Genomic DNA, 144,179 nt, shown 5'->3' with positions numbered 1-144,179 from the left:
TCTTGTGGAATTGGCAAAGTGATATTTGGAAGCCCATAGAGGGCTATGGTGAAAAAGGAAATATCCTCCGATGAAATCTGGAAAGAAGCATTCTGAGAAACTGCTCTGTGATATGTGACTTCCACTCACAGGGTTACATCTGTATTTCGTGGATCTCTTTGCCAGCCTTATTTCTGTGGAATCTGAGAACAGATATTTCGGATCCCTTTGAAGACTATAGGGCCAAAGGAAATAATCTCCGATAACAAAGAGAAAGAAGCTTTCTGAGAAACTTCTTTGTGTTCTGTGAAATCATCTCACAGAGTTACAGCTTTCCCCTCAAGAAGCCTTTCGCTAACAGAGTTCTTGTGGAATTGGCAAAGTGATATTTGGAAGCCCATAGAGGGCTAAGTTGAAAAAGGAAATATCCTCCGATGAAATCTGGAAAGAAGCTTTCTGAGAAACTGCTCTGTGATATGTGACTTCTACTCACAGAGTTACATCTGTATTTCGTGGATCTCTTTGCTAGCCTTATTTCTGTGGAATCTGAGAACAGATATTTCGGATCCCTTTGAAGACTATAGTGCCAAAGGAAATATCCTCCGATAACAAAGAGAAAGAAGCTTTCTGAGAAACTTCATTGTGTTCTGTGAAATCATCTCACAGAGTTACAGCTTTCCCCTCAAGAAGCCTTTCGCTAAGACAGTTCTTGTGGAATTGGCAAAGTGATATTTGGAAGCCCCTAGAGGGCTATGGTGAAAAAGGACATATCCTCCGATGAAATCTGGAAAGAAGCTTTCTGAGAAACTGCTCTGTGATATGTGACTTCCACTCACAGAGTTACATCTGTATTTCGTGGATCTCTTTGCTAGCCTTATTTCTGTGGAATCTGAGAACAGATATTTCGGATCCCTTTGAAGACTATAGGGCCAAAGGAAATATCCTCCGATAACAAAGAGAAAGAAGCTTTCTGAAAACTTCTTTGTGTTCTGTGAAATCATCTCACAGAGTTACAGCTTTCCCCTCAAGAAGCCTTTCGCGAAGACAGATCTTGTGGAATTGGCAAAGTGATATTTGGAAGCCCCTAGAGGGCTATGGTGAAAAAGGACATATCCTCCGATGAAATCTGGAAAGAAGCTTTCTGAGAAACTGCTCTGTGATATGTGACTTCCACTTACAGAGTTGCATCTGTATTTCGTGGATCTCTTTGCTAGCCTTATTTCTGTGGAATCTGAGAACAGATATTTCGGATCCCTTTGAAGACTATAGGGCCAAAGGAAATATCCTCCGATAACAAAGCGAAAGAAGCTTTCTGAGAAACTTCTTTGTTTTCTGTGAAATCATCTCACAGAGTTACAGCTTTCCCCTCAAGAAGCCTTTCGCTAAGACAGTTCTTGTGGAATTGGCAAAGTGATATTTGGAAGCCCATAGAGGGCTATGGTGGAAAAGGAAATATCCTCCGATGAAATCTGGAAAGAAGCTTTCTGAGAAACTGCTCTGTGTTATGTGACTTCCACTCACAGAGTTACATCTGTATTTCGTGGATCTCTTTGCCAGCCTTATTTCTGTGGAATCTGAGAACAGATATTTCGGATCCCTTTAAAGACTATAGGGCCAAAGGAAATATACTCCGATAACAAAGAGAAAGAAGCTTAATGAGAAACTTCTTTGTGTTCTGTGAAATCATTTCACAGAGTTACCGCTTTCCTCTCAACAAGCCTTTCGCTAAGACAGTTCTTGTGGAATTGGCAAAGTGATATTTGGAAGCCCATAGAGGGCTATGGTGAAAAAGGAAATATCCTCAGATGAAATCTGGAAAGAAGCTTTCTGAGAAACTGCTCTGTGATATGTGACTTCTACTCACAGAGTTACATCTGTATTTCGTGGATCTCTTTGCTAGCCTTATTTCTGTGGAATCTGAGAACAGATATTTCGGATGCCTTTGAACACTATAGTGCCAAAGGAAATATCCTCCGATAACAAAGAGAAAGAAGCTTTCTGAGAAACTTCATTGTGTTCTGTGAAATCATCTCACAGAGTTACAGCTTTCCCCTCAAGAAGCCTTTCGCTAAGACAGTTCTTGTGGAATTGGCAAAGTGATATTTGGAAGCCCCTAGAGGGCTATGGCGAAAAAGGAAATATCCTCCGATGAAATCTGGAAAGAAGCTTTCTGAGAAACTGCTCTGTGATATGTGACTTCCACTTACAGAGTTGCATCTGTATTTCGTGGATCTCTTTGCTAGCCTTATTTCTGTGGAATCTGAGAACAGATATTTCGGATCCCTTTGAAGACTATAGGGCCAAAGGAAATATCCTCCGATAACAAAGCGAAAGAAGCTTTCTGAGAAACTTCTTTGTTTTCTGTGAAATCATCTCACAGAGTTACAGCTTTCCCCTCAAGAAGCCTTTCGCTAAGACAGTTCTTGTGGAATTGGCAAAGTGATATTTGGAAGCCCATAGAGGGCTATGGTGGAAAAGGAAATATCCTCCGATGAAATCTGGAAAGAAGCTTTCTGAGAAACTGCTCTGTGTTATGTGACTTCCACTCACAGAGTTACATCTGTATTTCGTGGATCTCTTTGCCAGCCTTATTTCTGTGGAATCTGAGAACAGATATTTCGGATCCCTTTAAAGACTATAGGGCCAAAGGAAATATACTCCGATAACAAAGAGAAAGAAGCTTAATGAGAAACTTCTTTGTGTTCTGTGAAATCATTTCACAGAGTTACCGCTTTCCTCTCAACAAGCCTTTCGCTAAGACAGTTCTTGTGGAATTGGCAAAGTGATATTTGGAAGCCCATAGAGGGCTATGGTGAAAAAGGAAATATCCTCAGATGAAATCTGGAAAGAAGCTTTCTGAGAAACTGCTCTGTGATATGTGACTTCTACTCACAGAGTTACATCTGTATTTCGTGGATCTCTTTGCTAGCCTTATTTCTGTGGAATCTGAGAACAGATATTTCGGATGCCTTTGAACACTATAGTGCCAAAGGAAATATCCTCCGATAACAAAGAGAAAGAAGCTTTCTGAGAAACTTCATTGTGTTCTGTGAAATCATCTCACAGAGTTACAGCTTTCCCCTCAAGAAGCCTTTCGCTAAGACAGTTCTTGTGGAATTGGCAAAGTGATATTTGGAAGTACCTAGAGGGCTATGGCGAAAAAGGAAATATCCTCCGATGAAATCTGGAAAGAAGCTTTCTGAGAAACTGCTCTGTGATATGTGACTTCCACTCACAGAGTTACATCTGTATTTCATGGATCTCTTTGCCAGCCTTATTTCTGTGGAATCTGAGAACAGATATTTCGGATCCCTTTGAAGACTATAGAGCCAAAGGAAATAATCTCCGATAACAAAGAGAAAGAAGCTTTCTGAGAAACTTCTTTGTGGTCTGTGAAATCATCTCACAGAGTTACAGCTTTCCCCTCAAGAAGCCTTTCGCTAAGACAGTTCTTGTGGAATTGGCAAAGTGATATTTGGAAGCCCATAGAGGGCTAAGTTGAAAAAGGAAATATCCTCCGATGAAATCTGGAAAGAAGCTTTCTGAGAAACTGCTCTGTGATACGTGACTTCCACTCACAGAGTTACATCTGTATTTCGTAGATCTCTTTGCTAGCCTTATTTCTGTGGAATCTGAGAACAGATATTTCGGATCCCTTTGAAGACTATAGGGCCAAAGGAAATATCCTCCGATAACAAAGAGAAAGAAGCTTTCTGAGAAACTTCTTTGTGTTCTGTTAAATCATCTCACAGAGTTACAGCTTTCCCCTCAAGAAGCCTTTCGCTAAGACAATTCTTGTGGAATTGGAAAAGTGATATTTGGAAGCCCCTAGAGGGCTATGGTGAAAAAGGACATATCCTACGATGAAATCTGGAAAGAAGCTTTCTGAGAAACTGCTCTGTGATATGTGACTTCCACTCACAGAGTTACATCTGTATTTCGTGGATCTCTTTGCTAGCCTTATTTCTGTGGAATATGAGAACAGATATTTCGGATCCCTTTGAAGACTATAGGGCCAAAGGAAATATCCTCCGATAAGAAAGAGAAAGAAGCTTTCTGAGAAACTTCTTTGTGTTCTGTGAAATCATCTCACAGAGTTACAGCTTTCCCCTAAAAAAGGCTTTCGCTAAGACAGTTCTTGTGGAATTGGCAAAGTGATATTTGGAAGCCCATAGAGGGCTATGGTGAAAAAGGACATATCCTCCGATGAAATCTGGAAAGAAGCTTTCTGAGAAACTGCTCTGTGATACGTGACTTCCACTCACAGAGTTACATCTGTATTTCGTGGATCTCTTTGGTAACCTTATTTCTGTGGAATCTGAGAACAGACATTTCGGATCCCTTTGAAGAGTATAGGGCCAAAGGAAATATCCTCCGATAACAAAGAGAAAGAAGCTTTCTGAGAAACTTCTTTGTGTTCTGTGAAATCATCTCACAGAGTTACAGCTTTCCCCTTAAGAAGCCTTTCGCTAAGACAGTTCTTGTGGAATTGGCAAAGTGATATTTGGAAGCCCATAGAGGGCTATGGAAAAAAGGGAAATATCCTCCGATGAAATCTGGAAAGAAGCTTTCTGAGAAACTGCTCTGTGATATGTGACTTCCACTCACAGAGTTACATCTGTATTTCGTGGATCTCTTTGCTAGCCTTATTTCTGTGGAATCTGAGAACAGATATTTCGGATCCCTTTGAAGACTATAGGGCCAAAGGAAACATCCTCCGATAACAAAGAGTAAGAAGCTTTCCGAGAAACTTCTTTGTGTTCTGTGAAATCATCTCACAGAGTTACAGCTTTCCCCTCAAGAAGCCTTTCGCTAAGACAGTTCTTGTGGAATTGGCAAAGTGATATTTGGAAGCCCATAGAGGGCTATGGTGAAAAAGGAAATATCCTCCGATGAAATCTGGAAAGAAGCTTTCTGAGAAACTGCTCTGTGATACGTGACTTCCACTCACAGAGTTACATCTGCATATCGTGGATCTCTTTGCTAGCCTTATTTCTGTGGAATCTGAGAACAGATATTTCGGATCCCTTTGAAGACTATAGGGCCAAAGGAAATATCCTCCGATAACAAAGAGAAAGAAGCTTTCTGAGAAACTTCTTTGTGTTCTGTGAAATCATCTCACAGAGTTACAGCTTTCCCCTCAAGAAGCCTCTCGCTAAGACAGGTCCTGTGGAATTGGCAAAGTGATACTTGGAAGCCCATAGAGGGCTATGGTGAAAAAGGAAATATACTCCGATGAAATCTGGAAAGAAGCTTTCTGAGAAACTGCTCTGTGATCTGTGACTTCCACTCACAGAGTTACATCTGTATTTCGTGGATCTCTTTGCTAGCCTTATTTCTGTGGAATCTGAGAACAGATATTTCGCATCCCTTTGAAGACTGTAGGGACAAAGGAAATATCCTCCCATAACAAAGAGAAAGAAGCTTTCTGAGAAACTTCTTTGTGTTCTGTGAAATCATCTCACAGAGTTGCAACTTTCCCCTCAAGAAGCCTTTCGCTAAGACAGTTCTTGTGGAATTGGCAAAGTGATATTTGGAAGCCCATAGAGGGCTACGGTGAAAAAGGAAATATCCTCCGATGAAATCTGGAAAGAAGCTTTCTGAGAAACTCCTCTGTGATATGTGACTTCCACTCACAGAGTTACATCTGTATTTCGTGGAACTCTTTGCTAGCCTTATTTCTGTGGAATGTGAGAACAGATATTTCGGATCCCTTTGAAGACTATAGGGCCAAAGGAAATATCCTCCGATAACAAAGAGAAAGAAGCTTTCTGAGAAACTTCTTTGTGTTCTGTGAAATCATCTCACAGAGTTACAGCTTTCCCCTCAAGAAGCCTTTCGCTAAGACAGTTCTTGTGGAATTGGCAAAGTGATATTTGGAAGCCCATCAAGGGCTACGGTGAAAAAGGAACTATCCTCCGATGAAATCTGGAAAGAAGCTTTCTGAGAAACAGCTCTGTGATACGTGACTTCCACTCACAGAGTTACATCTGTATTTCGTGGATCTCTTTGCTAGCCTTATTTCTGTGGAATCTGAGAACAGATATTTCGGATCCCTTTGAAGACTATAGGGCCAAAGGAAATATCTTCCGATAACAAAGAGAAAGAAGCTTTCTGAGAAACTTCATTGTGTTCTGTGAAATCATCTCCCAGAGTTACAGCGTTCCCTTCAAGAAGCCTTTCGCTAAGACAGTTCTTGTGGAATTGGCAAAGTGATATTTGGAAGCCCACAGAGGGCTATGGTGAAAAAGGAAATATCCTCTGATGAAATCTGGAAAGAAGCCTTCTGAGAAACTGCTCTGTGATATGTGACTTCCACTCACAGAGTTACATCTGTATTTCGTGGATCTCTTTGCTAGCCTTATTTCTGTGGAATCTGAGAACAGATATTTCGGATCCCTTTGAAGACTATAGGGCCAAAGGAAATATCCTCCGATAACAAAGAGTAAGAAGCTTTCTGAGAAACTTCTTTGTGTTCTGTGAAATCATCTCACAGAGTTACAGCTTTCCCCTCAAGAAGCCTTTCGCTAAGACAGTTCTTGTGGAATTGGCAAAGTGATATTTGGAAGCCCATAGAGGACTATGGTGAAAAAGGAAATATCCTCCGATGAAATCTGGAAAGAAGCTTTCTGAGAAACTGCTCTGTGATATGTGACTTCCACTCACAGAGTTACATCTGTATTTCTTGGACCTCTTTGCTAGCCTTATTTCTGTGGAATCTGAGAACAGATATTTCGGATCCCTTTGAAGACTATAGGGCCAAACGAAATATCTTCCGATAACAAAGAGAAAGAAGCTTTCTGAGAAACTTCTTTGTGTTCTGTGAAATCATCTCACAGAGTTACAGCTTTCCCCTCAAGAAGCCTCTCGCTAAGACAGTTCTTGTGGAATTGGCAAAGTGATATTTGGAAGCCCATAGAGGGCTATGGTGAAAAAGGAAATATCCTCAGATGAAATCTGGAAAGAAGCTTTCTGAGAAACTGCTCTGTGATATGTGACTTCCACTCACAGAGTTTTATCTGTATTTCGTGGATCTCTTTGTTAGCCTTATTTCTGTGGAATCTGAGAACAGATATTTAGAAACTCTTTGAAGACTATAGGGCCAAAGGAAATATCCTCCCATAACAAAGCGAAAGAAGCTTTCTGAGAAACTTCTTTGAGTTCTGTGAAATCATCTCACAGAGTTACAGCTTTCCCCTCAAGAAGCCTCTCGCTAAGACAGTTCTTGTGGAATTGGCAAAGTGATATTTGGAAGCCCATAGAGGGCTATGGTGAAAAAGGAAATATCCTCAGATGAAATCTGGAAAGAAGCTTTCTGAGAAACTGCTCTGTGATATGTGACTTCCACTCACAGAGTTACATCTGTATTTCGTGGATCTCTTTGCTAGCCTTATTTCTGTGGAATCCGAGAACAGATATTTCGCATCCCTTTGAAGACTGTAGGGACAAAGGAAATATCCTCCCATAACAAAGAGAAAGAAGCTTTCTGAGAAACTTCTTTGTGTTCTGTGAAATCATCTCACAGAGTTACAACTTTCCCCTCAAGAAGCCTTTCGCTAAGACAGTTCTTGTGGAATTGGCAAAGTGATATTTGGAAGCCCATAGAGGGCTACGGTGAAAAAGGAAATATCCTCCGATGAAATCTGGAAAGAAGCTTTCTGAGAAACTGCTCTGTGATATGTGACTTCCACTCACAGAGTTACATCTCTATTTCGTGGATCTCTTTGCTAGCCTTATTTCTGTGGAATCTGAGAACAGATATTTCGGATCCCTTTGAAGACTATAGGGCCAAAGGAAATATCCTCCGATAACAAAGAGAAAGAAGCTTTCTGAGAAACTTCTTTGTGTTCTGTGAAATCATCTCACAGAGTTACAGCTTTCCCCTCAAGAAGCCTTTCGCTAAGACAGTTCTTGTGGAATTGGCAAAGTGATATTTGGAAGCCCATCAAGGGCTACGGTGAAAAAGGAATTATCCTGCGATGAAATCTGGAAAGAAGCTTTCCGAGAAACTGCTCTGTGATATGTGACTTCCACTCAGAGTTACATCTGTATTTCGTGGATCTCTTTGTTAGCCTTATTTCTGTGGAATCTGAGAACAGATATTTCGGATCCCTTTGAAGACTATAGGGCCAAAGGAAATATCCTCCGATAACAAAGAGAAAGAAGCTTTCTGAGAAACTTCTTTGTGTTCTGTGAAATCATCTCACAGAGTTACAGCTTTCCCCTCAAGAAGCCTCTCGCTAAGACAGTTCTTGTGGAATTGGCAAAGTGATATTTGGAAGCCCATAGAGGGCTACGGTGAAAAAGGAAATATCCTCAGATGAAATCTGGAAAGAAGCTTTCTGAGAAACTGCTCTATGATATGTGACTTCCACTCACAGAGTTATATCTGTATTTCGTGGATCTCTTTGCTAGCCTTATTTCTGTGGAATCTGAGAACAGATATTTAGAAACTCTTTGAAGACTATAGGGCCAAAGGAAATATCCTCCCATAACAAGGCGAAAGAAGCTTTTTGAGAAACTTCTTTGTGTTCTGTGAAATCATCTCACAGAGTTACAGCTTTCCCCTCAAGAAGCCTCTCGCTAAGACAGTTCTTGTGGAATTGGCAAAGTTATATTTGGAAGCCCATAGAGGGCTATGGTGAAAAAGGAAATATCCTCAGATGAAATCTGGAAAGAAGCTTTCTGAGAAACTGCTCTGTGATATGTGACTTCCACTCACAGAGTTACATCTGTATTTCGTGGATCTCTTTGCTAGCCTTATTTCTGTGGAATCTGAGAACAGATATTTCGGATCCCTTTGAAGACTGTAGGGACAAAGGAAATAACCTCCCATAACAAAGAGAAAGAAGCTTTCTGAGAAACTTCTTTGTGTTCTGTGAAATCATCTCACAGAGTTACAACTTTCCCCTCAAGAAGCCTTTCGCTAAGACAGTTCTTGTGGAATTGGCAAAGTGATATTTGGAAGCCCATAGAGGGCTACCGTGAAAAAGGAAATATCCTCCGATGAAATCTGGAAAGAAGCTTTCTGAGAAACTGCTCTGTGATATGTGACTTCCACTCACAGAGTTACATCTGTATTTCGTGGATCTCTTTGCCAGCCTTATTTCTGTGGAATCTGAGAACAGATATTTCGGATCCCTTTGAAGACTATAGGGCCAAAGTAAGTATCCTCCGATAACAAAGAGAAAGAAGCTTTCTGAGAAACTTCTTTGTGTTCTGTGAAATCATCTCACAGAGTTACAGCTTTCCCCTCAAGAAGCCTTTCGCTAAGACAGTTCTTGTGGAATTGGCAAAGTGATATTTGGAAGCCCACAGAGGGCTATGGTGAAAAAGGAAATATCCTCCGATGAAATCTGGAAAGAAGCTTTCTGAGAAACTGCTCTGTGATATGTGACTTCAACTCACAGAGTTACATCTGTATTTCGTGGATCTCTTTGCCAGCCTTATTTCTGTGGAATCTGAGAATAAATATTTCGGATCCCTATGAAAACTAAAGGGCCAAAGAAAATAATCTCCAATAACAAAGAGAAAGAAGCTTTCTGAGAAACTTCTTTGTGTTCTGTGAAATCATCTCACAGAGTTACAGCTTTCCCCTCAAGAAGCCTTTCGCTAAGACAGTTCTTGCGGAATTGGCAAAGTGATATTTGGAAGCCCATAGAGGGCTATGATGAAAAAGGAAATATCCTACGATGAAATCTGGAAGGAAGCTTTCTGAGAAACTGCTCTGTGATAGGTGACTTCCACTCACAGAGTTACATCTGCATTTCGTGGATCTCTTTGCTAGCCTTATTTCTGTGGAATCTGAGAACAGATATTTCGGATCCCTTTGAAGACTATAGGGCCAAAGGAAATATCCTCCGATAACAAAGACAAAGAAGCTTTCTGAGAAACTTCTTTGTGGTCTGTGAAATCATCTCACAGAGTTACAGCTTTCCCCTCAAGAAGCCTTTCGCTAAGACAGTTCTTGTGGAATTGGCAAAGTGATATTTGGAAGCCCATAGAGGGGTAAGGTGAAAAAGGAAATATCCTCCGATGAAATCTGGAAAGAAGCTTTCTGAAAAAATGCTCTGTGATACGTGACTTCCACTCACAGAGTTACATCTGTATTTCGTGGATCTCTTTGCTAGCCTTATTTCTGTGGAATCTGAGAACAGATATTTCGGATCCCTTTGAAGACTATAGGGCCAAAGGAAATATCCTCCGATAAGAAAGAGAAAGAAGCTTTCTGAGAAACTTCTTTGTGTTCTGTGAAATCATCTCACAGAGTTACAGCTTTCCCCTCAAGAAGGCTTTCGCTAAGACAGTTTTTGTGGAATTGGCAAAGTGATATTTGGAAGCCCATAGAGGGCTAAGGTGAAAAAGGAAATATCCTCCGATAAAATCTGGAAAGAAGCTTTCTGAGAAACTGCTCTGTGATACGTGACTTCCACTCGCCGAGTTACATCTGTATTTCGTGGATCTCTTTCCTAGCCTTATTTCTGTGGAATCTGAGAACAGATATTTCGGATCCCTTTGAAGACTATAGGGCCAAAGGAAATATCCTCCGATAACAAAGAGAAAGAAGCTTTCTGAGAAACTTCTTTCTGTTCTGTGAAATCATCTCACAGAGTTACAGCTTTCCCCTTAAGAAGCCTTTCGCTAAGACAGTTCTTGTGGAATTGGCAAAGTGATATTTGGAAGCCCATAGAGGGCTATGGAAAAAAAGGAAATATCCTCCGATGAAATCTGGAAAGAAGCTCTCCGAGAAACTGCTCTGTGATATGTGACTTCCACTCACAGATTTACATCTGAATTTCGTGGATCTCTTTGCTAGCCTTATTTCTGTGGAATCTGAGAACAGATATTTCGGATCCCTTTGAAGACTATAGGGCCAAAGGAAATATCCTCCGATAACAAAGAGAAAGAAGCTTTCTGAGAAACTTCTTTGTGTTCTGTGAAATCATCTCACACAGTTACAGCTTTTCCCTCAAGAAGCCTTTCGCTAAGACAGTTCTTGTCGAATTGGCAAAGTGATATTTGGAAGCCCATAGAGAGCTATGGAGAAAAAGGAAATATCCTCCGATGAAATCTGGAAAGAAGCTTTCTGAGAAACTGCTCTGTGATACGTGACTTCCACTCACAGAGTTACATCTGTATATCGTGGATCTCTTTGCTAGCCTTATTTCTGTGGAATCTGAGAACAGATATTTCGGATCCCTTTGAAGACTATAGGGCCAAAGGAAATATCCTCCGATAACAAAGAGAAAGAAGCTTTCTGAGAAACTTCTTTGTGTTCTGTGAAATCATCTCACAGAGTTACAGCTTTCCCCTCAAGAAGCCTCTCGCTAAGACAGGTCCTGTGGAATTGGCAAAGTGATACTTGGAAGCCCATAGAGGGCTATGGTGAAAAAGGAAATATCCTCCGATGAAATCTGGAAAGAAGCTTTCTGAGAAACTGCTCTGTGATCTGTGACTTCCACTCACAGAGTTACATCTGTATTTCGTGGATCTCTTTGCTAGCCTTATTTCTGTGGAATCTGAGAACAGATATTTCGCATCCCTTTGAAGACTGTAGGGACAAAGGAAATATCCTCCCATAACAAAGAGAAAGAAGCTTTCTGAGAAACTTCTTTGTGTTCTGTGAAATCATCTCACAGAGTTGCAACTTTCCCCTCAAGAAGCCTTTCGCTAAGACAGTTCTTGTGGAATTGGCAAAGTGATATTTGGAAGCCCATAGAGGGCTACGGTGAAAAAGGAAATAACCTCCGATGAAATCTGGAAAGAAGCTTTCTGAGAAACTGCTCTGTGATATGTGACTTCCACTCACAGAGTTACATCTGTATTTCGTGGAACTCTTTGCTAGCCTTATTTCTGTGGAATGTGAGAACAGATATTTCGCATCCCTTTGAAGACTGTAGGGACAAAGGAAATAACCTCCCATAACAAAGAGAAAGAAGCTTTCTGAGAAACTTCTTTGTGTTCTGTGAAATCATCTCACAGAGTTACAACTTTCCCCTCAAGAAGCCTTTCGCTAAGACAGTTCTTGTGGAATTGGCAAAGTGATATTTGGAAGCCCATAGAGGGCTACCGTGAAAAAGGATATATCCTCCGATGAAATCTGGAAAGAAGCTTTCTGAGAAACTGCTCTGTGATATGTGACTTCCACTCACAGAGTTACATCTGTATTTCGTGGATCTCTTTGCCAGCCTTATTTCTGTGGAATCTGAGAACAGATATTTCGGATCCCTTTGAAGACTATAGGGCCAAAGTAAGTATCCTCCGATAACAAAGAGAAAGAAGCTTTCTGAGAAACTTCTTTGTGTTCTGTGAAATCATCTCACAGAGTTACAGCTTTCCCCTCAAGAAGCCTTTCGCTAAGACAGTTCTTGTGGAATTGGCAAAGTGATATTTGGAAGCCCACAGAGGGCTATGGTGAAAAAGGAAATATCCTCCGATGAAATCTGGAAAGAAGCTTTCTGAGAAACTGCTCTGTGATATGTGACTTCAACTCACAGAGTTACATCTGTATTTCGTGGATCTCTTTGCCAGCCTTATTTCTGTGGAATCTGAGAATAAATATTTCGGATCCCTATGAAAACTAAAGGGCCAAAGAAAATAATCTCCAATAACAAAGAGAAAGAAGCTTTCTGAGAAACTTCTTTGTGTTCTGTGAAATCATCTCACAGAGTTACAGCTTTCCCCTCAAGAAGCCTTTCGCTAAGACAGTTCTTGCGGAATTGGCAAAGTGATATTTGGAAGCCCATAGAGGGCTATGATGAAAAAGGAAATATCCTACGATGAAATCTGGAAGGAAGCTTTCTGAGAAACTGCTCTGTGATAGGTGACTTCCACTCACAGAGTTACATCTGCATTTCGTGGATCTCTTTGCTAGCCTTATTTCTGTGGAATCTGAGAACAGATATTTCGGATCCCTTTGAAGACTATAGGGCCAAAGGAAATATCCTCCGATAACAAAGACAAAGAAGCTTTCTGAGAAACTTCTTTGTGGTCTGTGAAATCATCTCACAGAGTTACAGCTTTCCCCTCAAGAAGCCTTTCGCTAAGACAGTTCTTGTGGAATTGGCAAAGTGATATTTGGAAGCCCATAGAGGGGTAAGGTGAAAAAGGAAATATCCTCCGATGAAATCTGGAAAGAAGCTTTCTGAAAAAATGCTCTGTGATACGTGACTTCCACTCACAGAGTTACATCTGTATTTCGTGGATCTCTTTGCTAGCCTTATTTCTGTGGAATCTGAGAACAGATATTTCGGATCCCTTTGAAGACTATAGGGCCAAAGGAAATATCCTCCGATAACAAAGAGAAAGAAGCTTTCTGAGAAACTTCTTTGTGTTCTGTGAAATCATCTCACAGAGTTACAGCTTTCCCCTCAAGAAGGCTTTCGCTAAGACAGTTTTTGTGGAATTGGCAAAGTGATATTTGGAAGCCCATAGAGGGCTAAGGTGAAAAAGGAAATATCCTCCGATAAAATCTGGAAAGAAGCTTTCTGAGAAACTGCTCTGTGATACGTGACTTCCACTCGCAGAGTTACATCTGTATTTCGTGGATCTCTTTCCTAGCCTTATTTCTGTGGAATCTGAGAACAGATATTTCGGATCCCTTTGAAGACTATAGGGCCAAAGGAAATATCCTCCGATAACAAAGAGAAAGAAGCTTTCTGAGAAACTTCTTTCTGTTCTGTGAAATCATCTCACAGAGTTACAGCTTTCCCCTTAAGAAGCCTTTCGCTAAGACAGTTCTTGTGGAATTGGCAAAGTGATATTTGGAAGCCCATAGAGGGCTATGGAAAAAAAGGAAATATCCTCCGATGAAATCTGGAAAGAAGCTCTCCGAGAAACTGCTCTGTGATATGTGACTTCCACTCACAGATTTACATCTGAATTTCGTGGATCTCTTTGCTAGCCTTATTTCTGTGGAATCTGAGAACAGATATTTCGGATCCCTTTGAAGACTATAGGGCCAAAGGAAATATCCTCCGATAACAAAGAGAAAGAAGCTTTCTGAGAAACTTCTTTGTGTTCTGTGAAATCATCTCACACAGTTACAGCTTTTCCCTCAAGAAGCCTTTCGCTAAGACAGTTCTTGTCGAATTGGCAAAGTGATATTTGGAAGCCCATAGAGAGCTATGGAGAAAAAGGAAATATCCTCCGATGAAATCTGGAAAGAAGCTTTCTGAGAAACTGCTCTGTGATACGTGACTTCCACTCACAGAGTTACATCTGTATATCGTGGATCTCTTTGCTAGCCTTATTTCTGTGGAATCTGAGAACAGATATTTCGGATCCCTTTGAAGACTATAGGGCCAAAGGAAATATCCTCCGATAACAAAGAGAAAGAAGCTTTCTGAGAAACTTCTTTGTGTTCTGTGAAATCATCTCACAGAGTTACAGCTTTCCCCTCAAGAAGCCTCTCGCTAAGACAGGTCCTGTGGAATTGGCAAAGTGATACTTGGAAGCCCATAGAGGGCTATGGTGAAAAAGGAAATATACTCCGATGAAATCTGGAAAGAAGCTTTCTGAGAAACTGCTCTGTGATCTGTGACTTCCACTCACAGAGTTACATCTGTATTTCGTGGATCTCTTTGCTAGCCTTATTTCTGTGGAATCTGAGAACAGATATTTCGCATCCCTTTGAAGACTGTAGGGACAAAGGAAATATCCTCCCATAACAAAGAGAAAGAAGCTTTCTGAGAAACTTCTTTGTGTTCTGTGAAATCATCTCACAGAGTTGCAACTTTCCCCTCAAGAAGCCTTTCGCTAAGACAGTTCTTGTGGAATTGGCAAAGTGATATTTGGAAGCCCATAGAGGGCTACGGTGAAAAAGGAAATATCCTCCGATGAAATCTGGAAAGAAGCTTTCTGAGAAACTGCTCTGTGATATGTGACTTCCACTCACAGAGTTACATCTGTATTTCGTGGAACTCTTTGCTAGCCTTATTTCTGTGGAATGTGAGAACAGATATTTCGGATCCCTTTGAAGACTATAGGGCCAAAGGAAATATCCTCCGATAACAAAGAGAAAGAAGCTTTCTGAGAAACTTCTTTGTGTTCTGTGAAATCATCTCACAGAGTTACAGCTTTCCCCTCAAGAAGCCTTTCGCTAAGACAGTTCTTGTGGAATTGGCAAAGTGATATTTGGAAGCCCATCAAGGGCTACGGTGAAAAAGGAACTATCCTCCGATGAAATCTGGAAAGAAGCTTTCTGAGAAACTGCTCTGTGATATGTGACTTCCACTCACAGAGTTACATCTGTATTTCGTGGATCTCTTTGCTAGCCTTATTTCTGTGGAATCTGAGAACAGATATTTCGGATCCCTTTGAAGACTATAGGGCCAAAGGAAATATCTTCCGATAACAAAGAGAAAGAAGCTTTCTGAGAAACTTCATTGTGTTCTGTGAAATCATCTCCCAGAGTTACAGCGTTCCCTTCAAGAAGCCTTTCGCTAAGACAGTTCTTGTGGAATTGGCAAAGTGATATTTGGAAGCCCACAGAGGGCTATGGTGAAAAAGGAAATATCCTCCGATGAAATCTGGAAAGAAGCCTTCTGAGAAACTGCTCTGTGATATGTGACTTCCACTCACAGAGTTACATCTGTATTTCGTGGATCTCTTTGCTAGCCTTATTTCTGTGGAATCTGAGAATAGATATTTCGGATCCCTATGAAGACTAAAGGGCCAAAGAAAATAATCTCCGATAACAAAGAGAAGGAAGCTTTCTGAGAAACTTCTTTGTGTTCTGTAAAATCATCTCACAGAGTTACAGCTTTCCCCTCAAGAAGCCTTTCGCTAAGACAGTTCTTGCGGAATTGGCAAAGTGATATTTGGAAGCCCATAGAGGGCTATGATGAAAAAGGAAATATCCTCCGATGAAATCTGGAAGGAAGCTTTCTGAGAAACTGCTCTGTGATATGTGAGTTCCACTCACAGAGTTACATCTGTATTTCGTGGATCTCTTTGCTAGCCTTATTTCTGTGGAATCTGAGAACAGATATTTCGGATCCCTTTGAAGACTGTAGGGCCAAAGGAAATATCCTCCTATAACAAAGAAAAAGAAGCTTTCTGAGAAACTTCATTGTGTTCTTTGAAATCATTTCACAGAGTTACAGCATTCCCCTCAAGAAGCCTTTCGCTAAGACAGTTCTTGTGGAATTGGCAAAGTGATATTTGGAAGCCCATAGAGGGCTATGGTGAAAAAGGAAATATCCTCAGATGAAACTGCTCTGTGATATGTGACTTCCACTCACAGAGTTACATCTGTATTTCGTGGATCTCTTTGCTAGCCTTATTTCTGTGGAATCTGAGAACAGATATTTCGGATCCCTTTGAAGACTATAGGGCCAAAGGAAATATCCTCCGATAACAAAGAGTAAGAAGCTTTCTGAGAAACTTCTTTGTGTTCTGTGAAATCATCTCACAGAGTTACAGCTTTCCCCTCAAGAAGCCTTTCGCTAAGACAGTTCTTGTGGAATTGGCAAAGTGATATTTGGAAGCCCATAGAGGGCTATGGTGAAAAAGGAAATATCCTCCGATGAAATCTGGAAAGAAGCTTTCTGAGAAACTGCTCTGTGATATGTGACTTCCACTCACAGAGTTACATCTGTATTTCTTGGACCTCTTTGCTAGCCTTATTTCTGTGGAATCTGAGAACAGATATTTCGGATCCCTTTGAAGACTATAGGGCCAAACGAAATATCTTCCGATAACAAAGAGAAAGAAGCTTTCTGAGAAACTTCTTTGTGTTCTGTGAAATCATCTCACAGAGTTACAGCTTTCCCCTCAAGAAGCCTCTCGCTAAGACAGTTCTTGTGGAATTGGCAAAGTGATATTTGGAAGCCCATAGAGGGCTATGGTGAAAAAGGAAATATCCTCAGATGAAATCTGGAAAGAAGCTTTCTGAGAAACTGCTCTGTGATATGTGACTTCCACTCACAGAGTTTTATCTGTATTTCGTGGATCTCTTTGTTAGCCTTATTTCTGTGGAATCTGAGAACAGATATTTAGAAACTCTTTGAAGAATATAGGGCCAAAGGAAATATCCTCCCATAACAAAGCGAAAGAAGCTTTCTGAGAAACTTCTTTGAGTTCTGTGAAATCATCTCACAGAGTTACAGCTTTCCCCTCAAGAAGCCTCTCGCTAAGACAGTTCTTGTGGAATTGGCAAAGTGATATTTGGAAGCCCATAGAGGGCTATGGTGAAAAAGGAAATATCCTCAGATGAAATCTGGAAAGAAGCTTTCTGAGAAACTGCTCTGTGATATGTGACTTCCACTCACAGAGTTACATCTGTATTTCGTGGATCTCTTTGCTAGCCTTATTTCTGTGGAATCCGAGAACAGATATTTCGCATCCCTTTGAAGACTGTAGGGACAAAGGAAATATCCTCCCATAACAAAGAGAAAGAAGCTTTCTGAGAAACTTCTTTGTGTTCTGTGAAATCATCTCACAGAGTTACAACTTTCCCCTCAAGAAGCCTTTCGCTAAGACAGTTCTTGTGGAATTGGCAAAGTGATATTTGGAAGCCCATAGAGGGCTACGGTGAAAAAGGAAATATCCTCCGATGAAATCTGGAAAGAAGCTTTCTGAGAAACTGCTCTGTGATATGTGACTTCCACTCACAGAGTTACATCTCTATTTCGTGGATCTCTTTGCTAGCCTTATTTCTGTGGAATCTGAGAACAGATATTTCGGATCCCTTTGAAGACTATAGGGCCAAAGGAAATATCCTCCGATAACAAAGAGAAAGAAGCTTTCTGAGAAACTTCTTTGTGTTCTGTGAAATCATCTCACAGAGTTACAGCTTTCCCCTCAAGAAGCCTTTCGCTAAGACAGTTCTTGTGGAATTGGCAAAGTGATATTTGGAAGCCCATCAAGGGCTACGGTGAAAAAGGAATTATCCTCCGATGAAATCTGGAAAGAAGCTTTCCGAGAAACTGCTCTGTGATATGTGACTTCCACTCAGAGTTACATCTGTATTTCGTGGATCTCTTTGTTAGCCTTATTTCTGTGGAATCTGAGAACAGATATTTCGGATCCCTTTGAAGACTATAGGGCCAAAGGAAATATCCTCCGATAACAAAGAGAAAGAAGCTTTCTGAGAAACTTCTTTGTGTTCTGTGAAATCATCTCACAGAGTTACAGCTTTCCCCTCAAGAAGCCTCTCGCTAAGACAGTTCTTGTGGAATTGGCAAAGTGATATTTGGAAGCCCATAGAGGGCTACGGTGAAAAAGGAAATATCCTCAGATGAAATCTGGAAAGAAGCTTTCTGAGAAACTGCTCTATGATATGTGACTTCCACTCACAGAGTTATATCTGTATTTCGTGGATCTCTTTGCTAGCCTTATTTCTGTGGAATCTGAGAACAGATATTTAGAAACTCTTTGAAGACTATAGGGCCAAAGGAAATATCCTCCCATAACAAGGCGAAAGAAGCTTTTTGAGAAACTTCTTTGTGTTCTGTGAAATCATCTCACAGAGTTACAGCTTTCCCCTCAAGAAGCCTCTCGCTAAGACAGTTCTTGTGGAATTGGCAAAGTTATATTTGGAAGCCCAAAGAGGGCTATGGTGAAAAAGGAAATATCCTCAGATGAAATCTGGAAAGAAGCTTTCTGAGAAACTGCTCTGTGATATGTGACTTCCACTCACAGAGTTACATCTGTATTTCGTGGATCTCTTTGCTAGCCTTATTTCTGTGGAATCTGAGAACAGATATTTCGCATCCCTTTGAAGACTGTAGGGACAAAGGAAATAACCTCCCATAACAAAGAGAAAGAAGCTTTCTGAGAAACTTCTTTGTGTTCTGTGAAATCATCTCACAGAGTTACAACTTTCCCCTCAAGAAGCCTTTCGCTAAGACAGTTCTTGTGGAATTGGCAAAGTGATATTTGGAAGCCCATAGAGGGCTACCGTGAAAAAGGAAATATCCTCCGATGAAATCTGGAAAGAAGCTTTCTGAGAAACTGCTCTGTGATATGTGACTTCCACTCACAGAGTTACATCTGTATTTCGTGGATCTCTTTGCCAGCCTTATTTCTGTGGAATCTGAGAACAGATATTTCGGATCCCTTTGAAGACTATAGGGCCAAAGTAAGTATCCTCCGATAACAAAGAGAAAGAAGCTTTCTGAGAAACTTCTTTGTGTTCTGTGAAATCATCTCACAGAGTTACAGCTTTCCCCTCAAGAAGCCTTTCGCTAAGACAGTTCTTGTGGAATTGGCAAAGTGATATTTGGAAGCCCACAGAGGGCTATGGTGAAAAAGGAAATATCCTCCGATGAAATCTGGAAAGAAGCTTTCTGAGAAACTGCTCTGTGATATGTGACTTCAACTCACAGAGTTACATCTGTATTTCGTGGATCTCTTTGCCAGCCTTATTTCTGTGGAATCTGAGAATAAATATTTCGGATCCCTATGAAAACTAAAGGGCCAAAGAAAATAATCTCCAATAACAAAGAGAAAGAAGCTTTCTGAGAAACTTCTTTGTGTTCTGTGAAATCATCTCACAGAGTTACAGCTTTCCCCTCAAGAAGCCTTTCGCTAAGACAGTTCTTGCGGAATTGGCAAAGTGATATTTGGAAGCCCATAGAGGGCTATGATGAAAAAGGAAATATCCTACGATGAAATCTGGAAGGAAGCTTTCTGAGAAACTGCTCTGTGATAGGTGACTTCCACTCACAGAGTTACATCTGCATTTCGTGGATCTCTTTGCTAGCCTTATTTCTGTGGAATCTGAGAACAGATATTTCGGATCCCTTTGAAGACTATAGGGCCAAAGGAAATATCCTCCGATAAGAAAGAGAAAGAAGCTTTCTGAGAAACTTCTTTGTGTTCTGTGAAATCATCTCACAGAGTTACAGCTTTCCCCTCAAGAAGGCTTTCGCTAAGACAGTTTTTGTGGAATTGGCAAAGTGATATTTGGAAGCCCATAGAGGGCTAAGGTGAAAAAGGAAATATACTCCGATGAAATCTGGAAAGAAGCTTTCTGAGAAACTGCTCTGTGATCTGTGACTTCCACTCACAGAGTTACATCTGTATTTCGTGGATCTCTTTGCTAGCCTTATTTCTGTGGAATCTGAGAACAGATATTTCGCATCCCTTTGAAGACTGTAGGGACAAAGGAAATATCCTCCCATAACAAAGAGAAAGAAGCTTTCTGAGAAACTTCTTTGTGTTCTGTGAAATCATCTCACAGAGTTGCAACTTTCCCCTCAAGAAGCCTTTCGCTAAGACAGTTCTTGTGGAATTGGCAAAGTGATATTTGGAAGCCCATAGAGGGCTACGGTGAAAAAGGAAATATCCTCCGATGAAATCTGGAAAGAAGCTTTCTGAGAAACTGCTCTGTGATATGTGACTTCCACTCACAGAGTTACATCTGTATTTCGTGGAACTCTTTGCTAGCCTTATTTCTGTGGAATGTGAGAACAGATATTTCGCATCCCTTTGAAGACTGTAGGGACAAAGGAAATAACCTCCCATAACAAAGAGAAAGAAGCTTTCTGAGAAACTTCTTTGTGTTCTGTGAAATCATCTCACAGAGTTACAACTTTCCCCGCAAGAAGCCTTTCGCTAAGACAGTTCTTGTGGAATTGGCAAAGTGATATTTGGAAGCCCATAGAGGGCTACCGTGAAAAAGGAAATATCCTCCGATGAAATCTGGAAAGAAGCTTTCTGAGAAACTGCTCTGTGATATGTGACTTCCACTCACAGAGTTACATCTGTATTTCGTGGATCTCTTTGCCAGCCTTATTTCTGTGGAATCTGAGAACAGATATTTCGGATCCCTTTGAAGACTATAGGGCCAAAGTAAGTATCCTCCGATAACAAAGAGAAAGAAGCTTTCTGAGAAACTTCTTTGTGTTCTGTGAAATCATCTCACAGAGTTACAGCTTTTCCCTCAAGAAGCCTTTCGCTAAGACAGTTCTTGTGGAATTGGCAAAGTGATATTTGGAAGCCCACAGAGGGCTATGGTGAAAAAGGAAATATCCTCCGATGAAATCTGGAAAGAAGCTTTCTGAGAAACTGCTCTGTGATATGTGACTTCAACTCACAGAGTTACATCTGTATTTCGTGGATCTCTTTGCCAGCCTTATTTCTGTGGAATCTGAGAATAAATATTTCGGATCCCTATGAAAACTAAAGGGCCAAAGAAAATAATCTCCAATAACAAAGAGAAAGAAGCTTTCTGAGAAACTTCTTTGTGTTCTGTGAAATCATCTCACAGAGTTACAGCTTTCCCCTCAAGAAGCCTTTCGCTAAGACAGTTCTTGCGGAATTGGCAAAGTGATATTTGGAAGCCCATAGAGGGCTATGATGAAAAAGGAAATATCCTACGATGAAATCTGGAAGGAAGCTTTCTGAGAAACTGCTCTGTGATAGGTGACTTCCACTCACAGAGTTACATCTGCATTTCGTGGATCTCTTTGCTAGCCTTATTTCTGTGGAATCTGAGAACAGATATTTCGGATCCCTTTGAAGACTATAGGGCCAAAGAAAATATCCTCCGATAACAAAGACAAAGAAGCTTTCTGAGAAACTTCTTTGTGGTCTGTGAAATCATCTCACAGAGTTACAGCTTTCCCCTCAAGAAGCCTTTCGCTAAGACAGTTCTTGTGGAATTGGCAAAGTGATATTTGGAAGCCCATAGAGGGGTAAGGTGAAAAAGGAAATATCCTCCGATGAAATCTGGAAAGAAGCTTTCTGAAAAAATGCTCTGTGATACGTGACTTCCACTCACAGAGTTACATCTGTATTTCGTGGATCTCTTTGCTAGCCTTATTTCTGTGGAATCTGAGAACAGATATTTCGGATCCCTTTGAAGACTATAGGGCCAAAGGAAATATCCTCCGATAACAAAGAGAAAGAAGCTTTCTGAGAAACTTCTTTGTGTTCTGTGAAATCATCTCACAGAGTTACAGCTTTCCCCTCAAGAAGGCTTTCGCTAAGACAGTTTTTGTGGAATTGGCAAAGTGATATTTGGAAGCCCATAGAGGGCTAAGGTGAAAAAGGAAATATCCTCCGAGAAAATCTGGAAAGAAGCTTTCTGAGAAACTGCTCTGTGATACGTGACTTCCACTCGCAGAGTTACATCTGTATTTCGTGGATCTCTTTCCTAGCCTTATTTCTGTGGCATCTGAGAACAGATATTTCGGATCCCTTTGAAGACTATAGGGCCAAAGGAAATATCCTCCGATAACAAAGAGAAAGAAGCTTTCTGAGAAACTCCTTTGTGTTCTGTGAAATCATCTCACAGAGTTATAGCTTTCCCCTCAAGAAGCCTTTCGCTAAGACAGTTCTTGTGGAATTGGCAAAGTGATATTTGGAAGCCCATAGAGGGCTATGGAAAAAAAGGAAATATCCTCCGATGAAATCTGGAAAGAAGCTCTCCGAGAAACTGCTCTGTGATATGTGACTTCCACTCACAGATTTACATCTGAATTTCGTGGATCTCTTTGCTAGCCTTATTTCTGTGGAATCTGAGAACAGATATTTCGGATCCCTTTGAAGACTATAGGGCCAAAGGAAATATCCTCCGATAACAAAGAGAAAGAAGCTTTCTGAGAAACTTCTTTGTGTTCTGAGAAATCATCTCACACAGTTACAGCTTTTCCCTCAAGAAGCCTTTCGCTAAGACAGTTCTTGTCGAATTGGCAAAGTGATATTTGGAAGCCCATAGAGAGCTATGGAGAAAAAGGAAATATCCTCCGATGAAATCTGGAAAGAAGCTTTCTGAGAAACTGCTCTGTGATACGTGACTTCCACTCACAGAGTTACATCTGTATATCGTGGATCTCTTTGCTAGCCTTATTTCTGTGGAATCTGAGAACAGATATTTCGGATCCCTTTGAAGACTATAGGGCCAAAGGAAATATCCTCCGATAACAAAGAGAAAGAAGCTTTCTGAGAAACTTCTTTGTGTTCTGTGAAATCATCTCACAGAGTTACAGCTTTCCCCTCAAGAAGCCTCTCGCTAAGACAGGTCCTGTGGAATTGGCAAAGTGATACTTGGAAGCCCATAGAGGGCTATGGTGAAAAAGGAAATATACTCCGATGAAATCTGGAAAGAAGCTTTCTGAGAAACTGCTCTGTGATCTGTGACTTCCACTCACAGAGTTACATCTGTATTTCGTGGATCTCTTTGCTAGCCTTATTTCTGTGGAATCTGAGAACAGATATTTCGCATCCCTTTGAAGACTGTAGGGACAAAGGAAATATCCTCCCATAACAAAGAGAAAGAAGCTTTCTGAGAAACTTCTTTGTGTTCTGTGAAATCATCTCACAGAGTTGCAACTTTCCCCTCAAGAAGCCTTTCGCTAAGACAGTTCTTGTGGAATTGGCAAAGTGATATTTGGAAGCCCATAGAGGGCTACGGTGAAAAAGGAAATATCCTCCGATGAAATCTGGAAAGAAGCTTTCTGAGAAACTGCTCTGTGATATGTGACTTCCACTCACAGAGTTACATCTGTATTTCGTGGAACTCTTTGCTAGCCTTATTTCTGTGGAATGTGAGAACAGATATTTCGGATCCCTTTGAAGACTATAGGGCCAAAGGAAATATCCTCCGATAACAAAGAGAAAGAAGCTTTCTGAGAAACTTCTTTGTGTTCTGTGAAATCATCTCACAGAGTTACAGCTTTCCCCTCAAGAAGCCTTTCGCTAAGACAGTTCTTGTGGAATTGGCAAAGTGATATTTGGAAGCCCATCAAGGGCTACGGTGAAAAAGGAACTATCCTCCGATGAAATCTGGAAAGAAGCTTTCTGAGAAACTGCTCTGTGATATGTGACTTCCACTCACAGAGTTACATCTGTATTTCGTGGATCTCTTTGCTAGCCTTATTTCTGTGGAATCTGAGAACAGATATTTCGGATCCCTTTGAAGACTATAGGGCCAAAGGAAATATCTTCCGATAACAAAGAGAAAGAAGCTTTCTGAGAAACTTCATTGTGTTCTGTGAAATCATCTCCCAGAGTTACAGCGTTCCCTTCAAGAAGCCTTTCGCTAAGACAGTTCTTGTGGAATTGGCAAAGTGATATTTGGAAGCCCACAGAGGGCTATGGTGAAAAAGGAAATATCCTCCGATGAAATCTATAAAGAAGCCTTCTGAGAAACTGCTCTGTGATATGTGACTTCCACTCACAGAGTTACATCTGTATTTCGTGGATCTCTTTGCTAGCCTTATTTCTGTGGAATCTGAGAATAGATATTTCGGATCCCTATGAAGACTAAAGGGCCAAAGAAAATAATCTCCGATAACAAAGAGAAGGAAGCTTTCTGAGAAACTTCTTTGTGTTCTGTAAAATCATCTCACAGAGTTACAGCTTTCCCCTCAAGAAGCCTTTCGCTAAGACAGTTCTTGCGGAATTGGCAAAGTGATATTTGGAAGCCCATAGAGGGCTATGATGAAAAAGGAAATATCCTCCGATGAAATCTGGAAGGAAGCTTTCTGAGAAACTGCTCTGTGATATGTGAGTTCCACTCACAGAGTTACATCTGTATTTCGTGGATCTCTTTGCTAGCCTTATTTCTGTGGAATCTGAGAACAGATATTTCGGATCCCTTTGAAGACTGTAGGGCCAAAGGAAATATCCTCCTATAACAAAGACAAAGAAGCTTTCTGAGAAACTTCATTGTGTTCTTTGAAATCATCTCACAGAGTTACAGCATTCCCCTCAAGAAGCCTTTCGCTAAGACAGTTCTTGTGGAATTGGCAAAGTGATATTTGGAAGCCCATAGAGGGCTATGGTGAAAAAGGAAATATCCTCAGATGAAACTGCTCTGTGATATGTGACTTACACTCACAGAGTTACATCTGTATTTCGTGGATCTCTTTGCTAGCCTTATTTCTGTGGAATCTGAGAACAGATATTTCGGATCCCTTTGAAGACTATAGGGCCAAAGGAAATATCCTCCGATAACAAAGAGTAAGAAGCTTTCTGAGAAACTTCTTTGTGTTCTGTGAAATCATCTCACAGAGTTACAGCTTTCCCCTCAAGAAGCCTTTCGCTAAGACAGTTCTTGTGGAATTGGCAAAGTGATATTTGGAAGCCCATAGAGGGCTATGGTGAAAAAGGAAATATCCTCCGATGAAATCTGGAAAGAAGCTTTCTGAGAAACTGCTCTGTGATATGTGACTTCCACTCACAGAGTTACATCTGTATTTCTTGGACCTCTTTGCTAGCCTTATTTCTGTGGAATCTGAGAACAGATATTTCGGATCCCTTTGAAGACTATAGGGCCAAACGAAATATCTTCCGATAACAAAGAGAAAGAAGCTTTCTGAGAAACTTCTTTGTGTTCTGTGAAATCATCTCACAGAGTTACAGCTTTCCCCTCAAGAAGCCTCTCGCTAAGACAGTTCTTGTGGAATTGGCAAAGTGATATTTGGAAGCCCATAGAGGGCTATGGTGAAAAAGGAAATATCCTCAGATGAAATCTGGAAAGAAGCTTTCTGAGAAACTGCTCTGTGATATGTGACTTCCACTCACAGAGTTTTATCTGTATTTCGTGGATCTCTTTGTTAGCCTTATTTCTGTGGAATCTGAGAACAGATATTTAGAAACTCTTTGAAGACTATAGGGCCAAAGGAAATATCCTCCCATAACAAAGCGAAAGAAGCTTTCTGAGAAACTTCTTTGAGTTCTGTGAAATCATCTCACAGAGTTACAGCTTTCCCCTCAAGAAGCCTCTCGCTAAGACAGTTCTTGTGGAATTGGCAAAGTGATATTTGGAAGCCCATAGAGGGCTATGGTGAAAAAGGAAATATCCTCAGATGAAATCTGGAAAGAAGCTTTCTGAGAAACTGCTCTGTGATATGTGACTTCCACTCACAGAGTTACATCTGTATTTCGTGGATCTCTTTGCTAGCCTTATTTCTGTGGAATCCGAGAACAGATATTTCGCATCCCTTTGAAGACTGTAGGGACAAAGGAAATATCCTCCCATAACAAAGAGAAAGAAGCTTTCTGAGAAACTTCTTTGTGTTCTGTGAAATCATCTCACAGAGTTACAACTTTCCCCTCAAGAAGCCTTTCGCTAAGACAGTTCTTGTGGAATTGGCAAAGTGATATTTGGAAGCCCATAGAGGGATACGGTGAAAAAGGAAATATCCTCCGATGAAATCTGGAAAGAAGCTTTCTGAGAAACTGCTCTGTGATATGTGACTTCCACTCACAGAGTTACATCTCTATTTCGTGGATCTCTTTGCTAGCCTTATTTCTGTGGAATCTGAGAACAGATATTTCGGATCCCTTTGAAGACTATAGGGCCAAAGGAAATATCCTCCGATAACAAAGAGAAAGAAGCTTTCTGAGAAACTTCTTTGTGTTCTGTGAAATCATCTCACAGAGTTACAGCTTTCCCCTCAAGAAGCCTTTCGCTAAGACAGTTCTTGTGGTATTGGCAAAGTGATATTTGGAAGCCCATCAAGGGCTACGGTGAAAAAGGAATTATCCTCCGATGAAATCTGGAAAGAAGCTTTCCGAGAAACTGCTCTGTGATATGTGACTTCCACTCAGAGTTACATCTGTATTTCGTGGATCTCTTTGTTAGCCTTATTTCTGTGGAATCTGAGAACAGATATTTCGGATCCCTTTGAAGACTATAGGGCCAAAGGAAATATCCTCCGATAACAAAGAGAAAGAAGCTTTCTGAGAAACTTCTTTGTGTTCTGTGAAATCATCTCACAGAGTTACAGCTTTCCCCTCAAGAAGCCTCTCGCTAAGACAGTTCTTGTGGAATTGGCAAAGTGATATTTGGAAGCCCATAGAGGGCTACGGTGAAAAAGGAAATATCCTCAGATGAAATCTGGAAAGAAGCTTTCTGAGAAACTGCTCTATGATATGTGACTTCCACTCACAGAGTTATATCTGTATTTCGTGGATCTCTTTGCTAGCCTTATTTCTGTGGAATCTGAGAACAGATATTTAGAAACTCTTTGAAGACTATAGGGCCAAAGGAAATATCCTCCCATAACAAGGCGAAAGAAGCTTTTTGAGAAACTTCTTTGTGTTCTGTGAAATCATCTCACAGAGTTACAGCTTTCCCCTCAAGAAGCCTCTCGCTAAGACAGTTCTTGTGGAATTGGCAAAGTTATATTTGGAAGCCCAAAGAGGGCTATGGTGAAAAAGGAAATATCCTCAGATGAAATCTGGAAAGAAGCTTTCTGAGAAACTGCTCTGTGATATGTGACTTCCACTCACAGAGTTACATCTGTATTTCGTGGATCTCTTTGCTAGCCTTATTTCTGTGGAATCTGAGAACAGATATTTCGCATCCCTTTGAAGACTGTAGGGACAAAGGAAATAACCTCCCATAACAAAGAGAAAGAAGCTTTCTGAGAAACTTCTTTGTGTTCTGTGAAATCATCTCACAGAGTTACAACTTTCCCCTCAAGAAGCCTTTCGCTAAGACAGTTCTTGTGGAATTGGCAAAGTGATATTTGGAAGCCCATAGAGGGCTACCGTGAAAAAGGAAATATCCTCCGATGAAATCTGGAAAGAAGCTTTCTGAGAAACTGCTCTGTGATATGTGACTTCCACTCACAGAGTTACATCTGTATTTCGTGGATCTCTTTGCCAGCCTTATTTCTGTGGAATCTGAGAACAGATATTTCGGATCCCTTTGAAGACTATAGGGCCAAAGTAAGTATCCTCCGATAACAAAGAGAAAGAAGCTTTCTGAGAAACTTCTTTGTGTTCTGTGAAATCATCTCACAGAGTTACAGCTTTCCCCTCAAGAAGCCTTTCGCTAATACAGTTCTTGTGGAATTGGCAAAGTGATATTTGGAAGCCCACAGAGGGCTATGGTGAAAAAGGAAATATCCTCCGATGAAATCTGGAAAGAAGCTTTCTGAGAAACTGCTCTGTGATATGTGACTTCAACTCACAGAGTTACATCTGTATTTCGTGGATCTCTTTGCCAGCCTTATTTCTGTGGAATCTGAGAATAAATATTTCGGATCCCTATGAAAACTAAAGGGCCAAAGAAAATAATCTCCAATAACAAAGAGAAAGAAGCTTTCTGAGAAACTTCTTTGTGTTCTGTGAAATCATCTCACAGAGTTACAGCTTTCCCCTCAAGAAGCCTTTCGCTAAGACAGTTCTTGCGGAATTGGCAAAGTGATATTTGGAAGCCCATAGAGGGCTATGATGAAAAAGGAAATATCCTACGATGAAATCTGGAAGGAAGCTTTCTGAGAAACTGCTCTGTGATAGGTGACTTCCACTCACAGAGTTACATCTGCATTTCGTGGATCTCTTTGCTAGCCTTATTTCTGTGGAATCTGAGAACAGATATTTCGGATCCCTTTGAAGACTATAGGGCCAAAGGAAATATCCTCCGATAAGAAAGAGAAAGAAGCTTTCTGAGAAACTTCTTTGTGTTCTGTGAAATCATCTCACAGAGTTACAGCTTTCCCCTCAAGAAGGCTTTCGCTAAGACAGTTTTTGTGGAATTGGCAAAGTGATATTTGGAAGCCCATAGAGGGCTAAGGTGAAAAAGGAAATATCCTCCGATAAAATCTGGAAAGAAGCTTTCTGAGAAACTGCTCTGTGATACGTGACTTCCACTCGCAGAGTTACATCTGTATTTCGTGGATCTCTTTCCTAGCCTTATTTCTGTGGAATCTGAGAACAGATATTTCGGATCCCTTTGAAGACTATAGGGCCAAAGGAAATATCCTCCGATAACAAAGAGAAAGAAGCTTTCTGAGAAACTTCTTTCTGTTCTGTGAAATCATCTCACAGAGTTACAGCTTTCCCCTTAAGAAGCCTTTCGCTAAGACAGTTCTTGTGGAATTGGCAAAGTGATATTTGGAAGCCCATAGAGGGCTATGGAAAAAAAGGAAATATCCTCCGATGAAATCTGGAAAGAAGCTCTCCGAGAAACTGCTCTGTGATATGTGACTTCCACTCACAGATTTACATCTGAATTTCGTGGATCTCTTTGCTAGCCTTATTTCTGTGGAATCTGAGAACAGATATTTCGGATCCCTTTGAAGACTATAGGGCCAAAGGAAATATCCTCCGATAACAAAGAGAAAGAAGCTTTCTGAGAAACTTCTTTGTGTTCTGTGAAATCATCTCACACAGTTACAGCTTTTCCCTCAAGAAGCCTTTCGCTAAGACAGTTCTTGTCGAATTGGCAAAGTGATATTTGGAAGCCCATAGAGAGCTATGGAGAAAAAGGAAATATCCTCCGATGAAATCTGGAAAGAAGCTTTCTGAGAAACTGCTCTGTGATATGTGACTTCCACTCACAGAGTTACATCTGTATTTCGTGGATCTCTTTGCTAGCCTTATTTCTGTGGAATCTGAGAACAGATATTTCGGATCCCTTTGAAGACTATAGGGCCAAAGGAAATATCCTCCTATAACAAAGAGAAAGAAGATTTCTGAGAAACTTCTTTGTGTTCTGTGAAATCATCTCACAGAGTTACAGCTTTCCCCTCAAGAAGCCTTTCTCTAAGACAGTTCTTGTGGAATTGGCAAAGTGATATTTGGAAGCCCATAGAGGGCTATGGTGAAAAAGGAAATATCCACCGATGAAATCTGGAAAGAAGATTTCTGAGAAACTGTTCTGTGATATGTGACTTCCCCTCACAGAGTTACATCTGTATTTCGTGGATCTCTTTGCTAGCCTTATTTCTGTGGAAGCTGAGAAAAGATATTTCAGATCCCTTTGAAGACTATAGGGATAAAGGAAATATCTTCCCATAACAGAGAGAACGAAGCTTTCTGAGAAACTTCTATGTGTTCTGTGAAATCATCTCACAGAGTTACAGCTTTCCCCTCAAGAAGCCTTTCGCTAAGACAGTTCTTGTGGAATTGGCAAAGTGATATTTGGAAGCCCTTGGAGGGCTATGGTGAGAAAGGAAATATCCTCCGATGAAATCTGGAAAGAAGCTTTCTGAGAAACTGCTCTGGGATATGTGACTTCCACTCACAGAGTTACATCTGTATTTCGTGGATCTCTTTGCTAGCCTTATTTCTGTGGAATCTCAGAACAGATATTTCGGATGCCTTTGAAGACTATGGGGCCAAAGGAAATAATCTCCGATAACAAAGAGAACGAAGCTTTCTGAGAAACTTCTTTGTGTTCTGTGATATCATCTCACAGAGTTACAGCTTTCCCCTCAAGAAGGCTTTCGCTAAGACAGTTCTTGTGGAATTGGCAAAGTGATATTTGGAAGCCCATAGAGGTCTATGGTGAAAAAGGAAATATCCTCAGATGAAATCTGGAAAAAATCTTTCTGAGAAACTGCTCTGTGATATGTGACTTCCACTCACAGAGTTACATCTGTATTTCGTGGATCTCTTTGCTAGCCTTATTTCTGTGGAATCTGAGAACAGATATTTCGGATCCCTTTGAAGACTATAGTGCCAAAGGAAATATCCTCCGATAACAAAGAGAAAGAAGCTTTCTGAGAAACTTCATTGTGTTCTGTGAAATCATCTCACAGAGTTACAGCTTTCCCCTCAAGAAGCCTTTCGCTAAGACAGTTCTTGTGGAATTGGCAAAGTGATATTTGGAAGCCCCTAGAGGGCTATGGTGAAAAAGGACATATCCTCCGATGAAATCTGGAAAGAAGCTTTCTGAGAAACTGCTCTGTGATATGTGACTTCCACTCACAGAGTTACATCTGTATTTCGTGGATCTCTTTGCTAGCCTTATTTCTGTGGAATCTGAGAACAGATATTTCGGATCCCTTTGAAGACTATAGGGCCAAAGGAAATATCCTCCGATAACAAAGAGAAAGAAGCTTTCTGAGAAACTTCTTTGTGTTCTGTGAAATCATCTCACAGAGTTACAGCTTTCCCCTCAAGAAGCCTTTCGCTAAGACAGTTCTTGTGGAATTGGCAAAGTGATATTTGGAAGCCCATAAAGGGCTATGGCGAAAAAGGAAATATCCTCCGATGAAATCTGGAAAGAAGCTTTCTGAGAAACTGCTCTGTGATATGTGACTTCCACTCACAGACTTACATCTGTATTTCGTGGATCTCTTTGCCAGCCTCATTTCTGTGGAATCTGAGAACAGATATTTCGATTCCCTTTGAAGACTATAGGGCCAAAGGAAATAATCTCCGATAACAAAGAGAAAGAAGCTTTCTGAGAAACTTCTTTGTGTTCTGTGAAATCATCTCACAGAGTTACAGCTTTCCCCTTAAGAAGCCTTTCGCTAAGACAGTTCTTGTGGAATTGGCAAAGTGATATTTGGAAGCCCATAGAGGGCTGAGTTGAAAAAGGAAATATCCTCCGATGAAATCTGGAAAGAAGCTTTCTGAGAAACTGCTCTGTGATACGTGACTTCCACTCACAGAGTTACATCTGTATTTCGTGGATCTCTTTGCTAGCCTTATTTCTCTGGAATCTGAGAACAGATATTTCGGATCCCTTTGAAGACTATAGGGCCAAAGGAAATATCCTCCGATAACAAAGAGAAAGAAGCTTTCTGAGAAACTTCTTTGTGTTCTGTGAAATCATCTCACAGAGTTACAGCTTTCACCTCAAGAAGCCTTTCGCTAAGACAATTCTTGTGGAATTGGAAAAGTGATATTTGGAAGCCCATAGAGGGCTATGGTGAAAAAGGACATATCCTCCGATGAAATCTGGAAAGAAGCTTTCTGAGAAACTGCTCTGTGATATGTGACTTCCACTCACAGAGTTACATCTGTATTTCGTGGGTCTCTTTGCTAGCCTTATTTCTGTGGAATCTGAGAACAGATATTTCGGATCCCTTTGAAGACTATAGGGCCAAAGGAAATATCCTCCGATAACAAAGAGAAAGAAGCTTTCTGAGAAACTTCTTTGTGTTCTGTGAAATCATCTCACAGAGTTACAGCTTTCCCCTCAAGAAGCCTTTCGCTAAGACAGTTCTTGTGGAATTGGCAAAGTGATATTTGGAAGCCCATAGAGGGCTATGGTGAAAAAGGAAATATCCTCCGATGAAATCTGGAAAGAAGCATTCTGAGAAACTGCTCTGTGATATGTGACTTCCACTCACAGGGTTACATCTGTATTTCGTGGATCTCTTTGCCAGCCTTATTTCTGTGGAATCTGAGAACAGATATTTCGGATCCCTTTGAAGACTATAGGGCCAAAGGAAATAATCTCCGATAACAAAGAGAAAGAAGCTTTCTGAGAAACTTCTTTGTGTTCTGTGAAATCATCTCACAGAGTTACAGCTTTCCCCTCAAGAAGCCTTTCGCTAACACAGTTCTTGTGGAATTGGCAAAGTGATATTTGGAAGCCCATAGAGGGCTAAGTTGAAAAAGGAAATATCCTCCGATGAAATCTGGAAAGAAGCTTTCTGAGAAACTGCTCTGTGATATGTGACTTCTACTCACAGAGTTACATCTGTATTTCGTGGATCTCTTTGCTAGCCTTATTTCTGTGGAATCTGAGAACAGATATTTCGGATCCCTTTGAAGACTATAGTGCCAAAGGAAATATCCTCCGATAACAAAGAGAAAGAAGCTTTCTGAGAAACTTCATTGTGTTCTGTGAAATCATCTCACAGAGTTACAGCTTTCCCCTCAAGAAGCCTTTCGCTAAGACAGTTCTTGTGGAATTGGCAAAGTGATATTTGGAAGCCCCTAGAGGGCTATGGTGAAAAAGGACATATCCTCCGATGAAATCTGGAAAGAAGCTTTCTGAGAAACTGCTCTGTGATATGTGACTTCCACTCACAGAGTTACATCTGTATTTCGTGGATCTCTTTGCTAGCCTTATTTCTGTGGAATCTGAGAACAGATATTTCGGATCCCTTTGAAGACTATAGGGCCAAAGGAAATATCCTCCGATAACAAAGAGAAAGAAGCTTTCTGAGAAACTTCTTTGTGTTCTGTGAAATCATCTCACAGAGTTACAGCTTTCCCCTCAAGAAGCCTTTCGCTAAGACAGTTCTTGTGGAATTGGCAAAGTGATATTTGGAAGCCCATAGAGGGCTATGGCGAAAAAGGAAATATCCTCCGATGAAATCTGGAAAGAAGCTTTCTGAGAAACTGCTCTGTGATATGTGACTTCCACTCACAGAGTTACATCTCTATTTCGTGGATCTCTTTGCTAGCCTTATTTCTGTGTAATCTGAGAACAGATATTTCGGATCCCTTTGAAGACTATAGGGCCAAAGGAAATATCCTCCGATAACAAAGAGAAAGAAGCTTTCTGAGAAACTTCTTTGTGTTCTGTGAAATCATCTCACAGAGTTACAGCTTTCCCCTCAAGAAGCCTTTCGCTAAGACAATTCTTGTGGAATTGGAAAAGTGATATTTGGAAGCCCATAGAGGGCTATGGTGAAAAAGGACATATCCTAAGATGAAATCTGGAAAGAAGCTTTCTGAGAAACTGCTCTGTGATATGTGACTTCCACTCACAGAGTTACATCTGTATTTCGTGGATCTCTTTGCTAGCCTTATTTCTGTGGAATCTGAGAACAGATATTTCGGATCCCTTTGAAGACTATAGGGCCAAAGGAAATATCCTCCGATAACAAAGAGAAAGAAGCTTTCTGAGAAACTTCTTTGTGTTCTGTGAAATCATCTCACAGAGTTACAGCTTTCCCCTCAAGAAGCCTTTCGCTAAGATAGTTCTTGTGGAATTGGCAAAGTGATATTTGGAAGCCCATAGAGGGCTATGGTGAAAAAGGAAATATCCTCCGATGAAATCTGGAAAGAAGCATTCTGAGAAACTGCTCTGTGATATGTGACTTCCACTCACAGGGTTACATCTGTATTTCGTGGATCTCTTTGCCAGCCTTATTTCTGTGGAATCTGAGAACAGATATTTCGGATCCCTTTGAAGACTATAGGGCCAAAGGAAATAATCTCCGATAACAAAGAGAAAGAAGCTTTCTGAGAAACTTCTTTATGTTCTGTGAAATCATCTCACAGAGTTACAGCTTTCCCCTCAAGAAGCCTTTCGCTAACAGAGTTCTTGTGGAATTGGCAAAGTGATATTTGGAAGCCCATAGAGGGCTAAGTTGAAAAAGGAAATATCCTCCGATGAAATCTGGAAAGAAGCTTTCTGAGAAACTGCTCTGTGATATGTGACTTCTACTCACAGAGTTACATCTGTATTTCGTGGATCTCTTTGCTAGCCTTATTTCTGTGGAATCTGAGAACAGATATTTCGGATCCCTTTGAAGACTATAGTGCCAAAGGAAATATCCTCCGATAACAAAGAGAAAGAAGCTTTCTGAGAAACTTCATTGTGTTCTGTGAAATCATCTCACAGAGTTACAGCTTTCCCCTCAAGAAGCCTTTCGCTAAGACAGTTCTTGTGGAATTGGCAAAGTGATATTTGGAAGCCCATAGAGGGCTATGGCGAAAAAGGAAATATCCTCCGATGAAATCTGGAAAGAAGCTTTCTGCGAAACTGCTCTGTGATATGTGACTTCCACTCACAGAGTTACATCTGTATTTCGTGGATCTCTTTGCCAGCCTTATTTCTGTGGAATCTGAGAACAGATATTTCGGATCCCTTTGAAGACTATAGGGCCAAAGGAAATAATCTCCGATAACAAAGAGAAAGAAGCTTTCTGAGAAATTTCTTTGTGTTCTGTGAAATCATCTCACAGAGATACAGCTTTCCCCTCAAGAAGCCTTTCCCTAAGACAGTTCTTGTGGAATTGGCAAAGTGATATTTGGAAGCCCATAGAGGGCTAAGTTGAAAAAGGAAATATCCTCCGATGAAATCTGGAAAGAAGCTTTCTGAGAAACTGCTCTGTGATATGTGACTTCTACTCACAGAGTTACATCTGTATTTCGTGGATCTCTTTGCTAGCCTTATTTCTGTGGAATCTGAGAACAGATATTTCGGATCCCTTTGAAGACTATAGGGCCAAAGGAAATATCCTCCGATAACAAAGAGAAAGAAGCTTTCTGAGAAACTTCTTTGTGTTCTGTGAAATCATCTCACAGAGTTACAGCTTTCCCCTCAAGAAGCCTTTCGCTAAGACAGTTCTTGTGGAATTGGCAAAGTGATATTTGGAAGCCCATAGAGGGCTATGGCGAAAAAGGAAATATCCTCCGATGAAATCTGGAAAGAAGCTTTCTGCGAAACTGCTCTGTGATATGTGACTTCCACTCACAGAGTTACATCTGTATTTCGTGGATCTCTTTGCCAGCCTTATTTCTGTGGAATCTGAGAACAGATATTTCGGATCCCTTTGAAGACTATAGGGCCAAAGGAAATAATCTCCGATAACAAAGAGAAAGAAGCTTTCTGAGAAATTTCTTTGTGTTCTGTGAAATCATCTCACAGAGATACAGCTTTCCCCTCAAGAAGCCTTTCCCTAAGACAGTTCTTGTGGAATTGGCAAAGTGATATTTGGAAGCCCATAGAGGGCTAAGTTGAAAAAGGAAATATCCTCCGATGAAATCTGGAAAGAAGCTTTCTGAGAAACTGCTCTGTGATACGTGACTTCCACTCACAGAGTTACATCTGTATTTCGTGGATCTCTTTGCTAGCCTTATTTCTGTGGAATCTGAGAACAGATATTTCGGATCCCTTTGAAGACTATAGGGCCAAAGGAAATATCCTCCGATAACAAAGAGAAAGAAGCTTTCTGAGAAACTTCTTTCTGTTCTGTGAAATCATCTCACAGAGTTACAGCTTTCCCCTTAAGAAGCCTTTCGCTAAGACAGTTCTTGTGGAATTGGCAAAGTGATATTTGGAAGCCCATAGAGGGCTATGGAAAAAAAGGAAATATCCTCCGATGAAATCTGGAAAGAAGCTTTCCGAGAAACTGCTCTGTGATATGTGACTTCCACTCACAGAGTTACATCTGTATTTCGTGGATCTCTTTGCTAGCCTTATTTCTGTGGAATCTGAGAACAGATATTTCGGATCCCTTTGAAGACTATAGGGCCAAAGGAAATATCCTCCGATAACAAAGAGATAGAAGCTTTCTGAGAAACTTCTTTGTGTTCTGTGAAATCATCTCACAGAGTTACAGCTTTCCCCTCAAGAAGCCTCTCGCTAAGACAGTTCTTGTGGAATTGGCAAAGTGATACTTGGAAGCCCATAGAGGGCTACGGTGAAAAAGGAAATATCCTCAGATGAAATCTGGAAAGAAGCTTTCTGAGAAACTGCTCTATGATATGTGACTTCCACTCACAGAGTTATATCTGTATTTCGTGGATCTCTTTGCTAGCCTTATTTCTGTGGAATCTGAGAACAGATATTTAGAAACTCTTTGAAGACTATAGGGCCAAAGGAAATATCCTCCCATAACAAAGCGAAAGAAGCTTTCTGAGAAACTTCTTTGTGTTCTGTGAAATCATCTCACAGAGTTACAGCTTTCCCCTCAAGACGTCTCTCGCTAAGACAGTTCTTGTGGAATTGGCAAAGTGATATTTGGAAGCCCATACAGGGCTATGGTGAAAAAGGAAATATCCTCAGATGAAATCTGGAAAGAAGCTTTCTGAGAAACTGCTCTGTGATATGTGACTTCCACTCACAGAGTTACATCTGTATTTCGTGGATCTCTTTGCTAGCCTTATTTCTGTGGAATCTGAGAACAGATATTTCGCATCCCTTTGAAGACTGTAGGGACAAAGGAAATAACCTCCCATAACAAAGAGAAAGAAGCTTTCTGAGAAACTTCTTTGTGTTCTGTGAAATCATCTCACAGAGTTACAACTTTCCCTTCAAAAAGCCTTTCGCTAAGACAGTTCTTGCGGAATTGGCAAAGTGATATTTGGAAGCCCATAGAGGGCTACGGTGAAAAAGGAAATATCCTCCGATGAAATCTGGAAAGAAGCTTTCTGAGAAACTGCTCTGTGATATGTGACTTCCACTCACAGAGTTACATCTGTATTTCGTGGATCTCTTTGCTAGCCTTATTTCTGTGGAATCTGAGAACAGATATTTCGGATCCCTTTGAAGACTATAGGGCCAAAGGAAATATCCTCCGATAAGAAAGAGAAAGAAGCTTTCTGAGAAACTTCTTTGTGTTCTGTGAAATCATCTCACAGAGTTACAGCTTTCCCCTCAAGAAGCCTTTCGCTAAGACAGTTCTTGTGGAATTGGCAAAGTGATATTTGGAAGCCCATCAAAGGCTACGGTGAAAAAGGAACTATCCTCCGATGAAATCTGGAAAGAAGCTTTCTCAGAAACTGCTCTGTGATATGTGACTTCCACTCACAGAGTTACATCTGTATTTCGTGGATCTCTTTGCTAGCCTTATTTCTGTGGAATCTGAGAACAGATATTTCGGATCCCTTTGAAGACTATAGGGCCAAAGGAAATATCCTCCGATAACAAAGAGAAAGAAGCTTTCTGAGAAACTTCATTGTGTTCTGTGAAATCATCTCCCAGAGTTACAGCGTTCCCCTCAAAAAGCCTTTCGCTAAGACAGTTCTTGTGGAATTGGCAAAGTGATATTTGGAAGCCCACAGAGGGCTATGGTGAAAAAGGAAATATCCTCCGATGAAATCTGGAAAGAAGTTTTCTGAGAAACTGCTCTGTGATATGTGACTTCCACTCACAGAGTTACATCTGTATTTCGTGGATCTCTTTGCCAGCCTTATTTCTGTGGAATCTGAGAATAAATATTTCGGATCCCTATGAAAACTAAAGGGCCAAAGAAAATAATCTCCAATAACAAAGAGAAAGAAGCTTTCTGAGAAACTTCTTTGTGTTCTGTGAAATCATCTCACAGAGTTACAGCTTTCCCCTCAAGAAGCCTTTCGCTAAGACAGTTCTTGCGGAATTGGCAAAGTGATATTTGGAAGCCCATAGAGGGCTATGATGAAAAAGGAAATATCCTCCGATGAAATCTGGAAGGAAGCTTTCTGAGAAACTGCTCTGTGATAGGTGACTTCCACTCACAGAGTTACATCTGCATTTCGTGGATCTCTTTGCTAGCCTTATTTCTGTGGAATCTGAGAACAGATATTTCGGATCCCTTTGAAGACTATAGGGCCAAAGGAAATATCCTCCGATAACAAAGACAAAGAAGCTTTCTGAGAAACTTCATTGTGTTCTTTGAAATCATCTCACAGAGTTACAGCTTTCCCCTCAAGAAGCCTTTCGCTAAGACAGTTCTTGTGGAATTGGCAAAGTGGTATTTGGAAGCCCATAGAGGGGTAAGTTGAAAAAGGAAATATCCTCCGATGAAATCTGGAAAGAAGCTTTCTGAGAAACTGCTCTGTGATACGTGACTTCCACTCACAGAGTTACATCTGTATTTCGTGGATCTCTTTGCTAGCCTTATTTCTGTGGAATCTGAGAACAGATATTTCGGATCCCTTTGAAGACTATAGGGCCAAAGGAAATATCCTCCGATAAGAAAGAGAAAGAAGCTTTCTGAGAAACTTCTTTGTGTTCTGTGAAATCATCTCACAGAGTTACAGCTTTCCCCTCAAGAAGGCTTTCGCTAAGACAGTTCTTGTGGAATTGGCAAAGTGATATTTGTAAGCCCATAGAGGGCTAAGGTGAAAAAGGAAATATCCTCCGATGAAATCTGGAAAGAAGCTTTCTGAGAAACTGCTCTGTGATACGTGACTTCCACTCACAGAGTTACATCTGTATTTCGTGGATCTCTTTGCTAGCCTTATTTCTGTGGAATCTGAGAACAGATATTTCGGATCCCTTTGAAGACTATAGGGCCAAAGGAAATATCCTCCGATAACAAAGAGAAAGAAGCTTTCTGAGAAACTTCTTTCTGTTCTGTGAAATCATCTCACAGAGTTACAGCTTTCCCCTTAAGAAGCCTTTCGCTAAGACAGTTCTTGTGGAATTGGCAAAGTGATATTTGGAAGCCCATAGAGGGCTATGGAAAAAAAGGAAATATCCTCCGATGAAATCTGGAAAGAAGCTTTCCGAGAAACTGCTCTGTGATATGTGACTTACACTCACAGATTTACATCTGTATTTCGTGGATCTCTTTGCTAGCCTTATTTCTGTGGAATCTGAGAACAGATATTTCGGATCCCTTTGAAGACTATAGGGCCAAAGGAAATATCCTCCGATAAGAAAGAGAAAGAAGCTTTCTGAGAAACTTCTTTGTGTTCTGTGAAATCATCTCACAGAGTTACAGCTTTCCCCTCAAGAAGCCTTTCGCTAAGACAGTTCTTGTGGAATTGGCAAAGTGATATTTGCAAGCCCATCAAGGGCTACGGTGAAAAAGGAACTATCCTCCGATGAAATCTGGAAAGAAGCTTTCTGAGAAACTGCTCTGTAATATGTGACTTCCACTCACAGAGTTACATCTGTATTTCGTGGATCTCTTTGCTAGCCTTATTTCTGTGGAATCTGAGAACAGATATTTCGGATCCCTTTGAAGACTATAGGGCCAAAGGAAATATCCTCCGATAACAAAGAGAAAGAAGCTTTCTGAGAAACTTCATTGTGTTCTGTGAAATCATCTCCCAGAGTTACAGCGTTCCCCTCAAAAAGCCTTTCACTAAGACAGTTCTTGTGGAATTGGCAAAGTGATATTTGGAAGCCCACAGAGGGCTATGGTGAAAAAGGAAATATCCTCCGATGAAATCTGGAAACAAACTTTCTGAGAAACTGCTCTGTGATATGTGACTTCCACTCACAGAGTTACATCTGTATTTCGTGGATCTCTTTGCCAGCCTTATTTCTGTGGAATCTGAGAATAAATATTTCGGATCCCTATGAAAACTAAAGGGCCAAAGGAAATATCCTCCGATAACAAAGAGAAAGAAGCTTTCTGAGAAACTTCATTGTGTTCTGTGAAATCATCTCACAGAGTTACAGCTTTCCCCTCAAGAAGCCTTTCGCTAAGACAGTTCTTGCGGAATTGGCAAAGTGATATTTGGAAGCCCATAGAGGGCTATGATGAAAAAGGAAATATCCTCCGATGAAATCTGGAAGGAAGCTTTCTGAGAAACTGCTCTGTGATAGGTGACTTCCACTCACAGAGTTACATCTGCATTTCGTGGATCTCTTTGCTAGCCTTATTTCTGTGGAATCTGAGAACAGATATTTCGTATCCCTTTGAAGACTATAGGGCCAAAGGAAATATCCTCCGATAACAAAGACAAAGAAGCTTTCTGAGAAACTTCATTGTGTTCTTTGAAATCATCTCACAGAGTTACAGCTTTCCCCTCAAGAAGCCTTTCGCTAAGACAGTTCTTGTGGAATTGGCAAAGTGGTATTTGGAAGCCCATAGAGGGGTAAGTTGAAAAAGGAAATATCCTCCGATGAAATCTGGAAAGAAGCTTTCTGAGAAACTGCTCTGTGATACGTGACTTCCACTCACAGAGTTACATCTGTATTTCCTGGATCTCTTTGCTAGCCTTATTTCTGTGGAATCTGAGAACAGATATTTCGGATCCCTTTGAAGACTATAGGGCCAAAGGAAATATCCTCCGATAAGAAAGAGAAAGAAGCTTTCTGAGAAACTTCTTTGTGTTCTGTGAAATCATCTCACAGAGTTACAGCTTTCCCCTCAAGAAGGCTTTCGCTAAGACAGTTCTTGTGGAATTGGCAAAGTGATATTTGGAAGCCCATAGAGGGCTAAGGTGAAAAAGGAAATATCCTTCGATGAAATCTGGAAAGAAGCTTTCTGAGAAACTGCTCTGTGATACGTGACTTCCACTCACAGAGTTACATCTGTATTTCGTGGATCTCTTTGCTAGCCTTATTTCTGTGGAATCTGAGAACAGATATTTCGGATCCCTTTGAAGACTATAGGGCCAAAGGAAATATCCTCCGATAACAAAGAGAAAGAAGCTTTCTGAGAAACTTCTTTCTGTTCTGTGAAATCATCTCACAGAGTTACAGCTTTCCCCTTAAGAAGCCTTTCGCTAAGACAGTTCTTGTGGAATTGGCAAAGTGATATTTGGAAGCCCATAGAGGGCTATGGAAAAAAAGGAAATATCCTCCGATGAAATCTGGAAAGAAGCTTTCCGAGAAACTGCTCTGTGATATGTGACTTACACTCACAGATTTTCATCTGTATTTCGTGGATCTCTTTGCTAGCCTTATTTCTGTGGAATCTGAGAACAGATATTTCGGATCCCTTTGAAGACTATAGGGCCAAAGGAAATATCCTCCGATAACAAAGAGAAAGAAGCTTTCTGAGAAACTTCTTTGTGTTCTGTGAAATCATCTCACACAGTTACAGCTTTTCCCTCAAGAAGCCTTTCGCTAAGACAGTTCTTGTCGAATTGGCAAAGTGATATTTGGAAGCCCATAGAGGGCTATGGTGAAAAAGGAAATATCCACCGATGAAATCTGGAAAGAAGATTCCTGAGAAACTGTTCTGTGATATGTGACTTCCCCTCACAGAGTTACATCTGTATTTCGTGGATCTCTTTGCTAGCCTTATTTCTGTGGAAGCTGAGAAAAGATATTTCAGATCCCTTTGTAGACTATAGGGATAAAGGAAATATCCTCCCATAACAGAGAGAACGAAGCTTTCTGAGAAACTTCTATGTGTTCTGTGAAATCATCTCACAGAGTTACAGCTTTCCCCTCAAGAAGCCTTTCGCTAAGACAGTTCTTGTGGAATTGGCAAAGTGATATTTGGAAGCCCTTGGAGGGCTATGGTGAGAAAGGAAATATCCTCCGATGAAATCTGGAAAGAAGCTTTCTGAGAAACTGCTCTGTGATATGTGACTTCCACTCACAGAGTTACATCTGTATTTCGTGGATCTCTTTGCTAGCCTTATTTCTGTGGAATCTCAGAACCGATATTTCGGATCCCTTTGAAGACTATAGGGCCAAAGGAAATAATCTCCGATAACAAAGAGAACGAAGCTTTCTGAGAAACTTCTTTGTGTTCTGTGAAATCATCTCACAGAGTTACAACTTTCCCTTCAGGAAGCCTTTCGCTAAGACAGTTCTTGTGGAGTTGGCAAAGTGATATTTGGAAGCCCATAGAGGGCTACGGTGAAAAAGGAAATATCCTCCGATGAAATCTGGAAAGAAGCTTTCTGAGAAACTGCTCTGTGATATGTGACTTCCACTCACAGAGTTACATCTGTATTTCGTGGATCTCTTTGCTAGCCTTATTTCTGTGGAATCTGAGAACAGATATTTCGGATCCCTTTGAAGACTATAGGGCCAAAGGAAATATCCTCCGATAAGAAAGAGAAAGAAGCTTTCTGAGAAACTTCTTTGTGTTCTGTGAAATCATCTCACAGAGTTACAGCTTTCCCCTCAAGAAGCCTTTCGCTAAGACAGTTCTTGTGGAATTGGCAAAGTGATATTTGCAAGCCCATCAAGGGCTACGGTGAAAAAGGAACTATCCTCCGATGAAATCTGGAAAGAAGCTTTCTGAGAAACTGCTCTGTAATATGTGACTTCCACTCACAGAGTTACATCTGTATTTCGTGGATCTCTTTGCTAGCCTTATTTCTGTGGAATCTGAGAACAGATATTTCGGATCCCTTTGAAGACTATAGGGCCAAAGGAAATATCCTCCGATAACAAAGAGAAAGAAGCTTTCTGAGAAACTTCATTGTGTTCTGTGAAATCATCTCCCAGAGTTACAGCGTTCCCCTCAAAAAGCCTTTCACTAAGACAGTTCTTGTGGAATTGGCAAAGTGATATTTGGAAGCCCACAGAGGGCTATGGTGAAAAAGGAAATATCCTCCGATGAAATCTGGAAACAAACTTTCTGAGAAACTGCTCTGTGATATGTGACTTCCACTCACAGAGTTACATCTGTATTTCGTGGATCTCTTTGCCAGCCTTATTTCTGTGGAATCTGAGAATAAATATTTCGGATCCCTATGAAAACTAAAGGGCCAAAGGAAATATCCTCCGATAACAAAGAGAAAGAAGCTTTCTGAGAAACTTCATTGTGTTCTGTGAAATCATCTCACAGAGTTACAGCTTTCCCCTCAAGAAGCCTTTCGCTAAGACAGTTCTTGCGGAATTGGCAAAGTGATATTTGGAAGCCCATAGAGGGCTATGATGAAAAAGGAAATATCCTCCGATGAAATCTGGAAGGAAGCTTTCTGAGAAACTGCTCTGTGATAGGTGACTTCCACTCACAGAGTTACATCTGCATTTCGTGGATCTCTTTGCTAGCCTTATTTCTGTGGAATCTGAGAACAGATATTTCGTATCCCTTTGAAGACTATAGGGCCAAAGGAAATATCCTCCGATAACAAAGACAAAGAAGCTTTCTGAGAAACTTCATTGTGTTCTTTGAAATCATCTCACAGAGTTACAGCTTTCCCCTCAAGAAGCCTTTCGCTAAGACAGTTCTTGTGGAATTGGCAAAGTGGTATTTGGAAGCCCATAGAGGGGTAAGTTGAAAAAGGAAATATCCTCCGATGAAATCTGGAAAGAAGCTTTCTGAGAAACTGCTCTGTGATACGTGACTTCCACTCACAGAGTTACATCTGTATTTCGTGGATCTCTTTGCTAGCCTTATTTCTGTGGAATCTGAGAACAGATATTTCGGATCCCTTTGAAGACTATAGGGCCAAAGGAAATATCCTCCGATAAGAAAGAGAAAGAAGCTTTCTGAGAAACTTCTTTGTGTTCTGTGAAATCATCTCACAGAGTTACAGCTTTCCCCTCAAGAAGGCTTTCGCTAAGACAGTTCTTGTGGAATTGGCAAAGTGATATTTGGAAGCCCATAGAGGGCTAAGGTGAAAAAGGAAATATCCTTCGATGAAATCTGGAAAGAAGCTTTCTGAGAAACTGCTCTGTGATACGTGACTTCCACTCACAGAGTTACATCTGTATTTCGTGGATCTCTTTGCTAGCCTTATTTCTGTGGAATCTGAGAACAGATATTTCGGATCCCTTTGAAGACTATAGGGCCAAAGGAAATATCCTCCGATAACAAAGAGAAAGAAGCTTTCTGAGAAACTTCTTTCTGTTCTGTGAAATCATCTCACAGAGTTACAGCTTTCCCCTTAAGAAGCCTTTCGCTAAGACAGTTCTTGTGGAATTGGCAAAGTGATATTTGGAAGCCCATAGAGGGCTATGGAAAAAAAGGAAATATCCTCCGATGAAATCTGGAAAGAAGCTTTCCGAGAAACTGCTCTGTGATATGTGACTTACACTCACAGATTTACATCTGTATTTCGTGGATCTCTTTGCTAGCCTTATTTCTGTGGAATCTGAGAACAGATATTTCGGATCCCTTTGAAGACTATAGGGCCAAAGGAAATATCCTCCGATAACAAAGAGAAAGAAGCTTTCTGAGAAACTTCTTTGTGTTCTGTGAAATCATCTCACACAGTTACAGCTTTTCCCTCAAGAAGCCTTTCGCTAAGACAGTTCTTGTCGAATTGGCAAAGTGATATTTGGAAGCCCATAGAGGGCTATGGTGAAAAAGGAAATATCCACCGATGAAATCTGGAAAGAAGATTCCTGAGAAACTGTTCTGTGATATGTGACTTCCCCTCACAGAGTTACATCTGTATTTCGTGGATCTCTTTGCTAGCCTTATTTCTGTGGAAGCTGAGAAAAGATATTTCAGATCCCTTTGTAGACTATAGGGATAAAGGAAATATCCTCCCATAACAGAGAGAACGAAGCTTTCTGAGAAACTTCTATGTGTTCTGTGAAATCATCTCACAGAGTTACAGCTTTCCCCTCAAGAAGCCTTTCGCTAAGACAGTTCTTGTGGAATTGGCAAAGTGATATTTGGAAGCCCTTGGAGGGCTATGGTGAGAAAGGAAATATCCTCCGATGAAATCTGGAAAGAAGCTTTCTGAGAAACTGCTCTGTGATATGTGACTTCCACTCACAGAGTTACATCTGTATTTCGTGGATCTCTTTGCTAGCCTTATTTCTGTGGAATCTCAGAACCGATATTTCGGATCCCTTTGAAGACTATAGGGCCAAAGGAAATAATCTCCGATAACAAAGAGAACGAAGCTTTCTGAGAAACTTCTTTGTGTTCTGTGAAATCATCTCACAGAGTTACAACTTTCCCTTCAAGAAGCCTTTCGCTAAGACAGTTCTTGTGGAGTTGGCAAAGTGATATTTGGAAGCCCATAGAGGGCTACGGTGAAAAAGGAAATATCCTCCGATGAAATCTGGAAAGAAGCTTTCTGAGAAACTGCTCTGTGATATGTGACTTCCACTCACAGAGTTACATCTGTATTTCGTGGATCTCTTTGCTAGCCTTATTTCTGTGGAATCTGAGAACAGATATTTCGGATCCCTTTGAAGACTATAGGGCCAAAGGAAATATCCTCCGATAAGAAAGAGAAAGAAGCTTTCTGAGAAACTTCTTTGTGTTCTGTGAAATCATCTCACAGAGTTACAGCTTTCCCCTCAAGAAGCCTTTCGCTAAGACAGTTCTTGTGGAATTGGCAAAGTGATATTTGCAAGCCCATCAAGGGCTACGGTGAAAAAGGAACTATCCTCCGATGAAATCTGGAAAGAAGCTTTCTGAGAAACTGCTCTGTGATATGTGACTTCCACTCACAGAGTTACATCTGTATTTCGTGGATCTCTTTGCTAGCCTTATTTCTGTGGAATCTGAGAACAGATATTTCGGATCCCTTTGAAGACTATAGGGCCAAAGGAAATATCCTCCGATAACAAAGAGAAAGAAGCTTTCTGAGAAACTTCATTGTGTTCTGTGAAATCATCTCCCAGAGTTACAGCGTTCCCCTCAAAAAGCCTTTCGCTAAGACAGTTCTTGTGGAATTGGCAAAGTGATATTTGGAAGCCCACAGAGGGCTATGGTGAAAAAGGAAATATCCTCCGATGAAATCTGGAAACAAACTTTCTGAGAAACTGCTCTGTGATATGTGACTTCCACTCACAGAGTTACATCTGTATTTCGTGGATCTCTTTGCCAGCCTTATTTCTGTGGAATCTGAGAATAAATATTTCGGATCCCTATGAAAACTAAAGGGCCAAAGGAAATATCCTCCGATAACAAAGAGAAAGAAGCTTTCTGAGAAACTTCATTGTGTTCTGTGAAATCATCTCACAGAGTTACAGCTTTCCCCTCAAGAAGCCTTTCGCTAAGACAGTTCTTGCGGAATTGGCAAAGTGATATTTGGAAGCCCATAGAGGGCTATGATGAAAAAGGAAATATCCTCCGATGAAATCTGGAAGGAAGCTTTCTGAGAAACTGCTCTGTGATAGGTGACTTCCACTCACAGAGTTACATCTGCATTTCGTGGATCTCTTTGCTAGCCTTATTTCTGTGGAATCTGAGAACAGATATTTCGTATCCCTTTGAAGACTATAGGGCCAAAGGAAATATCCTCCGATAACAAAGACAAAGAAGCTTTCTGAGAAACTTCATTGTGTTCTTTGAAATCATCTCACAGAGTTACAGCTTTCCCCTCAAGAAGCCTTTCGCTAAGACAGTTCTTGTGGAATTGGCAAAGTGGTATTTGGAAGCCCATAGAGGGGTAAGTTGAAAAAGGAAATATCCTCCGATGAAATCTGGAAAGAAGCTTTCTGAGAAACTGCTCTGTGATACGTGACTTCCACTCACAGAGTTACATCTGTATTTCGTGGATCTCTTTGCTAGCCTTATTTCTGTGGAATCTGAGAACAGATATTTCGGATCCCTTTGAAGACTATAGGGCCAAAGGAAATATCCTCCGATAAGAAAGAGAAAGAAGCTTTCTGAGAAACTTCTTTGTGTTCTGTGAAATCATCTCACAGAGTTACAGCTTTCCCCTCAAGAAGGCTTTCGCTAAGACAGTTCTTGTGGAATTGGCAAAGTGATATTTGGAAGCCCATAGAGGGCTAAGGTGAAAAAGGAAATATCCTCCGATGAAATCTGGAAAGAAGCTTTCTGAGAAACTGCTCTGTGATACGTGACTTCCACTCACAGAGTTACATCTGTATTTCGTGGATCTCTTTGCTAGCCTTATTTCTGTGGAATCTGAGAACAGATATTTCGGATCCCTTTGAAGACTATAGGGCCAAAGGAAATATCCTCCGATAACAAAGAGAAAGAAGCTTTCTGAGAAACTTCTTTCTGTTCTGTGAAATCATCTCACAGAGTTACAGCTTTCCCCTTAAGAAGCCTTTCGCTAAGACAGTTCTTGTGGAATTGGCAAAGTGATATTTGGAAGCCCATAGAGGGCTATGGAAAAAAAGGAAATATCCTCCGATGAAATCTGGAAAGAAGCTTTCCGAGAAACTGCTCTGTGATATGTGACTTACACTCACAGATTTACATCTGTATTTCGTGGATCTCTTTGCTAGCCTTATTTCTGTGGAATCTGAGAACAGATATTTCGGATCCCTTTGAAGACTATAGGGCCAAAGGAAATATCCTCCGATAACAAAGAGAAAGAAGCTTTCTGAGAAACTTCTTTGTGTTCTGTGAAATCATCTCACACAGTTACAGCTTTTCCCTCAAGAAGCCTTTCGCTAAGACAGTTCTTGTCGAATTGGCAAAGTGATATTTGGAAGCCCATAGAGGGCTATGGTGAAAAAGGAAATATCCACCGATGAAATCTGGAAAGAAGATTCCTGAGAAACTGTTCTGTGATATGTGACTTCCCCTCACAGAGTTACATCTGTATTTCGTGGATCTCTTTGCTAGCCTTATTTCTGTGGAAGCTGAGAAAAGATATTTCAGATCCCTTTGTAGACTATAGGGATAAAGGAAATATCCTCCCATAACAGAGAGAACGAAGCTTTCTGAGAAACTTCTATGTGTTCTGTGAAATCATCTCACAGAGTTACAGCTTTCCCCTCAAGAAGCCTTTCGCTAAGACAGTTCTTGTGGAATTGGCAAAGTGATATTTGGAAGCCCTTGGAGGGCTATGGTGAGAAAGGAAATATCCTCCGATGAAATCTGGAAAGAAGCTTTCTGAGAAACTGCTCTGTGATATGTGACTTCCACTCACAGAGTTACATCTGTATTTCGTGGATCTCTTTGCTAGCCTTATTTCTGTGGAATCTCAGAACCGATATTTCGGATCCCTTTGAAGACTATAGGGCCAAAGGAAATAATCTCCGATAACAAAGAGAACGAAGCTTTCTGAGAAACTTCTTTGTGTTCTGTGAAATCATCTCACAGAGTTACAACTTTCCCTTCAAGAAGCCTTTCGCTAAGACAGTTCTTGTGGAGTTGGCAAAGTGATATTTGGAAGCCCATAGAGGGCTACGGTGAAAAAGGAAATATCCTCCGATGAAATCTGGAAAGAAGCTTTCTGAGAAACTGCTCTGTGATATGTGACTTCCACTCACAGAGTTACATCTGTATTTCGTGGATCTCTTTGCTAGCCTTATTTCTGTGGAATCTGAGAACAGATATTTCGGATCCCTTTGAAGACTATAGGGCCAAAGGAAATATCCTCCGATAAGAAAGAGAAAGAAGCTTTCTGAGAAACTTCTTTGTGTTCTGTGAAATCATCTCACAGAGTTACAGCTTTCCCCTCAAGAAGCCTTTCGCTAAGACAGTTCTTGTGGAATTGGCAAAGTGATATTTGCAAGCCCATCAAGGGCTACGGTGAAAAAGGAACTATCCTCCGATGAAATCTGGAAAGAAGCTTTCTGAGAAACTGCTCTGTGATATGTGACTTCCACTCACAGAGTTACATCTGTATTTCGTGGATCTCTTTGCTAGCCTTATTTCTGTGGAATCTGAGAACAGATATTTCGGATCCCTTTGAAGACTATAGGGCCAAAGGAAATATCCTCCGATAACAAAGAGAAAGAAGCTTTCTGAGAAACTTCATTGTGTTCTGTGAAATCATCTCCCAGAGTTACAGCGTTCCCCTCAAAAAGCCTTTCGCTAAGACAGTTCTTGTGGAATTGGCAAAGTGATATTTGGAAGCCCACAGAGGGCTATGGTGAAAAAGGAAATATCCTCCGATGAAATCTGGAAACAAACTTTCTGAGAAACTGCTCTGTGATATGTGACTTCCACTCACAGAGTTACATCTGTATTTCGTGGATCTCTTTGCCAGCCTTATTTCTGTGGAATCTGAGAATAAATATTTCGGATCCCTATGAAAACTAAAGGGCCAAAGGAAATATCCTCCGATAACAAAGAGAAAGAAGCTTTCTGAGAAACTTCATTGTGTTCTGTGAAATCATCTCACAGAGTTACAGCTTTCCCCTCAAGAAGCCTTTCGCTAAGACAGTTCTTGTGGAATTGGCAAAGTGATATTTGGAAGCCCCTAGAGGGCTATGGTGAAAAAGGACATATCCTCCGATGAAATCTGGAAAGAAGCTTTCTGAGAAACTACTCTGTGATATGTGACTTCCACTCACAGAGTTACATCTGTATTTCGTGGATCTCTTTGCTAGCCTTATTTCTGTGGAATCTGAGAACAGATATTTCGGATCCCTTTAAAGACTATAGGGCCAAAGGAAATATCCTCCGATAACAAAGAGAAAGAAGCTTTCTGAGAAACTTCTTTGTGTTCTGTGAAATCATCTCACAGAGTTACAGCTTTCCCCTCAAGAAGCCTTTCGCTAAGACAGTTCTTGTGGAATTGGCAAAGTGATATTTGGAAGCCCATAGAGGGCTATGGCGAAAAAGGAAATATCCTCCGATGAAATCTGGAAAGAAGCTTTCTGAGAAACTGCTCTGTGATATGTGACTTCCACTCACAGAGTTACATCTGTATTTCGTGGATCTCTTTGCCAGCCTTATTTCTGTGGAATCTGAGAACAGATATTTCGGATCCCTTTGAAGACTATAGGGCCAAAGGAAATAATCTCCGATAACAAAGAGAAAGAAGCTTTCTGAGAAACTTCTTTGTGTTCTGTGAAATCATCTCACAGAGTTACAGCTTTCCCCTCAAGAAGCCTTTCGCTAAGACAGTTCTTGTGGAATTGGCAAAGTGATATTTGGAAGCCCATAGAGGGCTAAGTTGAAAAAGGAAATATCCTCCGATGAAATCTGGAAAGAAGCTTTCTGAGAAACTGCTCTGTGATACGTGACTTCCACTCACAGAGTTACATCTGTATTTCGTGGATCTCTTTGCTAGCCTTATTTCTGTGGAATCTGAGAACAGATATTTCGGATCCCTTTGAAGACTATAGGGCCAAAGGAAATATCCTCCGATAACAAAGAGAAAGAAGCTTTCTGAGAAACTTCTTTGTGTTCTGTGAAATCATCTCACAGAGTTACAGCTTTCCCCTCAAGAAGCCTTTCGCTAAGACAATTCTTGTGGAATTGGAAAAGTGATATTTGGAAGCCCATAGAGGGCTATGGTGAAAAAGGAAATATCCTCCGATGAAATCTGGAAAGAAGCTTTCTGAGAAACTGCTCTGTGATATGTGACTTCCACTCACAGAGTTACATCTGTATTTCGTGGATCTCTTTGCTAGCCTTATTTCTGTGGAATCTGAGAACAGATATTTCGGATCCCTTTGAAGACTATAGGGCCAAAGGAAATATCCTCCGATAACAAAGAGAAAGAAGCTTTCTGAGAAATTCTTTGTGTTCTGTGAAATCATCTCACAGAGTTACAGCTTTCCCCTCAAGAAGCCTTTCGCTAAGACAGTTGTTGTGGAATTGGCAAAGTGATATTTGGAAGCCCATAGAGGGCTATGGTGAAAAAGGAAATATCCTCCGATGAAATCTGGAAAGAAGCATTCTGAGAAACTGCTCTGTGATATGTGACTTCCACTCACAGAGTTACATCTGTATTTCGTGGATCTCTTTGCCAGCCTTATTTCTGTGGAATCTGAGAACAGATATTTCGGATCCCTTTGAAGACTATAGGGCCAAAGGAAATAATCTCCGATAACAAAGAGAAAGAAGCTTTCTGAGAAACTTCTTTGTGTTCTGTGAAATCATCTCACAGAGTTACAGCTTTCCCCTCAAGAAGCCTTTCGCTAACACAGTTCTTGTGGAATTGGCAAAGTGATATTTGGAAGCCCATAGAGGGCTAAGTTGAAAAAGGAAATATCCTCCGATGAAATCTGGAAAGAAGCTTTCTGAGAAACTGCTCTGTGATATGTGACTTCTACTCACAGAGTTACATCTGTATTTCGTGGATCTCTTTGCTAGCCTTATTTCTGTGGAATCTGAGAACAGATATTTCGGATCCCTTTGAAGACTATAGTGCCAAAGGAAATATCTTCCGATAACAAAGAGAAAGAAGCTTTCTGAGAAACTTCATTGTGTTCTGTGAAATCATCTCACAGAGTTACAGCTTTCCCCTCAAGAAGCCTTTCGCTAAGACAGTTCTTGTGGAATTGGCAAAGTGATATTTGGAAGCCCCTAGAGGGCTATGGTGAAAAAGGACATATCCTCCGATGAAATCTGGAAAGCAGCTTTCTGAGAAACTGCTCTGTGATATGTGACTTCCACTCACAGAGTTACATCTGTATTTCGTGGATCTCTTTGCTAGCCTTATTTCTGTGGAATCTGAGAACAGATATTTCGGATCCCTTTGAAGACTATAGGGCCAAAGGAAATATCCTCCGATAACAAAGAGAAAGAAGCCTTCTGAGAAACTTCTTTGTGTTCTGTGAAATCATCTCACAGAGTTACAGCTTTCCCCTCAAGAAGCCTTTCGCTAAGACAGTTCTTGTGGAATTGGCAAAGTGATATTTGGAAGCCCATAGAGGGCTATGGCGAAAAAGGAAATATCCTCCGATGAAATCTGGAAAGAAGCTTTCTGAGAAACTGCTCTGTGATATGTGACTTCCACTCACAGAGTTACATCTGTATTTCGTGGATCTCTTTGCCAGCCTTATTTCTGTGGAATCTGAGAACAGATATTTCGGATCCCTTTGAAGACTATAGGGCCAAAGGAAATAATCTCCGATAACAAAGAGAAAGAAGCTTTCTGAGAAACTTCTTTGTGTTCTGTGAAATCATCTCACAGAGTTACAGCTTTCCCCTCAAGAAGCCTTTCGCTAAGACAGTTCTTGTGGAATTGGCAAAGTGATATTTGGAAGCCCATAGAGGGCTAAGTTGAAAAAGGAAATATCCTCCGATAAAATCTGGAAAGAAGCTTTCTGAGAAACTGCTCAGTGATACGTGACTTCCACTCACAGAGTTACATCTGTATTTCGTGGATCTCTTTGCTAGCCTTATTTCTGTGGAATCTGAGAACAGATATTTCGGATCCCTTTGAAGACTATAGGGCCAAAGGAAATATCCTCCGATAACAAAGAGAAAGAAGCTTTCTGAGAAACTTCTTTGTGTTCTGTGAAATCATCTCACAGAGTTACAGCTTTCCCCTCAAGAAGCCTTTCGCTAAGACAATTCTTGTGGAATTGGAAAAGTGATATTTGGAAGCCCCTTGAGGGCTATGTTGAAAAAGGACATATCCTCCGATGAAATCTGGAAAGAAGCTTTCTGAGAAACTGCTCTGTGATATGTGACTTCCACTCACAGAGTTACATCTGTATTTCGTGGATCTCTTTGCTAGCCTTATTTCTGTGGAATCTGAGAACAGATATTTCGGATCCCTTTGAAGACTATAGGTCCAAAGGAAATATCCTCCTATAACAAGGAGAAAGAAGCTTTCTGAGAAACTCCTTTGTGTTCTGTGAAATCATCTCACAGAGTTACAGCTTTCCCCTCAAGAAGCCTTTCGCTAAGACAGTTCTTGTGGAATTGGAAAAGTGATATTTGGAAGCCCATAGAGGGCTATGGTGAAAAAGGAAATATCCTCCGATGAAATCTGGAAAGAAGCATTCTGAGAAACTGCTCTGTGATATGTGACTTCCACTCACAGAGTTACATCTGTATTTCGTGGATCTCTTTGCCAGCCTTATTTCTGTGGAATCTGAGAACAGATATTTCGGATCCCTTTGAAGACTATAGGGCCAAAGGAAATAATCTCCGATAACAAAGAGAAAGAAGCTTTCTGAGAAACTTCTTTGTGTTCTGTGAAATCATCTCACAGAGTTACAGCTTTCCCCTCAAGAAGCCTTTCGCTAACACAGTTCTTGTGGAATTGGCAAAGTGTATTTGGAAGCCCATAGAGGGCTAAGTTGAAAAAGGAAATATACTCCGATGAAATCTGGAAAGAAGCTTTCTGAGAAACTGCTCTGTGATACGTGACTTACACTCACAGAGTTACATCTGTATTTCGTGGATCTCTTTGCTAGCCTTATTTCTTGGAATCTCAGAACAGATATTTCGGATTATTTTGAAGACTATAGGGCCAAAGGAAATAACCTCCGATAACAAAGAGAAAGAAGCTTTCTGAGAAACTTCTTTGTGTTCTGTGAAATCATCTCACAGAGTTACAGCTTTCCTCTCAAGAAGCCTTTCGCTAAGACAGTTCATGTGGAATTGACAAAGTGATATTTGGAAGCCCACAGACGGCTACGGTGAAAAAGGAAATATCCTCAGATGAAATCTGGAAAGAAGCTTTCTGAGTAACTGCTCTGTGATATGTGACTTCTGCTCACAGAGTTACATCTGTATTTCGTGGATCTCTTTGCTAGCCTTATTTCTGTGGAATCTGAGAACAGATATTTCGGATCCCTTTGAAGACTATAGTGCCAAAGGAAATATCCTCGGATAACAAAGAGAAAGAAGCTTTCGGAGAAACTTCATTGTGTTCTGTGAAATCATCTCACAGAGTTACAGCTTTCCCCTCAAGAAGCCTTTCGCTAAGACAGTTCTTGTGGAATTGGCAAAGTGATATTTGGAAGCCCCTAGAGGGCTATGGTGAAAAAGGACATATCCTCCGATGAAATCTGGAAAGAAGCTTTCTGAGAAACTGCTCTGTGATATGTGACTTACACTCACAGAGTTACATCTGTATTTCGTGGATCTCTTTGCTAGCCTTATTTCTGTGGAATCTGAGAACAGATATTTCGGATCCCTTTGAAGACTATAGGGCCAAAGGAAATATCCTCCGATAACAAAGAGAAAGAAGCTTTCTGAGAAACTTCTTCGTGTTCTGTGAAATCATCTCACAGAGTTACAGCTTTCCCCTCAAGAAGCCTTTCGCTAAGACAGTTCTTGTGGAATTGGCAAAGCGATATTTGGAAGCCCGTAGAGGGCTATGGTGAAAAAGGAAATATCCTCCGATGAAATCTGGAAAGAAGCTTTCTGAGAAACCGCTCAGTGATATGTGACTTCCACTCACAGAGTTACATCTGTATTTCGTGGATCTCTTTGCCAGCCTTATTTCTGTGGAATCTGAGAACAGATATTTCAGATCCCTTTAAAGACTATAGGGCCAAAGGAAATATACTCCGATAACAAAGAGAAAGAAGCTTTCTGAGAAACTTCTTTGTGTTCTGTGAAATCATCTCACAGAGTTACAGCTTTCCTCTCAAGAAGCCTTTCGCTAAGACAGTTCATGTGGAATTGACAAAGTGATATTTGGAAGCCCACAGACGGCTATGGTGAAAAAGGAAATATCCTCAGATGAAATCTGGAAAGAAGCTTTCTGAGTAACTGCTCTGTGATATGTGACTTCTGCTCACAGAGTTACATCTGTATTTCGTGGATCTCTTTGCTAGCCTTATTTCTGTGGAATCTGAGAACAGATATTTCGGATCCCTTTGAAGACTATAGTGCCAAAGGAAATATCCTCGGATAACAAAGAGAAAGAAGCTTTCGGAGAAACTTCATTGTGTTCTGTGAAATCATCTCACAGAGTTACAGCTTTCCCCTCAAGAAGCCTTTCGCTAAGACAGTTCTTGTGGAATTGGCAAAGTGATATTTGGAAGCCCCTAAAGGGCTATGGTGAAAAAGGACATATCCTCCGATGAAATCTGGAAAGAAGCTTTCTGAGAAACTGCTCTGTGATATGTGACTTCCACTCACAGAGTTACATCTGTATTTCGTGGATCTCTTTGCTAGCCTTATTTCTGTGGAATCTGAGAACAGATATTTCGGATCCCTTTGAAGACTATAGGGCCAAAGGAAATATCCTCCGATAACAAAGAGAAAGAAGCTTTCTGAGAAACTTCTTCGTGTTCTGTGAAATCATCTCACAGAGTTACAGCTTTCCCCTCAAGAAGCCTTTCGCTAAGACAGTTCTTGTGGAATTGGCAAAGCGATATTTTGAAGCCCGTAGAGGGCTATGGTGAAAAAGGAAATATCCTCCGATGAAATCTGGAAAGAAGCTTTCTGAGAAACCGCTCAGTGATATGTGACTTCCACTCACAGAGTTACATCTGTATTTCGTGGATCTCTTTGCCAGCCTTATTTCTGTGGAATCTGAGAACAGATATTTCAGATCCCTTTAAAGACTATAGGGCCAAAGGAAATATACTCCGATAACAAAGAGAAAGAAGCTTTGTGAGAAACTTCTTTGTGTTCTGTGAAATCATCTCACAGAGTTACAGCTTTCCCCTCAAGAAGCCTTTCGCTAAGACAATTCTTGTGGAATTGGAAAAGTGATATTTGGAAGCCCATAGAGGGCTATGGTGAAAAAGGAAATATCCTCCGATGAAATCTGGAAAGAAGCTTTCTGAGAAACTGCTCTGTGATATGTGACTTCCACTCACAGAGTTACATCTGTATTTCGTGGATCTCTTTGCTAGCCTTATTTCTGTGGAATCTGAGAACAGATATTTCGGATCCCTTTGAAGACTATAGGGCCAAAGGAAATATCCTCCGATAACAAAGAGAAAGAAGCTTTCTGAGAAACTTCTTTGTGTTCTGTGAAATCATCTCACAGAGTTACAGCTTTCCCCTCAAGAAGCCTTTCGCTAAGACAGTTGTTGTGGAATTGGCAAAGTGATATTTGGAAGCCCATAGAGGGCTATGGTGAAAAAGGAAATATCCTCCGATGAAATCTGGAAAGAAGCATTCTGAGAAACTGCTCTGTGATATGTGACTTCCACTCACAGAGTTACATCTGTATTTCGTGGATCTCTTTGCCAGCCTTATTTCTGTGGAATCTGAGAACAGATATTTCGGATCCCTTTGAAGACTATAGGGCCAAAGGAAATAATCTCCGATAACAAAGAGAAAGAAGCTTTCTGAGAAACTTCTTTGTGTTCTGTGAAATCATCTCACAGAGTTACAGCTTTCCCCTCAAGAAGCCTTTCGCTAACACAGTTCTTGTGGAATTGGCAAAGTGATATTTGGAAGCCCATAGAGGGCTAAGTTGAAAAAGGAAATATCCTCCGATGAAATCTGGAAAGAAGCTTTCTGAGAAACTGCTCTGTGATATGTGACTTCTACTCACAGAGTTACATCTGTATTTCGTGGATCTCTTTGCTAGCCTTATTTCTGTGGAATCTGAGAACAGATATTTCGGATCCCTTTGAAGACTATAGTGCCAAAGGAAATATCTTCCGATAACAAAGAGAAAGAAGCTTTCTGAGAAACTTCATTGTGTTCTGTGAAATCATCTCACAGAGTTACAGCTTTCCCCTCAAGAAGCCTTTCGCTAAGACAGTTCTTGTGGAATTGGCAAAGTGATATTTGGAAGCCCCTAGAGGGCTATGGTGAAAAAGGACATATCCTCCGATGAAATCTGGAAAGCAGCTTTCTGAGAAACTGCTCTGTGATATGTGACTTCCACTCACAGAGTTACATCTGTATTTCGTGGATCTCTTTGCTAGCCTTATTTCTGTGGAATCTGAGAACAGATATTTCGGATCCCTTTGAAGACTATAGGGCCAAAGGAAATATCCTCCGATAACAAAGAGAAAGAAGCCTTCTGAGAAACTTCTTTGTGTTCTGTGAAATCATCTCACAAAGTTACAGCTTTCCCCTCAAGAAGCCTTTCGCTAAGACAGTTCTTGTGGAATTGGCAAAGTGATATTTGGAAGCCCATAGAGGGCTATGGCGAAAAAGGAAATATCCTCCGATGAAATCTGGAAAGAAGCTTTCTGAGAAACTGCTCTGTGATATGTGACTTCCACTCACAGAGTTACATCTGTATTTCGTGGATCTCTTTGCCAGCCTTATTTCTGTGGAATCTGAGAACAGATATTTCGGATCCCTTTGAAGACTATTGGGCCAAAGGAAATAATCTCCGATAACAAAGAGAAAGAAGCTTTCTGAGAAACTTCTTTGTGTTCTGTGAAATCATCTCACAGAGTTACAGCTTTCCCCTCAAGAAGCCTTTCGCTAAGACAGTTCTTGTGGAATTGGCAAAGTGATATTTGGAAGCCCATAGAGGGCTAAGTTGAAAAAGGAAATATCCTCCGATGAAATCTGGAAAGAAGCTTTCTGAGAAACTGCTCAGTGATACGTGACTTCCACTCACAGAGTTACATCTGTATTTCGTGGATCTCTTTGCTAGCCTTATTTCTGTGGAATCTGAGAACAGATATTTCGGATCCCTTTGAAGACTATAGGGCCAAAGGAAATATCCTCCGATAACAAAGAGAAAGAAGCTTTCTGAGAAACTTCTTTGTGTTCTGTGAAATCATCTCACAGAGTTACAGCTTTCCCCTCAAGAAGCCTTTCGCTAAGACAATTCTTGTGGAATTGGAAAAGTGATATTTGGAAGCCCCTTGAGGGCTATGTTGAAAAAGGACATATCCTCCGATGAAATCTGGAAAGAAGCTTTCTGAGAAACTGCTCTGTGATATGTGACTTCCACTCACAGAGTTACATCTGTATTTCGTGGATCTCTTTGCTAGCCTTATTTCTGTGGAATCTGAGAACAGATATTTCGGATCCCTTTGAAGACTATAGGTCCAAAGGAAATATCCTCCTATAACAAAGAGAAAGAAGCTTTCTGAGAAACTCCTTTGTGTTCTGTGAAATCATCTCACAGAGTTACAGCTTTCCCCTCAAGAAGCCTTTCGCTAAGACAGTTCTTGTGGAATTGGAAAAGTGATATTTGGAAGCCCATAGAGGGCTATGGTGAAAAAGGAAATATCCTCCGATGAAATCTGGAAAGAAGCATTCTGAGAAACTGCTCTGTGATATGTGACTTCCACTCACAGAGTTACATCTGTATTTCGTGGATCTCTTTGCCAGCCTTATTTCTGTGGAATCTGAGAACAGATATTTCGGATCCCTTTGAAGACTATAGGGCCAAAGGAAATAATCTCCGATAACAAAGAGAAAGAAGCTTTCTGAGAAACTTCTTTGTGTTCTGTGAAATCATCTCACAGAGTTACAGCTTTCCCCTCAAGAAGCCTTTCGCTAACACAGTTCTTGTGGAATTGGCAAAGTGTATTTGGAAGCCCATAGAGGGCTAAGTTGAAAAAGGAAATATCCTCCGATGAAATCTGGAAAGAAGCTTTCTGAGAAACTGCTCTGTGATACGTGACTTCCACTCACAGAGTTACATCTGTATATCGTGGATCTCTTTGCTAGCCTTATTTCTGTGGAATCTGAGAACAGATATTTCGGATCCCTTTGAAGACTATAGGGCCAAAGGAAATATCCTCCGATAACAAAGAGAAAGAAGCTTTCTGAGAAACTTCTTTGTGTTCTGTGAAATCATCTCACAGAGTTACAGCTTTCCCCTCAAGAAGCCTTTCGCTAAGACAGTTCTTGTGGAATTGGCAAAGTGATATTTGGAAGCCCATAGAGGGCTATGGTGAAAAAGGAAATATCCTCCGAGGAAATCTGGAAAGAAGCTTTCTGAGAAACTGCTCTGTGATATGTGACTTACACTCACAGAGTTACATCTGTATTTCGTGGATCTCTTTGCTAGCCTTATTTCTGTGGAATCTGAGAACAGATATTTCGGATCCCTTTGAAGACTATAGGGCCAAAGGAAATATCCTCCGATAACAAAGAGAAAGAAGCTTTCTGAGAAACTCCTTTGTGTTCTGTGAAATCATCTCACAGAGTTATAGCTTTCCCCTCAAGAAGCCTTTCGCTAAGACAGTTCTTGTGGAATTGGCAAAGTGATATTTGGAAGCCCATAGAGGGCTATGGTGAAAAAGGAAACATCCTCCGATGAAATCTGGAAAGAAGCTTTCTGAGAAACTGCTCTGTGATATGTGACTTTCACTCACAGAGTTACATCTGTATTTCGTGGATCTCTTTGCTAGCCTTATTTCTTGGAATCTCAGAACAGATATTTCGGATTATTTTGAAGACTATAGGGCCAAAGGAAATAACCTCCGATAACAAAGAGAAAGAAGCTTTCTGAGAAACTTCTTTGTGTTCTGTGAAATCATCTCACAGAGTTACAGCTTTCCTCTCAAGAAGCCTTTCGCTAAGACAGTTCATGTGGAATTGACAAAGTGATATTTGGAAGCCCACAGACGGCTATGGTGAAAAAGGAAATATCCTCAGATGAAATCTGGAAAGAAGCTTTCTGAGTAACTGCTCTGTGATATGTGACTTCTGCTCACAGAGTTACATCTGTATTTCGTGGATCTCTTTGCTAGCCTTATTTCTGTGGAATCTGAGAACAGATATTTCGGATCCCTTTGAAGACTATAGTGCCAAAGGAAATATCCTCGGATAACAAAGAGAAAGAAGCTTTCGGAGAAACTTCATTGTGTTCTGTGAAATCATCTCACAGAGTTACAGCTTTCCCCTCAAGAAGCCTTTCGCTAAGACAGTTCTTGTGGAATTGGCAAAGTGATATTTGGAAGCCCCTAGAGGGCTATGGTGAAAAAGGACATATCCTCCGATGAAATCTGGAAAGAAGCTTTCTGAGAAACTGCTCTGTGATATGTGACTTCCACTCACAGAGTTACATCTGTATTTCGTGGATCTCTTTGCTAGCCTTATTTCTGTGGAATCTGAGAACAGATATTTCGGATCCCTTTGAAGACTATAGGGCCAAAGGAAATATCCTCCGATAACAAAGAGAAAGAAGCTTTCTGAGAAACTTCTTCGTGTTCTGTGAAATCATCTCACAGAGTTACAGCTTTCCCCTCAAGAAGCCTTTCGCTAAGACAGTTCTTGTGGAATTGGCAAAGCGATATTTGGAAGCCCGTAGAGGGCTATGGTGAAAAAGGAAATATCCTCCGATGAAATCTGGAAAGAAGCTTTCTGAGAAACCGCTCAGTGATATGTGACTTCCACTCACAGAGTTACATCTGTACTTCGTGGATCTCTTTGCCAGCCTTATTTCTGTGGAATCTGAGAACAGATATTTCAGATCCCTTTAAAGACTATAGGGCCAAAGGAAATATACTCCGATAACAAAGAGAAAGAAGCTTTCTGAGAAACTTCTTTGTGTTCTGTGAAATCATCTCACAGAGTTACAGCTTTCCTCTCAAGAAGCCTTTCGCTAAGACAGTTCATGTGGAATTGACAAAGTGATATTTGGAAGCCCACAGACGGCTATGGTGAAAAAGGAAATATCCTCAGATGAAATCTGGAAAGAAGCTTTCTGAGTAACTGCTCTGTGATATGTGACTTCTGCTCACAGAGTTACATCTGTATTTCGTGGATCTCTTTGCTAGCCTTATTTCTGTGGAATCTGAGAACAGATATTTCGGATCCCTTTGAAGACTATAGTGCCAAAGGAAATATCCTCGGATAACAAAGAGAAAGAAGCTTTCGGAGAAACTTCATTGTGTTCTGTGAAATCATCTCACAGAGTTACAGCTTTCCCCTCAAGAAGCCTTTCGCTAAGACAGTTCTTGTGGAATTGGCAAAGTGATATTTGGAAGCCCCTAGAGGGCTATGGTGAAAAAGGACATATCCTCCGATGAAATCTGGAAAGAAGCTTTCTGAGAAACTGCTCTGTGATATGTGACTTCCACTCACAGAGTTACATCTGTATTTCGTGGATCTCTTTGCTAGCCTTATTTCTGTGGAATCTGAGAACAGATATTTCGGATCCCTTTGAAGACTATAGGGCCAAAGGAAATATCCTCCGATAACAAAGAGAAAGAAGCTTTCTGAGAAACTTCTTCGTGTTCTGTGAAATCATCTCACAGAGTTACAGCTTTCCCCTCAAGAAGCCTTTCGCTAAGACAGTTCTTGTGGAATTGGCAAAGCGATATTTGGAAGCCCGTAGAGGGCTATGGTGAAAAAGGAAATACCCTCCGATGAAATCTGGAAAGAAGCTTTCTGAGAAACCGCTCAGTGATATGTGACTTCCACTCACAGAGTTACATCTGTATTTCGTGGATCTCTTTGCCAGCCTTATTTCTGTGGAATCTGAGAACAGATATTTCAGATCCCTTTAAAGACTATAGGGCCAAAGGAAATATACTCCGATAACAAAGAGAAAGAAGCTTTGTGAGAAACTTCTTTGTGTTCTGTGAAATCATCTCACAGAGTTACAGCTTTCCCCTCAAGAAGCCTTTCGCTAAGACAGTTCTTGTGGAATTGGCAAAGTGATATTTGGAAGCCCATAGAGGGCAATGGTGAAAAAGGAAATATCCTCAGATGAAATCTGGAAAGAAGCTTTCTGAGAGACTGCTCTGTGATATGTGACTTCTACTCACAGAGTTACATCTGTATTTCGTGGATCTCTTTGCTAGCCTTATTTCTGTGGAATCTCAGAACCGATATTTCGGATCCCTTTGAAGAATATAGGGCCAAAGGAAATAATCTCCGATAACAAAGAGAACGAAGCTTTCTGAGAAACTTCTTTGTGTTCTGTGAAATCATCTCACAGAGTTACAACTTTCCCTTCAAGAAGCCTTTCGCTAAGACAGTTCTTGTGGAGTTGGCAAAGTGATATTTGGAAGCCCATAGAGGGCTACGGTGAAAAAGGAACTATCCTCCGATGAAATCTGGAAAGAAGCTTTCTGAGAAACTGCTCTGTGATATGTGACTTCCACTCACAGAGTTACATCTGTATTTCGTGGATCTCTTTGCTAGCCTTATTTCTGTGGAATCTGAGAACAGATATTTCGGATCCCTTTGAAGACTATAGGGCCAAAGGAAATATCCTCCGATAACAAAGAGAAAGAAGCTTTCTGAGAAACTTCATTGTGTTCTGTGAAATCATCTCCCAGAGTTACAGCGTTCCCCTCAAAAAGCCTTTCGCTAAGACAGTTCTTGTGGAATTGGCAAAGTGATATTTGGAAGCCCACAGAGGGCTATGGTGAAAAAGGAAATATCCTCCGATGAAATCTGGAAACAAGCTTTCTGAGAAACTGCTCTGTGATATGTGACTTCCACTCACAGAGTTACATCTGTATTTCGTGGATCTCTTTGCCAGCCTTATTTCTGTGGAATCTGAGAATAAATATTTCGGATCCCTATGAAAACTAAAGGGCCAAAGGAAATATCCTCCGATAACAAAGAGAAAGAAGCTTTCTGAGAAACTTCATTGTGTTCTGTGAAATCATCTCACAGAGTTACAGCTTTCCCCTCAAGAAGCCTTTCGCTAAGACAGTTCTTGTGGAATTGGCAAAGTGATATTTGGAAGCCCCTAGAGGGCTATGGTGAAAAAGGACATATCCCCCGATGAAATCTGGAAAGAAGCTTTCTGAGAAACTGCTCTGTGATATGTGACTTCCACTCACAGAGTTACATCTGTATTTCGTGGATCTCTTTGCTAGCCTTATTTCTGTGGAATCTGAGAACAGATATTTCGGATCCCTTTGAAGACTATAGGGCCAAAGGAAATATCCTCCGATAACAAAGAGAAAGAAGCTTTCTGAGAAACTTCTTTGTGTTCTGTGAAATCATCTCACAGAGTTACAGCTTTCCCCTCAAGAAGCCTTTCGCTAAGACAGTTCTTGTGGAATTGGCAAAGTGATATTTGGAAGCCCATAGAGGGCTATGGCGAAAAAGGAAATATCCTCCGATGAAATCTGGAAAGAAGCTTTCTGAGAAACTGCTCTGTGATATGTGACTTCCACTCACAGAGTTACATCTGTATTTCGTGGATCTCTTTGCCAGCCTTATTTCTGTGGAATCTGAGAACAGATATTTCGGATCCCTTTGAAGACTATAGGGCCAAAGGAAATAATCTCCGATAACAAAGAGAAAGAAGATTTCTGAGAAACTTCTTTGTGTTCTGTGAAATCATCTCACAGAGTTACAGCTTTCCCCTCAAGAAGCCTTTCGCTAAGACAGTTCTTGTGGAATTGGCAAAGTGATATTTGGAAGCCCATAGAGGGCTAAGTTGAAAAAGGAAATATCCTCCGATGAAATCTGGAAAGAAGCTTTCTGAGAAACTGCTCTGTGATACGTGACTTCCACTCACAGAGTTACATCTGTATTTCGTGGATCTCTTTGCTAGCCTTATTTCTGTGGAATCTGAGAACAGATATTTCGGATCCCTTTGAAGACTATAGGGCCAAAGGAAATATCCTCCGATAACAAAGAGAAAGAAGCTTTCTGAGAAACTTCTTTGTGTTCTGTGAAATCATCTCACAGAGTTACAGCTTTCCCCTCAAGAAGCCTTTCGCTAAGACAATTCTTGTGGAATTGGAAAAGTGATATTTGGAAGCCCATAGAGGGCTATGGTGAAAAAGGAAATATCCTCCGATGAAATCTGGAAAGAAGCTTTCTGAGAAACTGCTCTGTGATATGTGACTTCCACTCACAGAGTTACATCTGTATTTCGTGGATCTCTTTGCTAGCCTTATTTCTGTGGAATCTGAGAACAGATATTTCGGATCCCTTTGAAGACTATAGGGCCAAAGGAAATATCCTCCGATAACAAAGAGAAAGAAGCTTTCTGAGAAACTTCTTTGTGTTCTGTGAAATCATCTCACAGAGTTACAGCTTTCCCCTCAAGAAGCCTTTCGCTAAGACAGTTGTTGTGGAATTGGCAAAGTGATATTTGGAAGCCCATAGAGGGCTATGGTGAAAAAGGAAATATCCTCCGATGAAATCTGGAAAGAAGCATTCTGAGAAACTGCTCTGTGATATGTGACTTCCACTCACAGAGTTACATCTGTATTTCGTGGATCTCTTTGCCAGCCTTATTTCTGTGGAATCTGAGAACAGATATTTCGGATCCCTTTGAAGACTATAGGGCCAAAGGAAATAATCTCCGATAACAAAGAGAAAGAAGCTTTCTGAGAAACTTCTTTGTGTTCTGTGAAATCATCTCACAGAGTTACAGCTTTCCCCTCAAGAAGCCTTTCGCTAACACAGTTCTTGTGGAATTGGCAAAGTGATATTTGGAAGCCCATAGAGGGCTAAGTTGAAAAAGGAAATATCCTCCGATGAAATCTGGAAAGAAGCTTTCTGAGAAACTGCTCTGTGATATGTGACTTCTACTCACAGAGTTACATCTGTATTTCGTGGATCTCTTTGCTAGCCTTATTTCTGTGGAATCTGAGAACAGATATTTCGGATCCCTTTGAAGACTATAGTGCCAAAGGAAATATCTTCCGATAACAAAGAGAAAGAAGCTTTCTGAGAAACTTCATTGTGTTCTGTGAAATCATCTCACAGAGTTACAGCTTTCCCCTCAAGAAGCCTTTCGCTAAGACAGTTCTTGTGGAATTGGCAAAGTGATATTTGGAAGCCCCTAGAGGGCTATGGTGAAAAAGGACATATCCTCCGATGAAATCTGGAAAGCAGCTTTCTGAGAAACTGCTCTGTGATATGTGACTTCCACTCACAGAGTTACATCTGTATTTCGTGGATCTCTTTGCTAGCCTTATTTCTGTGGAATCTGAGAACAGATATTTCGGATCCCTTTGAAGACTATAGGGCCAAAGGAAATATCCTCCGATAACAAAGAGAAAGAAGCTTTCTGAGAAACTTCTTTGTGTTCTGTGAAATCATCTCACAGAGTTACAGCTTTCCCCTCAAGAAGCCTTTCGCTAAGACAGTTCTTGTGGAATTGGCAAAGTGATATTTGGAAGCCCCTAGAGGGCTATGGCGAAAAAGGAAATATCCTCCGATGAAATCTGGAAAGAAGCTTTCTGAGAAACTGCTCTGTGATATGTGACTTCCACTCACAGAGTTACATCTGTATTTCGTGGATCTCTTTGCCAGCCTTATTTCTGTGGAATCTGAGAACAGATATTTCGGATCCCTTTGAAGACTATAGGGCCAAAGGAAATAATCTCCGATAACAAAGAGAAAGAAGCTTTCTGAGAAACTTCTTTGTGTTCTGTGAAATCATCTCACAGAGTTACAGCTTTCCCCTCAAGAAGCCTTTCGCTAAGACAGTTCTTGTGGAATTGGCAAAGTGATATTTGGAAGCCCATAGAGGGCTAAGTTGAAAAAGGAAATATCCTCCGATGAAATCTGGAAAGAAGCTTTCTGAGAAACTGCTCAGTGATACGTGACTTCCACTCACAGAGTTACATCTGTATTTCGTGGATCTCTTTGCTAGCCTTATTTCTGTGGAATCTGAGAACAGATATTTCGGATCCCTTTGAAGACTATAGGGCCAAAGGAAATATCCTCCGATAACAAAGAGAAAGAAGCTTTCTGAGAAACTTCTTTGTGTTCTGTGAAATCATCTCACAGAGTTACAGCTTTCCCCTCAAGAAGCCTTTCGCTAAGACAATTCTTGTGGAATTGGAAAAGTGATATTTGGAAGCCCCTTGAGGGCTATGTTGAAAAAGGACATATCCTCCGATGAAATCTGGAAAGAAGCTTTCTGAGAAACTGCTCTGTGATATGTGACTTCCACTCACAGAGTTACATCTGTATTTCGTGGATCTCTTTGCTAGCCTTATTTCTGTGGAATCTGAGAACAGATATTTCGGATCCCTTTGAAGACTATAGGTCCAAAGGAAATATCCTCCTATAACAAAGAGAAAGAAGCTTTCTGAGAAACTCCTTTGTGTTCTGTGAAATCATCTCACAGAGTTACAGCTTTCCCCTCAAGAAGCCTTTCGCTAAGACAGTTCTTGTGGAATTGGAAAAGTGATATTTGGAAGCCCATAGAGGGCTATGGTGAAAAAGGAAATAACCTCCGATGAAATCTGGAAAGAAGCATTCTGAGAAACTGCTCTGTGATATGTGACTTCCACTCACAGAGTTACATCTGTATTTCGTGGATCTCTTTGCCAGCCTTATTTCTGTGGAATCTGAGAACAGATATTTCGGATCCCTTTGAAGACTATAGGGCCAAAGGAAATAATCTCCGATAACAAAGAGAAAGAAGCTTTCTGAGAAACTTCTTTGTGTTCTGTGAAATCATCTCACAGAGTTACAGCTTTCCCCTCAAGAAGCCTTTCGCTAACACAGTTCTTGTGGAATTGGCAAAGTGTATTTGGAAGCCCATAGAGGGCTAAGTTGAAAAAGGAAATATCCTCCGATGAAATCTGGAAAGAAGCTTTCTGAGAAACTGCTCTGTGATACGTGACTTCCACTCACAGAGTTACATCTGTATATCGTGGATCTCTTTGCTAGCCTTATTTCTGTGGAATCTGAGAACAGATATTTCGGATCCCTTTGAAGACTATAGGGCCAAAGGAAATATCCTCCGATAACAAAGAGAAAGAAGCTTTCTGAGAAACTTCTTTGTGTTCTGTGAAATCATCTCACAGAGTTACAGCTTTCCCCTCAAGAAGCCTTTCGCTAAGACAGTTCTTGTGGAATTGGCAAAGTGATATTTGGAAGCCCATAGAGGGCTATGGTGAAAAAGGAAATATCCTCCGAGGAAATCTGGAAAGAAGCTTTCTGAGAAACTGCTCTGTGATATGTGACTTACACTCACAGAGTTACATCTGTATTTCGTGGATCTCTTTGCTAGCCTTATTTCTGTGGAATCTGAGAACAGATATTTCGGATCCCTTTAAAGACTATAGGGCCAAAGGAAATATCCTCCGATAACAAAGAGAAAGAAGCTTTCTGAGAAACTCCTTTGTGTTCTGTGAAATCATCTCACAGAGTTATAGCTTTCCCCTCAAGAAGCCTTTCGCTAAGACAGTTCTTGTGGAATTGGCAAAGTGATATTTGGAAGCCCATAGAGGGCTATGGTGAAAAAGGAAACATCCTCCGATGAAATCTGGAAAGAAGCTTTCTGAGAAACTGCTCTGTGATATGTGACTTTCACTCACAGAGTTACATCTGTATTTCGTGGATCTCTTGCTAGCCTTATTTCTTGGAATCTCAGAACAGATATTTCGGATTATTTTGAAGACTATAGGGCCAAAGGAAATAACCTCCGATAACAAAGAGAAAGAAGCTTTCTGAGAAACTTCTTTGTGTTCTGTGAAATCATCTCACAGAGTTACAGCTTTCCTCTCAAGAAGCCTTTCGCTAAGACAGTTCATGTGGAATTGACAAAGTGATATTTGGAAGCCCACAGACGGCTATGGTGAAAAAGGAAATATCCTCAGATGAAATCTGGAAAGAAGCTTTCTGAGTAACTGCTCTGTGATATGTGACTTCTACTCACAGAGTTACATCTGTATTTCGAGGATCTCTTTGCTAGCCTTATTTCTGTGGAATCTGAGAACAGATATTTCGGATCCCTTTGAAGACTATAGGGCCAAAGGAAATATCCTCCGATAACAAAGAGAAAGAAGCTTTCTGAGAAACTTCTTCGTGTTCTGTGAAATCATCTCACAGAGTTACAGCTTTCCCCTCAAGAAGCCTTTCGCTAAGACAGTTCTTGTGGAATTGGCAAAGCGATATTTGGAAGCCCGTAGAGGGCTATGGTGAAAAAGGAAATATCCTCAGATGAAATCTGGAAAGAAGCTTTCTGAGTAACTGCTCTGTGATATGTGACTTCTACTCACAGAGTTACATCTGTATTTCGAGGATCTCTTTGCTAGCCTTATTTCTGTGGAATCTGAGAACAGATATTTCGGATCCCTTTGAAGACTATAGGGCCAAAGGAAATATCCTCCGATAACAAAGAGAAAGAAGCTTTCTGAGAAACTTCTTCGTGTTCTGTGAAATCATCTCACAGAGTTACAGCTTTCCCCTCAAGAAGCCTTTCGCTAAGACAGTTCTTGTGGAATTGGCAAAGCGATATTTGGAAGCCCGTAGAGGGCTATGGTGAAAAAGGAAATATCCTCCGATGAAATCTGGAAAGAAGCTTTCTGAGAAACCGCTCAGTGATATGTGACTTCCACTCACAGAGTTACATCTGTATTTCGTGGATCTCTTTGCCAGCCTTATTTATGTGGAATCTCAGAACAGATATTTCGGATTATTTTGAAGACTATAGGGACAAAGGAAATAATCTCCGATAACAAAGAGAAAGAAGCTTTCTGAGAAACTTCTTTGTGTTCTGTGAAATCATCTCACAGAGTTACAGCTTTCCTCTCAACAAGCCTATCGCTAAGACAGTTCATGTGGAATTGGCAAAGTGATATTTGGAAGCCCATAGACGGCTATGCTGAAAAAGGAAATATCCTCCGATAAAATCTGGAAAGAAGCTTTCTGAGAAACTGCTCTGTGTTACGTGACTTCCACTCACAGAGTTACATCTGTATTTCGTGGATCTCTTTGCTAGCCTTATTTCTGTGGAATCTGAGAACAGATATTTCGGATCCCTTTAAAGACTATAGGGCCAAAGGAAATATCCTCCGATAAAAAAGAGAAAGAAGCTTTCTGAGAAACTTCATTGTGTTCTGTGAAATCATTTCACAGAGTTACAGCTTTCCCCTCAAGAAGCCTTTCGCTAAGACAGTTCTTGTGGAATTGGCAAAGTGATATTTGGAAGCCCATAGAGGGCTATGGTGAAAAAGGAAATATCCTCAGATGAAATCCGCAAAGAAGCTTTCTGAGTAACTGCTCTGTGATATGTGACTTCTACTCACAGAGTTACATCTGTATTTCGTGGATCTCTTTGCTAGCCTTATTTCTGTGGAATCTGAGAACAGATATTTCGGATCCCTTTGAAGACTATAGTGCCAAAGGAAATATACTCCGATAACAAAGGGAAAGAAGCTTTCTGAGAAACTTCATTGTGTTCTGTGAAATCATCTCACAGAGTTACAGCTTTCCCCTCAAGAAGCCTTTCACTAAGACAGTTCTCGTGGAATTGGCAAAGTGATAATTGGAAGCCCATAGAGGGCTATGGTGAAAAAGGAAATATCCTCCGATGAAATATGGAAAGAAGCTTTCTGAGAAACTGCTCTGTGATATGTGACTTCCACTCACAGAGTTACATCTGTATTTCGTGGATCTCTTTGCTAGCCTTATTTCTGTGGAATCTGAGAACAGATATTTCGGATCCCTTTGAAGACTATAGGGCCAAGGAAATAATCTCCGATAACAAAGAGAAAGAAGCTTTCTGAGAAACTTCTTTGTGTTCTGTGAAATCATCTCACAGAGTTACAGCTTTCCCCTCAAGAAGCCTTTCGCTAAGACAGTTCTTGTGGAATTGGAAAATTGATATTTGGAAGCCCATAGAGGGCTAAGGTGAAAAAGGAAATATCCTCCGATGAAATCTGGAAAGAAGCTTTCTGAGAAACTGCTCTGTGATACGTGACTTCCACTCACAGAGTTACATCTGTATTTCGTGGATCTCTTTGCTAGCCTTATTTCTGTGGAATCTGAGAACAGATATTTCGGATCCCTTTGAAGACTATAGGGCCAAAGGAAATATCCTCCGATAACAAAGAGAAAGAAACTTTCTGAGAAACTTCTTTGTGTTCTGTGAAATCATCTCACAGAGTTACAGCTTTCCCCTCAAGAAGCCTTTCGCTAAGACAGTTCTTGTGGAATTAGCAAAGTGATATTTGGAAGCCCATAGAGGGCTATGGTGAAAAAGGAAATATCCTCCGATGAAATCTGGAAAGAAGCTTTCTGAGAAACTGCTCTGTGATATGTGACTTCCACTCACAGAGTTACATCTGTATTTCGTGGATCTCTTTGCCAGCCTTATTTCTGTGGAATCTGAGAACAGATATTTCGGATCCCTTTGAAGACTACAGGGCCAAAGGAAATAATCTCCGATAACAAAGAGAAAGAAGCTTTCTGAGAAACTTCTTTGTGTTCTGTGAAATCATCTCACAGAGTTACAGCTTTCCCCTCAAGAAGCCTTTCGCTAAGACAGTTCTTGTGGAATTGGCAAAGTGATATTTGGAAGCCCTTAGAGGGCTACGGTGAAAAAGGAAATATCCTCCGATGAAATCTGGAAAGAAGTTTTCTGAGAAACTGCTCTGTGATATGTGACTTCCACTCACAGAGTTACATCTGTATTTCGTGGATCTCTTTGCCAGCCTTATTTCTGTGGAATCTGAGAACAGATATTTCGGAAACCTTTGAAGACTATAGGGCCAAAGGAAATAATCTCCGATAACAAAGAGAAAGAAGCTTTCTGAGAAACTTCTTTGTGTTCTGTGAAATCATCTCACAGAGTTACAGCTTTCCCCTCAAGAAGCCTTTCGCTAAGACAGTTCTTGTGGAATTGGCAAAGTGACATTTGGAAGCCCATAGAGGGCTATGGTGAAAAAGGAAATATCCTCTGATGAAATCTGGAAAGAAGCTTTCTGAGAAACTGCTCTGTGATATGTGACTTTCACTCACAGAGTTACATCTGTATTTCGTGGATCTCATTGCCAGCCTTATTTCTGTGGAATCTGAGAACAGATATTTCGGATAACTTTAAAGACTATAGGGCCAAAGGAAATATACTCCGATCACAAAGAGAAAGAAGCTTTCTGAGAAACTTCTTAGTGTTCTGTGAAATCATCTCACAGAGTTACAGCTTTCCTCTCAAGAAGCCTTTCGCTAAGACAGTTCATGTGGAATTGGCAAAGTGATATTAGGAAGCCCATAGAAGGCTATGGTGAAAAAGGAAATATCCTCAGATGAAATCTGGAAAGAAGCTTTCTGAGAAACTGCTCTGTGATATGTGACTTCTACTCACAGAGTTACATCTGTATTTCGTGGATCTCTTTGCTAGCCTTATTTCTGTGGAATCTGAGAACAGATATTTCGGATCCCTTTGAAGACTATAGTGCCAAAGGAAATATCCTCCGATAACAAAGAGAAAGAAGCTTTCTGAGAAACTTCATTGTGTTCTGTGAAATCATCTCACAGAGTTACATCTTTCCCCTCAAGAAGCCTTTCGCTAAGACAGTTCTTGTGGAATTGGCAAAGTGATATTTGGAAGCACCTAGAGGGCTATGGTGAAAAAGGGCATATCCTCCGATGAAATCTGGAAAGAAGCTTTCTGAGAAACTGCTCTGTGATATGTGACTTCCACTCACAGAGTTACATCTGTATTTCGTGGATCTCTTTGCTAGCCTTGTTTCTGTGGAATCTCAGAACAGATATTTCGGATTATTTTGAAGAGTATAGGGCCAAAGGAAATAATCTCCGATAACAAAGAGAAAGAAGCTTTCTGAGAAACTTCTTTGTGTTCTGTGAAATCATCTCACAGAGTTACAGCTTTCCTCTCAAGAAGCCTTTCGCTAAGACAGTTCATGTTGAATTGGCAAAGTGATATTTGGAAGCCCATAGAGGTCTATGGTGAAAAAGGAGATATCCTCCGATGAAATCTGGAAAGAAGCTTTCTGAGTAACTGCTCTGTGATATGTGACTTCTACTCACAGAGTTATATCTGTATTTCGTGGATCTCTTTGCCAGTCTTATTTCTGTGGAATCTGATAACAGATATTTCGGATCCCTTTGAAGACTATAGGGCCAAAGGAAATATCCTCCGATAACAAAGAGAAAGAAGCTTTCTGAGAAACTTCTTTGTGTTCTGTGAAATCATCTCACAGAGTTACAGCTTTCCCCTCAAGAAGCCTTTCGCTAAGACAATTCTTGTGGAATTGGCAAAGTGATATTTGGAAGCCCATAGAGGGCTAAGTTGATAAAGGAAATATCCTAAGATGAAATCTGGAAAGAAGTTTTCTGAGAAACTGCTCTGTGATATGTGACTTTCACTCACAGAGTTATATCTGTATTTCGTGGATCTCTTTGCTAGCCTTATTTCTGTGGAATCTCAGAACAGATATTTCGGATTATTTTGAAGACTATAGGGCCAAAGGAAATAATCTCCGATAACAAAGAGAAAGAAGCTTTCTGAGAAACTTCATTGTGTTCTGTGAAATCATCTCACAGAGTTACAGCTTTCCCCTCAAGAAGCCTTTCGCTAAGACAGTTCTTGTGGAATTGGCAAAGTGATATTTGGAAGCCCCTAGAGGGCTATGGTGAAAAAGGACATATCCTCCGATGAAATCTGGAAAGAAGCTTTCTGAGAAACTGCTCTGTGATATGTGACTTCCACTCACAGAGTTACATCTGTATTTCGTGGATCTCTTTGCTAGCCTTATTTCTGTGGAATCTGAGAACAGATATTTCGGATCCCTTTGAAGACTATAGGGCCAAAGGAAATATCCTCCGATAACAAAGAGAAAGAAGCTTTCTGAGAAACTTCTTTGTGTTCTGTGAAATCATCTCACAGAGTTACAGCTTTCCCCTCAAGAAGCCTTTCGCTAAGACAGTTCTTGTGGAATTGGCAAAGTGATATTTGGAAGCCCATAGAGGGCTATGGTGAAAAAGGAAATATCCTCAGATGAAATCTGGAAAGAAGCTTTCTGAGAAACTGCTCTGTGATACGTGACTTCCACTCACAGAGTTACATCTGTATTTCGTGGATCTCTTTGCTAGCCTTATTTCTGTGGAATCTGAGAACAGATATTTCGGATCCCTTTGAAGACTATAGGGCCAAAGGAAATATCCTCCGATAACAAAGAGAAAGAAGCTTTCTGAGAAACTTCTTTGTGTTCTGTGAAATCATCTCACAGAGTTACAGCTTTCCCCTCGAGAAGCCTTTCGATAAGACAATTCTTGTGGAATTGGAAAAGTGATATTTGGAAGCCCCTAGAGGGCTATGGTGAAAAAGGACATATCCTCCGATGAAATCTGGAAAGAAGCTTTCTGAGAAACTGCTCTGTGATATGTGACTTCCACTCACAGAGTTACATCTGTATTTCGTGGATCTCTTTGCTAGCCTTATTTCTGTGGAATCTGAGAACAGATATTTCGGATCCCTTTGAAGACTATAGGTCCAAAGGAAATATCCTCCGATAACAAAGAGAAAGAAGCTTTCTGAGAAACTCCTTTGTGTTCTGTGAAATCATCTCACAGAGTTACAGCTTTCCCCTCAAGAAGCCTTTCGCTAAGACAGTTCTTGTGGAATTGGCAAAGTGATATTTGGAAGCCCATAGAGGGCTATGGTGAAAAAGGAAATATCCTCCGATGAAATCTGGAAAGAAGCATTCTGAGAAACTGCTCTGTGATATGTGACTTCCACTCACAGAGTTACATCTGTATTTCGTGGATCTCTTTGCCAGCCTTATTTCTGTGGAATCTGAGAACAGATATTTCGGATCCCTTTGTAGACTATAGGGCCAAAGGAAATAATCTCCGATAACAAAGAGAAAGAAGCTTTCTGAGAAACTTCTTTGTGTTCTGTGAAATCATCTCACAGAGTTACAGCTTTCCCCTCAAGAAGCCTTTCGCTAAGACAGTTCTTGTGGAATTGGCAAAGTGATATTTGGAAGCCCATAGAGGGCTACGGTGAAAAAGGAAATATCCTCCGATGAAATCTGGAAAGAAGCTTTCTGAGAAACTGCTCTGTGATATGTGACTTTCACTCACAGAGTTACATCTGTATTTCGTGGATCTCTTTGCTAGCCTTATATCTTGGAATCTCAGAACAGATATTTCGGATTATTTTGAAGACTATAGGGCCAAAGGAAATAATCTCCGATAACAAAGAGAAAGAAACTTTCTGAGAAACTTCTTTGTGTTCTGTGAAATCATCTCACAGAGTTACAGCTTTCCTCTCAAGAAGCCTTTCCCTAAGACTGTTCATGTGGAATTGGCAAAGTGATATTTGGAAGCCCATAGACGGCTATGGTGAAAAAGGAAATATCCTCAGATGAAATCTGGAAAGAAGCTTTCTGAGTAACTGCTCTGTGATATGTGACTTCTACTCACAGAGTTACATCTGTATTTCGTGGATGTCTTTGCTAGCCTTATTTCTGTGGAATCTGAGAACAGATATTTCGGATCCCTTTGAAGACTATAGGGCCAAAGGATATATCCTCCGATAACAAAGAGAAAGAAGCTTTCTGAGAAACTCCTTTGTGTTCTGTGAAATCATCTCACAGAGTTATAGCTTTCCCCTCAAGAAGCCTTTCGCTAAGACAGTTCTTGTGGAATTGGCAAAGTGATATTTGGAAGCCCATAGAGGGCTATGGTGAAAAAGGAAATATCCTCCGATGAAATCTGGAAAGAAGCTTTCTGAGAAACTGCTCTGTGATATGTGACTTTCACTCACAGAGTTACATCTGTATTTCGTGGGTCTCTTTGCTAGCCTTATTTCTTGGAATCTCAGAACAGATATTTCGGATTATTTTGAAGACTATAGGGCCAAAGGAAATAATCTCCGATAACAAAGAGAAAGAAGCTTTATGAGAAACTTCTTTGTGTTCTGTGAAATCATCTCACAGAGTTACAGCTTTCCTCTCAAGAAGCCTTTCGCTAAGACAGTTCATGTGGAATTGGCAAAGTGATATTTGGAAGCCCACAGACGGCTATGGTGAAAAAGGAAATATCCTCAGATGAAATCTGGAAAGAAGCTTTCTGAGTAACTGCTCTGTGATATGTGACTTCTACTCACAGAGTTACATCTGTATTTCGTGGATCTCTTTGCTAGCCTTATTTCTGTGGAATCTGACAACAGATATTTCGGATCCCTTTGAAGACTATAGTGCCAAAGGAAATATCCTCCGATAACAAAGAGAAAGAAGCTTTCTGAGAAACTTCATTGTGTTCTGTGAAATCATCTCACAGAGTTACAGCTTTCCCCTCAAGAAGCCTTTCGCTAAGACAGTTCTTGTGGAATTGGCAAAGTGATATTTGGAAGCCCCTAGAGGGCTATGGTGAAAAAGGACATATCCTCCGATGAAATCTGGAAAGAAGCTTTCTGAGAAACTGCTCTGTGATATGTGACTTCCACTCACAGAGTTACATCTGTATTTCGTGGATCTCTTTGCTAGCCTTATTTCTGTGGAATCTGAGAACAGATATTTCGGATCCCTTTGAAGACTATAGGGCCAAAGGAAATATCCTCCGATAACAAAGAGAAAGAAGCTTTCTGAGAAACTTCTTCGTGTTCTGTGAAATCATCTCACAGAGTTACAGCTTTCCCCTCAAGAAGCCTTTCGCTAAGACAGTTCTTGTGGAATTGGCAAAGCGATATTTGGAAGCCCGTAGAGGGCTATGGTGAAAAAGGAAATATCCTCCGATGAAATCTGGAAAGAAGCTTTCTGAGAAACCGCTCAGTGATATGTGACTTCCACTCACAGAGTTACATCTGTATTTCGTGGATCTCTTTGCCAGCCTTATTTCTGTGGAATCTGAGAACAGATATTTCGGATCCCTTTAAAGACTATAGGGCCAAAGGAAATATACTCCGATAACAAAGAGAAAGAAGCTTTGTGAGAAACTTCTTTGTGTTCTGTGAAATCATCTCACAGAGTTACAGCTTTCCCCTCAAGAAGCCTTTCGCTAAGACAGTTCTTGTGGAATTGGCAAAGTGATATTTGGAAGCCCAAAGAGGGCTATGGTGAAAAAGGAAATATCCTCAGATGAAATCTGGAAAGAAGCTTTCTGAGTAACTGCTCTGTGATATGTGACTTCTACTCACAGAGTTACATCTGTATTTCGTGGACCTCTTTGCTAGCCTTATTTCTGTGGAATCTGAGAACAGATATTTCGGATCCATTTTAAGACTATAGTGAAAAAGGAAATATCCTCTGATAACAAAGAGAAAGAAACTTTCAGAGAAAGTTCATTGTGTTCTGTGAAATCATCTCACAGAGTTACAGCTTTCCCCTCAAGAAGCCTTTCGCTAAGACAGTTCTTGTGGAATTGGCAAAGTGATATTTGGAAGCCCCTAGAGGGCTATGGTGAAAAAGGACATATCCTCCGATGAAATCTGGAAGGAAGCTTTTAGAGAAACTGCTCTGTGATATGTGACTTCCACTCACAGAGTTGCATCTGTATTTCGTGGATCTCTTTGCTAGCCTTATTTCTGTGGAATCTGAGAACAGATATTTCGGATCCCTTTGAAGACTATAGGGCCAAAGGAAATATCCTCCGATAACAAAGCGAAAGAAGCTTTCTGAGAAACTTCTTTGTGTTCTGTGAAATCATCTCACAGAGTTACAACTTTCCCCTCAAGAAGCCTTTCGCTAAGACAGTTCTTGTGGAATTGGCAAAGTGATATTTGGAAGCCCATAGAGGGCTACGGTGAAAAAGGAAATATCCTCCGATGAAATCTGGAAAGAAGCTTTCTGAGAAACTGCTCAGTGATATGTGACTTCCACTCACAGAGTTACATCTGTTTTTCGTGGATCTCTTTGCCAGCCTTATTTCTGTGGAATCTGAGAACAGATATTTCGGATCCCTTTAAACAATATAGGGCCAAAGGAAATATACTCCGATAACAAAGAGAAAGAAGGTTTCTGAGAAACTTCTTTGTGTTCTGTGAAATCGTTTCACAGAGTTACCGCTTTCCTCTCAAGAAGCCTTTCGCTAAGACAGTTCTTGTGGAATTGGCAAAGTGATATTTGGAAGCCCATAAATGGCTATGGTGAAAAAGGAAATATCCTCAGATGAAATCTGGAAAGAAGCTTTCTGAGAAACTGCTCTGTGATATGTGACTTCTACTCACAGAGTTACATCTGTATTTCGTGGATCTCTTTGCTAGCCTTATTTCTGTGGAATCTGAGAACAGATATTTCGGATCCCTTTGAAGACTATAGTGCCAAATGAAATATCCTCCGATAACAAAGAGAAAGAAGCTTTTTGAGAAACTTCTTTGTGTTCTGTGAAATCATCTCACAGAGTTACAGCTTTTCCCTCAAGAAGCCTTTCGCTAAGACAGTTCTTGTGGAATTGGCAAAGTGATATTTGGAAGCCCCTAGAGGGCTATGGCGGAAAAGGAAATATCCTCCGATGAAATCTGGAAAGAAGCTTTCTGAGAAACTGCTCTGTGATATGTGACTTCCACTCACAGAGTTACATCTGTATTTCGTGGATCTCTTTGCCAGCCTTATTTCTGTGGAATCTGAGAACAGATATTTCGGATCCCTTTGAAGACTATAGGGCCATAGGAAATAATCTCCGATAAAAAGAGAAAGAAGCCTTCTGAGAAACTTCTTTGTGTTCTGTGAAATCATCTCACAGAGTTACAGCTTTCCCCTCAAGAAGCCTTTCGCTAAGACAGTTCTTGTGGAATTGGCAAAGTGATATTTGGAAGCCCATGGAGGGCTATGGTGAAAAAGGAAATATCCTCCGATGAAATCTGGAAAGAAGCTTTCTGAGAAACTGCTCTGTGATATGTGACTTCCACTCACAGAGTTACATCTGTATTTCGTGGATCTCTTTGCCAGCGTTATTTCTGTGGAATCTGAGAACAGATATTTCGGATCCCTTTGAAAACTATAGGGCCAAAGGAAATAATCTCCGATAACAAAGAGAAAGAAGCTTTCTGAGAAACTTCTTTGTGTTCTGTGAAATCATCTCACAGAGTTACAGCTTTCCCCTCAAGAAGCCTTTCGCTAAGACAGTTCTTGTGGAATTGGCAAAGTGATATTTGGAAGCCCATAGAGGGCTACGGTGAAAAAGGAAATATCCTCCGATGAAATCTGGAAAGAAGCTTTCTGAGAAACTGCTCTGTGATACGAGACTTCCACTCACAGAGTTACATCTGTATTTCGTGGATCTCTTTACTAGCCTTATTTCTGTGGAATCTGAGAACAGATATTTCGGATCCCTTTGAAGAGTATAGGGCCAAAGGAAATATCCTCCGATAACAAAGAGAAAGAAGCTTTCTGAGAAACTTCTTTGTGTTCTGTGAAATCATCTCACAGAGTTACAGCTTTCCCCTCAAGAAGCCTTTCGCTAAGACAGTTCTTGTGGAATTGGAAAATTGATATTTGGAAGCCCATAGAGGGATAAGGTGAAAAAGGAAATATCCTCCGATGAAATCTGGAAAGAAGCTTTCTGAGAAACTGCTCTGTGATACGTGACTTCCACTCACAGAGTTACATCTGTATTTCGTGGATCTCTTTGCTAGCCTTATTTCTGTGGAATCTGAGAACAGATATTTCGGATCCCTTTGAAGACTATAGGGCCAAAGGAAATATCCTCCGATAACAAAGAGAAAGAAACTTTCTGAGAAACTTCTTTGTGTTCTGTGAAATCATCTCACAGAGTTACAGCTTTCCTCTCAACAAGCCTTTCGCTAAGACAGTTCATGTGAAATTGGCAAAGTGATAATTGGAAGCCCATAGAGGGCTATGGTGAAAAAGGAAATATCCTCCGATGAAATATGGAAAGAAGCTTTCTGAGAAACTGCTCTGTGATATATGACTTCCACTCACAGAGTTACATCTGTATTTCGTGGATCTCTTTGCCAGCCTTATTTCTGTGGAATCTGAGAACAGATATTTCGGATCCCTTTGAAGACTATAGGGCCAAGGAAATAATCTCCGATAACAAAGAGAAAGAAGCTTTCTGAGAAACTTCTTTGTGTTCTGTGAAATCATCTCCCAGAGTTACAGCTTTCCCCTCAAGAAGCCTTTCGCTAAGACAGTTCTTGTGGAATTGGAAAATTGATATTTGGAAGCCCAAAGAGGGCTAAGGTGAAAAAGGAAATATCCTCCGATGAAATCTGGAAAGAAGCTTTCTGAGAAACTGCTCTGTGATACGTGACTTCCACTCACAGAGTTACATCTGTATTTCGTGGATCTCTTTGCTAGCCTTATTTCTGTGGAATCTGAGAACAGATATTTCGGATCCCTTTGAAGACTATAGGGCCAAAGGAAATATCCTCCGATAACAAAGAGAAAGAAACTTTCTGAGAAACTTCTTTGTGTTCTGTGAAATCATCTCACAGAGTTACAGCTTTCCCCTCAAGAAGCCTTTCGCTAAGACAGTTCTTGTGGAATTGGCAAAGTGATATTTGGAAGCCCATAGAGGGCTATGGTGAAAAAGGAAATATCCTCCGATGAAATCTGGAAAGAAGCTTTCTGAGAAACTGCTCTGTGGTATGTGACTTCCACTCACAGAGTTACATCTGTATTTCGTGGATCTCTTTGCCAGCCTTATTTCTGTGGAATCTGAGAACAGATATTTCGGATCCCTTTGAAGAGTATAGGGCCAAAGGAAATAATCTCCGATAACAAAGAGAAAGAAGCTTTCTGAGAAACTTCTTTGTGTTCTGTGAAATCATCTCACAGAGTTACAGCTTTCCACTGAAGAAGCCTTTCGCTAAGACAGTTCTTGTGGAATTGGCAAAGTGATATTTGGAAGCCCATAGACGGCTATGCTGAAAAAGGAAATATCCTCCGATAAAGTCTGGAAAGAAGCTTTCTGAGAAACTGCTATGTGATACGTGACTTCCACTCACAGAGTTACATCTGTATTTCGTGGATCTCTTTGCTAGCCTTATTTCTGGTGAATCTGAGAACAGATATTTCGGATCCCTTTAAAGACTATAGGGCCAAAGGAAATATCCTCCGATAACAAAGAGAAAGAAGCTTTCTGAGAAACTTCTTTGTGTTCTGTGAAATCATTTCACAGAGTTACCGCTTTCCCCTCAAGAAGCCTTTCGCTAAGACAGTTCTTGTGGAATTGGCAAAGTGATATTAGGAAGCCCATAGAGGGCTATGGTGAAAAAGGAAATATCCTCCGATGAAATCTGGAAAGAAGTTTTCTGAGAAACTGCTCTGTGATATGTGACTTCCACTCACAGAGTTACATCTGTATTTCGTGGATCTCTTTGCCAGCCTTATTTCTGTGGAATCTGAGAACACATATTTCGGAAACCTTTGAAGACTATAGGGCCAAAGGAAATAATCTCCGATAACAAAGAGAAAGAAGCTTTCTGAGAAACTTCTTTCTGTTCTGTGAAATCATCTCACAGAGTTACAGCTTTCCTCTCAAGAAGCCTTTCGCTAAGACAGTTCATGTGGAATTGGCAAAGTGATATTAGGAAGCCCATAGAGGGCTATGGTGAAAAAGGAAATATCCTCAGATGAAATCTGGAAAGAAGCTTTCTGAGAAACTGCTCTGTGATATGTGACTTCTACTCACAGAGTTACATGTGTATTTCGTGGATCTCTTTGCTAGCCTTTTTTCTGTGGAATCTGAGAACAGATATTTCGGATCCCTTTGAAGACTATAGTGCCAAAGGAAATATCCTCCGATAACAAAGAGAAAGAAGCTTTCTGAGAAACTTCATTGTGTTCTGTGAAATCATCTCACAGAGTTACATCTTTCCCCTCAAGAAGCCTTTCGCTAAGACAGTTCTTGTGGAATTGGCAAAGTGATATTTGGAAGCCCCTAGAGGGCTATGGTGAAAAAGGGCATATCCTCCGATGAAATCTGGAAAGAAACTTTCTGAGAAACTGCTCTGTGATATGTGACTTTCACTCACAGAGTTACATCTGTATTTCGTGGATCTCTTTGTTAGCCTTATTTCTGTGGAATCTGAGAACGGATATTTCGGATCCCTTTGAAGACTATAGGGCCAAAGGAAATATCCTCCGATAACAAAGAGAAAGAAGCTTTCTGAGAAACTTCTTTGTGTTCTGTGAAATCATCTCACAGATTTACAGCTTTCCCCTCAAGAAGCCTTTCGCTAAGACAGTTCTTGTGGAATTGGCAAAGTGATATTTGGAAGCCCATAGAGGGCTAAGTTGAAAAAGGAAATATCCTCCGATGAAATCTGGAAAGAAGCTTTCTGAGAAACAGCTCTGTGATACGTGACTTCCACTCACAGAGTTACATCTGTATTTCGTGGATCTCTTTGCTAGCCTTATTTCTGTGGAATCTGAGAACAGATATTTCGGATCCCTTTGAAGACTATAGGGCCAAAGGAAATATCCTCCGATAACAAAGAGAAAGAAGCTTTCTGAGAAACTTCTTTGTGTTCTGTGAAATCATCTCACAGAGTTACAGCTTTCCCCTCAAGAAGCCTTTCGCTAAGACAATTCTTGTGGAATTGGCAAAGTGATATTTGGAAGCCCATAGAGGGCTAAGTTGAAAAAGGAAATATCCTCCGATGAAATCTGGAAAGAAGTTTTCTGAGAAACTGCTCTGTGATATGTGACTTTCACTCCTAGAGTTACATCTGTATTTCGTGGATCTCTTTGCTAGCCTTGTTTCTGTGGAATCTCAGAACAGATATTTCGGATTATTTTGAAGACTATAGGGCCAAAGGAAATAATCTCCGATAACAAAGAGAAAGAAGCTTTCTGAGAAACTTCTTTGTGTTCTGTGAAATCATCTCACAGAGTTACAGCTTTCCTCTCAAGAAGCCTTTCGCTAAGACAGTTCATGTGGAATTGGCAAAGTGATATTTGGAAGCCCATAGAGGGCTATGGTGAAAAAGGAAATATCCTCAGATGAAATCTGGAAAGAAGCTTTCTGAGTAACTGCTCTGTGATATGTGACTTCTACTCACAGAGTTATATCTGTATTTCGTGGATCTCTTTGCCAGTCTTATTTCTGTGGAATCTGATAACAGATATTTCGGATCCCTTTGAAGACTATAGGGCCAAAGGAAATATCCTCCGATAACAAAGAGAAAGAAGCTTTCTGAGAAACTTCTTTGTGTTCTGTGAAATCATCTCACAGAGTTACAGCTTTCCCCTCAAGAAGCCTTTCGCTAAGACAATTCTTGTGGAATTGGCAAAGTGATATTTGGAAGCCCATAGAGGGCTAAGTTGAAAAAGGAAATATCCTAAGATGAAATCTGGAAAGAAGTTTTCTGAGAAACTGCTCTGTGATATGTGACTTTCACTCACAGAGTTACATCTGTATTTCGTGGATCTCTTTGCTAGCCTTATTTCTGTGGAATCTCAGAACAGATATTTCGGATTATTTTGAAGACTACAGGGCCAAAGGAAATAATCTCCGATAACAAAGAGAAAGAAGCTTTCTGAGAAACTTCTTTGTGTTCTGTGAAATCATCTCACAGAGTTACAGCTTTCCTCTCAAGAAGCCTTTCGGTAAGACAGTTCATGTGGAATTGGCAAAGTGATATTAGGAAGCCCATAGAGGGCTATGGTGAAAAAGGAAATATCCTCTGATGAAATCTGGAAAGAAGCTTTCTGAGAAACTGCTCTGTGATATGTGACTTCTACTCACAGAGTTACATCTGTATTTCGTGGATCTCTTTGCTAGCCTTATTTCTGTGGAATCTGAGAACAGATATTTCGGATCCCTTTGAAGACTATAGTGCCAAAGGAAATATCCTCCGATAACAAAGAGAAAGAAGCTTTCTGAGAAACTTCATTGTGTTCTGTGAAATCATCTCACAGAGTTACAGCTTTCCTCTCAACAAGCCTTTCGCTAAGACAGTTCATGTGGAATTGGCAAAGTGATATTTGGAAGCCCATAGACGGCTATGCTGAAAAAGGAAATATCCTCCGATAAAATCTGGAAAGAAGCTTTCTGAGAAACTGCTCTGTGATACGTGACTTCCACTCACAGAGTTACATCTGTATTTCGTGGATCTCTTTGCTAGCCTTATTTCTATGGAATCTGAGAACAGATATTTCGGATCCCTTTAAAGATTATAGGGCCAAAGGAAATATCCTCCGATAACAAAGAGAAAGAAGCTTTCTGAGAAACTTCTTTGTGTTCTGTGAAATCATCTCACAGAGTTACAGCTTTCCCCTCAAGAAGCCTTTCGCTAAGACAGTTCTTGTGGAATTGGCAAAGTGATATTTGGAAGCCCCTAGAGGGCTATGGTGAAAAAGGAAATATCCTCCGATGAAATCTGGAAAGAAGCTTTCTGAGAAACTGCTCAGTGATATGTGACTTCCACTCACAGAGTTACATCTGTATTTCGTGGATCTCATTGCCAGCCTTATTTCTGTGGAATCTGAGAACAGATATTTCGGATAACTTTAAAGACTATAGGGCCAAAGGAAATATAATCCGATAACAAAGAGAAAGAAGCTTTCTGAGAAACTTCTTTGTGTTCTGTGAAATCATTTCACAGAGTTACCGCTTTCCTCTCAAGAAGCCTTTCGCTAAGACAGTTCTTGTGGAATTGGCAAAGTGATATTTGGAAGCCCATAGAGGGCTATGGTGAAAAAGGAAATATCCTGAGATGAAATCTGGAACGAAGTTTTCTGAGAAACTGCTCTGTGATATGTGACTTCTACTCACAGAGTTACATCTGTATTTCGTGGATCTCTTTGCTAGCCTTATTTCTGAGGAATCTGAGAACAGATATTTCGGATCCCTTTGAAGACTATAGTGCCAAAGGAAATATCCTCCGATAACAAAGAGAAAGAAGCTTTCTGAGAAACTTCATTGTGTTCTGTGAAATCATCTCACAGAGTTACAGCTTTCCCCTCAAGAAGCCTTTCGCTAAGACAGTTCTTGTGGAATTGGCAAAGTGATATTTGGAAGCCCATAGAGGGCTATGGTGAAAAAGGAAATATCCTCCGATGAAATCTGGAAAGAAGCTTTCTGAGAAACCGCTCTGTGATATGTGACTTCCACTCACAGAGTTACATCTGTATTTCGTGGATCACTTTGCCAGCCTTATTTCTGTGGAATCGGAGAACAGATATTTCGGAACCCTTTGAAGACTATAGGGCCAAAGGATATAATCTCCGATAACAAAGAGAAAGAAGCTTTCTGAGAAACTTCTTTGTGTTCTGTGAAATCATCTCACAGAGTTACAGCTTTCCCCTCAAGAAGCCTTTCGCTAAGACAGTTCTTGTGGAATTGGTAAAGTGATATTTGGAAGCCCATAGAGGGCTAAGTTGAAAAAGGAAATATCCTCCGATGAAATCTGGAAAGAAGCTTTCTGAGAAACTGCTCTGTGATACGTGACTTCCACTCACAGAGTTACATCTGTATTTCGTGGATCTCTTTGCTAACCTTATTTCTGTGGAATCTGAGAACAGATATTTCGGATCCTTTTGAAGACTATAGGGCCAAAGGAAATATCCTCCGATAACAAAGAGAAAGAAGCTTTCTGAGAAAATTCATTGTGTTCTGTGAAATCATCTCACAGAGTTACAGCTTTCCCCTCAAGAAGCCTTTCGCTAAGACAGTTCTTGTGGAATAGGCAAAGTGATATTTGGAAGTCCATAGAGGGCTATGGTGAAAAAGGAAATATCCTCCGATGAAATCTGGAAAGAAGCTTTCTGAGAAACTGCTCTGTGATATGTGACTTTCACTCACAGAGTTACATCTGTATTTCGTGGATCTCTTTGCTAGCCTTATTTCTGTGGAATCTCAGAACAGATATTTCGGATTATTTTGAAGACTATAGGGCCAAAGGAAATAATCTCCGATAACAAAGAGAAAGAAGCTTTCTGAGAAACTTCTTACTGTTCTGTGAAATCATCTCACAGAGTTACAGCTTTCCTCTCAAGAAGCCTTTCGCTAAGACAGTTCATGTGGAATTGGCAAAGTGATATTTGGAAGCCCATAGACGGCTATGCTGAAAAAGGAAATATCCTCCGATAAAATCTGGAAAGAAGCTTTCTGAGAAACTGCTCTCTGATACGTGACTTCCACTCACAGAGTTACATCTGTATTTCGTGGATCTCTTTGCTAGCCTTATTTCTGTGGAATCTGAGAACAGATATTTCGGATCCCTTTAAAGACTATAGGGCCAAAGGAAATATCCTCCGATAACAAAGAGAAAGAAGCTTTCTGAGAAACTTCTTTGTGTTCTGTAAAATCATTTCACAGAGTTACCGCTTTCCCCTCAAGAAGCTTTTCGCTAAGACAGTTCTTGTGGAATTGGCAAAGTGATATTTGGAAGCCCATAGAGGGCTATGGTGAAAAAGGAAATATCCTCAGATGAAATCTGGAAAGAACTTTCTGAGTAACTGCTCTGTGATATGTGACTTCTACTCACAGAGTTACATCTGTATTTCGTGGATCTCTTTGCTAGCCTTATTTCTGTGGAATCTGAGAACAGATATTTCGGATCCCTTTGAAGACTATAGTGCCAAAGGAAATATCCTCCGATAACAAAGAGAAAGAAGCTTTCAGAGAAACTTCATTGTGTTCTGTGAAATCATCTCACAGAGTTACAGCTTTCCCCTCAAGAAGCCTTTCGCTAAGACAGTTCTTGTGGAATTGGCAAAGTGATATTTGGAAACCCCTAGAGGGCTATGGTGAAAAAGGACATATCCTCCGATGAAATCTGGAAAGAAGCTTTCTGACAAACTGCTCTGTGATATGTGACTTCCACTCACAGAGTTACATCTGTATTTCGTGGATCTCTTTGCTAGCCTTATTTCTGTGGAATCTGAGAACAGATATTTCGGATCCCTTTGAAGACTATAGGGCCAAAGGAAATATCCTCCGATAACAAAGAGAAAGAAGCCTTCTGAGAAACTTCTTTGTGTTCTGTGAAATCATCTCTCAGAGTTACAGCTTTCCCCTCAAGAAGCCTTTCGCTAAGACAGTTCTTGTGGAATTGGCAAAGTGATATTTGGAAGCCCATAGAGGGCTATGGTGAAAAACGAAATATCCTCCGATGAAATCTGGAAAGAAGCTTTCTGAGAAACAGCTCTGTGATATGTGACTTCCACTCACAGAGTTACATCTGTATTTCGTGGATCTCTTTGCCAGCCTTATTTCTGTGGAATCTGAGAACAGATATTTCGGATCCCTTTAAAGACTATAGGGCCAAAGGAAATATACTCCGATAACAAAGAGAAAGAAGCTTTCTGAGAAACTTCTTTGTGTTCTGTGAAATCATTTCACAGAGTTACCGCTTTCCTCTCAAGAAGCCTTTCGCTAAGACAGTTCTTGTGGAATTGGCAAAGTGATATTTGGAAGCCCATAGAGGGCTATGGTGAAAAAGGAAATATCTTCAGATGAAATCTGGAAAGAAGCTTTCTGAGAGACTGCTCTGTGATATGTGACTTCTACTCACAGAGTTACATCTGTATTTCGTGGATCTCTTTGCTACCCTTATTTCTGTGGAATCTGAGAACAGATATTTCGGATCCCTTTGAAGACTATAGTGCCAAAGGAAATATCCTCCGATAACAAAGAGAAAGAAGCTTTCTGAGAAACTTCATTGTGTTCTGTGAAATCATCTCACAGAGTTACAGCTTTCCCCTCAAGACGCCTTTCGCTAAGACAGTTCTTGTGGAATTGGCAAAGTGATATTTGGAAGCCCCTAGAGGTCTATGGTGAAAAAGGACATATCCTCCGATGAAATCTGGAAAGAAGCTTTCTGAGAAACTGCTCTGTGAAATGTTACTTCCACTCACAGAGTTACATCTGTATTTCGTGGATCTCATTGCCAGCCTTATTTCTGTGGAATCTGAGAACAGATATTTCAGATAACTTTAAAGACTATAGGGCCAAAGGAAATATACTCCGATAACAAAGAGAAAGAAGCTTTCTGAGAAACTTCTTTGTGTTCTGTGAAATCATTTCACAGAGTTACCGCTTTCCTCTCAAGAAGCCTTTCGCTAAGACAGTTCTTGTGGAATTGGCAAAGTGATATTAGGAAGCCCATAGAGGGCTATGGTGAAAAAGGAAATATCCTCAGATGAAATCTGGAAAGAAGCTTTCTGAGAAACTGCTCTGTGATATGTGACTTCTACTCACAGAGTTACATCTGTATTTCGTGGATCTCTTTGCTAGCCTTATTTCTGTGAAATCTGAGAACAGATATTTCGGATCCCTTTGAAGACTATAGTGCCAAAGGAAATATCCTCCGATAACAAAGAGAAAGAAGCTTTCTGAGAAACTTCATTGTGTTCTGTGAAATCATCTCACAGAGTTACAGCTTTCCCCTCAAGAAGCCTTTCGCTAAGACCGTTCTTGTGGAATTGGCAAAGTGATATTTGGAAGCCCCTAGAGGGCTATGGTGAAAAAGGACATATCTTCCGATGAAATCTGGAAAGAAGCTTTCTGAGAAACTGCTCTGTGATATGTGACTTCCACTCACAGAGTTACATCTGTATTTCGTGGATCTCTTTGTTAGCCTTATTTCTGTGGAATCTGAGAACAGATATTTCGGATCCCTTTGAAGACTATAGGGCCAAAGGAAATATCCTCCGATAACAAAGAGGAAGAAGCTTTCTGAGAAACTTCTTTGTGTTCTGTGAAATCATCTCACAGAGTTACAGCTTTCCCCTCAAGAAGCCTTTCGCTAAGACCGTTCTTGTGGAATTGGCAAAGTGATATTTGGAAGCCCCTAGAGGGCTATGGTGAAAAAGGACATATCCTCCGATGAAATCTGGAAAGAAGCTTTCTGAGAAACTGCTCTGTGATATGTGACTTCCACTCACAGAGTTACATCTGTATTTCGTGGATCTCTTTGTTAGTCTTATTTCTGTGGAATCTGAGAACAGATATTTCGGATCCCTTTGAAGACTATAGGGCCAAAGGAAATATCCTCCGATAACAAAGAGGAAGAAGCTTTCTGAGAAACTTCTTTGTGTTCTGTGAAATCATCTCACAGAGTTACAGCTTTCCCCTCAAGAAGCCTTTCGCTAAGACCGTTCTTGTGGAATTGGCAAAGTGATATTTGGAAGCCCCTAGAGGGCTATGGTGAAAAAGGACATATCCTCCGATGAAATCTGGAAAGAAGCTTTCTGAGAAACTGCTCTGTGATATGTGACTTCCACTCACAGAGTTACATCTGTATTTCGTGGATCTCTTTGTTAGCCTTATTTCTGTGGAATCTGAGAACAGATATTTCGGATCCCTTTGAAGACTATAGGGCCAAAGGAAATATCCTCCGATAACAAAGAGGAAGAAGCTTTCTGAGAAACTTCTTTGTGTTCTGTGAAATCATCTCACAGAGTTACAGCTTTCCCCTCAAGAAGCCTTTCGCTAAGACAGTTCTTGTGGAATTGGCAAAGTGATATTTGGAAGCCCATAGAGGGCTATGGTGAAAAAGGAAATATCCTCCGATGAAATCTGGAAAGAAGCTTTCTGAGAAACCGCTCTGTGATATGTGACTTCCACTCACAGAGTTACATCTGTATTTCGTGGATCTCTTTGCCAGCCTTATTTCTGTGGAATCGGAGAACAGATATTTCGTAACCCTTTGAAGACTATAGGGCCAAAGGATATAATCTCCGATAACAAAGAGAAAGAAGCTTTCTGAGAAACTTCTTTGTGTTCTGTGAAATCATCTCACAGAGTTACAGCTTTCCCCTCAAGAAGCCTTTCGCTAAGACAGTTCTTGTGGAATTGGCAAAGTGATATTTGGAAGCCCATAGAGGGCGAAGTTGAAAAAGGAAATATCCTCCGATGAAATCTGGAAAGAAGCTTTCTGAGAAACTGCTCTGTGATATGTGACTTTCACTCACAGAGTTACATCTGTATTTCGTGGATCTCTTTGCTAGCCTTATTTCTGTGGAATCTCAGAACAGATATTTCGGATTATTTTGAAGACTATAGGGCCAAAGGAAATAATCTCCGATAACAAAGAGAAAGAAGCTTTCTGAGAAACTTCTTTGTGTTCTGTGAAATCATCTCACAGAGTTACAGCTTTCCTCTCAAGAAGCCTTTCGCTAAGACAGTTCATGTGGAATTGGCAAAGTGATATTTGGAAGCCCATAGACGGCTACGCTGAAAAAGGAAATATCCTCAGATGAAATCTGGAAAGAAGCTTTCTGAGTAACTGCTCTGTGATATGTGACTTCTACTCACAGAGTTAAATCTGTATTTCGTGGATCTCTTTGCTAGCCTTATTTCTGTGGAATCTGAGAACAGATATTTCGGATCCCTTTGAAGACTCTAGTGCCAAAGGAAATATCCTCCGATAACAAAGAGAAAGAAGCTTTCTGAGAAACTTCTTTGTGTTCTGTGAAATCATCTCACAGAGTTACAGCTTTCCTCTCAACAAGCCTTTCGCTAAGACAGTTCATGTGGAATTGGCAAAGTGATATTTGGAAGCCCATAGACGGCTATGCTGAAAAAGGAAATATCCTCCGATAAAATCTGGAAAGAAGCTTTCTGAGAAACTGCTCTGTGATACGTGACTTCCACTCACAGAGTTACATCTGTATTTCGTGGATCTCTTTGCTAGCCTTATTTCTGTGGAATCTGAGAACAGATATTTCGGATCCCTTTAAAGATTATAGGGCCAAAGGAAATATCCTCCGAAAACAAAGAGAAAGAAGCTTTCTGAGAAACTTTATTGTGTTCTGTGAAATCATTTCACAGAGTTACCACTTTCCCCTCAAGAAGCCTTTCGCTAAGACAGTTCTTGTGGAATTGGCAAAGTTATATTTGGAAGCCCATAGAGGGCTATGGTGAAAAAGGAAATATCCTCAGATGAAATCTGGAAAGAAGCTTTCTGAGTAACTGCTCTGTGATATGTGACTTCTACTCACAGAGTTACATCTGTATTTCGTGGATCTCTTTGCTAGCCTTATTTCTGTGGAATCTGAGAACAGATATTTCTGATCCCTTTGAAGACTATAGTGCCAAAGGAAATATCCTCCGATAACAAAGAGAAAGAATCTTTGTGAGAAACTTCATTGTGTTCTCTGAAATCATCTCACAGAGTTACAGCTTTCCCCTCAAGAAGCCTTTCGCTAAGACAGTTCTTGTGGAATTGGCAAAGTGATATTTGGAAGCCCCTAGAGGGCTATGGTGAAAAAGGACATATCCTCCGATGAAATCTGGAAATAAGCTTTCTGAGAAACTGCTCTGTGATATGTGACTTCCACTCACAGAGTTACATCTGTATTTCGTGGATCTCTTTGCTAGCCTTATTTCTGTGGAATCTGAGAACAGATATTTCGGATCCCTTTGAAGACTATAGGGCCAAAGGAAATATCCTCCGATAACAAAGAGAAAGAAGCTTTCTGAGAAACTTCTTTGTGTTCTGTGAAATCATCTCACAGAGTTACAGCTTTCCCCTCAAGAAGCCTTTCGCTAAGACAGTTCTTGTGGAATTGGCAAAGTGATATTTGGAAGCCCCTAGAGGGCTATGGTGAAAAAGGACATATCCTCCGATGAAATCTGGAAAGAAGCTTTCTGAGAAACTGCTCTGTGATATGTGAATTCAACTCACAGAGTTACATCTGTATTTCGTGGATCTCTTTGTTAGCCTTATTTCTGTGGAATCTGAGAACAGATATTTCGGATCCCTTTGAAGACTGTAGGGCCAAAGGAAATATCCTCCGATAACAAAGAGAAAGAAGCTTTCTGAGAAACTTCTTTGTGTTCTGTGAAATCATTTCACAGAGTTACCGCTTTCCTCTCAAGAAGCCTTTCGCTAAGACAGTTCTTGTGGAATTGGCAAAGTGATATTAGGAAGCCCATAGAGGGCTATGGTGAAAAAGGAAATATCCTCAGATGAAATCTGGAAAGAAGCTTTCTGAGAAACTGCTCTGTGATATGTGACTTCTACTCACAGAGTTACATCTGTATTTCGTGGATCTCTTTGCTAGCCTTATTTCTGTGAAATCTGAGAACAGATATTTCGGATCCCTTTGAAGACTATAGTGCCAAAGGAAATATCCTCCGATAACAAAGAGAAAGAAGCTTTCTGAGAAACTTCATTGTGTTCTGTGAAATCATCTCACAGAGTTACAGCTTTCCCCTCAAGAAGCCTTTCGCTAAGACCGTTCTTGTGGAATTGGCAAAGTGATATTTGGAAGCCCCTAGAGGGCTATGGTGAAAAAGGACATATCTTCCGATGAAATCTGGAAAGAAGCTTTCTGAGAAACTGCTCTGTGATATGTGACTTCCACTCACAGAGTTACATCTGTATTTCGTGGATCTCTTTGTTAGCCTTATTTCTGTGGAATCTGAGAACAGATATTTCGGATCCCTTTGAAGACTATAGGGCCAAAGGAAATATCCTCCGATAACAAAGAGGAAGAAGCTTTCTGAGAAACTTCTTTGTGTTCTGTGAAATCATCTCACAGAGTTACAGCTTTCCCCTCAAGAAGCCTTTCGCTAAGACCGTTCTTGTGGAATTGGCAAAGTGATATTTGGAAGCCCCTAGAGGGCTATGGTGAAAAAGGACATATCCTCCGATGAAATCTGGAAAGAAGCTTTCTGAGAAACTGCTCTGTGATATGTGACTTCCACTCACAGAGTTACATCTGTATTTCGTGGATCTCTTTGTTAGTCTTATTTCTGTGGAATCTGAGAACAGATATTTCGGATCCCTTTGAAGACTATAGGGCCAAAGGAAATATCCTCCGATAACAAAGAGGAAGAAGCTTTCTGAGAAACTTCTTTGTGTTCTGTGAAATCATCTCACAGAGTTACAGCTTTCCCCTCAAGAAGCCTTTCGCTAAGACCGTTCTTGTGGAATTGGCAAAGTGATATTTGGAAGCCCCTAGAGGGCTATGGTGAAAAAGGACATATCCTCCGATGAAATCTGGAAAGAAGCTTTCTGAGAAACTGCTCTGTGATATGTGACTTCCACTCACAGAGTTACATCTGTATTTCGTGGATCTCTTTGTTAGCCTTATTTCTCTGGAATCTGAGAACAGATATTTCGGATCCCTTTGAAGACTATAGGGCCAAAGGAAATATCCTCCGATAACAAAGAGGAAGAAGCTTTCTGAGAAACTTCTTTGTGTTCTGTGAAATCATCTCACAGAGTTACAGCTTTCCCCTCAAGAAGCCTTTCGCTAAGACAGTTCTTGTGGAATTGGCAAAGTGATATTTGGAAGCCCATAGAGGGCTATGGTGAAAAAGGAAATATCCTCCGATGAAATCTGGAAAGAAGCTTTCTGAGAAACCGCTCTGTGATATGTGACTTCCACTCACAGAGTTACATCTGTATTTCGTGGATCTCTTTGCCAGCCTTATTTCTGTGGAATCGGAGAACAGATATTTCGTAACCCTTTGAAGACTATAGGGCCAAAGGATATAATCTCCGATAACAAAGAGAAAGAAGCTTTCTGAGAAACTTCTTTGTGTTCTGTGAAATCATCTCACAGAGTTACAGCTTTCCCCTCAAGAAGCCTTTCGCTAAGACAGTTCTTGTGGAATTGGCAAAGTGATATTTGGAAGCCCATAGAGGGCGAAGTTGAAAAAGGAAATATCCTCCGATGAAATCTGGAAAGAAGCTTTCTGAGAAACTGCTCTGTGATATGTGACTTTCACTCACAGAGTTACATCTGTATTTCGTGGATCTCTTTGCTAGCCTTATTTCTGTGGAATCTCAGAACAGATATTTCGGATTATTTTGAAGACTATAGGGCCAAAGGAAATAATCTCCGATAACAAAGAGAAAGAAGCTTTCTGAGAAACTTCTTTGTGTTCTGTGAAATCATCTCACAGAGTTACAGCTTTCCTCTCAAGAAGCCTTTCGCTAAGACAGTTCATGTGGAATTGGCAAAGTGATATTTGGAAGCCCATAGACGGCTACGCTGAAAAAGGAAATATCCTCAGATGAAATCTGGAAAGAAGCTTTCTGAGTAACTGCTCTGTGATATGTGACTTCTACTCACAGAGTTAAATCTGTATTTCGTGGATCTCTTTGCTAGCCTTATTTCTGTGGAATCTGAGAACAGATATTTCGGATCCCTTTGAAGACTCTAGTGCCAAAGGAAATATCCTCCGATAACAAAGAGAAAGAAGCTTTCTGAGAAACTTCTTTGTGTTCTGTGAAATCATCTCACAGAGTTACAGCTTTCCTCTCAACAAGCCTTTCGCTAAGACAGTTCATGTGGAATTGGCAAAGTGATATTTGGAAGCCCATAGACGGCTATGCTGAAAAAGGAAATATCCTCCGATAAAATCTGGAAAGAAGCTTTCTGAGAAACTGCTCTGTGATACGTGACTTCCACTCACAGAGTTACATCTGTATTTCGTGGATCTCTTTGCTAGCCTTATTTCTGTGGAATCTGAGAACAGATATTTCGGATCCCTTTAAAGATTATAGGGCCAAAGGAAATATCCTCCGAAAACAAAGAGAAAGAAGCTTTCTGAGAAACTTTATTGTGTTCTGTGAAATCATTTCACAGAGTTACCACTTTCCCCTCAAGAAGCCTTTCGCTAAGACAGTTCTTGTGGAATTGGCAAAGTTATATTTGGAAGCCCATAGAGGGCTATGGTGAAAAAGGAAATATCCTCAGATGAAATCTGGAAAGAAGCTTTCTGAGTAACTGCTCTGTGATATGTGACTTCTACTCACAGAGTTACATCTGTATTTCGTGGATCTCTTTGCTAGCCTTATTTCTGTGGAATCTGAGAACAGATATTTCTGATCCCTTTGAAGACTATAGTGCCAAAGGAAATATCCTCCGATAACAAAGAGAAAGAATCTTTGTGAGAAACTTCATTGTGTTCTCTGAAATCATCTCACAGAGTTACAGCTTTCCCCTCAAGAAGCCTTTCGCTAAGACAGTTCTTGTGGAATTGGCAAAGTGATATTTGGAAGCCCCTAGAGGGCTATGGTGAAAAAGGACATATCCTCCGATGAAATCTGGAAATAAGCTTTCTGAGAAACTGCTCTGTGATATGTGACTTCCACTCACAGAGTTACATCTGTATTTCGTGGATCTCTTTGCTAGCCTTATTTCTGTGGAATCTGAGAACAGATATTTCGGATCCCTTTGAAGACTATAGGGCCAAAGGAAATATCCTCCGATAACAAAGAGAAAGAAGCTTTCTGAGAAACTTCTTTGTGTTCTGTGAAATCATCTCACAGAGTTACAGCTTTCCCCTCAAGAAGCCTTTCGCTAAGACAGTTCTTGTGGAATTGGCAAAGTGATATTTGGAAGCCCCTAGAGGGCTATGGTGAAAAAGGACATATCCTCCGATGAAATCTGGAAAGAAGCTTTCTGAGAAACTGCTCTGTGATATGTGAATTCAACTCACAGTGTTACATCTGTATTTCGTGGATCTCTTTGTTAGCCTTATTTCTGTGGAATCTGAGAACAGATATTTCGGATCCCTTTGAAGACTGTAGGGCCAAAGGAAATATCCTCCGATAACAAAGAGAAAGAAGCTTTCTGAGAAACTTCATTGTGTTCTGTGAAATCATCTCACAGAGTTACAGCTTTCCCCTCAAGAAGCCTTTCGCTAAGACAGTTCTTGTGGAATTGGCAAAGTGATATTTGGAAGCCCCTAGAGGGCTATGGTGAAAAAGGACATATCCTCCGATGAAATCTGGAAAGAAGCTTTCTGAGAAACTGCTCTGTGATATGGGAATTCCACTCACAGAGTTACATCTGTATTTCGTGGATCTCTTTGTTAGCCTTATTTCTGTGGAATCTGAGAACAGATATTTCGGATCCCTTTGAAGACTGTAGGGCCAAAGGAAATATCCTCCGATAACAAAGAGAAAGAAGCTTTCTGAGAAACTTCTTTGTGTTCTGTGAAATCATCTCACAGAGTTACAGCTTTCCCCTCAAGAAGCCTTTCGCTAAGACAGTTCTTGTGGAATTGGCAAAGTGATATTTGGAAGCCCATAGAGGGCTATGGTGAAAAAGGAAATATCCTCCGATGAAATCTGGAAAGAAGCTTTCTGAGAAACCGCTCTGTGATATGTGACTTCCACTCACAGAGTTACATCTGTATTTCGTGGATCTCTTTGCCAGCCTTATTTCTGTGGAATCGGAGAACAGATATTTCGGAACCCTTTGAAGACTATAGGGCCAAAGGATATAATCTCCGATAACAAAGAGAAAGAAGCTTTCTGAGAAACTTCTTTGTGTTCTGTGAAATCATCTCACAGAGTTACAGCTTTCCCCTCAAGAAGCCTTTCGCTAAGACAGTTCTTGTGGAATTGGCAAAGTGATATTTGGAAGCCCATAGAGGGCTAAGTTGAAAAAGGAACTATCCTCCGATGAAATCTGGAAAGAAGCTTTCTGAGAAACTGCTCTGTGATACGTGACTTCCACTCACAGAGTTACATCTGTATTTCGTGGATCTCTTTGCTAGCCTTATTTCTGTGGAATCTGAGAACAGATATTTCGGATCCCTTTAAAGACTATAGGGCCAAAGGAAATATCCTCCGATAACAAAGAGAAAGAAGCTTTCTGAGAAACTTCTTTGTGTTCTGTGAAATCATTTCACAGAGTTACCGCTTTCCCCTCAAGAAGCCTTTCGCTAAGATAGTTCTTGTGGAATTGGCAAAGTGATATTTGGAAGCCCATAGAGGGCTATGGTGAAAAAGGAAATATCCTCAGATGAAATCTGGAAAGAACTTTCTGAGAAACCGCTCTGTGATATGTGACTTCCACTCATAGAGTTACATCTGTATTTCGTGGATCTCTTTGCCAGCCTTATTTCTGTGGAATCGGAGAACAGATATTTCCGAACCCTTTGAAGACTATAGGGCCAAAGGATATAATCTCCGATAACAAAGAGAAAGAAGCTTTCTGAGAAACTTCTTTGTGTTCTGTGAAATCATCTCACAGAGTTACAGCTTTCCCCTCAAGAAGCCTTTCGCTAAGAAAGTTCTTGTGGAATTGGCAAAGTGATATTTGGAAGCCCCTAGAGGGCTATCGTGAAAAAGGAAATATCCTCAGATGAAATCTGGAAAGAAGCTTTCTGAGAAACTGCTCTGTGATATGTGACTTCCACTCACAGAGTTACATCTGTATATCGTGGATCTCTTTGCTAGCCTTATTTCTGTGGAATCTGAGAACAGATATTTCGGATCCCTTTGAAGACTATAGAGCCAAAGGAAATATCCTCTGATAACAAAGAGAAAGAAGCTTTCTGAGAAACTTCTTTGTGTTCTGTGAAATCATCTCACAGAGTTACAGCTTTCCCCTCAAGAAGCCTTTCGCTAAGACAGTTCTTGTGGAATTGGCAAAGTGATATTTGGAAGCCCATAGAGGGCTATGGTGAAAAAGGGAATATCCTCCGATGAAATCTGGAAAGAAGCTTTCTGAGAAACCGCTCTGTGATATGTGACTTCCACTCATAGAGTTACATCTGTATTTCGTGGATCTCTTTGCCAGCCTTATTTCTGTGGAATCGGAGAACAGATATTTCGGAACCCTTTGAAGACTATAGGGCCAAAGGATATAATCTCCAATAACAAAGAGAAAGAAGCTTTCTGAGAAACTTCTTTGTGTTCTGTGAAATCATCTCACAGAGTTACAGCTTTCCCCTCAAGAAGCCTTTCGCTAAGACAGTTCTTGTGGAATTGGCAAAGTGATATTTGGAAGCCCATAGAGGGCTAAGTTGAAAAAGGAAATATCCTCCGATGAAATCTGGAAAGAAGCTTTCTGAGAAACTGCTCTGTGATATGTGACTTTCACTCACAGAGATACATCTGTATTTCGTGGATCTCTTTGCTAGCCTTATTTCTGTGGAATCTCAGAACAGATATTTCGGATTATTTTGAAGACTATAGGGCCAAAGGAAATAATCTCCGATAACAAAGAGAAAGAAGCTTTCTGAGAAACTTCTTTGTGTTCTGTGAAATCATCTCACAGAGTTACAGCTTTCCTCTCAAGAAGCCTTTCGCTAAGACAGTTCATGTGGAATTGGCAAAGTGATATTTGGAAGCCCATAGACGGCTACGCTGAAAAAGGAAATATCCTCAGATGAAATCTGGAAAGAAGCTTTCTGAGTAACTGCTCTGTGATATGTGACTTCTACTCACAGAGTATAATCTGTATTTCGTGGATCTCTTTGCTAGCCTTATTTCTGTGGAATCTGAGAACAGATATTTCGGATCCCTTTGAAGACTCTACTGCCAAAGGAAATATCCTCCGATAACAAAGAGAAAGAAGCTTTCTGAGAAACTTCTTTGTGTTCTGTGAAATCATCTCACAGAGTTACAGCTTTCCTCTCAACAAGCCTTTCGCTAAGACAGTTCATGTGGAATTGGCAAAGTGATATTTGGAAGCCCATAGACGGCTATGCTGAAAAAGGAAATATCCTCCGATAAAATCTGGAAAGAAGCTTTCTGAGAAACTGCTCTGTGATACGTGACTTCACCTCACAGAGTTACATCTGTATTTCGTGGATCTCTTTGCTAGCCTTATTTCTGTGGAATCTGAGAACAGATATTTCGGATCCCTTTAAAGATTATAGGGCCAAAGGAAATATCCTCCGATAACAAAGAGAAAGAAGCTTTTTGAAAAACTTCATTGTGTTCTGTGAAATCATTTCACAGAGTTACCGCTTTCCCCTCAAGAAGCCTTTCGCTAAGACAGTTCTTGTGGAATTGGCAAAGTGATATTTGGAAGCCCATAGATTGCTATGGTGAAAAAGGAAATATCCTCAGATGAAATCTGGAAAGAAGCTTTCTGAGTAACTGCTCTGTGATATGTGACTTCTACTCACAGAGTTACATCTGTATTTCGTCGATCTCTTTGCTAGCCTTATTTCTGTGGAATCTGAGAACAGATATTTCGGATCCCTTTGAAGACTATAGGGCCAAAGGAAATATCCTCCGATAACAAAGAGAAAGAATCTTTCTGAGAAACTTCATTGTGTTCTCTGAAATCATCTCACAGAGTTACAGCTTTCCCCTCAAGAAGCCTTTCGCTAAGACAGTTCTTGTGGAATTGGCAAAGTGATATTTGGAAGCCCCTAGAGGGCTATGGTGAAAAAGGACATATCCTCCGATGAAATCTGGAAAGAAGCTTTCTGAGAAACTGCTCTGTGATATGTGAATTCCACTCACAGTGTTACATCTGTATTTCGTGGATCTCTTTGTTAGCCTTATTTCTGTGGAATCTGAGAACAGATATTTCGGATCCCTTTGAAGACTGTAGGGCCAAAGGAAATATCCTCCGATAACAAAGAGAAAGAAGCTTTCTGAGAAACTTCTTTGTGGTCTGTGAAATCATCTCACAGAGTTACAGTTTCCCCTCAAGAAGCCTTTCGCTAAGACAGTTCTTGTGGAATTGGCAAAGTGATATTTGGAAGCCCATAGAGGGCTATGGTGAAAAAGGAAATATCCTCTGATGAAATCTGGAAAGAAGCTTTCTGAAAAAACGCTCTGTGATATGTGACTTCCACTCACAGAGTTACATCTGTATTTCGTGGATCTCTTTGCCAGCCTTATTTCTGTGGAATGGGAGAACAGATATTTCGGAACCCTTTGAAGACTATAGGGCCAAAGGATATAATCTCCGATAACAAAGAGAAAGAAGCTTTCTGAGAAACTTCTTTGTGTTCTGTGAAATCATCTCACAGAGTTACAGCTTTCCCCTCAAGAAGCCTTTCGCTAAGACAGTTCTTGTGGAATTGGCAAAGTGATATTTGGAAGCCCCTAGAGGGCTATGGTGAAAAAGGACATATCCTCCGATGAAATCTGGAAAGAAGCTTTCTGAGAAACTGCTCTGTGATATGTGAATTCAACTCACAGAGTTACATCTGTATTTCGTGGATCTCTTTGTTAGCCTTATTTCTGTGGAATCTGAGAACAGATATTTCGGATCCCTTTGAAGACTGTAGGGCCAAAGGAAATATCCTCCGATAACAAAGAGAAAGAAGCTTTCTGAGAAACTTCATTGTGTTCTGTGAAATCATCTCACAGAGTTACAGCTTTCCCCTCAAGAAGCCTTTCGCTAAGACAGTTCTTGTGGAATTGGCAAAGTGATATTTGGAAGCCCCTAGAGGGCTATGGTGAAAAAGGACATATCCTCCGATGAAATCTGGAAAGAAGCTTTCTGAGAAACTGCTCTGTGATATGGGAATTCCACTCACAGAGTTACATCTGTATTTCGTGGATCTCTTTGTTAGCCTTATTTCTGTGGAATCTGAGAACAGATATTTCGGATCCCTTTGAAGACTGTAGGGCCAAAGGAAATATCCTCCGATAACAAAGAGAAAGAAGCTTTCTGAGAAACTTCTTTGTGTTCTGTGAAATCATCTCACAGAGTTACAGCTTTCCCCTCAAGAAGCCTTTCGCTAAGACAGTTCTTGTGGAATTGGCAAAGTGATATTTGGAAGCCCATAGAGGGCTATGGTGAAAAAGGAAATATCCTCCGATGAAATCTGGAAAGAAGCTTTCTGAGAAACCGCTCTGTGATATGTGACTTCCACTCACAGAGTTACATCTGTATTTCGTGGATCTCTTTGCCAGCCTTATTTCTGTGGAATCGGAGAACAGATATTTCGGAACCCTTTGAAGACTATAGGGCCAAAGGATATAATCTCCGATAACAAAGAGAAAGAAGCTTTCTGAGAAACTTCTTTGTGTTCTGTGAAATCATCTCACAGAGTTACAGCTTTCCCCTCAAGAAGCCTTTCGCTAAGACAGTTCTTGTGGAATTGGCAAAGTGATATTTGGAAGCCCATAGAGGGCTAAGTTGAAAAAGGAACTATCCTCCGATGAAATCTGGAAAGAACTTTCTGAGAAACTGCTCTGTGATACGTGACTTCCACTCACAGAGTTACATCTGTATTTCGTGGATCTCTTTGCTAGCCTTATTTCTGTGGAATCTGAGAACAGATATTTCGGATCCCTTTAAAGACTATAGGGCCAAAGGAAATATCCTCCGATAACAAAGAGAAAGAAGCTTTCTGAGAAACTTCTTTGTGTTCTGTGAAATCATTTCACAGAGTTACCGCTTTCCCCTCAAGAAGCCTTTCGCTAAGATAGTTCTTGTGGAATTGGCAAAGTGATATTTGGAAGCCCATAGAGGGCTATGGTGAAAAAGGAAATATCCTCAGATGAAATCTGGAAAGAACTTTCTGAGAAACCGCTCTGTGATATGTGACTTCCACTCATAGAGTTACATCTGTATTTCGTGGATCTCTTTGCCAGCCTTATTTCTGTGGAATCGGAGAACAGATATTTCCGAACCCTTTGAAGACTATAGGGCCAAAGGATATAATCTCCGATAACAAAGAGAAAGAAGCTTTCTGAGAAACTTCTTTGTGTTCTGTGAAATCATCTCACAGAGTTACAGCTTTCCCCTCAAGAAGCCTTTCGCTAAGAAAGTTCTTGTGGAATTGGCAAAGTGATATTTGGAAGCCCCTAGAGGGCTATCGTGAAAAAGGAAATATCCTCAGATGAAATCTGGAAAGAAGCTTTCTGAGAAACTGCTCTGTGATATGTGACTTCCACTCACAGAGTTACATCTGTATATCGTGGATCTCTTTGCTAGCCTTATTTCTGTGGAATCTGAGAACAGATATTTCGGATCCCTTTGAAGACTATAGAGCCAAAGGAAATATCCTCTGATAACAAAGAGAAAGAAGCTTTCTGAGAAACTTCTTTGTGTTCTGTGAAATCATCTCACAGAGTTACAGCTTTCCCCTCAAGAAGCCTTTCGCTAAGACAGTTCTTGTGGAATTGGCAAAGTGATATTTGGAAGCCCATAGAGGGCTATGGTGAAAAAGGGAATATCCTCCGATGAAATCTGGAAAGAAGCTTTCTGAGAAACCGCTCTGTGATATGTGACTTCCACTCATAGAGTTACATCTGTATTTCGTGGATCTCTTTGCCAGCCTTATTTCTGTGGAATCGGAGAACAGATATTTCGGAACCCTTTGAAGACTATAGGGCCAAAGGATATAATCTCCAATAACAAAGAGAAAGAAGCTTTCTGAGAAACTTCTTTGTGTTCTGTGAAATCATCTCACAGAGTTACAGCTTTCCCCTCAAGAAGCCTTTCGCTAAGACAGTTCTTGTGGAATTGGCAAAGTGATATTTGGAAGCCCATAGAGGGCTAAGTTGAAAAAGGAAATATCCTCCGATGAAATCTGGAAAGAAGCTTTCTGAGAAACTGCTCTGTGATATGTGACTTTCACTCACAGAGATACATCTGTATTTCGTGGATCTCTTTGCTAGCCTTATTTCTGTGGAATCTCAGAACAGATATTTCGGATTATTTTGAAGACTATAGGGCCAAAGGAAATAATCTCCGATAACAAAGAGAAAGAAGCTTTCTGAGAAACTTCTTTGTGTTCTGTGAAATCATCTCACAGAGTTACAGCTTTCCTCTCAAGAAGCCTTTCGCTAAGACAGTTCATGTGGAATTGGCAAAGTGATATTTGGAAGCCCATAGACGGCTACGCTGAAAAAGGAAATATCCTCAGATGAAATCTGGAAAGAAGCTTTCTGAGTAACTGCTCTGTGATATGTGACTTCTACTCACAGAGTATAATCTGTATTTCGTGGATCTCTTTGCTAGCCTTATTTCTGTGGAATCTGAGAACAGATATTTCGGATCCCTTTGAAGACTCTAGTGCCAAAGGAAATATCCTCCGATAACAAAGAGAAAGAAGCTTTCTGAGAAACTTCTTTGTGTTCTGTGAAATCATCTCACAGAGTTACAGCTTTCCTCTCAACAAGCCTTTCGCTAAGACAGTTCATGTGGAATTGGCAAAGTGATATTTGGAAGCCCATAGACGGCTATGCTGAAAAAGGAAATATCCTCCGATAAAATCTGGAAAGAAGCTTTCTGAGAAACTGCTCTGTGATACGTGACTTCACCTCACAGAGTTACATCTGTATTTCGTGGATCTCTTTGCTAGCCTTATTTCTGTGGAATCTGAGAACAGATATTTCGGATCCCTTTAAAGATTATAGGGCCAAAGGAAATATCCTCCGATAACAAAGAGAAAGAAGCTTTTTGAAAAACTTCATTGTGTTCTGTGAAATCATTTCACAGAGTTACCGCTTTCCCCTCAAGAAGCCTTTCGCTAAGACAGTTCTTGTGGAATTGGCAAAGTGATATTTGGAAGCCCATAGAGGGCTATGGTGAAAAAGGAAATATCCTCAGATGAAATCTGGAAAGAAGCTTTCTGAGTAACTGCTCTGTGATATGTGACTTCTACTCACAGAGTTACATCTGTATTTCGTGGATCTCTTTGCTAGCCTTATTTCTGTGGAATCTGAGAACAGATATTTCGGATCCCTTTGAAGACTATAGTGCCAAAGGAAATATCCTCCGATAACAAAGAGAAAGAATCTTTCTGAGAAACTTCATTGTGTTCTCTGAAATCATCTCACAGAGTTACAGCTTTCCCCTCAAGAAGCCTTTCGCTAAGACAGTTCTTGTGGAATTGGCAAAGTGATATTTGGAAGCCCCTAGAGGGCTATGGTGAAAAAGGACATATCCTCCGATGAAATCTGGAAAGAAGCTTTCTGAGAAACTGCTCTGTGATATGTGACTTCCACTCACAGAGTTACATCTGTATTTCGTGGATCTCTTTGCTAGCCTTATTTCTGTGGAATCTGAGAACAGATATTTCGGATCCCTTTGAAGACTATAGGGCCAAAGGAAATATCCTCCGATAACAAAGAGAAAGAAGCTTTTTGAGAAACTTCATTGTGTTCTGTGAAATCATTTCACAGAGTTACCGCTTTCCCCTCAAGAAGCCTTTCGCTAAGACAGTTCTTGTGGAATTGGCAAAGTGATATTTGGAAGCCCATAGAGGGCTATGGTGAAAAAGGAAATATCCTCAGATGAAATCTGGAAAGAAGCTTTCTGAGTAACTGCTCTGTGATATGTGACTTCTACTCACAGAGTTACATCTGTATTTCGTGGATCTCTTTGCTAGCCTTATTTCTGTGGAATCTGAGAACAGATATTTCGGATCCCTTTGAAGACTATAGTGCCAAAGGAAATATCCTCCGATAACAAAGAGAAAGAATCTTTCTGAGAAACTTCATTGTGTTCTCTGAAATCATCTCACAGAGTTACAGCTTTCCCCTCAAGAAGCCTTTCGCTAAGACAGTTCTTGTGGAATTGGCAAAGTGATATTTGGAAGCCCCTAGAGGGCTATGGTGAAAAAGGACATATCCTCCGATGAAATCTGGAAAGAAGCTTTCTGAGAAACTGCTCTGTGATATGTGACTTCCACTCACAGAGTTACATCTGTATTTCGTGGATCTCTTTGCTAGCCTTATTTCTGTGGAATCTGAGAACAGATATTTCGGATCCCTTTGAAGACTATAGGGACAAAGGAAATATCCTCCGATAACAAAGAGAAAGAAGCTTTCTGAGAAACTTCTTTGTGTTCTGTGAAATCATCTCACAGAGTTACAGCTTTCCCCTCAAGAAGCCTTTCGCTAAGACAGTTCTTGTGGAATTGGCAAAGTGATATTTGGAAGCCCACAGAGGGCTATGGTGAAAAAGGAAATATCCTCCGATGAAATCTGGAAAGAAGCTTTCTGAGAAACCGCTCTGTGATATGTGACTTCCACTCACAGAGTTACATCTGTATTTCGTGGATCTCTTTGCCAGCCTTATTTCTGTGGAATCGGAGAACAGATATTTCGGAACCTTTTGAAGACTATAGGGCCAAAGGATATAATCTCCGATAACAAAGAGAAAGAAGCTTTCTGAGAAACTTCTTTGTGTTCTGTGAAATCATCTCACAGAGTTACAGCTTTCCCCTCAAGAAGCCTTTCGCTAAGACAGTTCTTGTGGAATTGGCAAAGTGATATTTGGAAGCCCATAGAGGGCTAAGTTGAAAAAGGAAATATCCTCCGATGAAATCTGGAAAGAAGCTTTCTGAGAAACTGCTCTGTGATACGTGACTTCCACTCACAGAGTTACATCTGTATTTCGTGGATCTCTTTGCTAGCATTATTTCTGTGGAATCTGAGAACAGATATTTCTGATCCCTTTGAAGACTATAGGGCCAAAGGAAATATCCTCCGATAACAAAGAGAAAGAAGCTTTCTGAGAAACTTCTTTGTGTTCTGTGAAATCATCTCACAGAGTTACAGCTTTCCTCTCAACAAGCCTTTCGCTAAGACAGTTCATGTGGAATTGGCAAAGTGATATTTGGAAGCCCATAGACGGCTATGCTGAAAAAGGAAATATCCTCCGATAAAATCTGGAAAGAAGCTTTCTGAGAAACTGCTCTGTGATACGTGACTTCACCTCACAGAGTTACATCTGTATTTCGTGGATCTCTTTGCTAGCCTTATTTCTGTGGAATCTGAGAACAGATATTTCGGATCCCTTTAAAGATTATAGGGCCAAAGGAAATATCCTCCGATAACAAAGAGAAAGAAGCTTTTTGAGAAACTTCATTGTGTTCTGTGAAATCATTTCACAGAGTTACCGCTTTCCCCTCAAGAAGCCTTTCGCTAAGACAGTTCTTGTGGAATTGGCAAAGTGATATTTGGAAGCCCATAGAGGGCTATGGTGAAAAAGGAAATATCCTCAGATGAAATCTGGAAAGAAGCTTTCTGAGTAACTGCTCTGTGATATGTGACTTCTACTCACAGAGTTACATCTGTATTTCGTGGATCTCTTTGCTAGCCTTATTTCTGTGGAATCTGAGAACAGATATTTCGGATCCCTTTGAAGACTATAGTGCCAAAGGAAATATCCTCCGATAACAAAGAGAAAGAATCTTTCTGAGAAACTTCATTGTGTTCTCTGAAATCATCTCACAGAGTTACAGCTTTCCCCTCAAGAAGCCTTTCGCTAAGACAGTTCTTGTGGAATTGGCAAAGTGATATTTCGAAGCCCCTAGAGGGCTATGGTGAAAAAGGACATATCCTCCGATGAAATCTGGAAAGAAGCTTTCTGAGAAACTGCTCTGTGATATGTGACTTCCACTCACAGAGTTACATCTGTATTTCGTGGATCTCTTTGCTAGCCTTATTTCTGTGGAATCTGAGAACAGATATTTCGGATCCCTTTGAAGACTATAGGGCCAAAGGAAATATCCTCCGATAACAAAGAGAAAGAAGCTTTTTGAGAAACTTCATTGTGTTCTGTGAAATCATTTCACAGAGTTACCGCTTTCCCCTCAAGAAGCCTTTCGCTAAGACAGTTCTTGTGGAATTGGCAAAGTGATATTTGGAAGCCCATAGAGGGCTATGGTGAAAAAGGAAATATCCTCAGATGAAATCTGGAAAGAAGCTTTCTGAGTAACTGCTCTGTGATATGTGACTTCTACTCACAGAGTTACATCTGTATTTCGTGGATCTCTTTGCTAGCCTTATTTCTGTGGAATCTGAGAACAGATATTTCGGATCCCTTTGAAGACTATAGTGCCAAAGGAAATATCCTCCGATAACAAAGAGAAAGAATCTTTCTGAGAAACTTCATTGTGTTCTCTGAAATCATCTCACAGAGTTACAGCTTTCCCCTCAAGAAGCCTTTCGCTAAGACAGTTCTTGTGGAATTGGCAAAGTGATATTTGGAAGCCCCTAGAGGGCTATGGTGAAAAAGGACATATCCTCCGATGAAATCTGGAAAGAAGCTTTCTGAGAAACTGCTCTGTGATATGTGACTTCCACTCACAAAGTTACATCTGTATTTCGTGGATCTCATTGCTAGCCTTATTTCTGTGGAATCTGAGAACAGATATTTCGGATCCCTTTGAAGACTATAGGGCCAAAGGAAATATCCTCCGATAACAAAGAGAAAGAAGCTTTCTGAGAAACTTCTTTGTGTTCTGTGAAATCATCTCACAGAGTTACAGCTTTCCCCTCAAGAAGCCTTTCGCTAAGACAGTTCTTGTGGAATTGGCAAAGTGATATTTGGAAGCCCACAGAGGGCTATGGTGAAAAAGGAAATATCCTCCGATGAAATCTGGAAAGAAGCTTTCTGAGAAACCGCTCTGTGATATGTGACTTCCACTCACAGAGTTACATCTGTATTTCGTGGATCTCTTTGCCAGCCTTATTTCTGTGGAATCGGAGAACAGATATTTCGGAACCCTTTGAAGACTATAGGGCCAAAGGATATAATCTCCGATAACAAAGAGAAAGAAGCTTTCTGAGAAACTTCTTTGTGTTCTGTGAAATCATCTCACAGAGTTACAGCTTTCCCCTCAAGAAGCCTTTCGCTAAGACAGTTCTTGTGGAATTGGCATAGTGATATTTGGAAGCCCATAGAGGGCTAAGTCGAAAAAGGAAATATCCTCCGATGAAATCTGGAAAGAAGCTTTCTGAGAAACTGCTCTGTGATACGTGACTTCCACTCACAGAGTTACATCTGTATTTCGTGGATCTCTTTGCTAGCCTTATTTCTGTGGAATCTGAGAACAGATATTTCTGATCCCTTTGAAGACTATAGGGCCAAAGGAAATATCCTCCGATAACAAAGAGAAAGAAGCTTTCTGAGAAAATTCATTGTGTTCTGTGAAATCATCTCACAGAGTTACAGCTTTCGCCTCAAGAAGCCTTTCGCTAAGACAGTTCTTGTGGAATTGGCAAAGTGATATTTGGAAGCCCCTAGAGGGCTATGGTGAAAAAGGAAATATCCTCCGATGAAATCTGGAAAGAAGCTTTCTGAGAAACTGCTCTGTGATATGTGACTTTCACTCACAGAGTTACATCTGTATTTCGTGGATCTCTTTGCTAGCCTTATTTCTGTGGAATCTCAGAACAGATATTTCGGATTATTTTGAAGACTATAGGGCCAAAGGAAATAATCTCCGATAACAAAGAGAAAGAAGGTTTCTGAGAAACTTCTTTGTGTTCTGTGAAATCATCTCACAGAGTTACAGCTTTCCTCTCAAGAAGCCTTTCGCTAAGACAGTTCATGTGGAATTGGCAAAGTGATATTTGGAAGCCCCTAGAGGGCTATGGTGAAAAAGGAAATATCCTCCGATGAAATCTGGAAAGAAGCTTTCTGAGAAACTGCTCTCTGATACGTGACTTCCACTCACAGAGTTACATCTGTATTTCGTGGATCTCTTTGCTAGCCTTATTTCTGTGGAATCTGAGAACAGATATTTCGGATCCCTTTAAAGACTATAGGGCCAAAGGAAATATCCTCCGATAACAAAGAGAAAGAAGCTTTCTGAGAAACTTCTTTGTGTTCTGTGAAATCATTTCACAGAGTTACCGCTTTCCCCTCAAGAAGCCTTTCGCTAAGATAGTTCTTGTGGAATTGGCAAAGTGATATTTGGAAGCCCATAGAGGGCTATGGTGAAAAAGGAAATATCCTCAGATGAAATCTGGAAAGAACTTTCTGAGAAACCGCTCTGTGATATGTGACTTCCAATGACAGAGTTACATCTGTATTTCGTGGATCTCTTTGCCAGCCTTATTTCTGTGGAATCGGAGAACAGATATTTCGGAACCCTTTGAAGACTATAGGGCCAAAGGATATAATCTCCGATAACAAAGAGAAAGAAGCTTTCTGAGAAACTTCTTTGTGTTCTGTGAAATCATCTCACAGAGTTACAGCTTTCCCCTCAAGAAGCCTTTCGCTAAGACAGTTCTTGTGGAATTGGCAAAGTGATATTTGGAAGCCCATAGAGGGCTAAGTTGAAAAAGGAAATATCCTCCGATGAAATCTGGAAAGAAGCTTTCTGAGAAACTGCTCTGTGATACGTGACTTCCACTCACAGAGTTACATCTGTATTTCGTGGATCTCTTTGCTAGCCTTATTTCTGTGGAATCTGAGAACAGATATTTCGGATCCCTTTGAAGACTATAGGGCCAAAGGAAATATCCTCCGATAACAAAGAGAAAGAAGCTTTCTGAGAAAATTCATTGTGTTCTGTGAAATCATCTCACAGAGTTACAGCTTTCACCTCAAGAAGCCTTTCGCTAAGACAGTTCTTGTGGAATTGGCAAAGTGATATTTGGAAGCCCATAGAGGGCTATGGTGAAAAAGGAAATATCCTCCGATGAAATCTGGAAAGAAGCTTTCTGAGAAACTGCTCTGTGATATGTGACTTTCTCTCACAGAGTTACATCTGTATTTCGTGGATCTCTTTGCTAGCCTTATTTCTGTGGAATCTCAGAACAGATATTTCGGATTATTTTGAAGACTATAGGGCCAAAGGAAATAATCTCCGATAACAAAGAGAAAGAAGCTTTCTGAGAAACTTCTTTGTGTTCTATGAAATCATCTCACAGAGTTACAGCTTTCCCCTCAAGAAGCCTTTCGCTAAGACAGTTCTTGTGGAATTGGCAAAGTGATATTTGGAAGCCCACAGAGGGCTATGGTGAAAAAGGAAATATCCTCCGATGAAATCTGGAAAGAAGCTTTCTGAGAAACCGCTCTGTGATATGTGACTTCCAATGACAGAGTTACATCTGTATTTCGTGGATCTCTTTGCCAGCCTTATTTCTGTGGAATCGGAGAACAGATATTTCGGAACCCTTTGAAGACTATAGGGCCAAAGGATATAATCTCCGATAACAAAGAGAAAGAAGCTTTCTGAGAAACTTCTTTGTGTTCTGTGAAATCATCTCACAGAGTTACAGCTTTCCCCTCAAGAAGCCTTTCGCTAAGACAGTTCTTGTGGAATTGGCATAGTGATATTTGGAAGCCCATAGAGGGCTAAGTTGAAAAAGGAAATATCCTCCGATGAAATCTGGAAAGAAGCTTTCTGAGAAACTGCTCTGTGATACGTGACTTCCACTCACAGAGTTACATCTGTATTTCGTGGATCTCTTTGCTAGCCTTATTTCTGTGGAATCTGAGAACAGATATTTCTGATCCCTTTGAAGACTATAGGGCCAAAGGAAATATCCTCCGATAACAAAGAGAAAGAAGCTTTCTGAGAAAATTCATTGTGTTCTGTGAAATCATCTCACAGAGTTACAGCTTTCCCCTCAAGAAGCCTTTCGCTAAGACAGTTCTTGTGGAATTGGCAAAGTGATATTTGGAAGCCCCTAGAGGGCTATGGTGAAAAAGGAAATATCCTCCGATGAAATCTGGAAAGAAGCTTTCTGAGAAACTGCTCTGTGATATGTGACTTTCACTCACAGAGTTACATCTGTATTTCGTGGATCTCTTTGCTAGCCTTATTTCTGTGGAATCTCAGAACAGATATTTCGGATTATTTTGAAGACTATAGGGCCAAAGGAAATAATCTCCGATAACAAAGAGAAAGAAGGTTTCTGAGAAACTTCTTTGTGTTCTGTGAAATCATCTCACAGAGTTACAGCTTTCCTCTCAAGAAGCCTTTCGCTAAGACAGTTCATGTGGAATTGGCAAAGTGATATTTGGAAGCCATAGACGGCTATGCTGAAAAAGGAAATATCCTCCGATAAAATCTGGAAAGAAGCTTTCTGAGAAACTGCTCTCTGATACGTGACTTCCACTCACAGAGTTACATCTGTATTTCGTGGATCTCTTTGCTAGCCTTATTTCTGTGGAATCTGAGAACAGATATTTCGGATCCCTTTAAAGACTATAGGGCCAAAGGAAATATCCTCCGATAACAAAGAGAAAGAAGCTTTCTGAGAAACTTCTTTGTGTTCTGTGAAATCATTTCACAGAGTTACCGCTTTCCCCTCAAGAAGCCTTTCGCTAAGATAGTTCTTGTGGAATTGGCAAAGTGATATTTGGAAGCCCATAGAGGGCTATGGTGAAAAAGGAAATATCCTCAGATGAAATCTGGAAAGAACTTTCTGAGAAACCGCTCTGTGATATGTGACTTACAATGACAGAGTTACATCTGTATTTCGTGGATCTCTTTGCCAGCCTTATTTCTGTGGAATCGGAGAACAGATATTTCGGAACCCTTTGAAGACTATAGGGCCAAAGGATATAATCTCCGATAACAAAGAGAAAGAAGCTTTCTGAGAAACTTCTTTGTGTTCTGTGAAATCATCTCACAGAGTTACAGCTTTCCCCTCAAGAAGCCTTTCGCTAAGACAGTTCTTGTGGAATTGGCAAAGTGATATTTGGAAGCCCATAGAGGGCTAAGTTGAAAAAGGAAATATCCTCCGATAAAATCTGGAAAGAAGCTTTCTGAGAAACTGCTCTCTGATACGTGACTTCCACTCACAGAGTTACATCTGTATTTCGTGGATCTCTTTGCTAGCCTTATTTCTGTGGAATCTGAGAACAGATATTTCGGATCCCTTTGAAGACTATAGTGCCAAAGGAAATATCCTCCGATAACAAAGAGAAAGAAGCTTTCAGAGAAACTTCATTGTGTTCTGTGAAATCATCTCACAGAGTTACAGCTTTCCCCTCAAGAAGCCTTTCGCTAAGACAGTTCTTGTGGAATTGGCAAAGTGATATTTGGAAGCCCCTAGAGGGCTATGGTGAAAAAGGACATATCCTCCGATGAAATCTGGAAAGAAGCTTTCTGAGAAACTGCTCTGTGATATGTGACTTCCACTCACAGAGTTACATCTGTATTTCGTGGATCTCTTTGCTAGCCTTATTTCTGTGGAATCTGAGAACAGATATTTCGGATCCCTTTGAAGACTATAGGGCCAAAGGAAATATCCTCCGATAACAAAGAGAAAGAAGCTTTCTGAGAAACTTCTTTGTGTTCTGTGAAATCATCTCACAGAGTTACAGCTTTCCCCTCAAGAAGCCTTTCGCTAAGACAGTTCTTGTGGAATTGGCAAAGTGATATTTGGAAGCCCATAGAGGGCTATGGTGAAAAAGGAAATATCCTCCGATGAAATCTGGAAAGAAGCTTTCTGAGAAACAGCTCAGTGATATGTGACTTCCACTCACAGAGTTACATCTGTATTTCGTGGATCTCTTTGCCAGCTTTATTTCTGTGGAATCTGAGAACAGATATTTCGGATCCCTTTAAAGACTATAGGGCCAAAGGAAATATACTCCGATAACAAAGAGAAAGAAGCTTTCTGAGAAACTTCTTTGTGTTCTGTGAAATCATTTCACAGAGTTACCGCTTTCCTCTCAAGAAGCCTTTCGCTAAGACAGTTCTTGTGGAATTGGCAAAGTGATATTTGGAAGCCCATAGAGGGCTATGGTGAAAAAGGAAATATCCTCAGATGAAATCTGGAAAGAAGCTTTCTGAGAGACTGCTCTGTGATATGTGACTTCTACTCACAGAGTTACATCTGTATTTCGTGGATCTCTTTGCTAGCCTTATTTCTGTGGAATCTGAGAACAGATATTTCGGATCCCTTTGAAGACTATAGTGCCAAAGGAAATATCCTCCGATAACAAAGAGAAAGAAGCTTTCTGAGAAACTTCATTGTGTTCTGTGAAATCATCTCACAGAGTTACAGCTTTGCCCTCAAGAAGCCTTTCGCTAAGACAGTTCTTGTGGAATTGGCAAAGTGATATTTGGAAGCCCCTAGAGGTCTATGGTGAAAAAGGACATATCCTCCGATGAAATCTGGAAAGAAGCTTTCTGAGAAACTGCTCTGTGAAATGTTACTTCCACTCACAGAGTTACATCTGTATTTCGTGGATCTCATTGCCAGCCTTATTTCTGTGGAATCTGAGAACAGATATTTCGGATAACTTTAAAGAATATAGGGCCAAAGGAAATATACTCCGATAAAAAAGAGAAAGAAGCTTTCTGAGAAACTTCTTTGTGTTCTGTGAAATCATTTCACAGAGTTACCGCTTTCCTCTCAAGAAGCCTTTCGCTAAGACAGTTCTTGTGGAATTGGCAAAGTGATATTAGGAAGCCCATAGAGGGCTATGGTGAAAAAGGAAATATCCTCCGATGAAATCTGGAAAGAAGCTTTCTGAGAAACTGCTCTGTGATATGTGACTTCCACTCACAGAGTTACATCTGTATTTCGTGGATCTCTTTGCCAGCCTTATTTCTGTGGAGTCGGAGAACAGATATTTCGGAACCCTTTGAAGACTATAGGGCCAAAGGAAATAATCTCAGATAACAAAGAGAAAGAAGCTTTCTGAGAAACTTCTTTGTGTTCTGTGAAATCATCTCACAGAGTTACAGCTTTCCCCTCAAGAAGCCTTTCGCTAAGACAGTTCTTGTGGAATTGGCAAAGTGATATTTGGAAGCCCATAGAGGGCTAAGTTGAAAAAGGAAATATCCTCCGATGAAATCTGGAAAGAAGCTTTCTGAGAAACTGCTCTGTGATACGTGACTTCCACTCACGGAGTTACATCTGTATTTCGTGGATCTCTTTGCTAGCCTTATTTCTGTGGAATCTGAGAACAGATATTTCAGATCCCTTTGAAGACTATAGGGCCAAAGGAAATATCCTCCGATAACAAAGAGAAAGAAGCTTTCTGAGAAACTTCTTTGTGTTCTGTGAAATCATCACACAGAGTTACAGCTTTCCCCTCAAGAAGCCTTTCGCTAAGACAGTTCTTGTGGAATTGGCAAAGTGATATTTGGAAGTCCATAGAGGGCTATGGTGAAAAAGGAAATATCCTCCGATGAAATCTGGAAAGAAGCTTTCTGAGAATCTGCTCTGTGATATGTGGCTTTCACTCACAGAGTTACATCTGTATTTCGTGGATCTCTTTGCTAGCCTTATTTCTGTGGAATCTCAGAATAGATATTTCGGATTATTTTGAAGACTATAGGGCCAAAGGAAATAATCTCCGATAACAAAGAGAAAGAAGCTTTCTGAGAAACTTCTTTGTGTTCTGTGAAATCATCTCACAGAGTTACAGCTTTCCTCTCAAGAAGCCTTTCGCTAAGACAGTTCATGTGGAATTGGCAAAGTGATATTTGGAAACCCATAGACGGCTATGCTGAAAAAGGAAATATCCTCCGATAAAATCTGGAAAGAAGCTTTCTGAGAAACTGCTCTGTGATACGTGACTTCCACTCACAGAGTTACATCTGTATTTCTTGGATCTCTTTGCTAGCCTTATTTCTGTGGAATCTGAGAACAGATATTTCGGATCCCTTTGAAGACTATAGTGCCAAAGGAAATATCCTCCGATAACAAAGAGAAAGAAGCTTTCTGAGAAACTTCATTGTGTTCTGTGAAATCATCTCACAGAGTTACAGCTTTCCCCTCAAGAAGCCTTTCGCTAAGACAGTTCTTGTGGAATTGGCAAAGTGATATTTGGAAGCCCCTAGAGGGCTATGGTGAAAAAGGACATATCCTCCGATGAAATCTGGAAAGAAGCTTTCTGAGAAACTGCTCTGTGATATGTGACTTCCACTCACAGAGTTACATCTGTATTTCGTGGATCTCTTTGCTAGCCTTATTTCTGTGGAATCTGAGAACAGATATTTCGGATCCCTTTGAAGACTATAGGGCCAAAGGAAATATCCTCCGATAACAAAGAGAAAGAAGCTTTCTGAGAAACTTCTTTGTGTTCTGTGAAATCATCTCACAGAGTTACAGCTTTCCGCTCAAGAAGCCTTTCGCTAAGACAGTTATTGTGGAATTGGCAAAGTGATATTTGGAAGCCCATAGAGGGCTATGGTGAAAAAGGAAATATCCTCCAATGAAATCTGGAAAGAAGCTTTCTGAGAAACTGCTCTGTGATATGTGACTTCCACTCACAGAGTTACATCTGTATTTCGTGGATCTCTTTGCCAGCCTTATTTCTGTGGAATCTGAGAACAGATATTTCGGATCCCTTTAAAGACTATAGGGCCGAAGGAAATATACTCCGATAACAAAGAGAAAGAAGCTTTCTGAGAAACTTCTTTGTGTTCTGTGAAATCATTTCACAGAGTTACCGCTTTCCTCTCAAGAAGCCTTTCGCTAAGACAGTTCTTGTGGAATTGGCAAAGTGATATTTGGAAGCCCATAGAGGGCTATGGTGAAAAAGGAAATATCCTCCGATGAAATCTGGAAAGAAGCTTTCTGAGAGACTGCTCTGTGATATGTGACTTCTACTCACAGAGTTACATCTGTATTTCGTGGATCTCTTTGCTAGCCTTATTTCTGTGGAATCTGAGAACAGATATTTCGGATCCCTTTGAAGACTATAGTGCCAAGGAAATATCCTCCGATAACAAAGAGAAAGAAGCTTTCTGAGAAACTTCATTGTGTTCTGTGAAATCATCTCACAGAGTTACAGCTTTCCCCTCAAGAAGCCTTTCGCTAAGACAGTTCTTGTGGAATTGGCAAAGTGATATTTGGAAGCCCCTAGAGGGCTATGGTGAAAAAGGACATATCCTCCGATGAAATCTGGAAAGAAGCTTTCTGAGAAACTGCTCTGTGATATGTGACTTCCACTCACAGAGTTACATCTGTATTTCGTGGATCTCTTTGCTAGCCTTATTTCTGTGGAATCTGAGAACAGATATTTCGGATCCCTTTGAAGACTACAGGGCCAAAGGAAATATCCTCCGATAACAAAGAGAAAGAAGCTTTCTGAGAAACTTCTTTGTGTTCTGTGAAATCATCTCACAGAGTTACAGCTTTCCCCTCAAGAAGCCTTTCGCTAAGACAGTTCTTGTGGAATTGGCAAAGTGATATTTGGAAGCCCATAGAGGGCTATGGTGAAAAAGGAAATATCCTCCGATGAAATCTGGAAAGAAGCTTTCTGAGAAACTGCTCTATGATATGTGACTTCCACTCACAGAGTTACATCTGTATTTCGTGCATCTCTTTGCTAGCCTTATTTCTGTGGAATCTGAGAACAGATATTTCGGAACCCTTTGAAGACTATAGGGCCAAAGGAAATAATCTCCGATAACAAAGAGAAAGAAGTTTTCTGAGAAACTTCTTTGTGTTCTGTGAAATCATCTCACAGAGTTACAGCTTTCCCCTCAAGAAGCCTTTCGCTAAGACAGTTCTTGTGGAATTGGCAAAGTGATATTTGGAAGCCCATAGAGGGCTATGGTGAAAAAGGAAATATCCTCCGATGAAATCTGGAAAGAAGCTTTCTGAGAAACTGCTCTGTGATATGTGACTTTCACTCACAGAGTTACATCTGTATTTCGTGGATCTCTTTGCTAGCCTTATTTTTGTGGAATCTCAGAACAGATATTTCGGATTATTTTGAAGACTATAGGGCCAAAGGAAATAATCTCCGATAACAAAGAGAAAGAAGCTTTCTGAGAAACTTCTTTGTGTTCTGTGAAATCATCTCACAGAGTTACAGCTTATCTCTCAAGAAGCCTTTCGCTAAGACAGTTCATGTGGAATTGGCAAAGTGATATTTGGAAGCCCAAAGACGGCTATGCTGAAAAGGAAATATCCTCCGATAAAATCTGGAAAGAAGCTTTCTGAGAAACTGCTCTGTGACACGTGACTTCCACTCACAGAGTTACATCTGCATTTCCTGGATCTCTTTGCCAGCCTTATTTCTGTGGAATCTGAGAACAGATATTTCGGATCTTTTGAAGACTATAGGGCCAAAGGAAATATTCTCCGATAACAAAGAGAAAGAAGCTTTCTGAGAAACTTCATTGTGTTCTGTGAAATCATCTCACAGAGTTACAGCTTTTACCTCAAGAAGCCTTTCGCTAAGACAGTTCTTGTGGAATTGGCAAAGTGATATTTGGAAGCCCCTAGAGGGCTATGGTGAAAAAGGACATATCCTCCGATGAAATCTGGAAAGAAGCTTTCTGAGAAACTGCTCTGTGATATGTGACTTCCACTCACAGAGTTACATCTGTATTTCGTGGATCTCTTTGCTAGCCTTATTTCTGTGGAATCTGAGAACAGATATTTCGGATCCCTTTGAAGACTATAGGGCCAAAGGAAATATCCTCCGATAACAAAGAGAAAGAAGGTTTCTGAGAAACTTCTTTGTGTTCTGTGAAATCATCTCAAAGAGTTACAGCTTTCCCCTCAAGAAGCCTTTCGCTAAGACAGTTCTTGTGGAATTGGCAAAGTGATATTTGGAAGCCCATAGAGGGCTATGGTGAAAAAGGAAATATCCTCCGATGAAATCTGGAAAGAAGCTTTCTGAGAAACTGCTCAGTGACATGTGACTTCCACTCACAGAGTTACATCTGTATTTCGTGGATCTCATTGCCAGCCTTATTTCTGTGGAATCTGAGAACAGATATTTCGGATAACTTTAAAGACTATAGGGCCAAAGGAAATATCCTCCGATAACAAAGAGAAAGAAGCTTTCTGAGAAACTTCTTTGTGTTCTGTGAAATCATCTCAAAGAGTTACAGCTTTCCCCTCAAGAAGCCTTTCGCTAAGACAGTTCTTGTGGAATTGGCAAAGTGATATTTGGAAGCCCACAGAGGGCTATGGTGAAAAAGGAAATATCCTCCGATGAAATCTGGAAAGAAGCTTTCTGAGAAACTGCTCAGTGACATGTGACTTCCACTCACAGAGTTACATCTGTATTTCGTGGATCTCATTGCCAGCCTTATTTCTGTGGAATCTGAGAACAGATATTTCGGATAACTTTAAAGACTATAGGGCCAAAGGAAATATACTCGAATAACAAAGAGAAAGAAGCTTTCTGAGAAACTTCTTTGTGTTCTGTGAAATCATTTCACAGAGTTACCGCTCTCCTCTCAAGAAGCCTTTCGCTAAGACAGTTCTTGTGGAATTGGCAAAGTGATATTTGGAAGCCCATAGAGGGCTATGGTGAAAAAGGAAATATCCTCAGATGAAATCTGGAAAGAAGCTTTCTGAGAAACTGCTCTGTGATATGTGACTTCTACTCACAGAGTTACATCTGTATTTCGTGGATCTCTTTGCTAGCCTTATTTCTGTGGAATCTGAGAACAGATATTTCGGATCCCTTTGAAGACTATAGTGCCAAAGGAAATATCCTCCGATAACAAAGAGAAAGAATCTTTCTGAGAAACTTCATTGTGTTCTGTGAAATCATCTCACAGAGTTACAGCTTTCCCCTCAAGAAGCCTTTCGCTAAGACAGTTCTTGTGGAATTGGCAAAGTGATATTTGGAAGCCCCTAGAGGGCTATGGTGAAAAAGGACATATCCTCCGATGAAATCTGGAAAGAAGCTTTCTGAGAAACTGCTCTGTGATATGTGAATTCCACTCACAGTGTTGCATCTGTATTTCGTGGATCTCTTTGTTACCTTATTTCTGTGGAATCTGAGAACAGATATTTCGGATCCCTTTGAAGACTGTAGGGCCAAAGGAAATATCCTCCGATAACGAAGAGAAAGAAGCTTTCTGAGAAACTTCTTTGTGTTCTGTGAAATCATCTCACAGAGTTACAGCTTTCCCCTCAAGAAGCCTTTCGCTAAGACAGTTCTTGTGGAATTGGCAAAGTGATATTTGGAAGCCCATAGAGGGCTATGGTGAAAAAGGAAATATCCTCTGATGAAATCTGGAAAGAAGCTTTCTGAAAAACCGCTCTGTGATATGTGACTTCCACTCACAGAGTTACATCTGTATTTCGTGGATCTCTTTGCCAGCCTTATTTCTGTGGAATCGGAGAACAGATATTTCGGAACCCTTTGAAGACTATAGGGCCAAAGGATATAATCTCTGATAACAAAGAGAAAGAAGCTTTCTGAGAAACTTCTTTGTGTTCTGTGAAATCATCTCACAGAGTTACAGCTTTCCCCTCAAGAAGCCTTTCGCTAAGACAGTTCTTGTGGAATTGGCAAAGTGATATTTGGAAGCCCCTAGAGGGCTATGGTGAAAAAGGACATATCCTCCGATGAAATCTGGAAAGAAGCTTTCTGATAAACTGCTCTGTGATATGTGAATTCCACTCACAGAGTTACATCTGTATTTCGTGGATCTCTTGTTAGCCTTATTTCTGTGGAATCTGAGAACAGATATTTCGGATCCCTTTGAAGACTGTAGGACCAAAGGAAATATCCTCCGATAACAAAGAGAAAGAAGCTTTCTGAGAAACTTCATTGTGTTCTGTGAAATCATCTCACAGAGTTACAGCTTTCCCCTCAAGAAGCCTTTCGCTAAGACAGTTCTTGTGGAATTGGCAAAGTGATATTTGGAAGCCCCTAGAGGGCTATGGTGAAAAAGGACATATCCTCCGATGAAATCTGGAAAGAAGCTTTCTGAGAAACTGCTCTGTGATATGTGAATTCCACTCACAGAGTTACATCTGTATTTCGTGGATCTCTTTGTTAGCCTTATTTCTGTGGAATCTGAGAACAGATATTTCGGATCCCTTTGAAGACTGTAGGGCCAAAGGAAATATCCTCCGATAACAAAGAGAAAGAAGCTTTCTGAGAAACTTCTTTGTGTTCTGTGAAATCATCTCACAGAGTTACAGCTTTCCCCTCAAGAAGCCTTTCGCTAAGACAGTTCTTGTGGAATTGGCAAAGTGATATTTGGAAGCCCATAGAGGGCTATGGTGAAAAAGGAAATATCCTCCGAAGAAATCTGGAAAGAAGCTTTCTGAGAAACCGCTCTGTGATATGAGACTTCCACTCACAGAGTTACATCTGTATTTCGTGGATCTCTTTGCCAGCCTTATTTCTGTGGAATCGGAGAACAGATATTTCGGAACCCTTTGAAGACTATAGGGCCAAAGGATATAATCTCCGATAACAAAGAGAAAGAAGCTTTCTGAGAAACTTCTTTGTGTTCTGTGAAATCATCTCACAGAGTTACAGCTTTCCCCTCAAGAAGCCTTTCGCTAAGACAGTTCTTGTGGAATTGGCAAAGTGATATTTGGAAGCCCATAGAGGGCTAAGTTGAAAAAGGAACTATCCTCCGATGAAATCTGGAAAGAAGCTTTCTGAGAAACTGCTCTGTGATACGTGACTTCCACTCACAGAGTTACATCTGTATTTCGTGGATCTCTTTGCTAGCCTTATTTCTGTGGAATCTGAGAACAGATATTTCGGATCCCTTTAAAGACTATAGGGCCAAAGGAAATATCCTCCGATAACAAAGAGAAAGAAGCTTTCTGAGAAACTTCATTGTGTTCTGTGAAATCATTTCACAGAGTTACTGCTTTCCCCTCAAGAAGCCTTTCGCTAAGACAGTTCTTGTGGAATTGGCAAAGTGATATTTGGAAGCCCATAGAGGGCTATGGTGAAAAAGGAAATATCCTCAGATGAAATCTGGAAAGAAGCTTTCTGAGTAACTGCTCTGTGATATGTGACTTCTACTCACAGAGTTACATCTGTATTTCGTGGATCTCTTTGCTAGCCTTATTTCTGTGGAATCTGAGAACAGATATTTCGGATCCCTTTGAAGAATATAGTGCCAAAGGAAATATCCTCCGATAACAAAGAGAAAGAATCTTTCTGAGAAACTTCATTGTGTTCTCTGAAATCATCTCACAGAGTTACAGCTTTCCCCTCAAGAAGCCTTTCGCTAAGACAGTTCTTGTGGAATTGGCAAAGTGATATTTGGAAGCCCCTAGAGGGCTATGGTGAAAAAGGACATATCCTCCGATGAAATCTGGAAAGAAGCTTTCTGAGAAACTGCTCTGTGATATGTGACTTCCACTCACAGAGTTACATCTGTTTTTCGTGGATCTCTTTGCTAGCCTTATTTCTGTGGAATCTGAGAACAGATATTTCGGATCCCTTTGAAGACTATAGAGCCAAAGGAAATATCCTCCGATAACAAAGAGAAAGAAGCTTTTTGAGAAACTTCATTGTGTTCTGTGAAATCATTTCACAGAGTTACCGCTTTCCCCTCAAGAAGCCTTTCGCTAAGACAGTTCTTGTGGAATTGGCAAAGTGATATTTGGAAGCCCATAGAGGTCTATGGTGAAAAAGGAAATATCCTCCGATGAAATCTGGAAAGAAGCTTTCTGAGTAACTGCTCTGTGATATGTGACTTCTACTCACAGAGTTACATCTGTATTTCGTGGATCTCTTTGCTAGCCTTATTTCTGTGGAATCTGAGAACAGATATTTCGGATCCCTTTGAAGACTATAGTGCCAAAGGAAATATCCTCCGATAACAAAGAGAAAGAATCTTTCTGAGAAACTTCATTGTGTTCTCTGAAATCATCTCACAGAGTTACAGCTTTCCCCTCAAGAAGCCTTTCGCTAAGACAGTTCTTGTGGAATTGGCAAAGTGATATTTGGAAGCCCCTAGAGGGCTATGGTGAAAAAGGACATATCCTCCGATGAAATCTGGAAAGAAGCTTTCTGAGAAACTGCTCTGTGATATGTGACTTCCACTCACAGAGTTACATCTGTATTTCGTGGATCTCTTTGCTAGCCTTATTTCTGTGGAATCTGAGAACAGATATTTCGGATCCCTTTGAAGACTATAGGGCCAAAGGAAATATCCTCCGATAACAAAGAGAAAGAAGCTTTCTGAGAAACTTCTTTGTGTTCTGTGAAATCATCTCACAGAGTTACAGCTTTCCCCTCAAGAAGCCTTTCGCTAAGACAGTTCTTGTGGAATTGGCAAAGTGATATTTGGAAGCCCACAGAGGGCTATGGTGAAAAAGGAAATATCCTCCGATGAAATCTGGAAAGAAGCTTTCTGAGAAACCGCTCTGTGATATGTGACTTCCACTCACAGAGTTACATCTGTATTTCGTGGATCTCTTTGCCAGCCTTATTTCTGTGGAATCGGAGAACAGATATTTCGGAACCCTTTGAAGACTATAGGGCCAAAGGATATAATCTCCGATAACAAAGAGAAAGAAGCTTTCTGAGAAACTTCTTTGTGTTCTGTGAAATCATCTCACAGAGTTACAGCTTTCCCCTCAAGAAGCCTTTCGCTAAGACAGTTCTTGTGGAATTGGCAAAGTGATATTTGGAAGCCCATAGAGGGCTAAGTTGAAAAAGGAAATATCCTCCGATGAAATTTGGAAAGAAGCTTTCTGAGAAACTGCTGTGTGATACGTGACTTCCACTCACAGAGTTACATCTGTATTTCGTGGATCTCTTTGCTAGCCTTATTTCTGTGGAATCAGAGAACAGATATTTCTGATCCCTTTGAAGACTATAGGGCCAAAGGAAATATCCTCCGATAACAAAGAGAAAGAAGCTTTCTGAGAAAATTCATTGTGTTCTGTGAAATCATCTCACAGAGTTACAGCTTTCCCCTCAAGAAGCCTTTCGCTAAGACAGTTCTTGTGGAATTGCCAAAGTGATATTTGGAAGCCCCTAGAGGGCTATGTTGAAAAAGGAAATATCCTCCGATGAAATCTGGAAAGAAGCTTTCTGAGAAACTGCTCTGTGATATGTGACTTTCACTCACAGAGTTACATCTGTATTTCGTGGATCTCTTTGCTAGCCTTATTTCTGTGGAATCTCAGAACAGATATTTCGGATTATTTTGAAGACTATAGGGCCAAAGGAAATAATCTCCGATAACAAAGAGAAAGAAGGTTTCTGAGAAACTTCTTTGTGTTCTGTGAAATCATCTCACAGAGTTACAGCTTTCCTCTCAAGAAGCCTTTCGCTAAGACAGTTCATGTGGAATTGGCAAAGTGATGTTTGGAAGCCCATAGACGGCTATGCTGAAAAAGGAAATATCCTCCGATAAAATCTGGAAAGAAGCTTTCTGAGAAACTGCTCTCTGATACGTGACTTCCACTCACAGAGTTACATCTGTATTTCGTGGATCTCTTTGCTAGCCTTATTTCTGTGGAATCTGAGAACAGATATTTCGGATCCCTTTAAAGACTATAGGGCCAAAGGAAATATCCTCCGATAACAAAGAGAAAGAAGCTTTCTGAGAAACTTCTTTGTGTTCTGTGAAATCATTTCACAGAGTTACCGCTTTCCCCTCAAGAAGCCTTTCGCTAAGATAGTTCTTGTGGAATTGGCAAAGTGATATTTGGAAGCCCATAGAGGGCTATGGTGAAAAAGGAAATATCCTCAGATGAAATCTGGAAAGAACATTCTGAGAAACCGCTCTGTGATATGTGACTTCCAATGACAGAGTTACATCTGTATTTCGTGGATCTCTTTGCTAGCCTTATTTCTGTGGAATCTGAGAACAGATATTTCGGATCCCTTTGAAGACTATAGTGCCAAAGGAAATATCCTCCGATAACAAAGAGAAAGAAGCTTTCAGAGAAACTTCATTGTGTTCTGTGAAATCATCTCACAGAGTTACAGCTTTCCCCTCAAGAAGCCTTTCGCTAAGACAGTTCTTGTGGAATTGGCAAAGTGATATTTGGAAGCCCCTAGAGGGCTATGGTGAAAAAGGACATATCCTCCGATGAAATCTGGAAAGAAGCTTTCTGAGAAACTGCTCTGTGATATGTGACTTCCACTCACAGAGTTACATCTGTATTTCGTGGATCTCTTTGCCAGCCTTATTTCTGTGGAATCTGAGAACAGATATTTCGGATCCCTTTAAAGACTATAGGGCCAAAGGAAATATACTCCGATAACAAAGAGAAAGAAGCTTTCTGAGAAACTTCTTTGTGTTCTGTGAAATCATTTCACAGAGTTACCGGTTTCCTCTCAAGAAGCCTTTCGCTAAGACAGTTCTTGTGGAATTGGCAAAGTGATATTTGGAAGCCCATAGAGGGCTATGGTGAAAAAGGAAATATCCTCAGATGAAATCTGGAAAGAAGCTTTCTGAGAGACTGCTCTGTGATATGTGACTTCTACTCACAGAGTTACATCTGTATTTCGTGGATCTCTTTGCTAGCCTTATTTCTGTGGAATCTGAGAACAGATATTTCGGATCCCTTTGAAGACTATAGTGCCAAAGGAAATATCCTCCGATAACAAAGAGAAAGAAGCTTTCTGAGAAACTTCATTGTGTTCTGTGAAATCATCTCACAGAGTTAGAGCTTTGCCCTCAAGAAGCCTTTCGCTAAGACAGTTCTTGTGGAATTGGCAAAGTGATATTTGGAAGCCCCTAGAGGTCTATGGTGAAAAAGGACATATCCTCCGATGAAATCTGGAAAGAAGCTTTCTGAGAAACTGCTCTGTGAAATGTTACTTCCACTCACAGAGTTACATCTGTATTTCGTGGATCTCATTGCCAGCCTTATTTCTGTGGAATCTGAGAACAGATATTTCGGATAACTTTAAAGAATATAGGGCCAAAGGAAATATACTCCGATAAAAAAGAGAAAGAAGCTTTCTGAGAAACTTCTTTGTGTTCTGTGAAATCATTTCACAGAGTTACCGCTTTCCTCTCAAGAAGCCTTTCGCTAAGACAGTTCTTGTGGAATTGGCAAAGTGATATTAGGAAGCCCATAGAGGGCTATGGTGAAAAAGGAAATATCCTCCGATGAAATCTGGAAAGAAGCTTTCTGAGAAACTGCTCTGTGATATGTGACTTCCACTCACAGAGTTACATCTGTATTTCGTGGATCTCTTTGCCAGCCTTATTTCTGTGGAGTCGGAGAACAGATATTTCGGAACCCTTTGAAGACTATAGGGCCAAAGGAAATAATCTCAGATAACAAAGAGAAAGAAGCTTTCTGAGAAACTTCTTTGTGTTCTGTGAAATCATCTCACAGAGATACAGCTTTCCCCTCAAGAAGCCTTTCGCTAAGACAGTTCTTGTGGAATTGGCAAAGTGATATTTGGAAGCCCATAGAGGGCTAAGTTGAAAAAGGAAATATCCTCCGATGAAATCTGGAAAGAAGCTTTCTGAGAAACTGCTCTGTGATACGTGACTTCCACTCACAGAGTTACATCTGTATTTCGTGGATCTCTTTGCTAGCCTTATTTCTGTGGAATCTGAGAACAGATATTTCAGATCCCTTTGAAGACTATAGGGCCAAAGGAAATATCCTCCGATAACAAAGAGAAAGAAGCTTTCTGAGAAACTTCTTTGTGTTCTGTGAAATAATCACACAGAGTTACAGCTTTCCCCTCAAGAAGCCTTTCGCTAAGACAGCTCTTGTGTAATTGGCAAAGTGATAGTTGGAAGTCCATAGAGGGCTATGGTGAAAAAGGAAATATCCTCCGATGAAATCTGGAAAGAAGCTTTCTGAGAATCTGCTCTGTGATATGTGGCTTTCACTCACAGAGTTACATCTGTATTTCGTGGATCTCTTTGCTAGCCTTATTTCTGTGGAATCTGAGAACAGATATTTCGGATTATTTTGAAGACTATAGGGCCAAAGGAAATAATCTCCGATAACAAAGAGAAAGAAGCTTTCTGAGAAACTTCTTTGTGTTCTGTGAAATCATCTCACAGAGTTACAGCTTTCCTCTCAAGAAGCCTTTCGCTAAGACAGTTCTTGTGGAATTGGCAAAGTGATATTTGGAAGCCCCTAGAGGGCTATGGTGAAAAAGGACATATCCTCCGATGAAATCTGGAAAGAAGTTTTCTGAGAAACTGCTCTGTGATATGTGACTTCCACTCACAGAGTTACATCTGTATTTCGTGGATCTCTTTGCTAGCCTTATTTCTGTGGAATCTGAGAACAGATATTTCGTATCCCTTTGAAGACTATAGGGCCAAAGGAAATATCCTCCGATAACAAAGAGAAAGAAGCTTTCTGAGAAACTTCTTTGTGTTCTGTGAAATCATCTCACAGAGTTACAGCTTTCCGCTCAAGAAGCCTTTCGCTAAGACAGTTCTTGTGGAATTGGCAAAGTGATATTTGGAAGCCCATAGAGGGCTATGGTGAAAAAGGAAATATCCTCCGATGAAGTCTGGAAAGAAGCTTTCTGAGAGACTGCTCTGTGATATGTGACTTCTACTCACAGAGTTTCATCTGTATTTCGTGGATCTCTTTGCTAGCCTTATTTCTGTGGAATCTGAGAACAGATATTTCGGATCCCTTTGAAGACTATAGTGCCAAAGGAAATATCCTCCGATAACAAAGAGAAAGAAGCTTTCTGAGAAACTTCATTGTGTTCTGTGAAATCATCTCACAGAGTTACAGCTTTCCCCTCAAGAAGCCTTTCGCTAAGACAGTTCTTGTGGAATTGGCAAAGTGATATTTGGAAGCCCATAGAGGGCTATGGTGAAAAAGGAAATATCCTCAGATGAAATCTGGAAAGAAGCTTTCTGAGAAACTGCTCTGTGATACGTGACTTCCACTCACAGAGTTACATCTGTATTTCGTGGATCTCTTTGCTAGCCTTATTTCTGTGGAATCTGAGAACAGATATTTCAGATCCCTTTGAAGACTACAGGGCCAAAGGAAATATCCTCCGATAACAAAAAGAAAGAAGCTTTCTGAGAAACTTCTTTGTGTTCTGTGAAATCATCACACAGAGTTACAGCTTTCCCCTCAAGAAGCCTTTCGCTAAGACAGCTCTTGTGTAATTGGCAAATTGATATTTGGAAGTCCATAGAGGGCTATGGTGAAAAAGGAAGTATCCTCCGATGAAATCTGGAAAGAAGCTTTCTGAGAATCTGCTCTGTGATATGTGGCTTTCACTCACAGAGTTACATCTGTATTTCGTGGATCTCTTTGCTAGCCTTATTTCTGTGGAATCTCAGAACAGATATTTCGGAGTATTTTGAAGACTATAGGGCCAAAGGAAATAATCTCCGATAACAAAGAGAAAGAAGCTTTCTGAGAAACTTCTTTGTGTTCTGTGAAATCATCTCACAGAGTTACAGCTTTCCTCTCAAGAAGCCTTTCGCTAAGACAGTTCATGTGGAATTGGCAAAGTGATATTTGGAAACCCATAGACGGCTATGCTGAAAAAGGAAATATCCTCCGATAAAATCTGGAAAGAAGCTTTCTGAGAAACTGCTCTGTGATACGTGACTTCCACTCACAGAGTTACATCTGTATTTCTTGGATCTCTTTGCTAGCCTTATTTCTGTGGAATCTGAGAACAGATATTTCGGATCCCTTTGAAGACTATAGTGCCAAAGGAAATATCCTCCGATAACAAAGAGAAAGAAGCTTTCTGAGAAACTTCTTTGTATTCTGTGAAATCATTTCACAGAGTTACCGCTTTCCTCTCAAGAAGCCTTTCGCTAAGACAGTTCTTGTGGAATTGGCAAAGTGATATTTGGAAGCCCATAGAGGGCTATGGTGAAAAAGGAAATATCCTCCGATGAAATCTGGAAAGAAGCTTTCTGAGAAACTGCTCTGTGATATGTGACTTCTACTCACAGAGTTACATCTGTATTTCGTGGATCTCTTTGCTAGCCTTATTTCTGTGGAATCTGAGAACAGATATTTCGGATCCCTTTGAAGACTATAATGCCAAGGAAATATCCTCCGATAACAAAGAGAAAGAAGCTTTCTGAGAAACTTCATTGTGTTCTGTGAAATCATCTCACAGAGTTACAGCTTTCCCCTCAAGAAGCCTTTCGCTAAGACAGTTCTTGTGGAATTGGCAAAGTGATATTTGGAAGCCCCTAGAGGGCTATGGTGAAAAAGGACATATCCTCCGATGAAATCTGGAAAGAAGCTTTCTGAGAAACTGCTCTGTGATATGTGACTTCCACTCACAGAGTTACATCTGTATTTCGTGGATCTCTTTGCTAGCCTTATTTCTGTGGAATCTGAGAACAGATATTTCGGATCCCTTTGAAGACTATAGGGCCAAAGGAAATATCCTCCGATAACAAAGAGAAAGAAGCTTTCTGAGAAACTTCTTTGTGTTCTGTGAAACCATCTCACAGAGTTACAGCTTTCCCCTCAAGAAGCCTTTCGCTAAGACAGTTCTTGTGGAATTGGCAAAGTGATATTTGGAAGCCCATAGAGGGCTATGGTGAAAAAGGAAATATCCTCCGATGAAATCTGGAAAGAAGCTTTCTGAGAAACTGCTCTGTGATATGTGACTTCCACTCACAGAGTTACATCTGTATTTCGTGGATCTCTTTGCCAGCCTTATTTCTGTGGAATCTGAGAACAGATATTTCGGATCCCTTTGAAGACTATAGGGCCAAAGGAAATAATCTCCGATAACAAAGAGAAAGAAGCTTTCTGAGAAACTTCTTTGTGTTCTGTGAAATCATCTCACAGAGCTACAGCATTCCCCTCAAGAAACCTTTCGCTAAGACAGTTCTTGTGGAATTGGCAAAGTGATATTTGGAAGCCAATAGAGTGCTATGGTGAAAAAGGAAATATCCTCAGATGAAATCTGGAAAGAAGCTTTCTGAGTAACTGCTCTGTGATATGTGACTTCTACTCACAAAGTTACATCTGTATTTCGTGGATCTTTTTGCTAGCCTTATTTCTGTGGAATCTGAGAACAGATATTTCGGATCCCTTTGAAGACTGTAGTGCCAAAGGAAGTATCCTCCGATAACAAAGAGAAAGAAGATTTCTGAGAAACTTCATTGTGTTCTGTGAAATCATCTCACAGAGTTACAGCTTTCCCCTCAAGAAGCCTTTCGCTAAGACAGTTCTTGTGGAATTGGCAAAGTCATATTTGGAAGCCCATAGAGGGCTATGGTGAAAAAGGACATATCCTCCGATGAAATCTGGAAAGAAGCTTTCTGAGAAACTGCTCTGTGATATGTGACTTCCACTCACAGAGTTACATCTGTATTTCGTGGATCTCTTTGCTAGCCTTATTTCTGTGGAATCTGAGAACAGATATTTCGGATCCCTTTGAAGACTATAGGGCCAAAGGAAATATCCTCCGATAACAAAGAGAAAGAAGCTTTCTGAGAAACTTCTTTGTGTCCTGTGAAATCATCTCACAGAGTTACAGCTTTCCCCTCAAGAAGCCTTTCGCTAAGACAGTTCTTGTGGAATTGGCAAAGTGATATTTGGAAGCCCATAGAGGGCTATGGTGAAAAAGGAAATATCCTCCGATGAAATCTGGAAAGAAGCTTTCTGAGGAACTGCTCAATGATATGTGACTTCCACTCACAGAGTTACATCTGTATTTCGTGGATCTCTTTGCCAGCCTTATTTCTGTGGAATCTGAGAACAGATATTTCGGATCCCTTTAAAGACTATAGGGCCAAAGGAAATATACTCCGATAACAAAGAGAAAGAAGCTTTCTGAGAAACTTCTTTGTGTTCTGTGAAATCATTTCACAGAGTTACCTCTTTCCTCTCAAGAAGCCTTTCGCTAAGACAGTTCTTGTGGAATTGGCAAAGTGATATTTGGAAGCCCATAGAGGGCTATGGTGAAAAAGGAAATATCCTCAGATGAAATCTGGAAAGAAGCTTTCTGAGAGACTGCTCTGTGATATGTGACTTCTACTCACAGAGTTACATCTGTATTTCGTGGATCTCTTTGCTAGCCTTATTTCTGTGGAATCTGAGAACAGATATTTCGGATCCCTTTGAAGACTATAGTGCCAAAGGAAATATCCTCCGATAACAAAGAGAAAGAAGCTTTCTGAGAAACTTCATTGTGTTCTGTGAAATCATCTCCCAGAGTTACAGCTTTGCCCTCAAGAAGCCTTTCGCTAAGACAGTTCTTGTGGAATTGGCAAAGTGATATTTGGAAGCCCCTAGAGGGCTATGGTGAAAAAGGACATATCCTCCGATGAAATCTGGAAAGAAGCTTTCTGAGAAACTGCTCTGTGATATGTGACTTCCACTCTCAGAGTTACATCTGTATTTCGTGGATCTCTTTGCTAGCCTTATTTCTGTGGAATCTGAGAACAGATATTTCGGATCCCTTTGAAGACTATAGGGCCAAAGGAAATATCCTCCGATAACAAAGAGAAAGAAGCTTTCTGAGAAACTTCATTGTGTTCTGTGAAACCATCTCACAGAGTTACAGCTTTCCCCTCAAGAAGCCTTTCGCTAAGACAGTTCTTGTGGAATTGGCAAAGTGATATTTGGAAGCCCTTAGAGGGCTATGGTGAAAAAGGAAATATCCTCCGATGAAATCTGGAAAGAAGCTTTCTGAGAAACTGCTCTGTGATATGTGACTTGCACTCACAGAGTTACATCTGTATTTCGTGGATCTCTTTGCCAGCCTTATTTCTGTGGAATCGGAGAACAGATATTTCGGAACCCTTTGAAGACTATAGGGCCAAAGGAAATAATCTCCGATAACAAAGAGAAAGAAGCTTTCTGAGAAACTTCTTTGTGTTCTGTGAAATCATCTCACAGAGTTACAGCTTTCCCCTCAAGAAACCTTTCGCTAAGACAGTTCTTGTGGAATTGGCAAAGTGATATTTGGAAGCCCATAGAGGGCTATGGTGAAAAAGGAAATATCCTCCGATGAAATCTGGAAAGAAGCTTTCTGAGAAACTGCTCTGTGATATGTGACTTTCACTCACAGAGTTACATCTGTATTTCGTGGATCTCTTTGCTAGCCTTATTTTTGTGGAATCTCAGAACAGATATTTCGGATTATTTTGAAGACTATAGGGCCAAAGGAAATAATCTCCGATAACAAAGAGAAAGAAGCTTTCTGAGAAACTTCTTTGTGTTCTGTGAAATCATCTCACAGAGTTACAGCTTATCTCTCAAGAAGCCTTTCGCTAAGACAGTTCATGTGGAATTGGCAAAGTGATATTTGGAAGCCCAAAGACGGCTATGCTGAAAAAGGAAATATCCTCCGATAAAATCTGGAAAGAAGCTTTCTGAGAAACTGCTCTGTGATACGTGACTTCCACTCACAGAGTTACATCTGTATTTCCTGGATCTCTTTGCCAGCCTTATTTCTGGGGAATCTGAGAACAGATATTTCGGATCCCTTTGAAGACTATAGGGCCAAAGGAAATATTCTCCGATAACAAAGAGAAAGAAGCTTTCTGAGAAACTTCATTGTGTTCTGTGAAATCATCTCACAGAGTTACAGCTTTAACCTCAAGAAGCCTTTCGCTAAGACAGTTCTTGTGGAATTGGCAAAGTGATATTTGGAAGCCCCTAGAGGGCTATGGTGAAAAAGGACATATCCTCCGATGAAATCTGGAAAGAAGCTTTCTGAGAAACTGCTCTGTGATATGTGACTTCCACTCACAGAGTTACATCTGTATTTCGTGCATCTCTTTGCTAGCCTTATTTCTGTGGAATCTGAGAACAGATATTTCGGATCCCTTTGAAGACTATAGGGCCAAAGGAAATATCCTCCGATAACAAAGAGAAAGAAGCTTTCTGAGAAACTTCTTTGTGTTCTGTGAAATCATCTCAAAGAGTTACAGCTTTCCCCTCAAGAAGCCTTTCGCTAAGACAGTTCTTGTGGAATTGGCAAAGTGATATTTGGAAGCCCATAGAGGGCTATGGTGAAAAAGGAAATATCCTCCGATGAAATCTGGAAAGAAGCTTTCTGAGAAACTGCTCAGTGACATGTGACTTCCACTCACAGAGTTACATCTGTATTTCGTGGATCTCTTTGCCAGCCTTATTTCTGTGGAATCTGAGAACAGATATTTCGGATCCCTTTAAAGACTATAGGGCCAAAGGAAATATACTCCGATAACAAAGAGAAAGAAGCTTTCTGAGAAACTTCTTTGTGTTCTGTGAAATCATGTCACAGAGTTACCGCTTTCCTCTCAAGAAGCCTTTCGCTAAGACAGTTCTTGTGGAATTGGCAAGGTGATATTTGGAAGCCCATAGAGGGCTATGGTGAAAAAGGAAATATCCTCAGATGAAATCTGGAAAGAAGCTTTCTGAGAGACTGCTCTGTGATATGTGACTTCTACTCACAGAGTTACATCTGTATTTCGTGGATCTCTTTGCTAGCCTTATTTCTGTGGAATCTGAGAACAGATATTTCGGATCCCTTTGAAGACTATAGTGCCAAAGGAAATATCCTTCGACAACAAAGAGAAAGAAGCATTCTGAGAAACTTCATTGTGTTCTGTGAAATCATCTCACAGAGTTACAGCTTTCCCCTCAAGAAGCCTTTCGCTAAGACAGTTCTTGTGGAATTGGCAAAGTGATATTTGGAAGCCTCTAGAGGGCTATGGTGAAAAAGGACATATCCTCCGATGAAATCTGGAAAGAAGCTTTCTGAGAAACTGCTCTGTGATATGTGACTTCCACTCACAGAGTTACATATGTATTTCGTGGATCTCTTTGCTAGCCTTATTTCTGTGGAATCTGAGAACAGATATTTCGGATCCCTTTGAAGACTATAGGGCCAAAGGAAATATCCTCCGATAACAAAGAGAAAGAAGCTTTCTGAGAAACTTCTTTGTGTTCTGTGAAATCATCTCACAGAGTTACAGCTTTCCCCTCAAGAAGCCTTTCGCTAAGACAGTTCTTGTGGAATTGGCAAAGTGATATTTGGAAGCCCATAGAGGGCTATGGTGAAAAAGGAATATCCTCCGATGAAATCTGGAAAGAAGCTTTCTGAGAAACTGCTCTGTGATATGTGACTTGCACTCACAGAGTTACATCTGTATTTCGTGGATCTCTTTGCCAGCCTTATTTCTGTGGAATCGGAGAACAGATATTTCGGAACCCTTTGAAGACTATAGGGCCAAAGGAAATAATCTCCGATAACAAAGAGAAAGAAGCTTTCTGAGAAACTTCTTTGTGTTCTGTGAAATCATCTCACAGAGTTACAGCTTTCCCCTCAAGAAGCCTTTCGCTAAGACAGTTCTTGTGGAATTAGCAAAGTGATATTTGGAAGCCCATAGAGGGCTATGGTGAAAAAGGAAATATCCTCCGATGAAATCTGGAAAGAAGCTTTCTGAGAAACTGCTCTGTGATATGTGACTTTCACTCACAGAGTTACATCTGTATTTCGTGGATCTCTTTGCTAGCCTTATTTCTGTGGAATCTCAGAACAGATATTTCGGATTATTTTGAAGACTATAGGGCCAAAGGAAATAATCTCCGATAACAAAGAGAAAGAAGCTTTCTGAGAAACTTCTTTGTGTTCTGTGAAATCATCTCACAGAGATACAGCTTTCCCCTCAAGAAGCCTTTCGCTAAGACAGTTCATGTGGAATTGGCAAAGTGATATTTGGAAGCCCATAGACGGCTATGCTGAAAAAGGAAATATCCTCCGATAAAATCTGGAAAGAAGCTTTCTGAGAAACTGCTCTGTGATACGTGACTTCCACTCACAGAGTTACATCTGTATTTCGTGGATCTCTTTGCTAGCCTTATTTCTGTGGAATCTGAGAACAGATATTTCGGATCCCTTTAAAGACTATAGGGCCAAAGTAAATATCCTCCGATAACAAAGAGAAAGAAGCTTTCTGAGAAACTTCATTGTGCTCTGTGAAATCATCTCACAGAGTTACAGCTTTCCCCTCAAGAAGTTTTCGCTAAGACAGTTCTTGTGGAATTGGCAAAGTGATATTTGGATGCCCCTAGAGGGCTATGGTGAAAAAGGACATCTCCTCCGAAGAAATCTGGAAAGAAGCTTTCTGAGAAACTGCTCTGTGATATGTGACTTCCACTCACAGATTTACATCTGTATTTCGTGGATCTCTTTGCTAGCCTTATTTCTGTGGAATCTGAGAACAGATATTTCGGATCCCTTTGAAGACTATAGGGCCAAAGGAAATATCCTCCAATAACAAAGAGAAAGAAGCTTTCTGAGAAACTTCTTTGTGTTCTGTGAAATCATCTCACAGAGTTACAACTTTCCCCTCAAGAAGCCTTTTGCTAAGAGAGTTCTTGTGGAATTGGCAAAGTAATATTTGGAAGCCTATAGAGTGCTATGGTGAAAAAGGAAATATCCTCCGATGAAATCTGCAAAGAAGCTTTCTGAGAAACTGCTCTGTGATATGTGACTTCCACTCACAGAGTTACGTCTGTATTTCGGGGTTCTCTATGCTAGCCTTATTTCTGTAGAATCTTAGAACACATATTTCGGATCCCTTTGAAGACTATAGGGACAAAGGAAATATCCTCCCATAACAAAGAGAAAGAAGCTTTCTGAGAAACTTCTTTGTGTTCTGTGAAATCATCTCACAGAGTTACAGCTTTCCCCTCTAGAAGCCTTTCGCTAAGACAGTTCTTGTGGAATTGGCACACTGATATTTGGAATCCAATAGAGGGCTATGGTGAAAAAGGAAATATCCTCAGATGAAATCTGGAAAGAAGCTTTCTGAGAAACTGCTCTGCGATATGTGACTTCCACTCACAGAGTTACATCTGTGTTTCGTGGATCTCTTTGCTAGCCTTAGTTCTGTGGAATCTGAGAAAAGATATTTCGGATCCCTTTGAAGACTATAGGGCCAAAGGAAATATCCTCCGATAACAAAGAGAAAGAAGCTTTCTGAGAAACCTCTTTTTGTTCTGTGAAATCATCTCACAGAGTTATAGCTTTCCCCTCAAGAAGCCTTTCGCTAAGACAGTTCCTGTGGAATTGGCATAGTGATATTTGGAAGCTCGCAGAGGGCAATTGTGAAAAAGGAAATATCCTCAGCTGAAATCTGTAAAGAAGCTTTCTGAGAAACTGTTCTGTGATATGTGACTTCCATTCACAGAGTTACATCTGTATTTCGTGGATCTCTTGGCTAGCCTTATTTCTGTGGAATCTGAGAATAGATATTTCGGATCCCTTTGAAGACTGTAGGGACAAAGGAAATATCCTCCCATAACAAAGAGAAAGAAGCTTTCTGAGAAACTTCTTTGTGTTCTGTGAAATCATCTCACAGAGGTACAGCTTTCCCCTCAAGAAGCCTTTCGCTAAGACAGTTCTTGTGGAATTGGCAAAGTGATATTTGGAAGCCCATAGAGGGCTATGGTGAAAAAGGAAATATCCTCCGATGAAATCTGGAAAGAAGCTTTCTGAGAAACTGCTCTGTGATATGTGACTTCCACTCACAGAGTTACATATGTATTTCGTGGATCTCTTTGCTAGCATTATTTCTGTGGAATCTGAGAACAGATATTTCGGATCCCTATGAAGACTATAGGGCCAAAGGAAATATCCTCCGATAACAAAGAGAAAGAACCTTTCTGAGACACTTCTTTGTGTTCTGTGAAATCATCTCACAGAGTTACAGCTTTCCCCTCAAGAAACCTTTCGATAAGACAGTTCTTGTGGAATTGGCAAAGTGATATTTGGAAGGCCATAGAGGGCTATGGTGAAAAGGAAATATCCACCGAAGAAATCTGGAAAGAAGATTTCTGAGAATCTGCTCTGTGATATGTGACTTCCACTCACAGAGTTACATCTGTATTTCGTGAATCTCTTTGCTAGCCTTATTTCTGTGGAATCTGAGAACAGATATTTCGGATCCCTTTGAAGACTATAGGGCCAAAGGAAATATCCTCCGATAACAAAGAGAAAGAAGCTTTCTGAGAAACTTCTTTGTGTTCTGTGAAATCATCTCACAGAGTTACAACTTTCCCCTCAAGAAGCCTTTTGCTAAGAGAGTTCTTGTGGAATTGGCAAAGTAATATTTGGAAGCCTATAGAGTGCTATGGTGAAAAAGGAAATATCCTGCGATGAAATCTGCAAAGAAGCTTTCTGAGAAACTGCTCTGTGATATGTGACTTCCACTCACAGAGTTACGTCTGTATTTCGGGGTTATCTTTGCTAGCCTTATTTCTGTAGAATCTTAGAACACATATTTCAGATCCCTTTGAAGACTATAGGGACAAAGGAAATATCCTCCCATAACAAAGAGAAAGAAGCTTTCTGAGAAACTTCTTTGTGTTCTGTGAAATCATCTCACAGAGTTACAGCTTTCCCCTCTAGAAGCCTTTCGCTAAGACAGTTCTTGTGGAATTGGCACACTGATATTTGGTATCCAATAGAGGGCTATGGTGAAAAAGGAAATATCCTCAGATGAAATCTGGAAAGAAGCTTTCTGAGAAACTGCTCTGCGATATGTGACTTCCACTCACAGAGTTACATCTGTGTTTCGTGGAACTCTTTGCTAGCCTTAGTTCTGTGGAATCTGAGAACAGATATTTCGGATCCCTTTGAAGACTATAGGGCCAAAGGAAATATCCTCCGATAACAAAGAGAAAGAAGCTTTCTGAGAAACTTCTTTTTGTTCTGTGAAATCATCTCACAGAGTTATAGCTTTCCCCTCAAGAAGCCTTTCGCTAAGACAGTTCCTGTGGAATTGGCATAGTGATATTTGGAAGCTCGCAGAGGGCTATTGTGAAAAAGGAAATATCCTCAGCTGAAATCTGTAAAGAAGCTTTCTGAGAAACTGCTCAGTGACATGTGACTTCCACTCACAGAGTTACATCTGTATTTCGTGGATCTCTTTGCCAGCCTTATTTCTGTGGAATCTGAGAACAGATATTTCGGATCCCTTTAAAGACTATAGGGCCAAAGGAAATATACTCCGATAACAAAGAGAAAGAAGCTTTCTGAGAAACTTCTTTGTGTTCTGTGAAATCATGTCACAGAGTTACCGCTTTCCTCTCAAGAAGCCTTTCGCTAAGACAGTTCTTGTGGAATTGGCAAGGTGATATTTGGAAGCCCATAGAGGGCTATGGTGAAAAAGGAAATATCCTCAGATGAAATCTGGAAAGAAGCTTTCTGAGAGACTGCTCTGTGATATGTGACTTCTACTCACAGAGTTACATCTGTATTTCGTGGATCTCTTTGCTAGCCTTATTTCTGTGGAATCTGAGAACAGATATTTCGGATCCCTTTGAAGACTATAGTGCCAAAGGAAATATCCTTCGACAACAAAGAGAAAGAAGCATTCTGAGAAACTTCATTGTGTTCTGTGAAATCATCTCACAGAGTTACAGCTTTCCCCTCAAGAAGCCTTTCGCTAAGACAGTTCTTGTGGAATTGGCAAAGTGATATTTGGAAGCCTCTAGAGGGCTATGGTGAAAAAGGACATATCCTCCGATGAAATCTGGAAAGAAGCTTTCTGAGAAACTGCTCTGTGATATGTGACTTCCACTCACAGAGTTACATATGTATTTCGTGGATCTCTTTGCTAGCCTTATTTCTGTGGAATCTGAGAACAGATATTTCGGATCCCTTTGAAGACTATAGGGCCAAAGGAAATATCCTCCGATAACAAAGAGAAAGAAGCTTTCTGAGAAACTTCTTTGTGTTCTGTGAAATCATCTCACAGAGTTACAGCTTTCCCCTCAAGAAGCCTTTCGCTAAGACAGTTCTTGTGGAATTGGCAAAGTGATATTTGGAAGCCCATAGAGGGCTATGGTGAAAAAGGAATATCCTCCGATGAAATCTGGAAAGAAGCTTTCTGAGAAACTGCTCTGTGATATGTGACTTGCACTCACAGAGTTACATCTGTATTTCGTGGATCTCTTTGCCAGCCTTATTTCTGTGGAATCAGAGAACAGATATTTCGGAACCCTTTGAAGACTATAGGGCCAAAGGAAATAATCTCCGATAACAAAGAGAAAGAAGCTTTCTGAGAAACTTCTTTGTGTTCTGTGAAATCATCTCACAGAGTTACAGCTTTCCCCTCAAGAAGCCTTTCGCTAAGACAGTTCTTGTGGAATTAGCAAAGTGATATTTGGAAGCCCATAGAGGGCTATGGTGAAAAAGGAAATATCCTCCGATGAAATCTGGAAAGAAGCTTTCTGAGAAACTGCTCTGTGATATGTGACTTTCACTCACAGAGTTACATCTGTATTTCGTGGATCTCTTTGCTAGCCTTATTTCTGTGGAATCTCAGAACAGATATTTCGGATTATTTTGAAGACTATAGGGCCAAAGGAAATAATCTCCGATAACAAAGAGAAAGAAGCTTTCTGAGAAACTTCTTTGTGTTCTGTGAAATCATCTCACAGAGATACAGCTTTCCCCTCAAGAAGCCTTTCGCTAAGACAGTTCATGTGGAATTGGCAAAGTGATATTTGGAAGCCCATAGACGGCTATGCTGAAAAAGGAAATATCCTCCGATAAAATCTGGAAAGAAGCTTTCTGAGAAACTGCTCTGTGATACGTGACTTCCACTCACAGAGTTACATCTGTATTTCGTGGATCTCTTTGCTAGCCTTATTTCTGTGGAATCTGAGAACAGATATTTCGGATCCCTTTAAAGACTATAGGGCCAAAGTAAATATCCTCCGATAACAAAGAGAAAGAAGCTTTCTGAGAAACTTCATTGTGCTCTGTGAAATCATCTCACAGAGTTACAGCTTTCCCCTCAAGAAGTTTTCGCTAAGACAGTTCTTGTGGAATTGGCAAAGTGATATTTGGATGCCCCTAGAGGGCTATGGTGAAAAAGGACATCTCCTCCGAAGAAATCTGGAAAGAAGCTTTCTGAGAAACTGCTCTGTGATATGTGACTTCCACTCACAGATTTACATCTGTATTTCGTGGATCTCTTTGCTAGCCTTATTTCTGTGGAATCTGAGAACAGATATTTCGGATCCCTTTGAAGACTATAGGGCCAAAGGAAATATCCTCCAATAACAAAGAGAAAGAAGCTTTCTGAGAAACTTCTTTGTGTTCTGTGAAATCATCTCACAGAGTTACAACTTTCCCCTCAAGAAGCCTTTTGCTAAGAGAGTTCTTGTGGAATTGGCAAAGTAATATTTGGAAGCCTATAGAGTGCTATGGTGAAAAAGGAAATATCCTCCGATGAAATCTGCAAAGAAGCTTTCTGAGAAACTGCTCTGTGATATGTGACTTCCACTCACAGAGTTACGTCTGTATTTCGGGGTTCTCTATGCTAGCCTTATTTCTGTAGAATCTTAGAACACATATTTCGGATCCCTTTGAAGACTATAGGGACAAAGGAAATATCCTCCCATAACAAAGAGAAAGAAGCTTTCTGAGAAACTTCTTTGTGTTCTGTGAAATCATCTCACAGAGTTACAGCTTTCCCCTCTAGAAGCCTTTCGCTAAGACAGTTCTTGTGGAATTGGCACACTGATATTTGGAATCCAATAGAGGGCTATGGTGAAAAAGGAAATATCCTCAGATGAAATCTGGAAAGAAGCTTTCTGAGAAACTGCTCTGCGATATGTGACTTCCACTCACAGAGTTACATCTGTGTTTCGTGGATCTCTTTGCTAGCCTTAGTTCTGTGGAATCTGAGAAAAGATATTTCGGATCCCTTTGAAGACTATAGGGCCAAAGGAAATATCCTCCGATAACAAAGAGAAAGAAGCTTTCTGAGAAACCTCTTTTTGTTCTGTGAAATCATCTCACAGAGTTATAGCTTTCCCCTCAAGAAGCCTTTCGCTAAGACAGTTCCTGTGGAATTGGCATAGTGATATTTGGAAGCTCGCAGAGGGCAATTGTGAAAAAGGAAATATCCTCAGCTGAAATCTGTAAAGAAGCTTTCTGAGAAACTGTTCTGTGATATGTGACTTCCATTCACAGAGTTACATCTGTATTTCGTGGATCTCTTGGCTAGCCTTATTTCTGTGGAATCTGAGAATAGATATTTCGGATCCCTTTGAAGACTGTAGGGACAAAGGAAATATCCTCCCATAACAAAGAGAAAGAAGCTTTCTGAGAAACTTCTTTGTGTTCTGTGAAATCATCTCACAGAGGTACAGCTTTCCCCTCAAGAAGCCTTTCGCTAAGACAGTTCTTGTGGAATTGGCAAAGTGATATTTGGAAGCCCATAGAGGGCTATGGTGAAAAAGGAAATATCCTCCGATGAAATCTGGAAAGAAGCTTTCTGAGAAACTGCTCTGTGATATGTGACTTCCACTCACAGAGTTACATATGTATTTCGTGGATCTCTTTGCTAGCATTATTTCTGTGGAATCTGAGAACAGATATTTCGGATCCCTATGAAGACTATAGGGCCAAAGGAAATATCCTCCGATAACAAAGAGAAAGAACCTTTCTGAGACACTTCTTTGTGTTCTGTGAAATCATCTCACAGAGTTACAGCTTTCCCCTCAAGAAACCTTTCGATAAGACAGTTCTTGTGGAATTGGCAAAGTGATATTTGGAAGGCCATAGAGGGCTATGGTGAAAAGGAAATATCCACCGAAGAAATCTGGAAAGAAGATTTCTGAGAATCTGCTCTGTGATATGTGACTTCCACTCACAGAGTTACATCTGTATTTCGTGAATCTCTTTGCTAGCCTTATTTCTGTGGAATCTGAGAACAGATATTTCGGATCCCTTTGAAGACTATAGGGCCAAAGGAAATATCCTCCGATAACAAAGAGAAAGAAGCTTTCTGAGAAACTTCTTTGTGTTCTGTGAAATCATCTCACAGAGTTACAACTTTCCCCTCAAGAAGCCTTTTGCTAAGAGAGTTCTTGTGGAATTGGCAAAGTAATATTTGGAAGCCTATAGAGTGCTATGGTGAAAAAGGAAATATCCTGCGATGAAATCTGCAAAGAAGCTTTCTGAGAAACTGCTCTGTGATATGTGACTTCCACTCACAGAGTTACGTCTGTATTTCGGGGTTATCTTTGCTAGCCTTATTTCTGTAGAATCTTAGAACACATATTTCAGATCCCTTTGAAGACTATAGGGACAAAGGAAATATCCTCCCATAACAAAGAGAAAGAAGCTTTCTGAGAAACTTCTTTGTGTTCTGTGAAATCATCTCACAGAGTTACAGCTTTCCCCTCTAGAAGCCTTTCGCTAAGACAGTTCTTGTGGAATTGGCACACTGATATTTGGTATCCAATAGAGGGCTATGGTGAAAAAGGAAATATCCTCAGATGAAATCTGGAAAGAAGCTTTCTGAGAAACTGCTCTGCGATATGTGACTTCCACTCACAGAGTTACATCTGTGTTTCGTGGAACTCTTTGCTAGCCTTAGTTCTGTGGAATCTGAGAACAGATATTTCGGATCCCTTTGAAGACTATAGGGCCAAAGGAAATATCCTCCGATAACAAAGAGAAAGAAGCTTTCTGAGAAACTTCTTTTTGTTCTGTGAAATCATCTCACAGAGTTATAGCTTTCCCCTCAAGAAGCCTTTCGCTAAGACAGTTCCTGTGGAATTGGCATAGTGATATTTGGAAGCTCGCAGAGGGCTATTGTGAAAAAGGAAATATCCTCAGCTGAAATCTGTAAAGAAGCTTTCTGAGAAACTGTTCTGTGATATGAGACTTCCATTCACAGAGATACATCTGTATTTCGTGGATCTCTTGGCTAGCCTTATTTCTGTGGAATCTGAGAATAGATATTTCGGATCCCTTTGAAGACTGTAGGGACAAAGGAAATATCCTCCCATAAAAAAGAGAAAGAAGCTTTCTGAGAAACTTCTTTGTGTTCTGTGAAATCATCTCACAGAGGTATAGCTTTCCCCTCAAGAAGCCTTTCGCTAAGACAGTTCTTGTGGAATTGGCAAAGTGATAATTGGAAGCCCATAGAGGGCTATGGTGAAAAAGGAAATATCCTCCGATGAAATCTGGAAAGAAGCTTTCTGAGAAACTGCTCTGTGATATGTGACTTCCACTCACAGAGTTACATATGTATTTCGTGGATCTCTTTGCTAGCATTATTTCTGTGGAATCTGAGAACAGATATTTCGGATCCCTATGAAGACTATAGGGCCAAAGGAAATATCCTCCGATAACAAAGAGAAAGAAGCTTTCTGAGAAACTTCTTTGTGTTCTGTGAAATCATCTCACAGAGTTACAGCTTTCCCCTCAAGAAACCTTTCGATAAGACAGTTCTTGTGGAATTGGCAAAGTGATATTTGGAAGCCCATAGAGGGCTATGGTGAAAAGGAAATATCCACCGAAGAAATCTGGAAAGAAGATTTCTGAGAATCTGCTCTGTGATATGTGACTTCCACTCACAGAGTTACATCTGTATTTCGTGAATCTCTTTGCTAGCCTTATTTCTGTGGAATCTGAGAACAGATATTTCGGATCCCTTTGAAGACTATAGGGCCAAAGGAAATATCCTCCGATAACAAAGAGAAAGAAGCTTTCGGAGAAACTTCTTTGTGTTCTGTAAAATCATCTCACAGAGTTACACCTTTCCCCTCAAGAAGCCTTTCGCTAAGACAGTTCTTGTGGAATTGGCAAAGTGATATTTGGAAACCCATAGAGTGCTACGGTGAAAAAGGAAATATCCTCCGATGAAATCTGGAAAGAAGCTTTCTGAGAAACTGCTCTGTGATATGTGACTTCCACTCACAGAGTTACGTCTGTATTTCGGGGTTCTCTTTGCTAGCCTTATTTCTGTGGAATCTTAGAACAGATATTTCTGATCCCTTTGAAGACTATAGGGACAAAGGAAATATCCTCCCATAACAAAGAGAAAGAAGCTTTCCTAGAAACTTCTTTGTGTTCTGTGAAATCATCTCACAGAGTTACAGCTTACCCCTCAAGAAGCCTTTCGCTAAGACAGTTCTTGTGGAATTGGCAAAGTGATATTTGGAATCCCATAGAGGGCTATGGTGAAAAAGGAAATATCCTCCGATGAAATCTGGAAAGAAGCTTTCTGAGTAACTGCTCTGTGATATGTGACTTCCACTCACAGAGTTACATCTGTATTTCGTGGATCTCTTTGCTAGCCTTATTTCTGTGGAATCTCAGAACAGATATTTCGGATTATTTTGAAGTCTATAGGGCCAAAGGAAATAATCTCCGATAACAAAGAGAAAGAAGCTTTCTGAGAAACTTCTTTGTGTTCTGTGAAATCATCTCACAGAGTTACAGCTTTCCTCTCAAGAAGCCTTTCGCTAAGACAGTTCATGTGGAATTGGCAAAGTGATATTTGGAAGCCCAGAGACGGCTATGCTGAAAAAGGAAATATCCTCCGATAAAATCTGGAAAGAAGTTTTCTGAGAAACTGCTCTGTGATACGTGACTTCCACTCACAGAGTTACATCTGTATTTCGTGGATCTCTTTGCTAGCCTTATTTCTGTGGAATCTGAGAACAGATATTTCGGATCCCTTTAAAGACTATAGGGTCAAAGGAAATATCCTCCGATAACAAAGAGAAGCTTTCTGAGAAATTTCTTTGTGTTCTGTGAAATCATTTCAAAGAGTTACCGCTTTCCCCTCAAGAAGCCTTTCGCTAAGACAGTTCTTGTGGAATTGGCAAAGTGATATTTGGAAGCCCATAGAGGGCTATGGTGAAAAAGGAAATACACTCAGATGAAATCTGGAAAGAAGCATTCTGAGTAACTGCTCTGTGATATGTGACTTCTACTCACAGATTTACATCTGTATTTCATGGATCTCTTTGATAGCCTTATTTCTGTGGAATCTGAGAACAGATATTTCGGATCCCTTTGAAGACTCTAGTGCCAAAGGAAATATCCTCCGATAACAAAGAGAAAGAAGCTTTCTGAGAAACTTCATTGTGCTCTGTGAAATCATCTCACAGAGTTACAGCTTTCCCCTCAAGAAGCCTTTCGCTAAGACAGTTCTTGTGGAATTGGCAAAGTGATATTTGGAAGCCCCTAGAGGGCTATGGTGAAAAAGGACATATCCTCTGATGAAATCTGGAAAGAAGCTTTCTGAGAAACTGCTCTGTGATACGTGACTTCCACTCACAGAGTTACATCTGTATTTCGTGGATCTCTTTGCTAGCCTTATTTCTGTGGAATCTCAGAACAGATACTTCAGATTATTTTGAAGACTATAGGGCCAAAGGAAATAATCTCCGATAACAAAGAGAAAGAAGCTTTCTGAGAAACTTCTTTGTGTTCTGTGAAATCATCTCACAGAGTTACAGCTTTCCTCTCAAGAAGCCTTTCGCTAAGACAGTTCATGTGGAATTGGCAAAGTGATATTTGGAAGCCCATAGACGGCTATGCTGAAAAAGGAAATATCCTCCGATAAAATCTGGAAAGAAGCTTTCTGAGAAACTGCTCTGTGATACGTGACTTCCACTCACAGAGTTACATCTGTATTTCGTGGATCTCTTTGCTAGCCTTATTTCTGTGGAATCTGAGAACAGATATTTCGGATCCCTTTAAAGACTATAGGGCCAAAGTAAATATCCTCCGATAACAAAGAGAAAGAAGCATTCTGAGAAACTTCATTGTGCTCTGTGAAATCATCTCACAGAGTTACAGCTTTCCCCTCAAGAAGCCTTTCGCTAAGACAGTTCTTGTGGAATTGGCAAAGTGATATTTGGAAGCCCCTAGAGGGCTATGGTGAAAAAGGACATATCCTCCGATGAAATCTGGAAAGAAGCTTTCTGAGAAACTGCTCTGTGATATGTGACTTCCACTCACAGAGTTACATCTGTATTTCGTGGATCTCTTTGCTAGCCTTATTTCTGTGGAATCTGAGAACAGATATTTCGGATCCCTTTGAAGACTATAGGGCCAAAGGAAATATCCTCCGATAACAAAGAGAAAGAAGCTTTCTGAGAAACTTCTTTGTGTTCTGTGAAATCATCTCACAGAGTTACATCTTTCCCCTCAAGAAGCCTTTCGCTAAGAGAGTTATTGTGGAATTGGCAAAGTAATATTTGGAAGCCTATAGAGTGCTATGGTGAAAAAGGAAATATCCTCCGATGAAATCTGGAAAGAAGCTTTCTGAGAAACTGCTCTGTGATATGTGACTTCCACTCACAGAGTTACATATGTATTTCGTGGATCTCTTTGCTAGCATTATTTCTGTGGAATCTGAGAACAGATATTTCGGATCCCTATGAAGACTATAGGGCCAAAGGAAATATCCTCCGATAACAAAGAGAAAGAAGCTTTCTGAGAAACTTCTTTGTGTTCTGTGAAATCATCTCACAGAGTTACAGCTTTCCCCTCAAGAAACCTTTCGATAAGACAGTTCTTGTGGAATTGGCAAAGTGATATTTGGAAGCCCATAGAGGGCTATGGTGAAAAGGAAATATCCACCGAAGAAATCTGGAAAGAAGATTTCTGAGAATCTGCTCTGTGATATGTGACTTCCACTCACAGAGTTACATCTGTATTTCGTGAATCTCTTTGCTAGCCTTATTTCTGTGGAATCTGAGAACAGATATTTCGGATCCCTTTGAAGACTATAGGGCCAAAGGAAATATCCTCCGATAACAAAGAGAAAGAAGCTTTCGGAGAAACTTCTTTGTGTTCTGTAAAATCATCTCACAGAGTTACACCTTTCCCCTCAAGAAGCCTTTCGCTAAGACAGTTCTTGTGGAATTGGCAAAGTGATATTTGGAAACCCATAGAGTGCTACGGTGAAAAAGGAAATATCCTCCGATGAAATCTGGAAAGAAGCTTTCTGAGAAACTGCTCTGTGATATGTGACTTCCACTCACAGAGTTACGTCTGTATTTCGGGGTTCTCTTTGCTAGCCTTATTTCTGTGGAATCTTAGAACAGATATTTCTGATCCCTTTGAAGACTATAGGGACAAAGGAAATATCCTCCCATAACAAAGAGAAAGAAGCTTTCCTAGAAACTTCTTTGTGTTCTGTGAAATCATCTCACAGAGTTACAGCTTACCCCTCAAGAAGCCTTTCGCTAAGACAGTTCTTGTGGAATTGGCAAAGTGATATTTGGAATCCCATAGAGGGCTATGGTGAAAAAGGAAATATCCTCCGATGAAATCTGGAAAGAAGCTTTCTGAGTAACTGCTCTGTGATATGTGACTTCCACTCACAGAGTTACATCTGTATTTCGTGGATCTCTTTGCTAGCCTTATTTCTGTGGAATCTCAGAACAGATATTTCGGATTATTTTGAAGTCTATAGGGCCAAAGGAAATAATCTCCGATAACAAAGAGAAAGAAGCTTTCTGAGAAACTTCTTTGTGTTCTGTGAAATCATCTCACAGAGTTACAGCTTTCCTCTCAAGAAGCCTTTCGCTAAGACAGTTCATGTGGAATTGGCAAAGTGATATTTGGAAGCCCAGAGACGGCTATGCTGAAAAAGGAAATATCCTCCGATAAAATCTGGAAAGAAGTTTTCTGAGAAACTGCTCTGTGATACGTGACTTCCACTCACAGAGTTACATCTGTATTTCGTGGATCTCTTTGCTAGCCTTATTTCTGTGGAATCTGAGAACAGATATTTCGGATCCCTTTAAAGACTATAGGGTCAAAGGAAATATCCTCCGATAACAAAGAGAAGCTTTCTGAGAAATTTCTTTGTGTTCTGTGAAATCATTTCAAAGAGTTACCGCTTTCCCCTCAAGAAGCCTTTCGCTAAGACAGTTCTTGTGGAATTGGCAAAGTGATATTTGGAAGCCCATAGAGGGCTATGGTGAAAAAGGAAATACACTCAGATGAAATCTGGAAAGAAGCATTCTGAGTAACTGCTCTGTGATATGTGACTTCTACTCACAGATTTACATCTGTATTTCATGGGTCTCTTTGATAGCCTTATTTCTGTGGAATCTGAGAACAGATATTTCGGATCCCTTTGAAGACTCTAGTGCCAAAGGAAATATCCTCCGATAACAAAGAGAAAGAAGCTTTCTGAGAAACTTCATTGTGCTCTGTGAAATCATCTCACAGAGTTACAGCTTTCCCCTCAAGAAGCCTTTCGCTAAGACAGTTCTTGTGGAATTGGCAAAGTGATATTTGGAAGCCCCTAGAGGGCTATGGTGAAAAAGGACATATCCTCTGATGAAATCTGGAAAGAAGCTTTCTGAGAAACTGCTCTGTGATACGTGACTTCCACTCACAGAGTTACATCTGTATTTCGTGGATCTCTTTGCTAGCCTTATTTCTGTGGAATCTCAGAACAGATACTTCGGATTATTTTGAAGACTAT

Source organism: Macaca fascicularis, chromosome 12 (genome assembly GCF_037993035.2).
Source record: "Macaca fascicularis isolate 582-1 chromosome 12, T2T-MFA8v1.1".
Classification (NCBI taxonomy): domain Eukaryota; kingdom Metazoa; phylum Chordata; class Mammalia; order Primates; family Cercopithecidae; genus Macaca; species Macaca fascicularis.
The sequence above is the reverse complement of the archived record's forward strand: the minus strand, read 5'-3'. Positions refer to the sequence as shown.